Raw genomic sequence first — 138910 nt, forward strand, 5'->3', positions numbered from 1 at the left:
AATTTTCTTTTGTAATTTTTATAATATATATTATTTATTTTACTGAAAACGCTATAACGTAAAAAAATCCTTCATTCGAAGATAAAAACATGTTGACTTAAATTTTGGGCAAAGGAGTTGACTCACATGAAAGAGGCCCGACAACGGAATCCCATCCAACTCGTCGTTTGATGCACGACACGATGACAATAACGGGTCGGGTTTTTTTCATGATTTATCCGACCCATTTATATTATTAATCGTATAAACATTTTAATTAAATCTTGTTATCGTAAACAACTTTAAGTCGTAGCCTCGGGGTAGACGTGACTTGGTTTAGGTCCAAATGACGGGGGATCTTTCTGGGATAACCCTTGAGATGGTCCGAAGGGATCACCATTTCCTCCGGGTGGGGGCTCCTCGCTTGGGCGTTTAGTGGGAGGCCTCCGTCTTCGCATCTGCACACAGGTCGGGTCGGGAGAGCTCGGCTCGACCCCTCTGACGATCAAGTTAGTGAATAGTCGCAGGGGTTTTTTTTATTGTTCTCTCCCTCCTCCGTTTTTCCTCGGAGCGCATGGGTTTTTATAGTGAAGATTACCGTTGCCTGATGTGCCCGCTTGCAGGGGAGTAGGATCGTACTCCTGGTAACATCTGACACCGACTTTGGCGTGGCGTGAAGAACCGAGACTAAGTAGGATGTTAATGTGCCTCGGTCGACGTTCCGGTCCGTATTGACAAGGTGCTGTCGTTAATAGAGGCGTCATCCGGAGGAGCAGCTGATGTCAACCCAAATTTTATTATCATTATTACCCTCATCAAATCTAAAATTACTACTCTTAAACAAAAACAGACTTTATTTTTCGAATGATCGAAACTAAACATATTTATTTGCACCCAATCGAAGTATTATTCTCTGGTCGGATCCGAATTAGATTATACTTTTCATCGTGTACGGGTGAAACGTACGCGAGGTCGATCCATCGTCAACGCATGCCGGGAGGCAGCAGTTATGGCCGAGGTTGACGTGACCTCCGCTTGTGGGTCCCACGCCATGGGGGGGTGCGGGTGGATGGAAGGGTACCCGCACGGCGGGGGACGGGAGGAACCATCAATCGCCCATGTCGACATGATGGGCGCTCCGAAGACATCCATCATCGTGAATTAATTAGAGGACGAGCATTTCTCTGTGCCGCATTGATGACTCTGTACGCACTGCACGTTCTGCGATGAAAGAAGGCGAGCAGCTCAGAAGAGTCGATCCAATCCATCTCTCCCCCCATTGATGGTGGTGTTGACCGACACCAAACTCGCAACTATTACCGCACGAGCGAGCGCACGCCACCTGATGCTTCGATGAATGCATCGATCGGGGGGCTTGCAACTTGTTGACGCTGCGTCATTGGACTGCTGAGCTTTTAATGGCATCGAATCCCAATTGTTCTCTCCCAGTAATCATGATTTAGAGGAACTGGAGATGTGTCATATATGCATTTTATGAAATGGGATGGGCAGAAGAAGAAATTAAATGAAGGGAATAAAGTGACGATGACAGGGAAGCAGTGATGCAGGTGGTGAGCAGTAGAGGAGGGTTTTATGTGTGAGTGAGTGCCGACTAAACATGCATAGTATCAATCTTTATTGAGAGCTGTGCCGGCATTACTCGGTTACAGTACGTCTGATCTCAAATAAATTAGCACATATGGAATGCCAAGAAGAGCTTCAAGTATTATTTTATTGTAATGCTATGCTACTTTGGAAAAGATGAATGCGAGCAAAGCAATAAGAGGGAGAGTCAAAAGAGAGAGAGAGAGAGAGGCATTTAATGCACTTGTTGAACCCTATTAAGCATTATTGTTGTGAACATGGGAGTTTGAATATGAGGCATAATGTGGAAGAAGCACAGCAATGATGATGTCGACTCCCCTCGTAGAACCCCTCACAATTCAGCAATGATGTAAAATATAGTGCCAATTTAGTTTTAATTTATGAGGGGATGGATGTTTTATGAATTTGGATTGGCAATTCCTTTTTTTTTTGTTTATGCGGATGGTGGATGGAGTTCTTGATCTGATATGCATGTCCATTTGTTTTAAATGATTGGGTGCAACATATAAGTAAATAAGTTGACCAAATCACTTGAAGTATGATGCATCTAGAGAACATAAGTTCAATAAAAGTTACTTGTAAGATTGTCATTGATGAGCATTTCCCCAGCGGACACAGTGATGAGAACCATCTAATAACAAATTGTAGCAAATCTTTCTATGAATACAATGATTCTTCTGCCTATATAAAAATCGAATAACCAAGATAATAATTCCCCAATCGTATATATCGAAAGACTAAGAAGATGCTCAATGAATTTAATAAGGCTCGATTAACTTCTCGATCTCAATGGCTCATCGAAAATTTTCTGACATAATGTTAGGTAAACTAAGAAATTTTTTTGTTTGATATCAAACCTTAATCCGTTAATAAATCTTCGGACGATGATTTGATACTCTTCTATTTCATACTTTAGTAAAAGTTCTTCGAATTGTGTCGTACTAGAATTCAAGATTTTACAATTGTTCAATTAATTGACTTCAAAAGTATGTTGGTAAATATTTTTTTAAAAGTTTTTATCTCACGACTTCGCATTAAGTAATGGGAGAAACTCAGATGGTGTTTTCTACTATGTTGGATATATATTGTCAATATTTCTTAACGGATCCTATCGGTTTCATTTTTGCAAATCATACACATTCAACATCAATCATTTCTTATCACTCAAAATAGTCCTTTATGCTCTCTAACCAATCAAAAAAACATATTTGGGTTAAACTTATCATCAAAATCTATCACATCCACTTTTACTCTTCGAGCTAGTTCCCTTAGATTGTTAGTAAACTAAGCTCATTAGCTTATTACTTAGGTTTGTGAATTTCTAGTACATTTCTAAAAATTCATCGTTAAGGTCAAAAGTTTGATCATGGTATCAGAACGTGATGAGCCCATAACCCATAGGTCCTAGAATTGGAATCATCAAGCTTTATAAAGGATCCGAGAAAAATTTATTCTAGACAAAACAAAATCATCAATTAGTTAGTTGGTCTAGAAATTGAAAAATCTTTTGATCTTTCTAGGGATTCCATTTCTATTAAGTGCACTTTTATATTAAGTGTACTTATTTACTATTTAGGTATCTTCCATATCACATTTTTTATTTTTAAAAGATATACACTAATTCCCAAGTAGATTAGGGTTGGGAATCATTATCTTCATTAATTATACCAAGACTTTTAAACCCCTATAAACAGTGGAGCTTACGAATGAATCAAACACATCAGAATTGAATAAAAAAGAATTACATCTTCTCTCTTTAGTCTCTTTCTATCGTGTAATATCTAATATTTAATCTCGTTCCTTTCTTTTTCTCCTCTTTAATCTCTCATCTCATACATCTTTTTCTTTCTCTTTCCCTCTCTTTTTCTTTACTTTTCCACTCTATTCTATATCAATTTGGTATTAGAGCACATCAAGAAATATATCGCAACAACAAAAACTTTAATCAATACTCAAGAATCCATGCACCTCCAACGTCAATCCCTTATCTATAGAGTTAGACTTTGGGCAAATGTCCTTACAAAATTAATGGACCAATAGCTCTCGATAAATTTTTAAAAATTTTACTAATATTTTTATTAAAAAAATATATATCTCATTAGATAATGATTTTCATTGCTTTTCTTCTCCCAAGTCGCCCCACATTTCTTCTTTTTTTTTACTATTTATTATCCTCTCTCTCTCTCTCTCTCCCCCCTTTAGCTACAAGTATAATACTACTAAAATTTAAACCATTAAAAATTATAAAAAACAAAAAAAAGGAAAAAAATGAGAATCATTTGGAATATAACAAGTAACAATGTTATTACCAAGGGGTAATTTATTGGTAGTATTATAATCATGACTTGGTGAGGTAAAAACCAAATCAATCATGATGAATCCCCAAACCAACTGAGTGAGATAAAACACCCTTAAGACTAAGCTAACAAATCATGACACAATGTTGAACTATATGACCAAATGACCCAAGTCCTAAGAGCTCTCTAACACCTTCAAAAACAACTCAAGAATGAGGAGGTTACTGAGATAGTCAAGCAACATATCCATTCTCCATAATCTATAACTTTCTAAATCAAAAAATTTTACCTACTCCCAAGCTCCAATTTGAATAAATCCAAGGTCCATCATAGGGCACCTATTCATAATTATACTCCAACAATTCTTAATGATCAAATTTTCCTTAACAATAAATTCTTAGATACTACTAAAAATCCACAAACCTGAGTAATGAGCGAACAAGTTCAGTTTGCTGACAATACGGGAAAAATAACTAAAAGAGCCAAAGTAGATATATTGAGCTTTTAATGGTAGGTTTGACCCAATGTGTTTGTTGACTAATTAGATAGCATGGAAGACTACTTTGAGTAGTATAAAATGATTGATATTGAAGAAAATGAAACTAGTAAGATCCGCTAAGAAATATTGGTAACATGTCCAACATAGTTTCAAGCATCGTCGTCAAGAGCATCCATCACTTAATGGGAAGTCATGAAACAAAAATTTAAGAAAAAATATTTATCAACCTACTTTCAAAACCAATTAGTCAAACAATTATAAAACTTCAAATAATTAAATTCTAGTGTGGTAAAGTATTTAGCTCGATCTGAGAAACTTTTACTTAGATGTGAAATATAAAAAGACTAAATCATCAATGATTGAAGATTTGTTAATGAGTTAAGATATGACATCCAATGGATAGTCTTTATTAATTTCCTCGATACCATGGAGGAAGCTTTCTGACTGAGCCATTGAGATCAACGAGTATATTAAATCTTATCCAATTCGTCGAGCATCTTCTCAGTCTCTTGATAATAAACTATTTCCCGATCCATCCCAAGTAGTGGTTCTATTAAGTCAAAATTCTCATTAGTAGTAGCAATATATTGATTCTCAAATTATTTCATCTTCAATCCAATATCATTATTGTTATAATAAAAATCATAATATCGCTCGTTGTCCTCAATGTACTTTTACCTTAAAATAAGAATTAAATATCAAATTGAAGAAGTAGACTAAGTAATTGAATTTGAGACCTACTTAGTGATGAGAACGAACTAGAATTTGAAGATGCCAATGATAATATTGTCTACATTATTCTCTCTACTAGTAGTAGTGATTCTAGAAAATGACATGTATCTTCTCTAAGAAAAAAACTTGTAAATTGGTTATAAATGAGAATAATACTATGAACATTGACGAGGATAGTAATTATGATAAGACTCGGCTGACGTCAGATGACGCCTCACGCCTCGATCGACGTGACAACACCTGGTCAATGCAGACCGAAACGTCGATCGAGGCACATTAACACCCTGCTCAATCTCAATTCTTCACGCCACGCCAACATAAGTGGCAGACGCTACCAGCATACCCCCTGCAAGCGGGCAGCTCAGGAAACAATAAGCTTCCTTATAAATACCCTCTCGTTCATCAGGAGAGGGGGGAAGAAGATACAACTTAGCTAAAGAAATCCCCTGCCACTATCTACTAACTTGATCGTCGGAGGGGTCGGGTTGAGCTTCCCGACCCGACTTGTGTGCAGGGACGAAGACGGAGCACCTCCCACAGCGCGTCCAGGCGAGGAGCCCCTCCCGTAGGAAAAGGCGACCCCGTCTCGATCGGACACCGCACCCGACCACCTCGGCGGGCTCGAGGAACGCCTCAGGGAGATCCCCGTCGTTCGGACCCGAACCGAGCTGCGTCGACCCCGAGGCCACGGTTCAAGGCTGTTTCCCACAACAGATTTGCGCTAGAGGAAGGGTCCGGAATGTCAGGTGATCACCCGAGCGGCTCAGATGAGCCCACGGCTGAGAGGTCACACCCGACTGAAACCTCGGGGGAACATCCCCCGCACGGAGACCATCGTGACGAACACCCCGCCACGACCTCAGAACGATATTGGCGAATATTCAACGACCCGGGCTTGTCGCCGCCCGACGGCGCCCCAGCCGACTTGACGCTCGTGTCACCCGAGGCCTTTCAGGACCTCGCCCATCAAGTCCAAGCTCTGATGGGTATGGTGCAAACCATTATCCCGCTCGTTTCTCGTCCAGCGCACCCGCCTACGATCGAACCACTACGACAATGCAAGGCGCCCGCTTTGCCTCGGGTCTGACCGACCCCACTCGGGGATCTAATGATGGCAAACCCGAGCGGCCGCCCGGAACTCGAGGCATTCTCTTCGGATTCTATGGACTCCCTGCGGGCCCAGTTGCGCTTCGTTAGCCAGCGACTCGACGAGGTGCAGAAAGAGGTTCGCAGGTCCAAGGGAGAGCTCGGGGAGGACGCACACCAAGGGTCTCCCTTCACGCCCGAGATACGGGATCAGACAGTCCCCTTGGACTTCCAGCTCCCCTCTCTGGACGCTTACGATGGCTCCACCAACCCAGCGGACCATGTAGCTACTTTTCGCGCCCAAATGGCGCTATACGGAACCTCTGATGCTCTTATGTGCAGAGCGTTTCCCACCTCTCTAAGAGGGCCGGCCCACGCGTGGTATGGCGGTTTGAAAATCGGAACGATCGCTTCCTTCGACCAGCTCATCAATGACTTTGAGCTCCACTTCATGGCCTATGCACGGTCGAAGCCTTCCGCAGCACTACTCCTCGGACTCAAACAAAGGGAGGACGAGCCCCTCTCACATTTTGTGGATCACTTTGCCACGCAAATCCGGGGTTTGCCGGACACTCACCCCTCTCTGTTAGTGCAGGCGTTTATGATAGGCCTGCGACCTTCCAGATTCCTCTGGTCCCTCGCGGAGCGACCTCCCACCACGGTGCCAGAGATGCTCTAGCGGGCTAACCGGTACATCGCGACGGAGGCTAGGGCGACCGTGAGGAGAAGGGACGACTTCTGGCAGCGGGCTCCATAAAAGAAGTCAAGCACCCGCAGTGGCTATCTGATGTAGTCCTCGTAAAAGGAATCTAGGCCCTGCCTCAAGTCTCTTCCGAGCGAAGGCTTAGTATCTACCTGACTGCCTCCCGGTTCACGATTAGCTTCGACCTAACCCCCTTCGGTATCTACATGGCTCCGCCGTAGACTGCCCGAGTCCACCTCAGCACGGCCTGCCCACTTGAGTCGTATCCCTCGGCCCGAGCCATATCCCTCGGTCGAAGACTGCCGAGTCCACCTCAGGGCGGCCTTCTCGCCCGAGCCAAATCCCTCGGCCGAAGATTGCCGAGTCCACCTCAGGGCGGCCTTCCCGCCTAAGCCGTATCCCTCGGCCGAAGACTGCTAAGTCCACCTCAGGGTGGCCTTCCCGCCCGAGCCGTGTCTCTCGGTCGTAAACTGCCGAGTCCCCCTTAAGGCGGCCTCCCCGCCTGAGCCGCGTCCCTCGGCCGTGGACTGCCCGAGTCCACCTCAGCGCGGCCTGCCCGCCAGAGTCGTGTCCCTCGACCTGAGCCACATCCCTCGGCCGTGGACTGCCCGAGTCCACCTCAGTGTGGCCTGCCCGCTTGAGTCGTGTCCCTCGGCCTAAGCCACGTCCCTCGACCGTAGATTGCCCGAGTCCACCTCAGCGCGGCCCGCCCGCCTGAGTCGTGTCCCTTGGCCTAAGCCACGTCCCTCGGTCGTGGACTGCTCGAGTCCACCTCGGCGCGGCCTGCCCGCCTGAGTCATGTCCCTCGGCCCGAGCCACACCCCTCGGCCGCAGCCCGCCTGCGCCGTGCTCCTCGACCATGTTGCCCGAGACCACGCCTGCGCGGCCTGCCCGCCTGCGTCGTGCTCCTCGGTCGCATGATTCCCGAGACCACGCCTGTGCGGCATGCCCGCCTGCGTCGTGCTCCTCGGCCGCATGATGCCCGAGACCACACTTGCGCGGCCAGCCCGCCTACGTCGTGTTCCTCGGCCCCATGCTCCCCGAGACACACCTGCGCGGCTAACCCGCTTGCGTCGTGCTCCTCGGCTCCATGCTCCCCGAGACACACCTACGTGGCCAGCCTGCCTGCGTCGTGCTCCTTGGCCGCATGATGCCCGAGACACACCTACGCGGCCAGCCCGCTTGCGTCGTGCTCCTCGGCTCCATGCTCCCCGAGATACACCTGCGCGGCCAGCCCGCCTGCGTCGTGCTCCTCGGCCGCATGATGCCCGAGACACACTTGCGCGGCCAGCCCGCCTGCGTCGTGCTCCTTGGCTCCATGCCCCCCGAGACACACCTGCGTGGCCAACTCGCCTATGTCGTGCTCCTTGGCTCCATGCCCCCCGAGACACACTTGCGCGACCAGCCCGCTTGCATCGTGCTCCTCGGCTCCATGCTCCCCGAGAGACACCTGCGTGGCCAGCCTGCCTGCGTCGTGCTCCTCGGCTCCTAGCCCCCCGAGACACACCTGCGCAGCCAGCCCGCCTGCGTCGTGCTCCTCGGCTCCATGTTCCCGAGACACACCTGCGCGGCCAACCCGCCTGCGTCGTGCTCCTCGGCCCCGTGCTCCCCGAGACACACCTGCGCGGCCAGCTCGCCTGCGTCATGCTCCTCGGCCCCATGCTTCCCGAGACTCACCTGCGCGGCCAGCCCGCCTGCGTCGCGGCTAGCCCGCCTGCGTCGCGGCTAGCCCGCCTGCGTCGCGACTAGCCCGCCTGAAAGCTGAAGCCATGCCTCGAACTCCCGTTACAACGACCGACGCATAGCTTCTTTCCGGGGGGGAATATGATGATGATAGTAATTATGATAAGACTCGGCTGACGTCAGATGACGCCTCATGCCTCGATCGACGCGACAGCACCTGATCAATGCAGACCGAAACACCAACCGAGGCACATTAACACCCTGCTCAAGCTCAATTCTTCACGCCACGCCAACACAAGTGGCAGACGCTACCAGCCTGCCCCCTGCAAGCGGGCAGCTCAGGAAACAGTAAGCTTCCCTATAAATACCCTCTCGTTTATCGGGAGAGGGAGGAAGAAGATATAACTTAGCTAAAGAAATCCCCTGCCACTATCTACTAACTTGATCGTCGGAGGGGTCGGTTCGAGCTTCCCGACCCGACTTGTGTGCAGGGACGAAGACGGAGCACCTCCCACAGCGCGTCCAGGCGAGGAGCCCCTCCCGAAGCTCGACCCGACCTGTGTGCATGGACGAAGACGGAGCACCTCCCACAGCGCGTCCAAGCGAGGAGCCCCTCCCGCAGCTCGACCCGACCTGTGTGCAGGGACGAAGACGGAGCACCTCCCACAACGCGTCCAAGCGAGGAGCCCCTCCCGCAGGAAAAGGCGACCCTGTCCCGATCGGACACCGCACCCGACCACCTCGGCGGGCTCGAGGAACGCCCCAGGGAGATCCCGATCGTCCGGACCCGAACCGAGCCGCGTCGACCCCGAGGCCATGGCTCAAGGCTGTTTCCCACAACAAACATAGTTTTAAAATCTACCATAAAAGGACTAAACCTTGAGGTATAATCACATTCAACCCTACTGGAAGTAGTGGGTCAAATTTTCCTCTTTCAGTATCGTGAAACATCCGAAACATCTAATAAGAGGAGCTATTCTTCTGCAATCACATTGGGATGATGTTACAAACATATAACTTGAACCATCTCATTGAAAATGGTATTGCGTGTGATGCGTACCGGCAATCTTCATTCCGGTGTTCCGCGTAGACAATCGTGCCAGAAACCTTTTCACCATCCAAAAGACTCATCGAGCTCATGAAATGGTTGGAGTTCACAGTGCGAGATAGATCGGGTGATTCCGACGCATTCTCCCTGTATAATTTCTCTAAAGTTGATCTTAGAGCATCCACCTGCAATTATCATGGTCACTAATCGAGCAATAGATAAGCAGGATGAAATCGCTACCCACTTAGCAATTTTGGAGCAAATAATGTTGTTGTAATAATATAATCCGGTGAAATACAAGCTCGTCCAATGTCGCATCCCTTCTTTTTGCTTGCTGCAATCTGAGAAACAAAGACAAATTAGTTTCGCAAGTAAAGAATGAACACTACTATCCAACAAGGAGAATTCAATGTTTCTCCTTTAAGAATGATCAGAACACTTGTATCAACATTGGAATCAACAAGAACAAGAGACTTTACTCCAACCTCCAGAATCGCTTGTGTTGGATGCTTTGCAGCTGCAGTCATCAGGATATATGGCCTACTCTCGCATTGCCTGTAAAGTTTACATAGTAGTTCTGTTATTGTTCAATGTCACAGGTTTAAGTGCACAGAACCATCAGCCACTGCACATTGTTTAAATGGAAGAAATAGCTATATAAAAAAATCTTATATAAGTGGAGCATGTCACGTATAAAGAACACCAAGGCAGTACATATTAGAAAAGAAAAATATTGAACAGGAGAAACACTTTTAGGTAGCAAGTAAAGACATGGATATAGTATTTTATCAAACTTTTGTACCAAAAAAGTGCTGTTTTCTCAGGAATAGATCACTCAATCACTCTTATAAAAACCTCTGATGGTTTCAAAACAACAGCAGTACCAGCTGCAGTGGCTCCAACTATGGGGTCAATGGATAACAATAACAAAGAGAAAAGATGAGAGTTCTTAACCTTACTATTTAAATGCATCATGGATGTGAAGAGTAAAAAAATGCATTTCATCAGATTCATCCTGTTGTTTTTTTAGAAGACTTAGCTATAAACAACATAAATTCCACAAAGGAGGAAACAGTAAAAACTATACTGAATGCCCTCATACTACCAAAGCCTGACGGATAGAATTTGTGGATCTCCTCCTAGACTCACTGATGTAAACCCACAGTGAAGTGAAGCAGCGAATCCGGAAGTGAAGAGACCAACCTACAGTGATGTCTCCCCATACCCCAACCTTTCGAGCTAGCGAGGGAAAAGGAAGACATATATAATTAACGAATGCTATCTGACTCCGCGTAATTAAACTACTGCAAACCAAGATGTGGTGATCCCAATGCTGATGTTAACGACGACTGCAGCACTGGTTGTTCTTTCTTTTTTTTTTTGTGTTAAATAACGAAAAGATCAAATTGGAAGCCACCGCCGCATCTTCTACACGTAATCTGCTCGCCGCGGCGGTCTACCAAGGACCGACCCCACCTTCCTCCGTCCAATTAAAAGGACAACATTACCCATCAACATTGGGTATTAATCGCTTGTTCCTTACCTGCCTCGCGAATAATATAAAACTATTGGCCCAGAAGAAGATGTTGCTGCGGATCTCGTCTGTTGTCATGTCAGCGGGCCATGTCTCTTGTCACGACCGCGATTTAGGTGGACCGAACCATCCTGAAACTTTCCCGGGTGGTGTCCTTTCACACACGATCCACCCATGAAAAAGAATCCGCGACCCACATGCAGATCCTGAGACCGCACTTGCTCAAAGAATAGAAAACATCCACTTGGGAATCCTACGTGGAACCGTAGACCATCCTCCGATCGTTGACCTACACCAATCATTGTAACTGCCTGCCACGTATAAATTCAATTTATTACTATCAACTTAACACTCCGTCCGTTCCTCTCAGATCCGGAATCCTGATGGGTGCAAAAACGGGTGGCCTTTGCCAAGTGTGGAATCAAGGAATGGACATAACGGATAACATCTTGACCGTACGTTTCGCATCCACCTGGAATACCCGGCGCCACGACGCTGACAGGTAAACACTAATTAAGTGCCCCCTGTCCTAAATTGGAGTCCGACTCCGCCTCCATCTCGCCGCGTCTCTCACCGGTCGCTCCGCCGTCCCCATCTTCCGCCTCGCCCGCTGCCGTCCTCGGGCTGACGCCGTCCCTTCGCCCCCTCACAGGGACAACGCGGGCCCCGCAACCTTCTACGTCAGCCGTGACAGAATCCGCGCACCCCAATCCCGTCCACGCTGCTGCTCCCCGCTCGATCTCCGCCACGTTTCGTAAATCCAGGCCACACTCCACGCTATAAGTTCCCTACCCTCAACTCTCCCGGATTCGAAAGCGTTCTTCTTCGCCTTCTTACGACAGCCGAGGCGAAGAGAACGACGACGGAAAGGGAGGCGACGATGAACGGCAGCGAATTGGCCCTGCCCCCCGGGTTCCGCTTCCATCCGACGGACGAGGAACTGGTGATGCACTACCTATGCCGGCGGTGCGCGGCGATTCCCGTCCCCGTTCCCATCATCGCCGATGTCGACCTGTACAAGTACGACCCCTGGCAGCTCCCAGGTACACGTGCCTGTCCTCCCCCTCTCTCGCCCATTTCTCACCCCGTCCGATCATGATCACGCGGTGCAGATGGATCTTGAAGTCCTGATGATCTCCTCGGCAGGCATGGCACTGTACGGCGAGAAGGAGTGGTACTTCTTCTCGCCGCGGGACCGCAAGTACCCCAACGGGTCACGGCCGAACCGGGCCGCCGGCTCGGGATACTGGAAGGCCACCGGGGCCGACAAGCCCGTCGGTTCGCCTCGCCCGGTCGCCATCAAAAAGGCGCTCGTGTTCTACTCCGGGAAGCCGCCCAAGGGGGAGAAGACCAACTGGATCATGCACGAGTACCGCCTCGCCGACGTCGATCGCTCCGCCCGCAAGAACCGCAGCCTCCGGGTACGCCAACATTGTCCTACACGTGCCCAACAATTAGATGAGGTTGTACGCTGCAACATACAGACCGCCATGTACCTGATCCGATTTCTCGATGGCGTTTCGTAATGCAGCTTGATGACTGGGTGCTGTGCCGGATCTACCACAAGAAGGGGGAGGTGGGAAAGCAAGCCACCCCGGGCCGGAAGGCAGCCGGACCCAAGAAGACTCGGCCGGCCCAGCCGGACTCAAAACAGGGTGTCGTCTCGCACGTGCCGGCGCCGAGAAGTGCAATGATCTGCTTCGACTCGCCCGAGTCACTGCCGCCTCTGACGGGGGAGTCGACCGGCTCGGAGCACGTGCTGTCGTCGTCGGAGTTCGCCTGCGAGCGGGAGGTCGAGAGCCACGCCCACGACTACGACGACTGGGACATGGAGCTCGGCGTCGGGCTCATCGACGAGGAGGACGCCACGGGAGTTGGTGGGCTGCCGGCCGTCTCGCCGGCCTTCTTCCACGACCCCTTCCCTGATCTCCTCGTTCACCTGCAAAGGCCCTTTTGGGAGATTTAGCAAATGACTGTAAATGAACGTTCGATAACTTTTGCCCGCTATTGCTGGTTACTGCGGACCTGCAGAACGACACCAGCAATAACCCGGCAAACACGATTGGGTGGGGTGTATGATCACAATGAATCCAACTTGAATCGGCAAACTGTTGCTGATGACTGTTCAGTGGATGGATGATGATGACTCCAGTTCTAGACTTCAGATTAATGCAAGTGCTCATTCATTGGGATGTAATATATTGATATCTAACATGTCCTTTTCACTATAAACGCTTAAAGTCCTACAACAAACCAAGAATTAAATAGTATAAAAGTGAGCCAGGCATAAACCATTGTTTGCTATCTTCTTACAATAATTTTAGTGCAATTTTGCTTACCTTAAAATATGCCAATTGTTCATATTTTATTTTAATAAGAAGTAGCTCCTCATATGGGGGCACTATTAAAAATATAAAATATTTTAAACAGTATGAAGGCCTACATGCAAATATAAAAATGATTCATTGGCACTTTACCTCAGCATCCTCGAGGAGTTGTGCTGCTTTAACTACTCGGATGAAGCTTACTGCATCCTCCTTGCTGTTCCACCCGACCAAACCATTGCCTGCACAGATTGATTTACATTGGACGGGAAGAACGATGAGACTTCCAAATATGATGCAAAAAATTTTAATGTATTACCAGCAGATGTAGGCATGTGCTATGTTATTTGCCAACACCATATTCTGCCAAAATGTCCTGATGATCAAAAACTTCAACCATAACATTCTTGGAAGTATAAAAAAAGAGATAAATCATAAGTTCCAGACAAATAGAGATACCTACAGACTGTTGACCCCGAAACAATTTAACATGTTTCGTATTCCTTCTTAGAAGTTGTAACTTGCAAGTTATTGTTACTATGCAAAGAGTAATGATCCCCTTTTGTGACATCACACCATTACATAGGTATCATTTCAAATAGGCCATCATAAAAAAGATCTCACCAGGCGATCAAACCAAAAAATCTTTCTATATTAGCACAAACCAATTATTAGCCTTACAGCAGAGATTGTCATAAAAAGTGTTTGAGGGAATGTCCACTGCATCAAGAAACCAAGGGGTAAATGGAGACCACCACATTTAAGTGTTCTTTTAGCATATGCCTTCCTAAAAAACTCTTTTACAACAAATGCAAGAAGGATCATCATTCTTGGAAATCCATGGAAGCATAAAAAATCTAATGAAGTGAAAGTAACCTTGATGAATCTTACTGTTTTACAAGAAGCTACCATTTGATATCAAACATCAGAACTCCAAATCACTGACTAAACTTACTTTAAAGAATGCTTTCTTGGAGGTTCAAACTTACGTTGCCAATAACATCACTAGCTTCATCAGACAGAGAGTGGAAGGGAACGCTATGTCAACTTTCATTATCCTGGATCAGAAAAATCTACTCAGCATAATAATGAAGCAAACACAAGGAGCAGCAGTATGGGGGAATTAAATATAAATGTGCCATACTAGTATTCAGACTTATATGGTGGAACACCAAAAAGGAACTCATAGCAAATAATGCCTAAAGTCCAATTATCAACTGCATAATCATGTTCCTTCTTCTCTACCATTTCTGGTGCTAGACAATCAACAATACCACACAGTGTCTCTTAGCATTTGACTGCACAGCCCATCCAAAATCTGCTATTTTAATTCATCTCAGCAAAGTAGAAAATCAGACATGTCATTGATCTAAATATGGATTTCATTACATGTACAGAATCGAGTGAATGCCCTAAATTCTCGCTGCTACATGAACAAACTTCATTTAGTTGATGGCAATAAAACCAAAAAAAAAATTGATGCTTTATAAAAGTGGCAATACTTTATGCCAAGTATAGGTTCTTGGATGGATTTGGTAGCTACAGAGACCTACTGAATTCCTGACTGCCACTGTGTTGGTGGGCTGTTGGGTTTCTTTGGTAGCCTGGGTGATGAAGAATTTTGGAATTCACACAATCCGAAAAAACCTTCAAAAATTTATTGGAGCTTTGGCTTCAGCTTTCCTGTAAAACCAGGATTACATGAATTCTGGATTTCTTTTTCTCTGAATTGTACAGATTTTGGACTTTTCCTCAACCCAGTGTACTACTTTTGGTTTTATGAGCTGTATGAACATGTGCATGCCACTTCCACTGTAACTAGCAGTGTTAACTACATTAAGTTGATGGATAAGAGGGTTTGTTATCTGAAATGGAATGATGCTTATTAAGACCTTGGGGAAAACATAACTTGTACATAAGACATGTTTAGAGAGTCATCAAAAAGACAAAATCAAATCATAATTCAAGTCGATTATGTTGAAACCAGAGTCATCATATAGATAACGCCATCTAAGGGCCAGTCCAGCCAAAGTCAAGTACCAAGACTTTGAGAACTCATGTTCTTGAGTTCAGCAACATTTTGGAACAAGGAAGGGATCATTTCCCATCAAACTCCACTCGTAGGTCTTCACTTTCGAGTTTCAACAAAACAAACACACTTCAAATTATTAAAATGAGGTTGAAAAGTTCTAAAACACTTTATGACAAGTGAAAGATATTAACACAAGTTTTTGCCATAGAAATGATGTTATAACATTTTTTGCCACCATTGAATCCCTCATGATGATAATTGACAAGATGAACTACATCAGAAACATGGTAGATCGCACAAATATGCTACAACTGTGATCATGGGCAAAAAGATGGGAGCATCACGACTAAGATCAAGTAATTAGGAATCCCTCAATATCCAGCAACAGGTTCACAAGCTGCTTGATGTCCCTATGGATAACATGATTATGGGCGTCCAGCCAAGCCAAGAATCACAGGCTTGTAAAGCTCACCTGAACCGCGAACTCGAGGTCCAAGTAGACGCCGGTCTCATCATGGAACCAAGCCAAGAAACGGAAGACGTTCGGTTGGCTCCGACAGTGCTGGATCTCGATCTGCAGCCTCGCAGATCACCCTGAACACGCACTTCAACGCGAGAAGCATCACGGTGAGAACGAACAATAGATCATTCACAAGATATAGAGGATTGTACGAGGGTAGAGTAGCACGCCTACTTCTCTCTGGCGGGATAGGCCTTGCCGTACCTCTTCCTTCTTCACCGCATGATCGATCGATCCATCTGTAGAAGAGGCCAGCGAGGGTTTTGGAATCGAGAGGGAGTGGGAAGCGGAGGAGATTTGGGGGCAATTAAGAGGGCGGGGGGGAGAGCGAACGCTTAAAAGACCGCCATCCAGAACGGATCTAACCAAATCCGGATCCGATCCGAACTCAAGAATAACCGATCCGATCACATTAAAATGGGCAACCATCAGTGGATCTAAATCTCGAGTCATGTTTGGTCTAACCAGACCAAATCGGATCCCATTACGAACCCGTAGTCCACTCCCATGTATGAGTGTTGGACTCAAAAACGAACTCAATTCAGATTAAAGTCCAAATTTACACTAAACATGCTGTTTCAGCAGCAGTTGTACTTTCCACCTGCACAGAAGAGAGCTGATCCAAAAAGAATCATGAGAAGATGCTTAAAGGCTACAACATACTCTGTTTGTGCATTCAAAGTAGATGATCCAAAGAGAGACATGATTTTGATCCATGAACTGTCCCAGTGCTGCTGTATATGACTTTTATTTTGTCTTACTATGATTACATCCAAAGAAATAGGAAAATACAACCCCCTATCATCATACATATCTGAGCTGCAACAAAAAGAGTCATACATATCTGAGGGGGGGGGCATTACTTGTATCAGAAATCACACTGTTTACTGTTTTCCAGTGGTAGTATGAAGGCCTTTCTCATTTTAGGACACCCATGCTGGCATATTGAGACAGATCACCATCCTCGAGGCCATGGTCATCAGCACTGTTTGAAGACACAGAAAAGAGTTGCAGTATGAGAACCCCCGCCCACCCCTTTGCATGCACACCCACGTAAAAGGAAGTAGTAAATCATCAGAGAGAGGAAGTTCCAGACTTGGGGAGCCTATTGCATGCCGCACGAACCCATCCAATGTGCTGCTTCTCATTGTCATAGACAACCATGTGGTCTTGCAGAGATATGTCTGAAAACACCAACAATCCAACCAAAGTTTGATCAACAACAACAACAACGAGGAGCTTTTCCTATTCAGTCTCTACGGGCCGTTTACCTCCAATTACATTGAGGTTTCTGAGTCCAGCTTCACTGCCATTGAGGATTCCCAAGCATGCATTGCCATGTTTCTGCAATCAAAGATCCTTAGTTTTCTTTTCTTTTGTTCAGTAAGATTGACAGAGAGAGAGAGAGAGAGAGAGAGAGAGAGAGAGAGATGTTGTAAATGCTTACTGTGATGATGAGGTAGTTTTCCGGAGATAGTTCAAGCAATGCTCTCTTTCCTTTCACAAAGTCGAGAGCTAAGGTCTTGAAGTACTTCTTGACATCACTCACAGACTTGAATGGCTTCTGCCCCTTCCAGCACACCGGAAGGGCCGAATCATCGAACTCCTCAATCAGCGGTGTCTTCGACAGATCACTCTTCACCTGCAATGTCTCAAGCTCCCATACATCAAATCCCCTGCTTTGAACAAATTCCAGAACAACTGAATCCAAAGAGCGAGCGAGCTCATACTTACAGCTGAGAGGAATGCTTGGTAGGGATGAGACTCAAAGTAAGTGAAGGTGCTCCCAGTATCGAGAACCACTTCTATTTGCTTCGCTCCCAGAGACTGTGTCCCCCAGTAGAGTTTTGCTGGCCCAGGCGAGTAGTAGTTCCTGATGCAATTCAAAGTCATCAGGATTCTCACCGCGAACTCATCAGAATCGCAGCAAAAGCCACCTCACCGGAATCCAATACGAGACATGGGCGCCCAAGTCATTCGAGAGCTGGGGACCAAATCGTCTCCAAAGAAAAGATAGCCTCCTCCCTTCCCGCTGAGGCAGTGGCCGACGACGTTCTTGGTCACCCCTTGATTGCTCAGCTGCGATAGAACGCTAACCTTCCCAGTGCCAAGCCCGAGAACACCGTCGGTCGGCGCAGAGGCGTCCTGGACCGCGGACTGCTGATCGTACCCACACCTGCACGTACCAACTGCATTGTATATGGGTCGCAAAGATGGAATTTTTTGGAAAAGGTGAAGTGCTGGAGATCGGATGCTGACCCAAAGGCGAGGATGGGGCTGGCGCGGGTACTGTTGGTGAGGCGGAGAGAGAAGGCGTCGTAGAGTAGGACGCCGAGGGAGGAGCCGCGGTCTTCATACTGGATCTCGTAGTCGCATTGACCGCTGTTCTCGCCCTGGGCGATGCCCGAGTGAAGGGCGGCGCAGAGGGGGTCTCCACTGGGCACCAGCTTGCTCTTCTTCGGCCGGTACCACGGGTGAGGCCCCTGAAGTCACCAAATCCAAAGGAAAGGTGCAACTTTTACTTGAATCTCGAGATAATACTTAGGAATTATGTTGAAATTTCAATTGGAATGGAAGGGGGGGAGGATGAGATCCGACCTTGGAGCAGCTGACGCAGGGGGCGTCGCACTGGAGCCAGGTGAGGTCGCTGCCGGTGTCGACGTCCAAGAAGTAGGGCTTCGACGGATCGCCAATGTTCATCACTACATAGTAAAGCCTGCGAATTCGATCAAGATTCAAATATTAGAGACCATAAATCGACCAAAGCCCAAATCTCGATGCGCACCCGTGGGGGTAGACGTCGCCGTAGATGGGGAAGACAACGGAGGACGGGACCAGGCGACCAGCGTGGACCGGAAGCTCCGACAACAGCTCCGGAGGGCTCGACGCCTTCGCTTTCTTCGGAAGAGTGGTGGCAGCCGCGGAGGAGGCGGGCGGGATCGCCGCGGCGGCGACCAACAAGGCGATTAAGAGCCGCCCTCTTCTGACGGCCTCCCAAGTTCCCATCCTCCTCCGATTGAGATCGAAGAAGCAAGCGGAGGCGGAGCTCTTATCCTCAAAGGAGCCGTCGACGGCGATCTGTATCCGGCGCCCGGTCGCAGGGCTCGTCCTTCCCCGCCGGCTCGGAAGCGGAAGAAGGAAGACGGAGAGCGGGTGAGATGGACTGGCGACGTCTCAGCTACAGCTTTGAGGCCTTATTTATCCACCAATCTAACCCATTTTTACCCCAAACCATTGACACCAACGTCCCTATCAAGTCGGGACCGCTTCTTGGGCCCCCTAGATTGGTGAGTGAGTGAGTGAGTGAGTGAGCGGCGACAGTTTCGGGGGAAAGGCATGGGGACAAAAATATTTCATGAGAAATTTACATGGGAGGAGGGAGATGAGCTGATAAACTCGGAAAAGAGGATGACGATGATGAAACAATAAGAAGATAAGACAATGAATAATGGTGATAATTAATGATAGGGCCGTGGGAAAGGGTCTATACGCCTCATTATTGTGATTAAACTCCGTGCGATTGAAGGGAATCAAAAGGCAGTGCCTTGGTTTACTCGTCAAGTTGATGCAGCCATTTCAGAAACCAGCATTAATTCCATGCTGAAGCTGTGGAATTTTGGGAGCTAAAGAGGAGTGTATTTGTTGACTTTTCAGTGAGTGAGAGAGAGAGAGACAGAGAGAGCATTTGGAATGAATCCATGTCACAGTTACAGTGGCAAACTTAGGCCGCAAGTTTCGCTGGAATTTTTTTTTTTGTTTTTTTACGTTGAATTTGTATTTCTCATTTTATTAGTCATGTTTTCAGGAAAGAAAACAGATGGGGGGGACTCTTCTAACCCACAATAAGAAATATGATTTAGAAAAATAAAATAAAATAAAGATGATTGTTGTGAAAAAACGAAACGGAGAAATAATAAAAAAAAGCACGCCCGGTGGGACTCGAACCCACAATCGCCTGATTAGAAGTCAGACGCCTTATCCATTAGGCCACGGGCGCTTGTTGTACTCATTGTCAATAAAACTTAATATCTGATGACATAATATTTATTTCGACGCTTGACGGGCGTAGCTAACTTATTTATTCTGTGTTCGTGCGCCGTCACAATCGGTAAGTACTGCATCCGAACAACTTTGATCGGTATGGAGTGGAGGAGGGCAATCTCCGCGAATCCACTGAAGGAAAACCCCTTGTGATTTGCCCTTGAGACTAGAAATGTGGAATGATAGAGGAGCAACGTATCACATTCTGATTCCATAAATTTATGAAAGGCTCGTATCTCATCGCAACATCAAAGAGTGAGCATATATTTGCTTTGCCCATCTTGATTCGGAGCGACACAAATTTACTATAGCAATCCCTAGCCTCACTTATCACAACTTTGAACTCCAAAACAAATAAAGCCCATGGATAACAACAAAATGACAAACGAAACAGTGTTTCTCTCAATTAGCTTACAACTATATATATGGATATTAGAGCTCATAAGCTAGCTGCTCTCAAGTCGAGTATTTGATGTACAAATAGCATGAACATTCCAATTATAGGACCAGAAACAAAAAGGGTGGGTAATATGGCAAGGTTCTGACTTGTACAAAACAATATGCATCTATGTCCGAATCAACTCAAAATGGTACTTTCGTTTTGTACAGTAAGGTAAGCAAACAATGGAAAGCAATTAAAGACTGTCACCATGTTTTTGCAGTATAACATGTATTTAAGACAGTTACCATGTTATGGAGAATAGCAAGATCTCTGGAAGTCCCCCTTAAACATCATATCCAGGCATTGCAAACTGTGAAGCAAACGACTCCACACGGTTGCGAAGCTCCGCAACATCCCTGCTGCTCTCGAGGCCCTTCAGAAACTCCTTTTGTATCTTCCCATGTTCCTTCTGTATGGTACTTGCTATTTGTGCGGCCCTTAGAAGAAACTCGGCGATCATTTCAAAATCTCCCTCTAAACAACCTCTGGTTGTCATAGCAGGAGTTCCTACACATGCAAAACCCGTACAAGTTGCTTAAAATCCTTCCAACATACAGAACCTGCATGTTTGATATTGAAAATATATATGGGCATGAGAGAGGTCACCTATTCTCACACCCCCTGGAGAGATGGCACCATTGTCACCAAAAATTGGGGTTTTGTTCAGAGAAATGTGGCATGCCTCACAGACCTTTTCGAAGTTCTTACCTGTTTCAGGATTACCATCAGTAAAGAGTCATGTCTATAATAAGAAAATCTCTAAAGATTATAAGTATAACCTGCACACAAGTTGCATTGATTAAGCACAGCTAAGTTGATAAAAGAAATGTTCTCCAAAAGTAGCTCTTGATAAGTTGCCTATTTTAACATAAATCATATACTTTTGGAAGGTGGTTAATCTTGTATTCATTGACATGCAATGAATATACAGAAATGAAGGGTCCTGTTTTGTAGGAAAGAAATTCTACTTCCTTTAATTAGTTAGCAGACATGAGAAGCATCTCATCTCATTTGCCATCAATATTTTTTACAAGAAAAATTCAAAGAATTTTATGGAGATTTATTATTTACAAGCATATTGAATTGCTTGCCCTATATTGAATCACATATAAGATACCAGATACATGTCAAATGCTTCCTCGAAGTATCCAAAATTTTAAATAATTATAAAAAAGATTGGGTACTTTCAGGATAGTTCTTGGATACTTCTTTGAAGAACTTTATTTTATTTAAATATATTCCTAAATAAAAACGATAAAAAGATTATTCATATGCTGCCTTTGTTGAGAATGTAAAAGATGAATTACAGGATGCTTGCATATTACTTATAAATCTATTATAAATCATTCTAACACCATTGGTGTCAAACTTTATCCTGTAGTATTATATATTTATATACATCTTAAGTTATTAATTGTTTCCTTCATTTGTGTATCCATTCTACAATGCATCTGATTTTTCAAGTTTTGGAGTTTAAATATATCCATGTTATATTGAAACAGTGTCCTGTATCTGCGTTGATACACCAAAGATCATAGTTATAATGAAATTTGTTGCTAAAGAGAATATCAACATTACAACAAAATCAGAATACTGAGTATAATTGACCACGGAAGAATGGTCTATGTTTGATAAATATTATCAAGTTTTGATAACTAATTTTGAAGCTATATCTTGAAAAACAGGTGCCAAAACCAAGTACTTGGGTAATTCTTAACCAAAAGTCCAACCGAAGCTAATAATCCATATATCATTCATAAAATCTCCAAAAATGTCTGATATTAGCTCTCTAAATTGGTGACCAATCACCTAACAAAACTGATTTGATTGAAAAAGTGGCTACCTATGACATATAGTTAATGTTTCAAAGATCAGTGTGATTTTCCTGATTATAGTTTATGTAGTTTAAACTCATACACCTGCAATGACTAATCCTGTAAATTTCTCCTAAACACTAAAGGAATTTAATATACAGGGAAAAGACACTGGATTACTAAGTGAAAGAGCAACACTAAGCTAGACATAGATATAATTTAAACTATAATTATAATTTAAACTATAATTTAAAGTCATAAGTCCAATTATAATTTAAACTATATGATCAACCACAAGCAAAGCATCATAACTCAAATTATAATTTAAACTTTGAACGACATATTAGTTTTGATTGCTAAATTTATAAATTTTATAATTAGTGTACAAATTCATGTTTATTTCTTTAAAAAGCAGAAAGATGTCAGCAACCAAATTATCTTGAAACTGTATTTCACTTTCTACATTTTTGTCCCTCAGTTCCTTAAATTTTACATTCCAATTACTCTTTTTTGCATTTTCAAGAAAGCCAAGAATACATATGCCAAGTTTAGTAAATATCTAAAGCATTTTTCTTACACCAACATACTTGTTGGATCTGACTCTTGTAATACTTATAGAGGACACAATAATGAACTAAGCTCCATTATTGCTATCAAGAAATTAAAAAAGTTCACTTGTGATCCCCCATGGTTTTCTACAAATTGCATTTCATCCAGCCTAAAGCTCTGCAATCTCAAAACCCTTTTATTTCAATTTCCCTCCAAAAAAATAACAGTTTCAGATGTGATTTGTCTAATCATGTTATCCTTAATGAAAATTTATTCTCAAGATTTGACTATATCATGTTTGTTACATACATACCCTCTCAAACAAGTATCATGTGCACCAAATACCAATAACAAGATGCTACTTCCAATACAAAAGGCCACATATCAGTCCATCACCATTATTACTTGCAGTTGACACCATGTTTCAACAAATGTAAACTAGTAATCCTGGTCAATAACAATAAGGTTCAAAGAAGCCCATGAAAGTGATTGTATTTCATAAGCAAACCCAACCAGATATATTTGCATGTTAAAACACACGAGTGAAAGAATAGTTCAATAAGAGTTTAAAAGAGCTACATGACAATAACAAAGGGCAGCACATGTTGGAGAAAACCTATATTATCATCATGGCATTTCCATCATAAAAGGCAACAGCAAGATTCATATTTTGAAAACAGATGACAATGCTAAATTGGATGCCACCAGCAAATCTGTAGTATACAAGTCACTTATTTCCTTTTTAAGAACTAATGTTCTTACAACCTTCAATCAACACACACACAATTGTACTAGTAGACCTAAGATCACAAGAGAAGCTAAACTGCCAAATCAGTGGACAGCACAAAAAAAAAGAGTCAAGCCTCAAAGATTTCCCATCCCATTGATTCAAGTTATGTTTATTTGTTAAAATTCATCGTAGCTTTAGTAAAATAACAGTAGTTGTAATTTAATAGACAAGGAGGATGTAATAACCTACAGCCCAGGGGAAAAAGCTGAAGATACAGAGCACATGCAAAATAACAGAAAAAGCACATACAGGTAAAAGTAAATTCCTTGCAAATTTAAAGAAGCAACTCTGTTCTTTGTTGTGCAATTTGAGAAGTTAAAGGCTGCTCCCATAAATCATTTCTTAGTTCCATGGACCTTTTCTTTTTTGCAAAGACTGGCATATCTAAGAAACATTTTTCGTGCTTGATAATTTTAAGAATATTGATCTTCATGAGTACCTGTTAAACCGAAGGTTCTGAGATCCCAAAGTAACAAATGGTTGTCTGTGCCCCCAGTGACCAGTCTGCAATTTCTTCTCAGTAAAGCAGATGCCAATGCTTGAGCATTTCTCTTGACCTGTTGAATGTATGCTTTGTATTCAGGTGTAGCCACCTGCTTTAGAGCTATTGCTAAAGCAGCTATATGGTTATCATGAGGACCGCCTTGAAGTGATGGGAAAACAGCAAAGTTTATCCTCTCCTCGAAATCATATCTATCATTTTCATCTGTTTGACCAAGGCAAAACCCCTGCCTTTTCTGTTTCTTCCCTTTCCTGAAGAAAATTATACCACCCCTAGGTCCTCGAAGGCTTTTGTGAGTTGTTGAAGTAACAATATCACAATAATCAAAGGGGCTCAGGGATTCCTGCAAATGGTTAAACTGGTAGTGAGGAAAGTCCATTTATTCATCAATGGAAACTAAAGAGAGAAGTTGCATTACATAGCTACCAAGAATTCCATAAACAGTTCTACGGAACATAATTCACTAGCACAAAATCAGACAATAAAGTCGGGTGGTCAGAATCAGGAGGGAGTGTTGGTAGCCACTCTCTTACCGTGTGAACTTCAAAAGAAGAACCGCTTTCAATCACTTAAATTTGAGTAACTAAAAAATTATCATTTTTTTATTGCAACCATACGGCGTTCCAGCATGACTAGCTCATAATTAACTCATTTACGAGTATTGATGAAACTTTTTAATATATTGTTATGGCTTAATCAATTAGATTACTGATTTAGCTAAAGGAACAAGAAACATCAACGCCAACAATGAATATCCATGTCAGTACAGCTTTTATAGAACAAAAGGCATAAAAGTAAACCTACACTATTAACAAGAGACGAAAAAGAGTCAACTCGTTTTCATTGGTCTGCCTTAAATACATATAATTTTTTCAAGTGGCATTCTTCTTTACTGCAACTAGATAGAAGGATAACAGTGTCCTCACCGCTTCCTCACGTAGTCACAGTAGAGACAAATGATGGGTAGTTCATATTCACACTGAGGTAACAGACTAAAAGGTAAGAAAAATCTTTAACAAAAAAAGGAGAAGGGAATTGAACCTTGGCAGCCACAAGCCCGCTAATGTGAGCCATATCACACATCAACACTGCTCCACACTTATCTGCAATCTGCCTAACGCGAGCATAATCCCACTCTCGTGGATACGTGCTCCCACCACAGATCAGTATCTTTGGTCGATAATCCATCGCCTTTTCCTCAAGCTTATCATAGTCGATGTAACCTGTGAGCGGATTGACTTTATATGATAAGCTCTCAAAGAAAATGGAAGCTGCAGATATTTTCTTTCCGCTGGGCGTGTAGTACCCATGACTAACATGCCCGCCTGAAGGTGAATCCAGCCCCATGATTCGATCCTTTGGGAGCAATAAGCCCGTGTACACCGCGAAATTGGCTGAGGTGCACGAGTAAGGCTGAACGTTCACACCCCAGCACTCAGGATCGAGACCAAACGCTGCAAGGGCACGGTCATGGCATAGCCGCTCGATCTGGTCAATGTACTGGTTCCCACCATAGTATCGGGCACCCGGATATCCCTCAGAATACTTGTTTGTCAAATGGCTACCGAGGGCATCGAGCACGCCACGGCACACAAAGTTCTCCGAAGCGATGAGCTCAATTCCCAGTACCTGCCGCTGCTTCTCCTTGTCCATGATCTCAAAGATCTCAGGGTCGGCTGCAGATAAGGGCTGGTTTCCCCAGGACCGGACAGCGTCCCTCCGCGTCTCGAGATCAGGCTCCACCCTGGCCCTCTTCGAGAGTAGCATGGATGACGACGAGCAAGAGGAGGACGAATCCCCTCTCCTCTGCCTCTTGATGCACATCGAGTACCCTAAAATCCTGACTTCTTCCTCCTTCTGATCCTCCTCATCGGACTCCTCGCCATCGTTCGCCCCCACGGATCCATCGCGGGCGCTGTCCGGCTGTTGGTCGAAAAACTGCAGAGGGATCGGCCGAGGGTTGTGGGACGGGTCCCGAAGGCCGGGATCGATCTGGAGCGAGATCGAGTCGTCCGCGATGGGGGCACGAGACGTCAGCGGAGGTAGAGGAACGGCGTGGAACCCCAGGGACAGGTTCGACTGGTGATGAGAGTGATCCATTTCAAATCAAAGACTGGAATCAAACAGCGATTCCAAACTCTACAGATGGTAGCAACAGAAACAGCGGCAGCAACAACAAGAACACGAACGGAAACAGCAGCGGTGAAGGGAGGCGGAGGGCGAGGCAGAGAGGCTGCTAGCTTCCATCAAAGGCGAAGAGAGGGAGGCAGATAGAGAGAGAGAGAGAGAGAGAACGAAGGAAACCCTAGCCTCAGAAAAGGGCAGAGGAAGACGGTATAAGAGAGAGGGAAGGGACCGGCATTAGCCCGTTTAAGAATGGGAATATCTGGAGGAGTGGGAGCGAACCTGGACGGGATCGCGGGCCGAGACGCGCTTGTCGTCAACTTGAACAGCAGGTCACCATCCCCCGTCACGACGCCTCGCTTCGGTAAGTCGCGACCACGCCCAGGAGTTACTTCGACGTTCACGCGTCTTATCCGATTGATGCCGATTGGACGGTGGATTTAATTCCTCTATTATTCTCGTGGTTTACTGCGGAAGGATCAGCGGCAAGATTCGAATTAGGGTGAATCACAGCCGAACACGTATAATCGGCATAATCGAGTATATTTTGCAATAAGCTTAATAATTATTTTCATGTATATCATCAAAAGAACACATGATCGAGCAAATTGTGGGATTTTCTTGTTATTAGGAATAGACTATTTCTAGTATGCTAAAAAGGATTAATTTGTTAGAATCAATTAAACTTGGATTCCCTATTACTTGGTTTGATCTTAATTATTGCTTCACTACGTGCATGAAGAAACACTCGATGATATGAATAGAATTCTTTTTTTCCTTTACTAAATACTTTCATACTAATATATGGACCATAAAAATTTTATCAACTAAAATAGTTAGCACATTTATGATTTTATCCTGATATATTAATTTTTGATAAGAAAAACTCATATTTATAAATAAGATTATATACTTTTTTTTCCCTCTAAGATAAGTGACGAAAGCGAAAATTTTATCAGTTAAGTTAGCTTAGCTGACACATTTACAATATTAAATATATTATTAAATTAATTATAATATATATATATATATATTAAAATTAAAATCTATTAAAAATTATAAATGACATATTTACAATATTAATATATATATTATTATATATATATATATATATTAAATTTATATAAAAAAATATATATTAAAAATTAAAATCTATTAAAAAATTATAAATGAATACCTGCATCAGAGTTTGGGTTAGGTTTTAAAAATCTTGATACTAAGTTTGATTTTTTTTTTTCTAGTGTTGTCCAGAGACAAATTTTATAGTCTCATTACCTAATTATTGTAGAGGATTTACAATCTAGAAAATCATAAAGTCTTCCCCTTGTGAAAAAAAATTGACATTGTATTTACTGGATGCATCATCCTTCATACATATTATAGTTTAATAATTCTATTGTAAGAGAAAGAAACCCTAATTTTGCCATGGTTCATGTGGACTATCATGACCATATATATATATATCGTGATGGATGTAAAGTTATAATTTGCACAACATATTCTAGACATTGTTTATCTCTGAAGTTACACAACATGAGAGATGCAATCAAAATCACCTCAAATCAATCACAAAGGCTTCGATTTTGAAAAGATGATGAGTCTCTTGAGCTTTTTGTATCAAGCAAAATTATTGACTATACGTCTTACAACATCATAGTGTAAGAATAAGTATAAAAATAAGTCTTCGGCCGACCTACGATAAAAGCTGAACAGCCGCAATGGCAGGTATCTTTTCTCGCAGCTTCTGAGTTACTGCCACTCGAACAGTCATCACCCCGGCGGCTTGCCCTGTTAGCCGAACCTTAACAATGGGCTCCTCGATTTTGACTAGCTCAAGCTCACCACCACCGGTTCCTGCAAGGTATGGCCTTATCTCATCAAGTACCTAACATGGAAAAAGAGGCGAGTATCAGGCTTCGCATTCTGGCATCTGTTTGTTTATGTAATCACACAAAGAAATGGTAATATCAAGGCTGCCAAGATTTCAAAACAGTTCAGTACAATGTTGGCGGCAGAAAAACACCACAAGAAAGAAGTTGAACCACAAGGATAAGTTAAGAATTCTTGCAAAAAAAAGTCCTCCATCCAGTCCAAGAAATATTGCCATCAAGCACCGAAATCAATATCATTCTTAGTGATTCCAAGCTTCAGCTGGAAATAAATCACTAGAGGGTTTTGGTCACAAACTTCCATTTCTTGAACAGCAATCAAATCCACAAGGACTCCAAAATGAGATCTAACTTAGCTCTTCTCAGCAATAGCACAAGTGAATGGTGCAATATTCAAGCTGGAATCATGAGAATTATAAACAAGTGTTATCAACCAAGGGCATCAAGACATGAAAAAAGTAGTTTACCAAAGTCACCTCACACTGGGAAAATGCTTTATTGGGTTCATATATCAATACAATTTGGTATGAAAATTTTCATATCATTTTCTCTCATCAAGAGCTACACTTTAGCAATAGCAAGATTTAACTTCTTGTTTTTAACTTCAAAGGAACATAAGGCCTAAATAGATAAAACTCGCTGTTCTGAAAGTGTTCCAGACAGTGTTACATTGGAAGTTGCTCAAATACAATGCAACGAAAGGCTCATGTGTAATTAAACTTACATCTTTAAACCCTGTTAAATATATACTCGTAATAGCCTAAATGAGCGATCAACTGTTCCACAACGAACCATTGAATCACACCACAACATTTTTACGAGCCATGTCAGGATGCAATGCAACAGTCCAGTTAATGGGACATGATAAGTTGGAGACATAGTAAACTTTTGCTAACCGCCAAGATTGAGATCTTATATAACATGCATATATGTTTCAATTGTAAAAAAATTGACAAAACAAAAAGATATACAAAGGATGTCCAGACAGGTCGCTGTTCAGACCTTATGGAGACTATATTCATAGTTGGGTTTGAGCTCAGTTTGGTAAAGATGATTAAAGAATTAGACGCTTAGCATGAGAGTTGGAACCCACACCGTATTTCATCTGAATTAAAATATACTCACCTAACAGCTAAACAGATGGAACAAAGACAAGGAAAGGTAGAGGTAGCATTGTTTTATGTTTGATCAATTCTGTTTTCATGGTGGCAACTCGTAGATACTTTTCTATGTTTGAAGAAAAGTACATGAGAAATATGAAATGCACAAACACCAGAACATTTATAATAAAAAAGTAAAAAATAATGTCAACTAGCACCCCTAAAATATGGAAGGTAATTAGTTCAATTTAAAGACTAAAAATCTTCAAAAATCATGGACCTAAAATAACACTTTTGCGGTGACAATCATGACAAAAAAGAACATAGGACACATTCAGCATCCCAAATTTCCAATGGAGAAAACCACATATTAACATAATTATTAATATGCTATTTGTTACCTTCTCTATATTTTCTTCATTCAGCTGAAGACCAGTCTCCTCGTCAGTGATTGGTTCGACAGCAACTATATCTGGAATTTTTTCCATTAAGCGACGCTCAATGCCCATCTTCATCGTCATTACAGAACTTGGACAAGAACCACATGCTCCTTGTAATTTTAATCTTACAATGTTTCCATCTATCTCATGAAGTACTACATTTCCTCCATCTGCTATAAGATATGGTCGCACTTCATCCAACACCGACTCAACATTTTCAGCAGTTAGAGGTAACTCTACTAATGGATCAGGAGTAGCAACTGATTTAACCACTGTAGCAAAGAGAAAGATTGATTAAGCTAACATAGACCCATAAAGACAGAGGAAAGAAGAGGAGCATAGCATCCTATAGTTTTGGTTTTCTAAAAACAAAAAAAAAAGGTCAACCAAGTTAAAATGGCTTTTATACTGTGCTAAGAAATAGATAACCCTCATGCCAAACACCTTATAGGAAGACAGTGTTGCAATTTCAGACACAATGCATATACTTTGGAAAATATGATTTCAAGAAAATGAGCTTAAGACTGAAAGATACTTATTGTATGTCAATGTAGTCAATTGTATTATGTAATATGAGTATTTTTGGGTTTCAAAAATTATGTGAAAAAACAACTGATAGCACCATTCATCTTGTTCTTTGCAGTCCAACTTCTTTGCCTTTGACGAAGTGAAGTAACTTTGCTGGAGTTCTTACAACTCTACTGTTCTGTTTTTTTTTTTTATCATTCATGACATCACAATCTTCTCTCCTATCAACTTCCTTAATTCAGTTTCCAACTTAATGTTCCTCATTGTCCATTTGTCTACATTTCTCCAGGCACTAGCTAAAAATTTACATTCAGTTGGTAATCATGAATTGAATTAAAAGCGCAAGTAATGTACTTCGTAACAGGTACTCCAGATAACAGAATCAGAATGAACTCAGATTAGTTGTGTTTTTTTCGCTGCTTATTATTCTTCTCTTATTTAGCATCTTTTGACCTTGGAGTGTAGCATCAGTTACATGACTAGTAATGTGGTATCTTCTTCTGACTAATGTCTCAGATGCACACATTGTTTTCTATAATATGAAGTATAAAAGTTTATCTATTTCATTCTGAGACTTAAATACGGACTTGTGTAAATCATACAAACATTCACGACATTAAATTAGTTTTTCTAATAACTCTTTGATTAATCACTTCCCTGCAGCAACTTTATTCACTTCCGATATCAACAATTAATGTAAAAGATAGCGACAAAATATGCATTAAAATAATACTTATGGAGATTGAAAGCCTCAATTAGCTTATATTCCCATTCCTTTATGGAGCTTCATAATTATGGCATGAAGAGCAACCCAAGGGACACTGAAAAATCCAAATCTCCTGATAACCCAATCCCTTCTCCTTTTGACAGAAGACCTCTAATTGCCTTAAAACTATATGATCTCATATGGCGGTCATCAAGGGGGCACTTCATCCGGGGAAAAAAACGAACTTCGGTGATTGATTCATCAAGCGTAATATAAATAAAACCAGAATTAACAACGAAAAAGCATCGGCCAAACCAAACGAAATTGAGACCATCGAGAGGCTCACCGGCCGGCCTCCTAAATCTGGGAATCGACCGAAGAGCGTAACCCCTATGCAAGCGAAACCCGCGCGTCAAGATCGAAATCCTGGTTCCCCGGACGCCCGAATCCTGTCGTTTACACAGCGATACCTTGTGATCCCCGGGGGACCGGAAACCACCCCAATTCAAACCAAAAAGGAAGGGAGAAAAGAATAGCGGAGACAGACCTTGAAGCGGAGAGGACGGAAAGGCAAGAAGGCTGCGGCGGCTGAAGAGGAGGTGGCTTCGGTACAAGACGAGGGATTCGACACCACCGAAGTTTGCATCATAGCCTCCTCTCTCTCTCTCTCTCTCGAACAGGATGAACAGGAAGACGCCGGACGCGACGGCTGTCGAAATAGGAAACGACCGCGTGTCCACCACAACCTAACGAGTGGAGCAACGGACCCGAGCCGGTGCTAATTGGAGTCATGCTAATTAGCACGGCCAGGCGGCGAGCGGATGGCCAATTTCCACGTGGCAACTATTGTCTCTTTAACATGGTTTGACCAGCCATGCGACTAAAAATTTTGACCGCCATCGCCAAATCTGTGTGAAGTCCGCGACGTGCCTTCTTTCACGTGTATCTCAGTCGCGCTGTCTTGGCATGGTTCGTGCAAAATAGAACAGTCGTAACCGAAGCCGGTGGCTATCGGAGTCGGAATCATGTATTCTCTCATGGTTCATTTCCGGGCCAACAAATCATGCTTCTTTTAATCTCAAATTATTCTCACAACATTTGGGGTGAATAAATACAACAAATTTGGATAGCCTATTAATCTCAATTTTTTTTTTTTTTGTAGATCTCTTATTTCAACAAACAATTTATGATATACTTATATAAACTTCACTTGGGAATTTGTTTTATCATTGATGAAGCTTAAAATTAAATCATATTAATCAACTAAGTCAATCCATTCCAAATACCAAGTTCACAATTTTTCTTAGTAATTTACATTTATGTTATCCAAAAATATTACAACAATCATATTGTGATATTTTTTGTGTTTTTGTTTGCTTTCTTGTGTTTTGCACATGTTTTTGCTTAAGGCATTTACCCTCCCAACCCTTTTAAGTCATTTCTGGAATCTGATTCTTAGGACATGAATATATATATATATATATATATATATATATATATATATATATATATATATATTACAACAAGAAAACACATCTTGTTAGATCAGGAAAACAAGTGTACATAACTTGATCTTCATTGGTATTTTACTCATACTGACAGGCAATTAAGAAATTTGCATATTGAAGAACAAAAATAGAAAGGAAAAGGACAAAAAATAAAACAATAGCAACAAATAGAGTCTTTCTTCTGAAAGAAAGATGAAATCTAAATATTAATTCCAAAGGGAACATTTTGTTCATTACAGGCAGTGCTGTGTTCCCTGCAAACAATACACAACTTCATTTCAAAATGCAGCGCATATCACAAGAAACTGAAAATAGTAGACACACTGCAAGAACTGCTGTCATGGTTGCCCATTATTTCTCATCATTTCTCTGCTTTCAGTCGTGTGCAATGCTCGCGATCCTATCAACAATCTGCTTCATGGTTTTCCGTACTGGGAAAATGAAACCTGCTTGGAAGAAGTGATGAATTGAGTGTTATCTTCAATCAATCTGTTCCAACTAAAGATGAGGGGTTTTGTTCTCCTGCACGTCTGAAATATCAGCAGCAAGCTCTTCCAAAGAGGCTCTTGACGAGCACCGGGACAAGGTGCCTGATCCAATTGTGTTTGTCTCATCTGTCTCATCGACGGTTGATTCCAACGAGCAAGTTGATGTAGTAGTAGTTCCAAGTCGTGAAAGAACAGGATCACGTTTAGATTTCTCTTTGACTCTTTTGCACCAACTATGAAGCGACTCCCTCACGCTCTCAGCTATCAGAGATTTTTTAAATTTGGACCCCATCTACATTTTGTTACAGGAACAAAAGTTAAGACAATGGCATTAGGATATCACAAACAATAGATAAATGGCTTCCTAGCAAGCAGAAATTTTTTTCTGCATGTAAATGCCCATAATAGTGCAGAGCCTCTTTGACATATGTAGGAAAAATAAAAGGAACCTAACCAAACTGCAAGCGTAGTTAACGCACATCAATTATTTTGGAGCATTAACTCTGTGCTAAACAAGTAGCTACAGAAAGGCATCGACAAGTTACAAACATCCATTTTGAAGAATGGTGATTCAGACTATTGACCAATAGATAGCTAAACCAATGCGGCTCGAAGGGCCTGATGAAAAATTTATAGACTCTGGTTGTCACAAACTATCCTACACTATGTTACTGTACACAAACTGGTGGGCATATGTTTTCCAAGTGAGGAGAACCTTTAATTCTTTCCTTGTGACTTATTGTGGTCTTCTTGAGGCATCTTCTCGCCAAGCGGTGATTCTAAAATCAAGCTTGATATTCTCTTGAAAGATTTTGCATGTTGTTGATCAACTTCGTAGAATTTTAAATGGTTTACATAAGAGCCTTTGTGATGTATATGACCGCATTATAGGGTTCCTCTGGATACTCATTCTACAATGTGTTACATTTTTATAAGCATCATTAAATTAAATGAATGTCTAATATAGCATTAGGGAGGTTTTAATATAATGTAAATTCCTTATCAGCTTGATGACTTAGCGTATGCACTAGTCACAGCACTTGCTCCCCAAGTTTCAGATTCTACCAACAAGTACTGAAGCAAACTGACAATTATGGAATCGCTCAATGAAATTTATTGAAAAACTAGAAGCACCATAAGTGAAAAACAGAGGATAAGGTTCACTTCTTTTTTCTCTGACTAGGAAACATGGACTGGTATTGATTAGGTGAAACTTGCAGAATATCTCATACACAAAGAAGCTTGAAATAGCATTAAATTGCACTGGTCTAAAATTTTCCAGAAAAGCATATTGTTCATTACAGTCTTGCAATTTCTAAGAGGTGCTAGTATCAAGCACATGCAAATAGAGACTATTATATTCGTATATGAAAACATGACTATCTGACCCAGAAGTGTGTATTAAAATGCTAAAGAATGTCATGCTGATTAAAGGAAGAACAAACAGTTTAATTTGAAGTTTAACCTAACCTGAGAAATTATCACATTCAGGGGTAACGTGCTGTAGCTGCACCAAAACTGAACTAGTAGCCTGCAACATATAAGAAACCAACTCAAGTCAATGAATGACATTTTCTTAAGTGTAGTGTATGAAAATTGCATCAAAATAAATACATGAGATTCAACCTAGACGACTTGAAAGATACTGGATGCATTTATCTTATTCTAAAGGAACAGAACATACATACACTTCTTTTTTGTATCTGTAAAGCCACTAATGATTCCCTGTAAAATAATCAAATTGCATCACATAATTGGTAATCATGTTCCACGCTGATGATCACTGCACTATCTTCTTTGTCTTCTGGGTGATGACACTCAGTTCTTTCATTGAACTCGGTCCTAAACTCCTAATTGGTAATCACCCTCCTGAACTATCAACCCAAACCTACAAATCTGTTAGCTACAATTTGTGTTCCTAAGATTTTAATTTTTTAACTCTCCACATGTTTTGTGTAATCTCAAGTCTCTCTACCTCTTGTGGCACCCCGAGTCAGAACTACCTCGATTGGAAAATTTCAAAGTCCAACCTAATTAAATTATTCTAAAGTAACAATGATCTAGAGGATGATAAATTAGCTATAAAATAGACCAAAATATAAAATAGACCAAAATATATAAATAACATGAGCATAGCAGGGCATTAGATCAACTGCTAAAAGTCATAGATCTGCAAAATCTATCATTTAAAATTAGAAGCATGTAACACGACTATAGACAAACTTACCCGGAAACCAAGCGAGTGGCAACCATAAAATGATTCTTCATGAAACATGATTGAGAACTTAAATCCCACTGTAAAAAGAGATTATATGTTAAAAATACAATAAAAGAAAAGACATTTAATGTAAAATCAAGAGAGTTTCATGTGTACATTCAACTTATCAGTATAATAAATAAAGTGTTCTCTCTGCACAAATAATTGCTTTCAACAAGTATTTGCAAACACAAAGAACCTACTCATGAGCAAAATTGCTTCAATAAGAGAAATACAGAACCAAGCAGATAGCTTAGCAATAAATTATTCAAGAATGTCTGGAGAAGACCAAATACATTTTTAAGCAAGAGTGCAGAAGAAATATAGTGAATGCCATCTTACCAAGGACCAAATGAATGTTGCCATCTCAAAAGCATTCTGAATGTATAAAAGGAATGTCAGAACACAATAGCAACAAACTATTATGTAATGACAATTATAGAACTATTATGCAGTAATTTTGTCATCATCACCTGAAAGGAAATAAATTGTATCAACCACAATAAGATTTCTGGTTTTCCAAACCAAAACAGATCATCACGTGGCTTTAGTTGTGTCCCAACACATGGATCTGTTGCCCCAACAACTTCTAGAGCTAACTGAGCAATGACATGTTCGAGCTTGGTCCCCACCAGCACGACCAACTTTTTTGTACATTCATGGAAAATATAAAAAATATGCTTTTGAGGAGAGTAGCCCATATTTTGGAAGAAAATGTGATGGAAAAGCTTACAATGGCAGGGACAAAGGATAACCAGAAGTATATATTAAGCCCTGCAAAGAGGAAGAAGGATAAGATGATTGGATGAAGAAAAGAACTGGCCATGAATCAATTACAGAAAAGAAACAATATTGAACGAAAGATGACTTGCCATGAATGTTCACAAATATACACATTATTGCATACACCCAAAGTGGCCAGCTGCAACATCAATGAAGGAAGCATATTGAAACAGCAAATCATTATAAATTTAATCTTGTTAAAATTGGAGGAAAATGCTTATGCTATTCATAGGAACACCAAGCATGACTGGGATCAAAATGTCAAAAGAAGGAATTAGGGAAGCAAGATTCATCAAAATTATATATGAAAGTTAAAATATGATTCCAGATGATACAGTAGACAAGTAAGAATATCAAAAGAATAATTAAAGATATTTGGTTAGTAAACTGCAAGAAAATAAAGGACTGTAGCTTTAAAGCAGTATATGGCCTACTTATATGAGTGATTAGTAAGTATTAAGTCTGTACTTCCAGTACCAGATATTTATGACAACCCTTGGTTATGGTTCTTCTCTTACGAGATACTATTGTTGGTGAATACGGACTTCTTACAGGTGAGGCTAGAAAAGAACTAGATATACTTGTATCAAAAGATCCAAAGAGTTCATATAATGTACTGAACGAACCAAATACTTCATGGCACTTATTTTAAGAGGCATAATTTTTCTCTTTGTAACTGAAAGATCAAATGAACCTATTATAGTCTACACTCAAACATCTACATTCACTAAATATAGCTGAATAGCTGACCTAGCAATTAATCTGTCCATATAACTAAGAACTATGTTAAGAAACCTAGAATTAAATTATAAATTTAATTCTCTCACTTTACACAATTCCACCCAAAGTGCCCCTATAAATAAACTCTTAAATCTAGTATTTTTAACAATATATGAATAGAAGAAACATATCAAAATATATTCAGAAAACAAGCATTACAAGTCTAAGTACTGCTAGGACTTAACGTGTCCATGCATCTCAACACTTGCAAGATGGCACATGGAAAAAGCATCACTAAATGATTATGTCCAAAAATAATTAAAGTTTCGCCCTTGATCAAATTGCTTATTTTGTGTACCTGATGCCAACACTTCCATGAAACTCATCTTCCATGCTCCGCACCATATATTTGTGAAAATTATAAGAAAGTGGCAATTTGTGATTCTGAAATGAAAGCATAATTCAAGTATACCAACAAAACAACTTAAACACCTAATGCAATGCATGACAATCTAAACCTTACAGCCATGGGATGGCTAAGAGTAATTGCCCAGAGAAAGAAAATGTTAATGTAACAATTATGTAAGAAAGCTTCATGAGAAGGGTGTAAAAATCAGGTAGCATTAGAAGCAATTTGAACTGAGATACTCACAGTGATGAAACCTAAACGCAATGCCATGTAATCTGACTTGGCTATAGATCCCTTAAATTGGCGGAAGAAACAAAGCTACATAGAGTTTGAGAGCCAATGTCAGAAATCAGAAGCATATTGATACTGATTGATGGCCAGATCATCACTGATTTTTTGTCATCTTACCAGATGAATGATTGAATAGTTGCTTAAAAAAAATAGAAAAAGATCATCCCTGGTGCCTAACTGATTAATTGAACAGTATTCAGGATTATTGCTAAGTTTACGAGCAAACAAAATAGTACACATATATTCCAATGTCATTCCTAGCAGAATGGAAAAGCTCCTCTGGACATCAAAGGTACTAGTCATGGAATCAACCTTTTTGCTTGCTGGGGTAAGGTTATGTTCAGTGACTCCCTGCATTGCAGAGTCTTGTTTACTTGGTCAGCTTTTTTTTTCTTTCTTTCTCTCTTTTTAGAAGGAACAAGATACAGAAGTAAATTTGATCACTTCAGTAACTGTCACTTGAGAAGCTTTTACCGTTTTTCACTCATCTACAAAATCCAAATATGTACATTAAATTTTAGTGAGAAAAATAAAATATGAATGAGTCATAGATGCTGCTTGAGAAAAGCATTCATAATTCAACTTTCAAGACTTCGTTTCCCATAAAATCATATTCTAATATTCTTAAAATTAAAAGGTTGTAGAAGCTTAACCAGCAAAGTTTCAATTTAAGTCTAATTACTTTTTGAGTATATCTTTTGGAAGAGTTAGGAGACACTCAATAAGCATAAAGTAATATTTTGTGAACCTCGCCACAAACATTTTATTATTTCGTCATCGAACCTGCCATAACTTTCCAAAATAAAATTAAGCATGGAAAATAATAGCACATCAAAAATATCCTAACAAATAAAACATCACACCTTAATAACATATTCTTGCAGGATTATAATTTTTATCACGGATATCTATAGAGTCTATACTAGGAATTAACATGACCTCAAGTCAATAGTATCTCAAAACCAAATCACAAAATTCATTATTTAAAAGGAGAGGAAATAATTAAATATTTGATAATTAATCAACACAAGATACCAATAACAAAAGAAAGATTTTCCAAGATTTTCATTTGTCAAATTCACATTGTCTTTGTTACAACTTCACAGAGGTTCATTTGAGAACATCAAGTAGTAAATTTTTAAAACAAATTGTTCCTATGTATCACAAAACCGTAGGATAAAGCCCGAACTACACATCTTATCTAAATCTCACCATCCAAATAAGAATCTTGTTCTTGCTCCATGGATGAGATGCATGATGAAAAACAAAGGTAGACTGTCTCTTCATCATCCGATTCCTCCTTGCTTCAACAAAAACAAACAACGTCAAGTCATCCGGCTAAACAATCACAGAACTCCAATCAAATGAAAGAGGCATGTCAGTGCAATAGCAGAAAGCAATGCTATAAACAAAATTCTTCCAAAAGTCTTCTTAGAGCAAGGAATTTCACATGCTAAAATGTCGTTCCATAATTCTATTGGCTACAACATCATTCTTTCCAAAGATGCTCTTTTAGAAATCATTTTCACCAAGCTTCTCATTGCAGAATTTCCCATAACCGAAACATTTGTAGACTAACTTGAGAGATGTGTGTGTGTGTGTATTTTAAGGGAAAGCAGTTATAAATGAAGGTTAATCAAGTTAGCTTTCTGAGCCAATAGAAATAAATCAGCATCTAATTTCCAAGTCAATGCAAAATCCAATCAAGCCTCTCTAAGAAAGAACTTTAGACGGATTCAACCCACCAAATTGCCTTTAGTAGCTTGTTGTTGTTCCATCAGCTGATACTAACAATTCTATTAAAATAAGCAATGAGTTGACATTCACCCAACCAAAGCACCTCTATTCACAAGCCATTCAGGAATATTCCGATGGCTCATGTACCGTGTACTTGTCAATTAAGAAGAATTCCTGAACAAAGATATGGGAAAATACATCATGATTTTACCTTGCAAGTCCTCACTGGACATTGGATATGCTTGGCTCTCCCATTTCCTCCAGCTGTAAATCTTCGTGGCAATCAAGAAAACAATTTGATGACCAACACAGAAAACCAGCCTCCATATGCCCAAAGGCTACTCAAACCATGTTACCTTAGTCATGGACAGAACGACAGTGACGAAGCTGTACGCCACATGAGTGATCCCAAGAATGAACAGGAAGCGGTGGAGCTGCTCCAATCCTTCGAACGGGACGAAGGGTTCATAGCCCTGAACACGAAGATCCATCAACCAAATTCTCAGCAGCCGAGCAAATTCGATAAGGGAGTCGCCCACCTCTGGACAATGATTCGCAGACAATCCAAGCAGCTCCTTCGCAGTCTCCACAGCCGCCGAACGATTCGAAGCCGACATCGGCCCCGAGTCCCCGCCGGCGAACAGATCCTCTAAGTCGCTCTCGGAGCAGACGTAGAAGCGGCTGCTAAAGAGCGAAGAAGGGACGCAGATCTCGGAGATCCACCTCGCCGTCTGGCTCAGCATCAACGAGATGAGACCCAGCAACATGAGCTCTTTACGTGTCAAAGAAAAACCACCACCGCCACCACCGAGAAAACACCATCAAGATCCGCCGTTTCTTGCAGAAGCAAAAGAAGGGAGCCGAAATGGATCAAGCGAGTCGTCACCTTCGCGAATCTTCTCGAGGGCGGCGAGCATGGCCTTGCGCTTGGTCTTCTTCAGCCACTGCCGCGTTCAAGAACTCGGAAGGAGTGGGTTTGGGGATGAAAGGAGACATTTTTATCTTCTTTTCTCTTCTTGGCGAGTGGAGAGAGAGAGAGAGAGAAGCTTTACCTTTCCGAAGCGGTAGATGGAACGCTCGACGAGGAAGCAGACGGCGACCATCGCGGTGGTAACGGTGGCGACGGACCACGTCGGCGTCTCCGCAAGAGACCTCCCTTCGCCCATGTTTCCTCGTCCTCCTTCCTCCGGCGCTTTGCTCGCACAGTATCGGCGAGCAAGAGGGACGAGGGAGCAGGTGAGATGAGAGTCGTGTGTGCGCCATAATTTGAGGGCGGGCGTGAGATGCGAGGAGGAAAGCGCGGTTCTTTTCCCCTCCCTTTCTTTATTGCGCGGAAGGAGAAGCGAAGGCGCCGACATCCACATGCTCGACGGGTAGACGCAAAAAACGCGGGCCCCGTGGCACGTTCTCAGACTGACACGGCAGAGAAGAAGTCTTTGGGGATGCTTCATCGGGGTAGCGTACGCGAGCTACGCTTTTAAAGGCGTTCAATGGAGGGAACCGTTGTGGGATGGGAGAAACGTTGATCCCTGTCTCCGACATGACAGGGGAGCCTCGTCCGAATCATGAAGCGTGAAGTGTCAAGTTCGCAGGGACAAGGTGGGGAAGGACATCTCGTGATGGCACGTGGTGTGATGCAGCCTCATTTCTCTTCGCTGTTGTTTATTATTGTTTCTTTTTCTATCATTTGTAAAATTATTATTATATATATTATATATAATATAATGATTGGTCCAATTGACTGTCAATTGGGTCCGGTGAGAAGTCAAAATTGGACGAGCTTAATGACCGTTTCAGTACCCAAAAATGGGTAAACGAAGTGAAGTGCATTACATACGTCAATCACTGAGTCATTGGTAATCGCAACGACAAGTCAAATCTATCGATCAACATATTTATGATTCTGGATTCTGAGATCTCACGGGCCTAAATAGAGGTGGGATATTTGGGCCGGATGGACCAATTCGGCCCACATTCCTTTCGTCAGTGAGTTTGTACGGTCGTGATAGAAGCCCTCCATCGACATCACCCCGCGCTAGTTTTGAAGGGAAAAGGCAAAAAGGAGTGCGAAACCAGTCTCCCTCTCTCTCTCTACGCCAAACAGAAGCCCTTCCCTCGCCTTCGCCCTGGAACGATCGAGGCCCCTCGTTCACTCTTTCGAATTTCTGGAGATATCAGGTAATGACTCTTGTTTCCCTCACATTTTTTTGAGTTTTTTTTTTCTTTTGGGTTCAGGTTACGATTGGTGAAGTTGCGATTGTTAGGGCGTTCGCCGTGTTTTTTGTCGATTGGACTGTTTTTTCGGGTAGATTTGGGTCAGATTTGATCCGAGGGCTCTGTAGATTATTTATGGAACGCACTTTCGTCAGCAAACGGCTATGATGTAGAAATTTCTGATTTTCTTTTGGTTGAATGGAACGGTAGAACTAGAAATTTGGTTGGGGAAAAGAAAGGGCATCAGTTTTGAGTGAGAACCGGGAATCACTGTTGATTCTAGCGTGTGCACGTTGAGGATTGGGGTTTGCTTCTTGTTGTTAAGATCACCAAGTTGAGTAGTTCATCGTGTTTTAGGGGGAATCGACTTTTTGGGGGTTTGCTTCTTGTTGTCTCCCGTCTCTTCTCATTTCTTCTTCTCCCCTCTCTTCTTCTCCCGCGTCTCCTATTTCTCTCCTGTCTTGCCCTCTCCTGTTCTCTCCTCCCATCCCAAACTGTGGATGCCTGTCTCCAGGGAACTTTCTGTATTTGCTGTCACAGCACTGCTCGGACAGCAAGCTTTAAATATTTGTTGGATGATGCACCAAATGAAAAGATGACATGGATGCTATAACTATATATGTTGGTCTTCTGTATAGCACTATAGCTTTTGATGTTAATAATACATCGGCCTATTAATGCTGTTACAGTTTTTGATCTTTTAGTATATGTTGGTTGTGCAGTTAAGCAGATTTTAAAGTAAATATTGCAAGTGTAAATCATCCACTGGTATTTGGAGAGAAAAAAAAAAGAAGTGTACAAGCACCTAGTTAGATGTATCCATCATCTTTGAAATTCTCCAAACAATTTATCGTCAACCTGATTCCTCAACCTCAAGTGCTTATCTTGTTCAGCACACTTTATGCATTCACAAATTCTTGATAGATTAGCACTGCACAGTGATTGAAAATGAGGAACTGAAGTGCTTAATAATGTCTTGCATGTATGTGTAGTTTTGCGTTTGCCTTGACTTTTTTGCAGTAAGCGTTGCTTCTAATGCCAAAGAGTTATTGTATGCCTTTTTCCGGTCATGAAATAGGAAGTGTGCATTTGGGCAAGGTCACAACTCAAAAATTACAATATCTCTGAAACAAAGATAGTAAAAGCAAAGTTTTATCACAATACAAATAACAATAGGAAGTATGCATATATGTTACCAAGGTTGCTTCTTCTGCTAAAATATGAGATGTTGTAGTATTTTGGGTTACTCTGCTCGGTGCATGGCAAGTTCCATTGAACTACTGTGTTATTGTTTCAATGTACAGCTATAGCTAGTCACTGCAATATTCCATCGAGGAAAAGTGACTGCTAGTGCAAGTTTCTGGGATGATCATTCTTCATGTTGCAGCTTTTGCATGCAATAATCAAGACATTGTTGTTTAAGTTCTATTCAAATGTCAACCCAAAGTGATACATCATGTATAATTTATGTTTAGTTTGGAATACTTCCAAATGGCGGTTTCGGGTATTTATAATTTAATAAAATGATAAACATAAAAATAGAGCTTGTTATTATCCCAGGATGTTGTTTGTCTTCTGCCTATGTAATTGAATGTTTAACGTTTCACTTCTGCTCTGCAGATTTTACTATGAGGTAATCATAATAACAAAGGCAAGCTGATGTAGGATGAGAGTGGCAGAATATTTTTTTGATAATAGATGAACATAACAGGGAGGAATAGAAGATAGTAACTGAAAGATAATAGGAAAACAAATGGGTAATTACTAGACTCGCTCAGGCTCAAGGAGAACATTCCTAGGATGAAGGCCTCGCACCACCCACAAACAAGGTGGGAAAGAACTCAATTCATCTTTTTTCATTGATCCATTACATGTTCTAGCCCGTTTTATAGGCTCAAGTACAAAGATTAAAAGGAAATTACAGAAATAAGAAAAATTACAATCACATCAAATCAAATATACAATCTATTCTTTCCTTCGAAGAAGATAATATTCTTGAGGGACAACCTTCCATTCTTGATGATATTATTGATTAATAGACTTTCATCTTTGTAGAAATGAATATTTAAGATCTCCAATTAAGATTTGCAATCTTCAATCAATAATGAATTTGATTTCTTCTACTTTTCCTGTATTTATTTCCTTTTTCTTTTCCTTGTATAGATGTTGCCATATGACAATTTATAACAAATGCAAAATATCTCAAAACTAATAAAATTTATTCAAATAACATATAAACCAAATTGCTCCTGCATCACATGCTAACTGATGACTCTTCAACTTCAAGGCATGTCTACTGATAAATAAAATTCTGCTTGATATATTTATTCTAGTTCTTTTCATGTCTACATAATTTGCTTTTGCTTGGTCTTCTACCTAATAAAATTTCAGGCCCTTAGATGCATAACAGAACTAAGTTGAAGTCTGCTAATGAAGACAAATCTCCTAAGGTCAACTGGTGCAATCATGCATCTGCTTTTGAGGATTTTTCCTGTCAAGACAAATTTTTGAGCTCAGGTTTTTTGTTCTCTTTACCGACACAAAAACCTCAAACCCAGAAAAATGTTGATCAGATGTTGTGTACAAGGTATGACTGTTCTAAAATATTTTGCTGCTTGTCTGTTTGACTTGTCTGCAGAACATATATCTTTTTGCTCAATATCTTAAAGATGCTTGAAAAGACATCATATATGAATGTGTGATGGCAATAACAGATTTTTCAGAAGGTGCCTTTAACCATTGATTTCAGAGTCGAAAAGTCAGAAAAGGTAAAATAAAAAGAAAATATCCTTTCAATGGCTCATACTAGATTGCTTTCATACTGAAGCAAATAGACTTCTCAGGCTGTCTCTGTAGATCATATTTTGCCTATCAGAAACAAAAATATACTGCTATGTATTGAAATTGATAGAAAATTGGATCCTTTCAGGCTCCATGAATCACTTTGATTGCACTGAAAATCTACTCTAGTAAGTGCTAAAAACATGTACTAGTAGTTGTAGGCCAGGTTCTTTCAGTCTATTTAATCGTCTTCTTTCATTTTTCTCGAACTTCTATTAAATTGTTATGATAAAAATCAGAGATAAAAAAATCTATGTAGGCATAGTTTGCTAGATCAGGATTTGGATTAGTTAAGTCTAATACGATTGGGATTAGCAGAATTGGTCAAATTGCATCAGTGGGATTAGGACTGCCTTACTGTTTCTCTAAGTACTATGCAGATAAAGCATTGAAAAGACACATGAAGCAAAAAAAATTAAGTTGAAGAGAGCATCCTCAAGATTTTAGGTGAATTATGAATCCTGTGATATCTCATTTCTCTAGCATATCTATGTTTTTGTGACATTAAGGTATCCTATCCTCTTCTTTTATCTAGATCTTATCCGCTGTCTAGCAAACTGTTGACAACAAACTCCACAATAATCATGGTAGACACAAATGCTTTGGACGTAAATAGTAAACATAACAGTAATAGTGTGTTTTTCTCAAGGATTGAAATATCGTACTGTACCGGAGTTTGGACGTTCGCTCGGTACGGTATGATACTGTATGCTGAGATCCTACTTCTGTAGGAACTAGTTGCCACTGCAGCTATTCTCAATGTCTATCTTAGATTTAATCAAGTAAATATATCTTATGTGCTTTCTGTTAGCAACACGAAACATGTGCTCATTCTGACTGGATTTTTATTCTTAAATATGAACTATCAGGTCTATTGCTTGTGAAGTTGATGGAAGCGAGAGGCTACAATTGTTACAAGTTGAGAAGGTATGCTTGAGTATGATGATTAGAGAGGTTTCTTCTTCTGAGTATGAATAATCAGTTTGAATTGTTGAAGTTGAACCGATTCTTCTGCTCTTACACTTAAAATTTGTTACCATTTGAGCTTAAACTAGGACAAAGGATAGATGAATAAATGGTAGTGGTTTGTCCTAGAATTAGCTTGTATGTTCTTTCTTTTATGTTATTCTGATATGTTGGTCAGTTTTCTTATGCTGGAAAGTGTGGCAACTGGATGTACTATTCTTTTGATCTGTGAATTGAATCATTTGTCAGGCCTGGAAAGCTCTTTCGAGCATGCAACTGGCTTGCAGGAATTACTTGATACCTGGTTTAACTGCTCCAGTACAGAACCATAACAAAGATCATCTTCGAGCTCCATTTACTGACTCATCCAACAATGTTAAGAATGTGGATACTTCCCAAGTATTTAAAGGCCCATTCCATGAAAATATGCCTTCTCATGTCAATTACAGTTCACATTCTAGATCATACCCTCGATATGATTCACCACATTATGCAACAGACTCATTGCTAAAAAGTACTTGCGATAAGAACAATAATGTAGCTTCAGAAATGGCACAAGTAACTGGAGCACAAATGCAGAGCTCTGCCACTCATCGGGTTATTGATGACCATGAGCTTGTGTGTACTGCTGCTGATAATCTTGCTGATGACAAGTTTTTAGATGCTCTTGATGATGATGAAATATTGGAGGTAGGATTTACTGATTGTTGTTGTTCAGGCGGTTCTTGCCTAAAATCAATTTGCATATGGTTGTTGGCATGAAACTTACATTTCATTAGATTATGTAACACAGAGTATTGATGTTGACCAAATAGTTATGGAACACTATCAAGTAACTGCCACACCAGAAGGATTTATGTCTAAACAGACACCTTTTACCCCAGTTTCCAGTAGAAGTTGTATGGTAATCCCTGATGAAAACATGTTGCCACCAGAACTACATGAATCATGTATTCATGGCTCCAAGGTATGCTTTTCAATGTTATTTATTTATTTTGCTAGCAATCAGCACATTCTTCATGGTATAGCCAAACGTGCAGCTAGCTCTGTGTCCAGAAGCTGCAATTCATCTGCAAGAGATGAAGGATCAGCTCATTGCTGTATCAAATGAACTTCTTGATAATGCTACTGAGCTCAGTCCTCAGGACTGTGAAAATCTTCGTCAAAAGCGGTTTGTCCTTGTATGAGTGTTGTTCTATCACTTTGTTATGTGAGAAGTCTTTTCTCACAAGTCAATAAATTTTTATGTCAGGTTATATCTGAATAAGAAGATCCAGCTGCTTGAGAAGTACCTTTGCAGTCTAAATCAAGATGAAGAAAGACAGAGATCACATTCTATGGCATCATCAACTACTGCAAGGGGTTTTGGACCTGAGAACCCCACAAACAAATATATGATAGATCCTATTAGGTTTAACACCCAGGTTCATCTAAGAAATGAAACAGGGAACTGTATGATGTGGAGCTCACCTGCCCCATCCCACTATACAGATAGGTTTGATGCTGCACCCTTGGAAAGAGAAGTGTTTGCTCCAAAGCTTCAGAACATTAATTACGTTGAAGGATCTGGAGATATAAAGTGGAAAAGTTTAGATTTTCCATGGACCAAGAAACTCGAGGTGATTTCTGTTGCCTGATATGGCCTTTCATCTTCATTTTTTTTTGGTTAATAGTAATTTATTACTTCTTTCCAGGCCAACAACAGAAAAGTTTTTGGAAATCACTCATTTCGTCCTAATCAAAGAGAGGTGATTAATGCAACAATGAGTGGATGTGATGTCTTTGTTTTAATGCCAACTGGTGGTGGGAAGAGCCTGACATACCAGGTACACGTTCCATCGAGGACTTTATCTACTTCATTTTGAAGGTGGTGTTTCCCCTGTTTAGCATATTCAAACATTCAGTTCATTTTTTTTAACCTTCATCTTTGTGGCAATGATCATTTAAGCAAGCAATACACATTTGCAGTTTTACTGTTTACAGTCCCTTATGTCTTGAACCATCAAACACATAAACGAGTATTATTTTGGCAATTTTATTAGAGGTACTGGATAGTTGAATTTTAGAGACATCCTAAATGTCATTTCCGAAAGAAACATTCTAAATGTCATTTTCCAAAAGAAAGGCAAAACGTCTTTATAGAAGCTCATATATAGCATAGACAGCAAGAACACTATCAGCTGTTTTGAATATTACTTACAGAAGTTTTCTTGCAGCTTCCTGCTCTCATCAGCCCTGGAATAACATTAGTAGTTTCACCGCTTGTCTCACTCATCCAAGATCAGATTATGCATTTGTTGCAGGTTCTATAAACAATTTGGATTTTTTTTTCTTCTCAAGGAAATACCATAGGGTATCAACTGAGTTGTTCCACATTTCCATTTTGATCAGGCAAACATTCCCGCTACTTATCTTAGTGCCAGTATGGAATGGGTTGAACAACAGGAGATTTTTCGAGAATTGATGTCTGATTCTTGCAGATACAAGCTGCTGTATGTCACTCCAGAAAAAATTGCTAAGTGAGTCTTTTCTGCGCATGACTAGGATTATCATACAAATATCATATGTTATAATATTATTCAACTGTTGCATGGTCTTTAGTTCAGGTAAGACTACCAATGGCATTTCTACTTGAATGCTTTTATGTCCAGCATCATGGCATCCAACTAAGAAAATTACAAATGATAAAAAGAAATTTGACTTGTGATTTTGTCCTCAATGGAGTTCAAAGGTGGAAAAAATTTCATTCAGCTGACCACAAATATTTGGGACCTTACATCTTGTTGAATGAATGACAAAAGTATAGTTGTTCTTGAAGTCATTTGACATCCAAGACTCGTTCTTGAATTTTCATCCGAACAAAAGGCCTGAGGTGAAGCTGGTGCTAACCTGTAAGGGCCTGAAAATCAAGATAATGAAAAGGCATTCTGATCAAACAAATAAATTCTAGGAGATGCAAATATACAAGTTTGTTTCCAACACATCAAGCTGCATGTGGACCGTGGGTTCAAAGCTCATATGTGATTTGACAATGCAGAATCGAATTGATGTAGCATGAATGTCAATTATTCTTATATTAGGTCTAATCTGAAGCCAGGTCTATTAACATGTATTTTTTTCATTCTTTTAGTATTTTAAAGTTTATTCTGTATGGACAATAGTTTGGAGTGTTTTGAGTTATTTTTCATGTAATCTTTCTTTAACAAAGTTCAGAGGAGGTGCCTATGAATTGCATTTAAGTTAATAGCATGTCCTGTTGTTTCGATACATTTTATTCTTCCTGTTTTTCTTTGTTCTTTCTGCTTTTTTGTCTACCCATGTTCTACCTGCTATCAATGGGGCTTTCCCCCGCGTGCAATATGGTTGTCTTTTGATGCTACAAGGTTTTCTTAAGTTGCATAGATTAGATAGCCTACTAATACTGAAGCTATTTCATCAAGTTCTGTGTTTGTCGAAAACAAAATTTTGCTTATTTGGGTAAGATGCTTTATCTTTAGAAAATCACATGGTAGATGTGAGATATAGTTAGGAGGTGTAAAACTGTAAATAATCCTAGGATTCAATTTGAAACTAATTGACTTGTACTTGCCAGTTCTCTTGGTTAGATAATTTTATGATATGAAATATGTTTAATCTCAGGAGTGATGTTTTATTGAGACACCTGGATTCTCTACATTCTCGGGGATCACTTGCTAGAATTGTTATTGATGAAGCTCATTGTATAAGCCAGTGGGGGCATGATTTTAGGCCCGATTATCAGGTTGTGCAAAGAATCCTTATTTCAACATTTTTGTAACTCGTTCACTTGGTTTAATCTGATTTCATTGTTCATTTGCCAGAGTCTTGGAATTTTGAAGCAGAAGTTTCCAAAAGTCCCAGTGCTAGCTTTGACTGCTACAGCAACTGTCAGTGTAAAGGAAGATGTTGTACAAGCTCTTGGGCTTGTGAACTGCATTGTTTTTCGACAGAGTTTCAATCGTCCAAACTTGTGGTCAGTGCCACTGAACTACATATCAATTGTGACTTTGATTTGGCTCATCTGTTTCATTTTGCAGGTACTGTGTAATACCCAAGACAAAGAAGTGTTTGGAGGACATTGACAAATTCATCAAAGAAAATCATTTTGATGATTGTGGCATCATCTACTGTCTCTCAAGAATGGACTGCGAAAAAGTGGCTGAAAAGCTACAGGTTTTCTTTTGAATTATATGCTATGACCTTTTAGAAATTTTGTCATGGGAAAACCAAATCTTCTCTGATTTGTTGACACTTTTGTTCTTTTTTCTATTGTTTGACTACTTTGTGTATTCACACCAACTTCTTTTGTCAAAAATCAAATCACATATATGCATTTTTATTGCTTTTATTTGGGTCCCAATGCTTCTTGAATACCATTGTCTTGGACTTTGTTTTTCTTTTAAAATCCACAAACCAGTTATTCTCCAGCAATGAAACTTTGGAGTTTGGATCACATCTTCTAAATGCAAGTTGCATTTTCAGTCTAATCCTTGTAATATACTTTTCTAATGGGATTTGAGTAGATGTTGGTGTCAAAACATTTAAATTGCTATCAGGAAATGGGATATGGTTGTGTACCATATATATCCAACCAGATAGCAAGGAATAGAACTTGTGGGTCTCTTAGAATAATGTCAAGAGATGGAAAAAAAAGCTAGTAGACATAATGATGTTTAAGGTTATGTGAAAGAAGTTGTCTAAGTTTTGGGCATAGAAGTTCATGCATTTTGTCAGAAAATATGTATGCTATTAATGATGCATTAACCATATAGAGGATGAATTTTATTAAGAGGAGCCCATTTATGAGAACATTCAGTCTCTAGTGGATGCTGCGTGACTAATGTACTAAGCATTGGTCTTCCGTGAATGCCATTATGTTCAAATTTATCCTGGATTTTGCTGAAGACATGAATTTTAAATGTATATTAACTTTTCATTACAAATTTTATTTTCTAAATTCAATCTTATCGGTCCTCATCCTTGTGCACATGTCTGTTTGCAAGTTTTGAAGTTACTGCTTTATTGATCAGTGTCAACTTTCACCAATATCTGCACTTGCACAAACTAATACATATGCTTGTAGAATGCAGAAAAATATAAGCATCTCGTGTTTGACATCAACTAGAACAAGCTTATGTCCCAAATATTTGGTTTGGGTTACATGGATGTTCTCCTGTCATTGAGGCCTTTGTAATCTAGAAAATATTTGTCTGACTTAATCCCCTGTATAGTTAATTGATTCATTAATATTAAATTACAACAATAATGCTAAATTGGTGAAACTTCAAAAGCCTCCTTGAATTTTTATAAAATTATAATGGGAAATATTTACTGCTATGATTATGGTTCTCTGTTAACCCTTCTTTGCCGTTAAATGACCCCAAAGTTTGAAAAGATGGAACATTTTTACTTTATTTTAAAAAAAATTATAAAATTTTATGCTTTCTAAACAAGTTATGAGTTTATACTTGTTTTACCATTTGATTGTGCTTAGTGAACCCTGCCTATCATACAATTTCTTCTGAATATAATTGTTTTTGAACAAGCTTGTCTGTGATGAACTATTTCGTGGTAAACTCAGCAATCTTGTGATAATCTAATCAACCATCTACTATTTTAGAATTTCTGGCAAGTGGCAACTAGATGTTTATCATGTCAGAATGCTGACATTTCCTGATCCAGAAATTTAGGAAGAAGTCTATTTAGTCTTTGTTGAAGTTGCATCAATCTTTCATCATCTGTGATATGAATATCTTTTTAGTTTCCCCTATTGATATTTTTGGATATTTTAAACATTCTCTTCTTTTTGTGGAGGGAGTACATATTGCATCTATTGGATGTAGTTTTTTCCTTTGTTATTCTTTATTGAGAGGGCCTTGTTAAGAATGTTACTTGGTAGTGCTAATAATTTTGGATATGCTTGTTTTCTGTCTGTCACCATTATGCTAAGAAATTTTTAGTTTCTCATTTAACATTTTCCAGGAATTTGGACATAAAGCAGCATTTTACCATGGGACCATGGACCCTCTTCAAAGATCATATGTGCAGAAGCAGTGGAGTAAAGATGAGATCAACATAATTTGTGCCACTGTGGCATTTGGAATGGGTATTTCTCACTTATATGTATCTGAATTTTGTCTGTAAATAAATTATTGCATTTATTGAAATATATTAATGATACATGAAAATTTTAGGTATCAACAAACCTGACGTTCGTTTTGTTATTCATCATTCTCTTCCAAAATCTATTGAAGGTTATCATCAGGTAACTCCTAATATGCCTCTGTTGAGCCAGAGCAGGTTAGGCTTTGACTGCAAAACATTTTTTTTCTTTTTGACTTTTTAGGAATGTGGACGTGCTGGTAGAGATGGTTTACGATCATCTTGTGTACTGTACTACAACTATAGTGATTATGTAAGTCAATATATGGATGTTTTTCAGCGTACCTCTTTATAACTTTAGGTATTGAGTAACATGAACCCCTTTTCTTTTTATCTTGGGAACAGATTCGTGTCAAGCACATGCTTACCCAAGGCATGATTGAGCAAAGTCCCTTGGCATCTGCATCAAGACGCAATTCGTTTGTCAGCAATGATAGAGTGTTTGAAACAAATATTGAGAACCTTTCACGCATGGTACATCAACTAAGTTGATGCTTTTCATTTTCAGCAATGGTTAGCACATATGTAGAATCTGATAATTTTACTTCTATTGCAGGTTAGCTATTGTGAGAATGAAACAGATTGCAGACGTTTACTACAACTGATTCATTTTGGTGAAAAGTTCAATCCAGACAACTGTAAAAGAACCTGTGATAATTGTTCAAAACTGTTGACTTGGGTTGAGAAGGATGTAACTGATATAGCAAAGCAAATGGTTAGTGTTGATCAATTTCTATGTCATAGTATAATGGCTTCATCTGGCAACTGACACATTTTACTTGCATTATATTTGTTCGTAGGTTGAATTAGTAATATCAACTGGAAAGCAGTATTCAACATCTCATGTTCTGGAAGTATACAGGGGTTCCCTGAGCCAAAATGTACACAAATTCGTGTGTGAAATCCTTCCTCTCTGATGGTAGTAAACTGGGCTTGAGCACTTAATGTACTTTTTGCTGCAGGTTAAGAAACATAGACATGACAATTTGGGCCTTCATGGAGCTGGAAAGCATCTGCCAAAAGGTGAAGCATCAAGAGTTATTCGTCATTTAGTTGTTGAAGATATACTTGTGGAAGATGTCAGGAAAAGTGATATTTATGGATCCATTTCTTCTGTTTTAAAGGTATATATATATCAGAGATATCTTTACCTTCTACTCTACAAGTGTTTTTTTCTTTGTGATTCTATTAACATGGCTTCCATTTGTTCCATGTGGTGTGCTTTCAGTTCGATCTAAAATTGAATATCAGTATCTATGCGAGACTGATTTTGATTCTGCAGGTAAACGAGTCTAAGGTGCAAAAACTTCTCTCTGGAAAACAAAGGATCATATTGAGGTTTCCACTTTTTCCTTGCTCTCTTCAACTAGTCTTGTTTCTTTTTCTTGTTCTTAGACAACTACGACTGGAGGATTCGCCTAAAGAATTTGCAGGAGCCTTCCGTAAGATAAACAATTGTTGACTACACTTTTTTCTCTGCTCTGGGAACTTTAGTTGCTAAGTCCTCGGGGAGTTACAACAGGTGGACCATAATGATTTCATACTCGGTTATGGTATTACCTTGATATGGTATGGTTCTTTGGCTTTCCAGACTAAACTACTAGATCAACTAGGTAATGAGGGTATGACACGGAATACTCAATGAAACTACTAGATCAACAGGTGGACCACCACATGAAATGAAGACATTTTATCGGATCTATTCTCAAGGATGAATATTTGGTTCATTTAAGACTGAGATATAAGTCTAACTTCTATCTGCATCTGATGATGATTTCTTCAGATGTATTAGCAGAACTAGTTTAGCATGTTGAATCTTAGAGGGCTCTAGGTTGGACTGGATGTTGAACCATGGAATGTTTAATAAAAACTTGTTATGAAAAATATTCTTGTTGAAGGGTGGCCTTTGACACATCATAAATACAATTGATCGATATGTAAATGTAGTATGACAATTGGAACTTGTCATAGATGTACCATGTCATCTATGACGTAGCTATTAAAAATCCTGTGTGGTCCTGACCGATTGTCATTGAAGGCCCTTGTGATTTTGATCACTGGATTGTAGGTTTTTCACAATGCCAGGTGCAAGCAACTGATTGAGCAGGCAGAAAGGCTCATTTTTAATTTACTTAATCGACAATGTTAAATGTAGAACAGGATACTGTTTCTGAGACACTAGGAAATATATATCACTGGTGTAGAGTCATACAGTGTCAAGATTTCTGCAATGTGGAGGGCATACTGTCAGAAGTCATCTTCTTTGATTTCCCTGCTTCTTAGTTATTAGATCAAGTAGCTTTCTAGTTCAAGATTTATATTTCATAAGTTTTCCCTCTAATCTACTATGCATGGGAGATCATGTGAGTTTTGTGATATTGCCTTCGAAGCTATATATTCCCTATGTCACTCACCTATGCAAGTTGGCTTGTATTTATTCATGGTAATAATTTCTCATAATCCGCATAATACTATGATGTTTTGAGGTAGAGTTTGTATGCATGCCTATGTTAGTGTTCATTGTGTTTATCCTATTACTGGCCGTCTGATTCCAGGTTAACCAAACTTTTTAAAATAATGACAAGGTAGAGGTTGTCTTTTGCTATGATTACAATCTGCAATTGCTGGTGCTATAATATTCAAAATACTATATCAGAATTTCAGATTAATGTTGAAATTTGATAACGTTGATGTCATAAACTTTTGCTGTTATGCAGGTTTCCTGCTCCTGCAAAGGCATCTAAAATGAACAAACCTGAAGGGACACCAGCAAAGGGTTCATTGCCAATGAACACAATGACATTTGACATGGGCGCTCAATCAACAAATGAAATTGACCTGGTAAAATTCATATCCACTGTCTTAATGTGCCTATCATATAGCACCTCCTGGAGAACTATGTTCAAATATTATTCTATCTAATTGCAGAATCTTTCTGTCAAACTTTATGCTGCTTTACGTATGCTGCGAACAGCTCTTGTAAAAGAAGCTGGTGAGGGGGTCATGACATATCACATATTTGGGTAAGCTCTGTTTTTCAAATTCTTCATCACATATGCACAAATTAATGCACTTACCTTTAATTCCTTTCATGCTGATGCTTGATGAATTCCCATTCCTACATCAGAAATGCCACATTGCAGCAGATTAGCAAGAGAATACCAAGAACCAAAGAAGAACTTCTCGAGATCACTGGCATTGGAAAGTAAGAATTTGTTACATCTACACCATTAATCAAGTGCTAAATATGTTGACTAATTTGAGTGCTTAATCTAGGGCAAAGGTCCATAAGTACGGGGATCGTGTGTTGGAAACTATAGAAACTACAATCAGAGAGTACCGTAAAACGAGTAGGAATAGCAGCAGTAGCAGCAATGATAATGCTGATGGAACAAAGAAGCGGAGGGGCTCAGCAGGCAGCGAACCAGGTGCTAATGATGATGACTTTGCTGAAAGCACTGTGCAGTCAAAAAAACGAGTAGCAAAACTAGTAAACAGCCAAAATGGTCCAGCAGACACTACAAGCATGTCAGCTTATAATGGTCGGTGTATAGATATCGATCTTGATGGTTATGAGATGGAGAGTGAGGATTCAGTTCCTCCTACGAGGCAGGGACCCCCTGGTCGAGTTCTGCCTCAATGGTTAACTCCAGCAAACCAAATCAACAGCCACATAGGTGGCCTTTTTAAGGAATATGCATTCAAGAAATAGTTGGATAAGCGAGATGGTTGCCCTTTCTGGTTCCTCCTGGTGATTTGTTTCCAGTCTACAAGGTCATCCATTCTGTACATCACATCCACTTTGCGGGCTGCTAACTTCAATTCTGCTGCTGGAAAATGTCTTTTGGGTGCAAGGTCAATTTTGATGTCTGGTTAAAAGTCTAGTTAGGGTGGGTGGGAGGTGCAAAGAGTTTGGAGGAAACGTGACCAAATTTTTGAAGCCATGTTAATAGTTATGCAAGGCACAAGTAGTGATGTATACTTAGCTGCGCGATGCAATTGCAATTTTGATATACTTTTTTGAGAATTTGTAGAGCAATTGCGTTCTTGTAAATTCCTGTCTACTACACCAAGCCAAGGATCAGATTGTCTTTATGGAATAGGAGGGTGCCCAAATTTCTGGTTTTCTGGCCAAAAAACTCTTGATACTTAAGATGATTGAATTGGTGCCATTTTGGTTTCCCTTCGGATGATTGAACAGTCTATTTATGATTCAGATATATCAATAATTTCTTAGAGACTTGTAGTCACATTCAAGAGGCAAATTTAAATGCACTGTTGTGTTGTTGATAATGACTGACGCCCACTTTATTTGGTGAATGTGCTGTATCTGTCGAAATGATAACCGAAGCAGACAGAAGAATGATGACTCAACGATCGCCAACACAAGCGAAACATGATGATGGCGTCGTTGCTCAGTAATGCATGACGTAGACGTCGTATTCGACGATGGCGTTCCCGGTGCTCATGTCGAGCCTGTGGGTGCGGGCGACGGCGTAACCGCGGGCGAAGCGGAACAGCCCGCTGCCGCCCACCACCGGCATCTCCCGCACGGCGTGGAACGGCGCGTTGCGGCCGAGGACGGTGAGCACGCTGCCGTCGTACTTGCCGCCCACGAACACCAGGTTCATGGCCTGGAGGAAGCCCGTCTCCTGGAGCCCGGCGGCCGCGTACAGCCCCTGCGCCCGCCCGACCGGCCTCGACGTGGGCTCCGGCCCCTCCGTGAGCAGGTCGTCCATGACCATGACCACCCCGAATAAGGTCGGCGGCTGCGCATTCGGTGGCCTGGCCACAGCCACCGCCGTCACGTTGCTTCCACTGACGACGTCGTGGAAGTAGAAGTGGAGGTGGCTCACCTTCTCCTTCAGCTTAGCGTGTACTCCTTTGGAGAAGCTGGTGGTCTCAATGCGGTCACAGGAGGAGGGGAGGAGGAAGCACGAGAGGAGGACCATGAGAACCAGGAATGCCTTGCCCACAGCGTCCGCCATTTTGGTACCATGCCATGCTTGTATCGCATCCATACATATAACAGAGCAAAGCAAAGCAAAGCGATCTCCCCCACGCCACCATGGAGTGGCTGCAGAAAGTGAAACGGCTCATGGAAGCATCATCATACCGCACAAATATTAAAGCGATTCAATCAAATCCCTGGCCATAAAAATAAATAATAAAAAAAACCAAAAAAAGGCTTCTATTTCTGCATTTAACTTTACTTTGACTTGAAGAGTTCGACAACATCGTAGTAAGATAATAAATACTTTGCTTCATAATGCGTGTCGGTCATCAAGATTCTTTCCTCCTCCCAATCTAGCTTGGATTGGACGCCAAGTAGCGTGACACGATCCTACTCTCCTTTCTTCCTTGGGGTACAACATGATCTCCATCATTCTTTTGAGATCTTTAAAGCAGCTCAAGTATACCGTGCAGAATGTGCCCCTCGTATGGCAGGAAACATAACAGATTACAATGTTGTATCACTTACACACCATCGTTCATCCTCCTCCTTTCCAAAGCATCAACGAGCATCCTTTCCGCTGCATGAGGCACTGCATCTTCCACTAGAGATCCATGCAGATCACCATCAATGGTACTACAGCTACAATCCCATCACCTTCTTTTCTATCTTCCATCTCTTTCCTGTCCTCAGTGCCGCCATCGCTTCCTCATTCACTTTGATCCACAGTAGCACTGCAGAGGCATCATCGCTCGTGGCGTTGCTTCTGTACACTCTCAGTAGAATCTTGTAACAGGCAATGTCCGGTGGAATTCCCAGCCTCACCATCTTTCCCAAGAGAGTGTTGCATTCCCACACCCTCCCTGCCCTTCCCAATCCACCGATGAGCATCGAGAATGTGACCACGTCCGGCGAGACCCCCTTCTCCATCATGCGACGGAAAGCCAAGATCCCATCTTGGACCATCTGACGGTGAGGGATGGCCGAAATGAGGGCATTGTAGGTACCGGCATCGGTTGCCGCCGCCCCGCCGCCCTTGCGCTCCATCTCCGCCACTACCCCCTCTGCCCTGCCCCACTGACCGGCCTTCGCACAACCGTGCACGAGCGTGTTCCATATCACCACGTCCGGCTCCCGCCCGTTTCGCTTCATCTGGTCCACCACCTCGAAAGCGGCATCCACCGCGTCGCTGCCGCCGGCGCGGCAGATGTCGCGGATCAACGATCCGTAGAAGAACACATCGGGGACGGACCCTCTCGTCGCCAGCAGATCCAGAAACTCGATCGCCGACCAGACGGCGCCGCGGTCGCAGTGGGCTCTGACGAGACCGGAGTAGTGCCGGGACTTAATTGGAAACCCTAGATTAACGCCGGAGAGGAGGAGAGACCCGGCGATATCGAGGTCATCAGAGCGGAGATCTTGGATGAGGGCGGAGAAGAGCCGGTCGCTCAGCGGCGAGGGGCAGGAGCGGAGGAGCGCGTCAGGGGATCGTCCAGCAGCGGAGTACGCGCGGAGGAGGGGGAGGACCAGGGCGGGACCGGGGCGGAGGCCGTCGCGGGGCATGCGGGCGAGTAGGAGCTCCACGGCGCGAAACCGGCGGCGGAGGGCGAGGGCGTATGTCAGGGCCTGGTAGGTGGGGAGGTCGTGGCGGAAGCCAGGCTGTCGGGCAGCGGCCGAATAGACGGAGAGGATCTGCCGAGGGGTGGCACCTGCGGCCTTGACGGCGCGGAGGACGGCGGCGTTGGACAGGAAATGTGAGGGCTTGTCGGCGGCGCCCGGAGAGCGCGGGTTCCGGCGGGACGAGGTAGGGAGCCACGGGAGATCGGTACGCGAGGGGGAGGCGGTGGGCGGGGGTCGGCGGAGGAGTTCGAACGATCGCATGGTGAGCGCTTGGAGACGGACCGCCATTTGACTTGGACTGGCCGGCCCTCTAAATACTGCATAATGGGCCTTTATACGGCCCTCATTGGCCTAATTAGTAGACCCAACAATTTGATTTGCCCCACGGAAACTAGAAACCATATATATATATATATATATATATATATATATATATATAATAATAATAATAATAATAATAATAATAATAATAATAATAATAATAATAACATATTTTAGTGCTGTATCGCCTATAATAACGCCAGCTGACAACACGGAGTCACAGCCGGGTCGTCTTCCCCACCACGAAGACTTCCGCCACCACTGCCTCTTCCCCATCAACCTCTGTCACCGCTTGTTATTATACGTACGAAAAGAAGCATCTCATGGGGGTGAGTCATGGAAGTGTGTCTTCACTGGGAGGCACGCACTGACATCTTCCATATGACTACCCCGCAGCTCGTTCTCTCTCTCTCTCTCTCACACACACACATCTCAGCTCATCCAGCTTGCGTGCTGAGTGGTACACCATCATCCAAGATCCAGATGCAAGACTGCAGTCTGCGCTACAGATAGCCTGATAATAATGACTCCTCTTTCTCCGACTCTGTCATCACCTCATCAACCAATCAACCCTAAGCCAAGTTGATGTTTTCTTTGTTGCATAGATCAGCAATCTACTGTTGACCTAAAGGTTGAGCAGCTTATGAACCCTAAGAAATTGGATGGATTTGTCAACCACCTAACTTGTAGGGTGATGCACACTACACATTATAGTGACACTTCTCCTTGCCTACACATGCACGTCCATCGTTCTCGCACTGTAGTGCTGTCAAACTGGCACTTCAAGCTTGGAGAATAGAGAATAAGATCCAACTACTACCGAAACAAAAGAGTCAAAAGCTACAGGGATGAATCTTAATATTGTATCATCTTCGTCAAGGAAAACAGCACGAGAATGACAGCAATAATTGACAGACACATCTGGTTGTCTTCTTCGTTACTGTACGCTATCCCATGATAGTGTTGGGACCAGAACTCCTCCTTCCTTTGAGAGGTGAGATGCATTCATTTCGGTATGAAAACTTGCATGACCTACACTGAGGAATCATTTCGATATCAAAGAGCATGGCCAGATGCGTACGTTTTATTATGTCAAGAAAGCTTAATGACATGCTACAGGATCCATTTTTGGTCCTTCCAAATCAACACAGGAAGTCGACTAGAAGAAGAAAAGGAATGCTAGAGTTATCGGCAAGTAGCTCATTTCTCTTCCCGTTTCCTTTTCCCTGATTCATTGAAGTTAGTCTGGGGAAGGAACTGTTAGGAACTTAGATCTGCAAACATGTACATACTTGAAAAGCACAGTTTGACCTCCATCCACCAACTTGCTCCACTTTAGAAGCATGACACCATGTTGAAGGAAGAAAAAGAAAGAGAAGTGGAGCCGACCACTTCCTGCTGTCACAAAGCAGCTGAAGAGGGACTTGAGATGGTGTACATGTAGCGACCACTCAACAAGTACATCATTTAACATGCTTTTAAGGACCTTCGTTCTAATGGAAACCAATACAAGCAACGAGAAAGACGCAGTCTGAGTGATTTAACGTCTAATATGGGAATAGTTTATGTACTTATCTACGACGGGACGAGTGCGGGCTCAGATGTCGCCTGCACCGGGCCGGCGGCTGAGCAAGCCCAACGGTCCTGTGCGAGGAAGGCGGACCGTGGCGTCTATGACGGAGCACGTCGCCTTGCAGGAACCGTAGAGGTCGAAGAGCCGGAACCGGTCGGCGATGGTGGTTACCCTCCGTGGAGAGGCGTCGGGCACCCCCCAGAGCTCCTCCAGGTCGCCACCGGCGTCGGGGAAGTCCTTGGCGCATAGGGCGAGCGCCGCCGCGAACGGGTCGGCGGCGGCTAACCGCGCCGCGGAGCGCTTCTTTCGCGGGATGGGGAGGTCGGAGTGGGAGCGGACCGGGGGAGGGAGCGGGAGAAGGCGGTGGGCGGCGGCGTCCTCGGCTGCGGCGGCCTGGGAGAGGGCTTTGGGGATGCCGGGCCGCTGCTCCCAGGAGAATGGGACGGCGGAGAAGCGAGGGGAGGTGGAGGCGGAGATGGAGAAGGAACGGGACCGGGAACTGGTCCGGGCGCGGGGTTCCTCCGGGGATCCAGCCGCGGAGTCGGTGGGGGTCTTCGGTGACGGCAGTGTTTCCTCCATCGTCGACTCCCACTCCCCAGAAGATAAGACGGCAGACGAAGAGAGGAGAGACGAAAGGTTCGTCATCGTGCTCTTCTGCCGCGATCCGACTGCTCTCTCTCTCTCTCTCTCCCTCGTGTGACCGTGTTCTCAACGACGTCTAAATAATGGACTTGGAACGGAGGAACTCAATTCGATTGGCGAGTAGAGAGGACGCATCAGCACCGTCGGATTACGTCAAGATAGAATCATAAAGCGGGAGGGGTATTGGCGCGCGTGGCGAGTGGTGGTATCATTATTTGGAACGCGACATGACAACGGAAGAGAGGGAGTGGAGACTGGCAGCGTGTCACTCTCATTCTTCTATTCATAAGAGGCCACTGTTCTCTCTCTACATGTTTGGCAGAAGGACAGCACAATTCATGCTTCAGTCTTTACAAAATACTTGTCTTTCTCCCCCCAAAAAAATTTGTCTATAGAGTATATGAAGAATGCATGATTCATATGATTAATCATGTCGGCATGTTTCCCCTTTATTAGAATGTACATGATGTCCACGGTATGATGATTCATATATTCTGCTAGAAATCTATGAATCGTCACATAAGATTGTCAAAAGATACACTCAATCCATGGAATTTAGGCCAAAGATGTTGACAATTTGACATGACACCACATTCTCTCTTTGATCAATACCAACAAAAGGTATCCAAGTGGCAAATCACTTCCTTCTGCGCCACAGCAGACGAATCAAACCCCCGTCGACGACAACACCAGACGGCAAAAACAGTAAGCATAAAGGAACAGACAAAGACCTACCGGCTCAAGAACGCTCCAATTCACCTTTCTCCTTTGATTCTATGAATACGAAGCCATCTTTGTTGACCACCATTGCATGCATCGGCTACTTGGCAGCCTGAGTTGCACTAGAGTGCAGGAACTCATGATCCTCTTCATGCGTCGGGTTTTACAGCAATATCTGCTTCTAGTTTCCTGTGGCTGTGTGAACTTTAAGGTCCACCACCGCAGTCAAGTAATGATTTCTGGCTGCTGGCAGCTCTTGGTTGCTGCAATCGGTAGTGAAGCAGCGGTCACAGGCTTTGAGAGCCCCTGCACGTCTCATGCATGAGAGACGATGGTTTTCTTGCTCTTACTTGAGCTCTCTCCTCTTATAATATGACGTATATGAGCATGAAAAGCTCAAAAATCATTTAAAGAAAACAAATAACAGAATATAAGATACAATGTTATACCAAAATTGCTGCAAAGAATCAATCTTCACTTGAACAGTAGAAGGATAAGATGGGCTCACATCTGGAACAGTCATCTAAGCCTCAGTTGAGAAAGGATAAGTGGTCCTTTTAAGACTGTTGTTAATGTCATCTATTCATTGCTTGAATTCTCGTATTGCCTAAAGTATGTTCAACCAAATCGATGAGACTCTTAGAGTTTTGGTTTTTGTATTTGTTATCAATGGAAAGGAAAAAATTAGTCTTAAGCTTCTTAATTGGGATTGCATTACTAGCCCTATGGTGGAGGGGGGCTGTGGCATCCATAACTCTCATTCTTATCAAAATGATCCTTTTTATCCTTGACAGATCTAATCTTTTATGAGAGAATAATATCATTAAGAGGAATTGATATTGGGAACCCAACATACACTCAGTTATTTTTTGGTCTTGGACATGTGTTTCTAATATATGGTAACTTTAGAAAATTTAAATGAGACACAAATAGATATGTGATATGATTCCTCCATCTCGACTTTATTGGCTTGGATCTGGACTTTGTTAGTATAAAATAAGAATCATACTATTATGTAAAATAAATTTAACGTCAAAATTTGAAATCAACTAACTATATATCAAAATTAGGATACATAAATTTTGATAATATTCAGAATACTTTTATTTGATTCATAAAACACATTCTATAGTTCGATCTGTAAACTACTATAATAATAATTTATAAAAAGAACTAAGCTCTCATTCTCTTCTCTTTTTATCTTTTATAAAACCATCATGGGCAATGAAATAAGGTCTAAAGAGAGACGAAAATAGATATATGATCTCGTGTCATATTATATTGTATATTGTGTATAGTCCTTAGGAGATTCTAGAGAACTGAACTCTTCAAGACTCAATCAATATATCATTTCTGAGGTAGTCATAGCAATTCTTAAGATTAATAACCAATAACATAAACTGTCTTATTCATATTAACTATCTTAAAATTTATAATAAAAAATATCTTTGTTTTATGCGATAAATCAATATCACTACTAACAACTAAAATATCATTCACGTATGAAACCAATATAATAAACTTGTTCTAACTAATTTTGAAATATACATATTGATTAATAATATTTTTTGAATTTCTAAGAAAGTAATAATATTATAAAATTTTATATATCACTATTTAGAAGCTTGTTTAAGGTCATAAACAAACTTTCTAAGTTTGTAAACCCAACTTTCTTTCTCTTCTCTATAAATTTTTTAGGTTGTTCCATGTAGATTTTTTTATCTAGATCGTTATTCAGATATATTATTTGTACATTCATTTGATCTAATTCAAAATAATAATAAGCTACTAATATTATGATGATCCCTAATGAGTTCTTTTTAGAAATATAAGAAAATTTCTCGTTATAATCGATTATCTTTTAGAATCATTGCTTTCTATGACTTATAAAAATGATAAGGGGTCTATTTTGATTTTTATATTATACTTTGGTTTTTATCGATGTACCATATAATCATCACAATCGGTAGGTCTCCTTTCTCTTTAAGATTTTTTTCAGAATTATTGATTGTGGTTGTTTTATAAGATTATCAATAACAATATCATATAGGGGTTCATCAATACTATTTTGTTATTCAATGATTTGATAAACAATAATCTCTCGAATAGAAAATGACAATGGAGTATCAACTTGTATCACCTTTATATCAATATTAATATTTCAAGATTTTTCATTCCTACTAATTTTGTCATATTCTAATAATCTTTCATTACTATATCTACTATTTATGTGCTCGACAATAAAATTTATATCATTTGGATTTTTCTAGATAACAAATAAAATAGCTAGAATTAGTTTCTAGATTCATTTTTTTTCATATATATTGAAGATTATTATCTTTGTAAAACAACTTTGTAGATATCTCAAATTAAATTTTATATGAGTTTATAATTCAAATGGAGTTAGATGAGACTAATTTATTAGAATCCCTATTCAAGATATATATAACTATCAAAGAACTCCGCCCTACATCGATTTAAATATAGAGAAATAATTCATCATACTCCTAATCATGTCCATAATGGTATGATCTTATCTTTCAGCAATTTTATTCTTTTGTAGCATATTTGATAAAGTATATTAAGTATAAATACCTCACTTTTCTAAGAATCTAACAAATGGATCAGGATTCTTCATCGTACCTACTATAAAATTGATCACTCATGTCAGATCAGATAATTTTAACTAATCTATCTAATTATTTCCTTTAATGCAACCTATCCTAGCATCAAAATCAATAAAGTCTAAATCTTCTAAAATATTATTTTTCATTATTATTTCAATTCTTTCATTGGAGATATGTCCCAAACGTTTGTAATATTTCATAAGATAGAATATTTCTTATTATTAAAACTATATTTCAATCTAATATTTGATTGCAGGCTTACCATATCTTTGCAAACTCAAGATTTAAATTAATTTTGTATAAATAATTATATAGGATTCCAGAACTAACTTTTTTTGAATCATAAAATATAATGAGATCATCATCACTAAAAGAAAGACAATATCTTAATATATCAATTTTAGAAATTAAATTTCTAGAAATAATAAGAACATAGCATATATCTATAAGATCCATTAGATGACTCATCTTTTAGTATATGTGATAAGTTTTCACTATTATAATTTTTGTTTTGAGATGATTTTCTATAATAATGAATCTTTCATATTCTTTTATGTTTCAAGTTAAAAAGAATCTTTACATATTATTGATAATATAAGTTATAGCATTAGAATTAGAAGGAACTTCTATGTTGGATTGGAAATATACAAAGTTTAAGTTTAGAAGTTTAGTTTTGAATTAAGCTTGTGTTGAATGTAGTTATTTTTTATGTCCTTTTTTGCTATAAAAAAAGTACTTCACTATAAAGATTTTTTTTCATTAGTTTGTTTAGTATTTTTAGACTTGACAAATTTATTTAGTAGATGATTCTTCAACTTTTTTTTTTTTACTATCTTATTGAGTAGAAGTTAAAACATTATGAGATCTTTTTTGACTTAATATTAATTTTTCTAAAGATACATATTAGTCGGCTCATTCAAATCTCATCTATCCTTATTTGTATTGTAGTGAATCTTGAATGAGTCAAACTAAGGAAGAGAATTAATAATGAATTGTACAAGAAAAAACTCATCTATATTCATGTATAATACTTTAAGTTTTTCAATTTTATTAGTTATATTAAAGATATGATCTCGAATCCTTCGAGTGTCATCATAGTAAACCATAGTCAGTTCTTTCAGTAACGTATACTTATTAGTAGATTTAAATCGATCTTTAATAGCTCTCAAATAATCACAAAGCTTTTTAAATCTTTTCTAACCATTTATTTCATTAATTTTTTTATAGAGTTTTTATTAGTTAAGTCTATAAGCTTTTTGACAAATAAGACTAAGTTAAAATCTAATACATCAGAGAGTATAGAGATACTAAAAGTATGAGAATGTATGAAAAAAAGTATCATTATAAAATATAAAATATCATTAATATTTTAAGTTTTTAAAATATGATGAAATATTAATATCATCCATATTTCACATTCGGGAAAACTTTTGACATATCTAATGTTTACTCAAAATTATATATGAAAGATTAATATCATCTTTGTAGAATAGTATTATTATTTTTAGATATATAATTCTTAACCATAAAGATATTCAAAATAGTATTATCCTATCTCATAACATAATTATTTGAAGTAAATTTTTCTTTAAGATTATCTAAATCTCTCAATTATATGTGTCATTATAAATATTATTTTTTTTAATATTATTTAATAATAATTTTTTATATAATTTTATAAATCATTAATCCAAATCACTTTGGTAGCTAGACCAATATACTAATATAAAATATATTTTAAAATATTTATTATAATTTACACTTCATAAGTCTATCATCTTTAGCCACTTTAGTAACTATTAGTTAGATAAAACTTATAGATATAAATTATAAATAATATTTACTAAATTTTTATTAATCTAATTTATATAAAAATAGTTTATTAATAATAAAATAATAAATATAATAATTATTATATTTATCAATATAAAAGAAAACTCATATGATGATTGTAATCATGATAAAATATAAATAATTATTTTATATAAAAATAAATATATTTCATAATTTTCTTTCATGGTCATGTATTTAATAGTCACATAAATATCTAAAACAATAATTAAAATTTCTTAATTGCATAACTAGTTAATCTTAACAATAATAAATTATGTCACATGGATAGAAATAAAATATCTATAATTTATTTTTTATTTAATTCTGATAAAAATATTTATCAAGTTTTATGACATAATATTATTATTATTAAATTATGACTATTGAGATAATATTATCAAATTAGAAGGATAAAATGGTAGGCAAAGGATATCAATAAAAAATAATAAATTTAATAAGGGTCAAATAGAAATTTTGTGACTAAGTGCATTAGTCAAAAATACTTGATTTTCAAAGAGTAAAAATGTTAATAAGGGATATCGACTTAAGCTTCGTTAAGTGGAAACCCTAAAACCCTCTCATAGTGGTCGCTATAGTCATACTATGTTTCCCATAGGCATGTGACTTAGTTGACCGAAGATTCTTTATCGTGACACCCATGTTCATGGTTACTACGCACTGACATAGTGTCACAATTGCATGTCATGCATTATCATTCGCCACTACACATCTTTCAACCATCGCCAAAACCATAGCCCGTTCATTGCCTATAGTGTTGTGCATTGTCATAACACCTTCGTCCATCGCTCACACAGGCAGTGGTGCACCCGGGTAAGGCCAATGATCATTGGAGGTTATCACTTGTCGTTAGGCTATTGCACACAATAGTCACCGCTGCCACGCTTTTGCTATTGCTGCCATTGCCTATCATCGACCATCGTTACTACACACTAGTTGGGCTAACAACCAGACCTTTACTCATCGCCAAGCCTACCGCATAGAGCAAATGTCCATAACATGGTTGTTGCCATGCTTTTGTTGTGCTGCTTGTGGCATGGTCGGCAACCATAGTAAGCTATCGCCCTCCACTAGATTGTCTCATATGATAGCGATGACTTCACAACACGTAGCAGCACTGTCGCATCCTAGTAGGTCAAGCAATCACAATAAACCACCGACCAATCGTCGCACCTCTAATGATAATATGCTATTATCCATGGCAATGCCGATAATATCTCTATCATGGAAAGCAAGCTGCCCATGACCATCAACAACAGGAAACCTCGTAGGCGATTAGGGTAAATATGATAAACAACTAGATTGATGATAACCTTTTATAAGCGAATGATACTCATAAACAGATCAAAATATAAATTAAATCTATATACTTTTATGATCAAAGATATTTGATTTCAAACATGGCTTTGATACCAATTATTAGCATAAAATTAAAATGATGCTATTATGCATAATAAATTTAATCTTAGAATTTAAAATCAAATAAACATCGATCAAGATTAAAGATTAGGATAGGTACCTTTCAATACCTTTCAAATTATCTTTATTTAATTCATAGAATACCTTTTGTAGTTCGATTCGTAAAACACAACAACAACGATCTGCAAAGAAAAACTCTTCTTAATATTGATTATTAATTCTCTTTAGATTCTTTGAAACCACCGTACAGTTCTTATTGTGCAAAGCTGTTGTGCGAACACCCATGCTATGTGAGGTGCGGAGGGTGACGAGCAACAATCGATTCTTTGATGCTTTTGCTATTGTTCCTTTGGCTTTCACTTATGTGCTCGAATGCAATGCTTCTTTCTCCTCCTCTGTTGAAGCTATAGGTTTAGGTTTCATCCTCAAAAGACAGGGAAGAAAACATCCTCAAAGTGGCAACTCTTACTCTACTACTGCCCAAAGTATTATGCAAGCTGAATGTAAAGCTATACCGGAAGGAATCAAATACATTACTTCACAAGGCATTGATTCAGTTCAAATACCAATCACTACTATGTTTTAATTTATAGCAAGTTAGCAGGTACGATGATAGCGAATATATAGTTAGTCGGTCATTACCCATCATGTAAGCGTTAGACGACCCGACATCTGCTTACTCGCATTGATAGAAGTCCAAGTGGTAACTCGGATCGATTACAAATTACCACACTAATGAAATATTCATAGAAATATTTTCATGAGTTCATGAGCAACTCGAGTCAGTTACGAATCGTCTCTCGTACGAAATATTCAAATAAATATTTTCTTGAGCTCAGAGACAACTCGGGTCGATTACAAACCATCTTTCTTGTGAAATCTTTGTGGAATATTTGATCTCTTATAAAAAAATCCACCCTCAATTTTAAATAGAAAAAAAATAGAAATTTAGACCCAGTGAATCTTATGATTAACTGTAACTAATCATATGCTACTTTGTATTATTGTGATGAGAACTTCTGTGATTTGAGGGAATTATAGCTGGAAAGTCTCAGCGCAGTATGGAATTGGAGATTAATAACGTGTATTCCTCTTTAGTACGAGTACGGGTTGGGATTTTTCTTATTGGATCGCACCCAAAAGTTTGGGTTCGACTAAATCCGAGTTTGGTCAAATTAGAAGGAGTGTGTCGGATCGGAATCCGATTGGGTTGCGTTGGGTCATAAATACGGTCCAATGAAAATCTATCTCACGTTATCGGATCGGAGTCTTATTGGGTTGTCGCTCCAATTAAAATCTCTCTCACGTTATCGGATCGGAGTCTTATTGGGTTGTCGCTCCAATTAAAATCTCTCTCACGTTATCGGATCGGATCCGGGTCTGTGTAGAGGATCGGTTTTGCTGGTCCGATTACGCACGGCTCTCAAAGCAAATCCAACGATGCTCTGCGTCCGCTCAGCTATGATATGGCATGCATGCATGCATAAATCCATATATACATCCATACATACGGCATACATATTCTATATGTATAGGTTTGTCATAGGAGAACGAGCGCCGCCGGAAGTCTCCAGGAGAGGAGTCGTCTATCGGGAGTTCCTCGAGAGCCAGACATGGCGTTGAGCCGCGGCATCCGATCCGGGTTGAAGCTTTTGTCGCACTCCGAAGCCGCCCTTCCCAGATCAGGCGGGTCTATTCTCCCCCCTCTGAATCTTCTTGGTTGGTTCACTTGATTTAGGGCTTAAATTCCATCGATCTGTTCGGAATCCTGATGTGATGTGGGGTTCTCCGCGGTTCAACCTAGTCGTGGTGCCTGATATGTTCCTATCCTTTGATCGGTTGCTTATTATCTTATTATTCTTTTCGATCTACGTTACGGAAAGAATCTGATGATCGAAAGGTGGCCTATTGCTGCTCTTGATCGCCTGCGGTGGCGTGATTGTTTTGATCCCCATTCGTGCCCTTTATTTGGTTACTTTGCGAAAGATAACATAGTTTTGTTGGTTCACAAGTCGAAGGTAGGGAAGAGGCTGGAACTTAGAAACCATGAGTGTGTTATATGCTTTTTGATGATAATTTTTGGATCTAAATGTTGTAAACTCATTCGATGGTATCATCCAGCTAGGGAAATATTCAATATTGCTTCATGTTATTCTGAACTGATCACAGAGATTAAAATTGAAGCGAACACAGTAACACTTTTGATGAAATCGATTGTATTTGGGATGTGTTGAACTTGATCTAGATCTCACAGTATTTGAAACGTTCAATCTTCTTCTAGTGATTACTTTTACCATCTTTCTTGAGAGGGTTGATGAACTAGGTTTGTAGTGCCTATACTTATTTTAGTCATCCAGGACTGGCTTTATGGAGAATTCTTGTGCATGCCTTGATGACGGGCACTTTAGGAATAAGTTATTACTTAGACCTGAACTTGCTCCTTTTTGGTATAAATTTTCTCCTTTTTGAGTCATGGAAACGATCTTTCTACATTTAGGGGAGAGGCTGTGTATGTTGATCCTAGTGGTCAATTAAAATAAGTGATGCTTATGGTTGGAAATTGAGAAAACGAAGTCACATATATGTAAAGAAAAGAAAATATTGGAAGCATCAGATTCATCTTCTCTTGGGTACAGACATGTTTATCATCTGATCCTTTGCTAAAAAGTTCTGTCAGTTTTTTTTATTTTTTGTTTTGAATTCATGTATCTTCAAAGGCACTTACTTGGATATGGTTCATATATATTTTGGACAATACGTGAAGGAACACTGCACATTGACTTTCTCTGTGCTTAGTTGCAAGCAATAGTAGAGGAAATAGGAAATTATTGATAATACGTAGAAACACTGACATAAGAAACTTGCAGCATGCTGTTGTCCTTTTCATTCTTCTCAATTAGCCAGTAGTGATATTGATTTACAACTATATTATCTTTTTATTGTTTCTACTCTGCATGTCAATAGTGTCTTGAGATGGATTGAAATTGCATCTCTGTGCCTTTTTCCCTCTCTTTTCTGTGTTTTAGTCTGTATTTTGTCTTAATGAGTAGTAGGAAAGCTCCATAAAAAATGCATTTTTAATATGACATCCTAGTTTAGTTTCACAGTCGAATCGAAAGAAATTTTGAGTTGTTTGTAGAGTTAGATAAGTTTATAATATTAACCTGGACTTGAGTTTTTTCTTCCATGTGGTTTCAGTTAATAAACCGGTTTTCATCAGATCGAGTTGTGATAATCGGTACCAGGGTGGACATAGTACTTGGTTTGTTGAGGAGCCCAACTATAAAAGGGTTATTAGTGGACGGGACAAAAATTTGTCACAATGAAAAACCATCAATGGGTTCGACCACCAACCAATTATGTTTTCATCCCAAGTTGGGACTTGGATTTTGACAAGAACATTAAGCCTTAAATGAAGGAAATCATGACACATTCCATATTGGATGTCGGAGGAGAATTGACTTGGTTTATATGACTAAATGGATATAATTGGGTTTAATTATTTTTGGCCATGTGGTCTCAAACCCATCAAGCTAATGAGTTACACTATCGGATCGGACTGTGACATAAAACGTAATGATTTATTAAAAAAAAGATAGAAAATTTATGTTGAGTCTCAACATGTTGAAAATTCATGTTACTCAAATCCCTCCTTTAGAGGGTTTGACATGATGATAGTCTGCTTCAACCAAATGCTGAGTTGCCGAACCCTTTAAACGATATGTTTGTTTGGTAAGTCATGTTTTCTCATCTATTCTAATTTTGAGTCGTCAAACTGGTTTTTCGCATTGCCTCTTTTTATCTTTTATTGTTTGCATTGCCATTTTTTATCTTTTATTTACTTCTATTTACTGATAAAAAGTTGTTTGACCTGATGGCAGTGACCCATGAATTCCATGCGACGAGCATGAAGAGAATGGGAGGGCATGGCCATGATGAGCCCTTCTACATTCATGCTAAACACATGTATAACCTGGATCGCATGAAGCATCAGAAGCTAAAGGTGACTCTGGGTGTGCTATCTGCATTCAGCATCGGTGTGGTAGTTCCGATTTATGCAGTTATTTTCCAGCAGAAGAAAGCTGCCTCTGGATGAGATTTGCATGCAACCTAGGAAAAATAATTGACTTTTGCTTGATTTCCTCTGGTATTTGTTTGCTGGAGACATTTGCCTTTCCATCGATTTCTTATGTTCTTCTCTAAAAATTGAAAACAGATTCCCATAGTCTATTGCGACGTGGTGATTGTTTGCTTTTTTCTTCTTTGATAAGGAAGGTTGGGTTTGTCTTTCATCAGTTTGATGCTTGTGATGAATGGAGGCATCTGATGCTTTCATCTTTGCGACGACTTTGTCATTTAGGAGACTTGCAATTGTTATCCCATAGTGTTGCTTTACTAAGTATTCCGTTAATGGAGTGTTTTAATGCATAGTTGATGGATTGGTTAATGCATTGTTTCACAAGTGTTAAAGCTTATTTGCTATTGTAGGCAGTCATTGCAGTTTACTGTGCCAGTTATCAAATTCCACACAGATTGATACAAGCAAAATACTCTGCGAAAATAACTACTGCTTGTGAGCTTCACTGCAATTGTTATTGATGCTGATTGCAAATTGCCTAATTATGATTAATGCCTATTGGTGAGCTTCACTGCAATTGTTATTGATGCTGATTGCAAATTGCCTAATCATGATTAATGCCTATTGCTGCGTGCACACAATTGCTGACTGCTAATGTTCATTCTCTACCGACAAACATTGACCATTTGCAAAATTCCAACTCAAGAAAATGCAACCTAACGAGTTCATGTTGGCTTGAAGCAATGAAATGGCAAGGTGATGATTGACCAATAAACGAGTCAAAGGTCAAGCAGAGCAACAGAACTCGATTCGAATGACCACACTGTGAATGAGCACAGAAAACAAATTGCAGATGGAATAACATTAATAGTGGCAAACAGCATTTCCCATTGTGAAAGAAGATTATCATTGCACTATTTTTCAAACATCAAATGAATTTTTGACACTTGATTTGAAGCAAAAAAAATCAAAGGCTATAGATTATCATCTACTGTTACATGGAAAAAGGAAGCGAAATCGATTTCGCATCGTCCGTGGTTGGTGATAGACCCTTATGCTTTCGTCGGCACCATTTCCTAAATCAAAGAAAGATCAGCCGAACCAAACTACACTATTTTGCCAGCTGACAACATCTGTTGGAGCCGAAGCACTTGCTGTTGCTGTTCTTGAGGCAATGAGCTCAACTGTTCTGGAGTCAGGCTAAGTACTTGCTGCAATAGAGCTGACTCTACTTCAGGTGAAAGCTGCAGAGAGAAAATAAAATAAACTAAAATATGATTTGTGGTGAAAGATAAAAGCATGAGACTGCACATTAGGCTTACATGATCACAGAGCAAATTAGTATAATACATGATGGGAGTCATATTATGGAAAAATTCAAATGCTCAAATCAACGAACATGGTTGTTACGAACTATCAGTCGATTCCATGGTAACCATTGTAAGAAAAGCAAGCAAATTGTGATGTTGGGGTTTCGAATGCTGATTTGCTCAAAACTCGATTCACAACTCAATCAGATCCTAAATGTACATGCGACAACAATACCAAGTTCGTGCGGTTATGGATTGAACTCTTATAAACACCCAACTCTTTTTTGGACACTAGACGGACAGAAAGGATATAAATGTTTGACATAAGACTACCTTAAAATCCTACAAAACACATGTATTGTTTGATCTGTGAAACATGCTTTATGAGATGATAATATATCAGCATTTTTATATAAGTTAGCTGATCATCGCCTTTCTCTTGCTAAAACATATATTGGAAACATACTTCAAGGTAATTTATCCCAAGTTCCAAAATTTTCTTTCTCGCATTGGACATAATATAAGCTGATTACTATGTTGTCACGGACAGAAGATTTAGTAAGTCAAGGTCAGAAAAAGTTACAACCTTATGGTTACTTTTCATAAGCCTTAACACAAAAGTTCCTTAATCAATATTTACAATATAGTTAATACATGACGAAAGAAACCAGGAAAAAATGAACTTGAAGTGATAACATAACAACAAAGAATTAAGATCATAATTAGTTGGAGGTGTTGCTTGGTTGATAATATGGGCTTTCCAAGACACTGCATACATATTGCAACTATTCAATTTGAAAAGAAATAAGATTTTACCATTAAATATCAGAATTAAAGTATGAAATTCCTATGAGAACATATGAAAACAAGAGGTGAATTACAAATAAAGGTGGTGAGATGACTAAAAATATTATATCTATTTCTAAGACATCCAGGAAAATAGTACCTGAGGCATCTGCTTCTTAGAATGTTGAACTGCATCTCCCACGACCATTTGGCTCCCAGCAACTATGCCAGTGCCAAGTGCTTGAAGTGAGGAATTATTAATGCCAGAATTGCCATTCACTATTTGGGTAACACCACTTCCATCTTCTAATCTTTGTAATTTTGAATGATAATTCGACTGTTCCGATACATTACCTGTTAATCTGGTTTGATCTGCTAATCCCACACCTAAATTTTGTGTCCTAAATCTGGAATGCCAGGTTAAATCTTCAATCGCAGAAGATGTTGAAACTCGTTTTGGAAGTGTCTCCAGTCCAGCTGACAGCAGTGGGTCATTTGATGAGCCAGTCTATCAGGAAAACAGTAATTGTCAGTATAACAGTAGAACAAACCCACACAAACATAGCACATTCCCCTACTGATATATGAAACTTCAAAAGGTTATAATGTTATATGAACAAATGCGTAATCCAAACACACTAAATAAGGAAAGAAGGATACAAATGCATTTTCCTGTTGCTTTTACCCCAGAAAAATCAAACATATGAAAAATTAGATCATCACTATCAAACCATGAGAAAGCCAAACATACCAAGTGAAACAAGGATTCAAATGCATTTTCCTGTTGTTTTTAACCCAGTAAAAGTCAAATTCATGAAGAATTGAATCACCGCCCTGAAACTACTATAAGTTTCATTCAGCAACCCTACTCCATAATTAAAAGGTCATGCGATTAAAGAGAAATTTTTAATGCTTTCAAAAGGACCAACAACAAATACTGCATATTAACCAAGTGTAGCAAGCATCTGCGTCTTTTCCAAAATAAGGAACCTACAAAATGCCTTGAGGTTAAAATATTCTCCCCAGGATTAACAGACTTTAACAATGTTTTCAACTTAACTTCAAGCCTCCCATGATTTCAATTTCCTGACAAAGCAGTTAGACCAGGAAGGGAGTTTCAGGAAAACCTCAGAATAAATTTTGTCTAAGGTTCTGCAATAAATAAGCGGGCATCCAAATTTCAGCTCACTGTCACAGCAGATTAAAAGCGAAAAAGAGGAAATGAATTAGGAAAAGGTGAGAATTTTCCCTGGCATCATACCTCGACTAACACAGCCATGAGGCTGCATGCAGGAACAGCAAGACAGACCTTCCTAATCTAATAGATAAAATTTGTTGATTCTGCCTGATAGAACTCAAGAGCTGAGAATCTAGATAATAAACATTAAATTACTTAATGAGAAGTCTTACCTGAGAAGTAAGTGAATGCGGCAAAATTGACTGTTGCAGAGCTGTATTTGGAAGGGATAACTGAGGATGATGTGCTAAACTTGCAATAGCAGTTGATAAAGGTTGCTGCGGAAGCGGGGGTTCACTCTCTGATATCAGCCCTTTGGATGTTGATAAAAGAGAAGGCTGATGTGGAACGCCGCCAATTGATTGAGGCCATCTTGATGGTATTGTAGCAACTCCAGATTTCTCCGCCAGAGTTCCTTGTGATACCTGACCTTGTGGAAGTAACGGGAGTTGATATTGTGGTTGAACAAGGACTTGTTGAAGAGGTAATGTCGCCTGGTGTAGGATTCCAAGGCTTTGTGATGTAACTGCAATGTGACTCTCGGGTGGCCGGGGGAACTTTCCACCTAGTGTTTGTGAAGATGTCAGCCCGACGTTAGATGAATTCTGAGGGTTTGAAATTGATGATTGGCCACTATTTGCAATCTGCATCTGCAGTCAAGATCAGTTACAAGCATTTGATGTTAGCATAAGCTCCACAAATTGCCATTATGTATTAGACTTCAGATAACCAAGACAGACCACTGGCTGTGCAGCCATGCCAACCATTATCTGCACCTGCACCAGGAACACAGTACAAAATCCAGTTTCAGATTATCTCATCATGTGATACAACAAACCTGTAATGGAAAACAACTTTAACAAGGCAGGAGAATCTCCACAGGAGTGTAGCCATCATTGCTTTACATTCTTATTGAAAATGACTCGTAACAAATAAGGCACCAACGGCTATCCAACAATATCTTGCGAAGTCCAGCCTCCAAAAAGTTTGCTAATAAACTCCTAGCTGATACCAAGACAAGAAAAACTTGACCAAACACCAAAAGACTAGTAGGTTGGCAAAAATCTCTAACTTGGTAGTCGCAGTTTAAACTAATGTACTCAGAACAACACTCAAGATTCTTGAAGATTTGAAGAGATTAAGGAAAATCAATGGGCTTCACTAAAAAAAGAAATTTTCATTCAGCTGGCACAAATAAGCCAATGATTAAACATACCACCTAATTTATGTTAAGTTAAACTTTATAAATATAAATTACAAGCAACATAATGATGTAAAGTGATTACCATTCCATTGTCAACAGATACGATGCTGGCACAACCCTTCTAGGATGGCTGATTAATGATCTAGATTACTTGAGGCATCGCCTTTGAATGGAAAAAAGAGAAATTAAAGGTATTGGTTAGCTGGTAAATGTTTGCAGGAGAAGGATCAAGAAGGTTAATTGCTGTAATTCTACAAGTACTTCCAGAAGACTTGAAAATTAAAGTTAAACAGGGTGACTTCTCCACCAGTTTGGAGAGGCACTCTGATATCAGGTTCTTAAAAGACTCATGGATGTTAGTTTCCTACCTCTTTGGCAATGTTTGTTCATTCGATTATGAAGGTCTCAGTTTTATGGTTAATGAGCATAGAAAATCTGAATGGAAGTCAGCCAAGCAACTATTTTACTCCCTAGTTAGTTCCTATGACAGACAAAAGATACAGGAATACACAGTGTTCACATTACCCGATAAAGTTAATAATTAACCTGTTATTAACAATCTTGCTTAAGTGTTACAGTGTTAGGTCAAGAAATGCACAATCACTGTCAATCAGCAGAAGCTGTGTCTGCTAGTTGTCATAAATGTCTGCCAGGGAAAAGAGGTAATCTTGAGATGGATTTGTTAGTATGTTATGTTAATTCTTTTGGAAGGAGAAGAATCGATGAATATCTTTCATTGTTTAGACTTTCGAGATTATATTTAACATTTTTTCCCTTTTGCTGCCCAAAAATTTTATTTGTCAGAGATGCATCCGCCAACATAGTAGGATTTACAATTTGCAAATTCTCTTTTGTTGTCTCATCCCATCATCAAGAGGATTCCACTGTTATTAATTTTATTTTTCTTTCTTCTTGTATTTAATTCATTAACTTATGAAATAAGCTGGCAGTTTTCTGTCTCTGCCTAAAAAGAAAGGACCTTTACAACATCCACTGATCCCCTCCCCCGCTACTGGCAAACAAATACACAAAAAAAAAAAGAACATAGAAATTCAACACAAGTATACAAAAGAAAGAAACAGATCTTTGCCAAGTCATAAGATCAAAATAGACAAGCTTTAATTGCAACATTTCCTGAAAATTCAAGTTTGTGTTTGGATTTATAAGTACGTTCTCTGCAGATAACAAACAAAGATCATCCTATAGATCTAGAAACAGAGTCATCAGCGAGTTTAACATCACCTGAAAGAGGGCTTTTGCCAGCTGTGGACTTGCTTGCATAAGTTGTCTAGCTAGTGCCTTGTTCTGAGTAGCAAGGGCCTATCATCAAATTAAGACAAACTTCACGTCATGCAAAAATTATTAGTAGGAAAAGAAGGGAGCAAAAAGAAAAGAATTGACCTTCATCTCGGATAAAATTTCATGCAATTGGTGTCTAGATATTCTGGACAGATAGTGAGTCAAGGGATCACTTCCTGTTCCTGACTGGCCCGGTAAAACACTTTGTGCATTGGAAATCTGAGCCCCACCCAAGGCTCCAGCCATGACAGATGCAGCTGTTGCAGCTAAGGGGAGACCTACTGGCTGATGAAGAGTTGAGTCACCCAAAACAGGGGCACCACTAAATTGTTTTTGAACATCTGTTATATATGAAAAAGCATGTTAACAAAGACTGTGAATTAATAATGGAATATATGGAATAAAAGAAAACATGAAAAACCAAATTTGACATTGAGAAATTGAGAAAGGGAACCTGCACTTGGTGCCAATCCTGGTCCACCATGGCCCTGTAAAGGTAATACTAATTAGAGTACAAAATATCTACTTCATGAGTTTCATCTTATAGTATAGTTCAATATATTGAATGCACCAACCTTCTAGGAAAAAAGATGACTGATAAAATTTCCAGTCAAATGCACATTAGTGTAAAACTATAAGGCACATATGCAGACAACCGAGAATTCAGATACTTCAGAGAATATATTTATGTGAACATTCATCTTCTGCCTAATTAGTAATGACTTGATCAATAATAACAAATGCATCATCATGGCCTTTAGAAGTTCCTTGTCAAAATATATTCTTTTGCGGATACAAAGATATATTTTCCTGGTTAGGTAAAAAGAAGAGTAAGTTTAGATGATATTAACAAAGAGAGAGGACCTAGTGATGAGGAAAAATATGCCAAAACTGGCTTGCTAATACTTTTATTAAGAACAATTGGCACAATAACATCATCTGACAGCAAGAAACTTTTTGAGTGAGTTATGCCAATATCATTGTTAAGGTAAGAATATTTTATACCCAAGGCCATACAAAAGGGTTACTCCCGGAATAATTAAAACACTCCTATGAAGTCGACAGCTAAAGGATGATGACCTGCTCCCTGTTGCGATCAGAATTTTTATCATTTTCGGCAAAATCAACTCGTAATTGTCGCCCATTTATTTCATAGCCCTGAAGGTTGCGGCGAGCACTCAGAGCAGTCTCTTCATCTTTGTATTCACAAAATCCATAACCTTTGGGCTTTCCAGTTTCTCTATCATAAACCAACCTGCATCAACTTTATGCAGTACCATTAAGAAGAATACACAAAGGAAGATATAAACAGATATTCCCATGTAGAAATGTTCCTAGAGTTCCCTATACATGCCTATAGAAAACCATGCATCGTTAAGAGCTTTAGAGATGGAACTTTAAATTTTGTACATTGGTTACTGTCATATATATATATATATAAATATATATATATATATATATATGTGTATATACATATACATATACATATATGTATATACACACATACATATACATATATATATAAACACACACACGCACACATATATAATTGTGCTATTTAACATATATTGAGTCTATAAACAATGAATAAAGTTTTAGAGCATACATACCTGTTCTAGATATAACATACCCTTCGGGTAGGGCATATGAAAAGTTTTAGAGCATACATACCTGTTCTAGATATAACATACTCTTCGGGTAGGGCATATGAAAAGTATAGTCAAATGATGTAGGATCACTCATCAACTCATGTTTACGAATAACTAGTAGCTAATAAGTGCTTCACTAGCCGACAGTATAATCATATAAAGAAAGTTGGGGGCCGGAACCATGAGACAATACCTGCAATCAAATGCAAGGCTTGCTTTACAATCATGTTTCAGATTGAAAGATGTGAAAAATGCTTAGATTGATGAAATGATCTAGGGTTTACACATACGTATGTTTCTCAATTTTTGTTAGAGTAGAAACTTAGAGATTATAAGGATACAAATATAGGACTTGCCATTTGTTAAGCTATTTCTCGAGAATGAAGAGTAACTAGAAAGTAGATTCTGTATCATAGTTTAAGAAAAAGAAACGAAAAAGGCACAAAATAGAATGTAAAAGAAAAAGGTTCAGGATCACAAGATATACCAATGAAAGAAATTATAAATCAAGTCAAAATCAAAGTGAATTAACTTTATGAGTTGATAACTCAAAACAAGGTAAAGTATCACATGATTGATGGCAAAGATTTAGGTCGTGGATGTCCGTCAGCAAATCTGAGAAACAACTAAAATGTGAAGGTACATATTGTGGATTGCACCACTGTGAAGGTACATAGTGTGGATGTCCCTATGCATTCTCCACCTCCTCGGCACCATGCACGACCAAGCACTTTCCTTTAATGAGAGCAAGGGATCGATGACTCTGCGGAAGTCCTTCCTCTGCGGTACCATGGCATTGCCATGCCAATGACCCTACTATCCCTCGTCTCGCATTTGCGTCCCTTTCTTCGTGATAGGTCGATTCACCTCTGCGGCACTATAGTACTCCTCCAAGTCCACCTCTATTCTAACCGACGCTTGGTTTTGTGTAACCGAGTCCCTCTGGACTCATCGTCGCTTCCTTGCCCCTTTCGACCATCTGTTTTAACACCTCTGTGTTCTCCAAATAATTCCCTTTGGTCAATGGAAAGACAAACTGCAACTCCCATACCTAGCCTCTGCCATCATGTTGTTGGGCAGCTTGGGCTCATGCCGATTCTATTCTCCTTTGTGTCCTTGATAGCAATGTTCGCTTACTCGGCCTTATCCTCTGACTTGCGGATCTCCCTTAAATGATTATGAATTATAGAGTAGTCCAACTCTCTAGTCGTTCCAATCATACCTCTATATGATCAAGTCCCCTCATAGGACTCATTGGTACTTGCACTCGGAATTTTCTCTCGATGGTACACAACTCCCATATGCTGATGACCAAGGTTTTCATCTAATGTAAAATTCGATACACGCATGAAAGACTCGCCTCTACGATACCATGACATTCACTCCTTAAATCCATAGCCCTTCTTGTCATCGTGTTGCTCACCAAAGTGGGGCTCCTAGTAGCTCCTAATCATACCTTTGTATGATCAAGAACCTCACGGAACTTCTCCCGTGTGTGGCGCATTGCCTCAAACTGTTCCACCATGATTCGCTGCACTATGTCGCCTCCTGATGATGTCTCCATTGCATTTTGATATTTGTGGGATGAACTTAGATTGCAATCTCTCTATGTGTAACCTCTACCAGCACATCGCAGGGTCTCCGCCACCTCCGATTGTACTCGCTCCTTTGGCAATCGACCTTCGTCCACCCGCTCTTGGGTCACAATTGGACGAAGCATAGCTCTAGGATAGTCCATCGCCTAGTAGTTCTCGAAGTCCACTAACTTCGCTAAAATTGGTGCGTTATTATCTGGATTCTAGGTTTCTACCCCCCAGCACAATCTCTGTTGAGCACCACTTCCTTCGCGACAACTCGAATGACAGCACTGTGACATATTCTTCAAGAGTACCCGCCTTCGCGTTCTCTTGCCCCGTGCCAAGGCCTTATGACCCTAACTTTTCCTCCGCAAGTTAAATCACTTTAGTTCCCCCATCAAATGCTTCGTTGAGATAAAATGCATGTGTCTCAAAGCTCCCTTTGACTTTGGCACCATATAGGTTGAGTCCACACCATCAGAATAAGGGACCCATAGAACGATATGATCCCGCTCCTGCCTTTGCAAGAGTTCATGTCCTTGACCTCTGTCCAATGAAAGCTTCGTGCCTCCGCTCCATGTTTCGTCTTCTATGTTGACTCCCTTCGTGCGGCTTGGCACTTCATCAAGTTCCACCTAAATTGCTCTGCTCCTCGATTTGCATTGAGTTGATGGTGGCCCTCATGCCTACCATTCCACGGATCAGCCCTTGTTAAGTCCGATCTCCACATCGACTCTAAGTGTACCTTTATTTAATGTTGCCTTGGGTTGCTCCCCTACTTGATCTTATAATGTGTCTACCAACGCATTAATTTATGCGAGACCATGCGATGACTCCTCACCGCTTGCTCGGTTCGTTAAGCTTTGTGGAGTTGTTGTCTTGAGGTATCCCTCCTCAATATGTGCAATCTATTACACATGATTTTCCCTTTGGAGAACCGGGACTTATCCCTCTTGGATATTTGTCCCGTTTGAGCAACTTTTCTTTTCACATCATTCCCTCTGAAATTTTTGAAGACCACCATCGTCTTGGACTACTTCGCTTTGTTGAACGAATTGCGCAATGTTCTGCTCCCACGAACACACTTGCTAGATTATGACTCTTTGCCAATACAACCCCCTTGCATCCTTCAAGGCCTAGCAACATGTTGAACTTGCTACATACTTCAGCCTCCTACGGACGTATCTGTTTCATACCGAAGAGAATGTTTCAATGCTCCATAGCACCGAGTTTCGGTCGCCTTGGGATGGTCATGGATAGTCCATTGTCCGTATACAAGCTCTTGCATGAGTACCAAATTCTTCGAGTTAAAAATTCCCCTCACTTCTGTGAGCTTTACACAACTCTTTCAATAGCGAAGCAACCCATCCCACCTTGCACGGTCTCATCTTTTGCCAAGCGACCCAATTGCCTTGAGCACTATCAAATTTGTTAACCAACGTCGAGTCGTAGCTCGAACTCAACCATTACAACCTTTCTGCACCACGCGTTCTTCCCAACTCGCTTGTCCTCGTAGTGCCTCTCGTGTGAAGGGTTGGTCATTCATCTGAATGCCAATCTCAAATGCCCGTTAGGTCCCCCACATTTACATGATAAGTGTTTCTAAGTGTGCTTGTCCTGCTCTGATACCATCTATCACAAACTTAATTGATTTTGCCTAAGTTGTGCGACATCCTTACGTATTTGTCCGCAAAGGGTCAACCTACCTCTTACGGTCCCTTAAGGACCTACAAAATAGAAGACATGTTAAAGAAAGCGTCTAACTCGAGATCCACCAATCAACCATTTCAGCAAACACCGAATAAGCAATACAAATTACAAACATAGACTTCTTAAGCTCTGAACGATCGCACGACAAAGGGTCCAAGGTAATCCACCGCAGCCAAAAGTGCCCACATGACACTGTTGCATAATGAGGCAACGAACTAACCCTAGACACTATCCCAAAGGCCCATCCAGCCATGTATCACCCGAGTAGCTTCTGGGTGTTGTGCTGATTAACACTCCGCACTACTCTGAGAGGTTAGAAAATCCCCAAAATGACTGCCTGAATGGTCTGTTTCTGGGCAGTTTTGTCTCTATATGACGACTGCACACAACTTACATTTACAAGCCTGGAACGATTATAAAAACCAACTAAAATAAGATTGTTAAGCCTATTGTAAGCTTTCTACATGCTGTGCAAAACATTAACAAAACCAAAAGACATAGACATATACAAGCATTACATCGAACACCCTGTTTACACCTTTATCCCTGACACCATATACGACTAGATAAAAGCTCACTGGATGGTGTCACCAAAAGTCCTTTTTTATTTATAATAACTTAAATAAGGTATACCATCAAAGAAAAGATGTTCAATCAGATCCAAGCTGCAACAATTCAAAGACCATCAGTTCTTCATAGTCAGTAAAGTAATCAAATATCCGCATACAAAGTAACAAAAGTAGTACAGAAACCATTACACATTTTCGCTGTAAACTGAAAATCAATTCCAACATATCAAGATTCTAGGGTTCTCAAGAACGCTGACCTGAAGGACACCACAGGGCCAACTTCCTCACATAACTGTTTAAGCTGATCTTCCGTCGCATCGTACGGTATGTTCCCGACTGCCATAAATCACGAAACTTAACATAAGAAAAGCAGTAACACTCGAATAACCCAACTTGCAAGCGAATCGAAGACGAAAAGCAGCTAAAATGGCGATTTATTTTTTCGGAAGAAGCATCAAGGGCACGGAGCAAACGAAAAGAAGCAGCAACAGCAGCCCAGAAAACAAAGTTTGGGGCAGGATGAAGACCACAAACAGGCAAAAGAATCGATACACAATCAGACGGCAATCGACCGACCAAAGACGCAGCGGTGCTGAGAGCCAGAGGAGGCGGCCATGTCATAGCGAGGAGCCAACGCTTTCTGAATGCGCCGCCGGCGCCTCTCCTCTTCGACCGCCGCCGCTCCGAGTCCAGTAGTCGCCGCCGGAGAGGCGACCGCGATCCATGTACCAATCCAATCGAGGAGAAATGTTGAAAGTCCGGCGCTCGCAAGAGGCGGCACGGGAGATCTCAAGGAGGGTTTGTTCGTTCGACTATTTGGGGACTTAAAAAGGCAGGCGCGAGGTGAGATGGGGAGGCGGCGGCGCGTTAAGGAAGGAGGGAAGGAAAGAAAGGAATCTATCCGACCCGTGGTCGGCGTCCGGCTTGTGGTTTTGGCGACGACGACTTACGCATTGAGCGAGGCTTCAATAACGGCAGCGTCGAATTTTACTTCTAAATACCGGAAAAAGGGAAAACATTTTCCCAATTAATGAAAATAATAGACGAAAGAAAACTACTATGATCCAATTTTGATCTTAGATTCATGAAATTGATCTGACACGATGAAAAATACTATAAGCGACCGAAATCACAATACGACGAGGAAGAATTTTTCTTGGGAATCAATAAGGATTTATATTACACATTCGATATGGAGAAATCCGTTTTATACCATATGTTATATATGGGCCTGCCCCCTTAAACGTCATGCTTAGAGAAGTTCCTTCTATAGCATTTATATGTCCTCTTTACATATCATACTTACCTAGCATTGTCCAATTGACATTTCCCGTACCCGAATTTACTGGAACAATTGGCGTATTGCCTATCCGAATTGGCTTTAAGATGGACAGGAGGTCAGTCTTCGATATTAAAATTATTAATGTCTAGTAGCAAAAAAAAAAATCTAAAATTGATATCAAATACGACTACAACCCAATTCTTGGTCTCTTTTAACTCTAGAGACCAAAAACAACAACAGTTTTCTTTTTTGTTCAAGGTGATGAAATATATACGATTGTGAAAGAACAATTCACGTTATTTTTCATCCTGTACACTCTGATCAAAGGAAACAAAAGTTGCAAGGCTCCGGGGAACAACACGATGAACCCTCCCCTCGGTTTATGTATAAACCGGACAAGACAAGAGATCGATCGAGATCCCGGATATTAACAAGGCTGACTTACCATGTGCACGCAGAAAAGAATTTTGCAATCAACAAAAAAAAAGAATTATGAGGTAGAATGAATGGCCAAAATTTTGAAGGTGAAAACCAAAACTCACTGAACTTTGACGGCTTTTTCTTTGCATAACATATGCCACTCCTGTAGAACTGCCGACTGAAGAGCACGATGTTCCACTTCCTCTGCTGTCAGAGTTGATAAGGTGGAAGGTTCTTTGGGGTTACCATTCTCATCCACATTCTCTTTGATTTTCTCATCTTCCTCCTTTTTCTCTTCAGCCTTTGGACGCTGTGGTGGGGGTTTGGCTGCCTTGAACAGGGCTATCTTTTCCATAGAAATCCTTAGCCTCTCTTTAGCCGCAATCTTAACCTCTTCTTCGGGCATGTACTCCACGCCCCCGTCTGTGATATCATCTAACCAGCCTTGTAGATCTGATCCTATTTCCTTTGTGATTGATGCATCAGAAGCACGGACGACAAACTTACACATCATCGTTGTTGTCTCATCTCCTAGATCAACATTTCTGCTCACCTCACTGGCACCGAAGATCATCATACCCACAAAACCACCAAACCAAGTTTTTGCAGCATAGCACAACTGTCGAGAAGAATCAGAATTTGAGACGTCAGTGATGCACAAGTAACTACTGTTATAATCAGCACAACAATCCAAACATCCACTAACTATGAAAATGCTACAAAACGGTTTTTGGTAAAACAGGATATGTGATCGCAGATCTTAATGTAGTATTTATTATATTACAATTAATTTATAAAACCACTGTAAGATCAGTTATGCCACATGGGTCAAAATGTCAGATATTTAGAGAACACAATTATTGTTGTTTAGATGAAATATTAAGATAGGTGCATACGGTTGATAGAAATAATAAAAAAGAAATGTTTATACTAATTAGTTATAACTCTGACGGAAGATAAAATGTGGAAAATTGTTTAAATGATATCAACATATCCAAAGGAGACTATTAGTGCTCCACAAGGTATGTTAACCAGGATTTTGATGACAGCTGGAGGAAGACCTCAGAAAAAATTTTAGAAACAATGATAAAAAGAGATAAGTGCTCTTGGTTTGGCTAGCAAGTGATACCGCCCTAAAGAGCACCCCATGGCCAGAAAAGATTAATATAGCCACATCCATGGGCCATTATAACTTCTTGTTTTTGTTTTATATTCGAAATTAGAAAGTATAAATCCACATAGAAGAAACAGAATGCATTCAGTAGGGATAGCAGTTTGAATTTCGACACTTCTATGCATATATAACTATCCACTTACCTGAAAACCTGCTACCGTGCGGATAAAGTGTGAGCAGACTTGATGGAATGGCTTAGATGAGAGTGATTTCAATCCACTGAGAAATGGAGAAGCCTCATACTGCTGTGCAGCAGTGGCTTTGAAACCACTGCCTTCGTAAGTATATGCACCTGTGTACTCCAATATGGCAGGTAAACTTGGCCACAAGCGAAAATATTCAACGGGAGAACATTTATGTGGTAAGAGAAGCTCGGTTAGTGGGATCTTGTAAGGCTGGCACCTTAAAATCATGGGCTCTCCAAGCTCTGGTTTTAAGACACGCCTTTGTCGCATGACCTGAGAATCCTCTTCTGCATAGTCTCCTTCATAATCTCCAGAAACACCACTTCCATAGAAAGGGTAATACAAAACTTGAACCCAAAAAGCACATCTCTCAAAGTGTGAAACACCAACAGTGACACTGCTGAGGACCGGATCCTAGGATAAACAAATTTAAGTCATGCTACAAAGCTAGTACAGATTCCATCATGAATATTGTAGATAAACGATGTCTTATATATGCAGCAAAAAATATTCCACGTGATTCACATTCTAACAGAAAAAACAGTCAAATTTAAACAACTGCCATATAGCATATACCAGTCAATCAAAATAAGCATTGGGACTCCAGACGAGACAACAAGTTGCTTCAAAATGCCCAAACCTACATGTAGACATTTTTGTGATATGATGCTAGAATTCAACAGCCAAATAATTATTTTGACATATCAAGTAGGTCATTCATCCATTTTGATATCATTGCAGTTCTTTAATGTAATAGCTCTTCACAATTTGATGATGGGAATAAATGAGAAAATTGGAACTTATCATGCAATAATATCTAAAACATAAAAAATTAATTTTATAGCTCGAGTTCAAAGGAAATACTGCAGAGTCCAGACTAATGTCTTCCACAAAATGACTTTCCACTTAACGTACTATGATAATTTGGAAAACTTAAAAGTGCACTCCTGCTCTATAGGCTTACAAGTGCTGATTTGTTCAGGCTGGAAGGAATTTGGAAGATACAATCAACCACCTATAACTGACAAGTCTTCTTCTGTTTAAAGATGAACAAAAGAATTGTTTCAGATTTATCATGCAGCATCCGCTAATGAACATAGATTCATGAATATAGAGAGGCACTTTTTTGTATATATAGCATATGATTGCAGTATGTATGCGTGCAAGTGCGAACAAATGACAATAAAGTTATTTTCTTAAATGTGTCTGAATAAAGTTATTTTCTTAAATGTGTCTGCATGTTATAAACACACGTCAACGAGTGATAGCAAGGCAAAAGCAAATTGGAAAGCCAAAAGGCCTACAATCATTAAGTAGCAATTACAGAAGCAAAATCCAAGAAAATTAGCAGAGAATCCTGAAAGAAACCTGTGAGACAAGATTTCTTAGCTGTCGAACTGCTTGAAGTGACCCATCCATAAAGTACAGTGCTCCAGAGAGGCCAACCCGGATATCCACCCTATTAAGCTCTAGTTCAGTCAAGTTTAAGATCTGAAATTATTGATTTGATCAGAATGGTTAATATGTCTTGATGGCATAGTTTAAATAATACTCAACTACAAATGCAGTTAAATAAATCAGTACATATAATGAGTTGAAATCATGACAAACTAAAACAAAAAAGGTATTTTAGCTTGAAAGTGAGAAAGAAATACCAAATTTTTGCATATAAACTAGTGCAAACCAGTGGTACATGGAATCATATTTCCAAACTCACAAGCCTTGACAAATAACTATTTGCTTGCCCTTCACTCGGACACTTGTCTAACTGTAAGTATATTGTTTCATTATCAGTTAATATAGTAATAATAAGAAGTGATTTTTGTGATTCTAATTTGATGATACTAGGCTTTCAAAATTATATAAAGTCAACATCCAATACTTCACTTAACAAGCCTAAGAGATAAATGTCATTTTTCCTTTTAAGTTATACTTCAACTTTCCTGTAACTCTATTTTTTTATCCATGACAAACAAAAAAATTAAATACACATTAGTAAGATATGTCAGACCAGCTTAGATGACTTGTCATGTTATTCTTAATTTTTCTACCTACAACGTATGAGGAACAAAATTATCATACAAGAGATTGTCAAGAAACCTAATAAAGGCATTGGTTGGAGGAAATGCACCCAACCAACAGGATATGCTAGAATTCTTGTCAGTTTCCTTTTCAGAAAAGATAACCTCCAGCTCTACGTTAAAAAAACTAGCTAGCTATATCTCAGGCTCAAACAATCTTGATCTTTGACTTGAGTGCTACACACCAAAATAAACAACCCAAAGTGAGTCATGCCACACTTAAGCTGCAGATGAAAAAAAATCTGCTGAACCAGGTCATTTTTGTAAGTGATTCAAATTTAAACGACAATGAACAAGACTATCCTCAATAAGTGCAATCATCTGCATTTCCTTTTTTATCTTTCTCTTTAGACGCAAACATCCATTCCAACATTTTCATAGCTGCAACACAAAATTTCCATATGCATTGATTCCAGATTATCAAATATTCTCACCATGAACATGCTTTTTGTTATTGCTTTCTCATAAGTTTGCCTCTTGCACATGAGAGTTATACAACAACTGAATAAGATCCATACAATCATCATGCTATACAACTTGATTTCCTATCTGATTTCCCCTTCTTCTTGTTTTAGTACCAAAATCTCCTACATTCTGCTAATTCTTGGAAATACTTCTAAAATGTTTATGTTCCTTCACTTCTTAATTTGAAATATTAAGACAATACAAAAATTATAGATGCTAATATATGCAAAAGTTGGTTGCCAGCAGAAATAACCATCTGAAATCAAGAAACATACACAAATATCAACAAAGTATATAAGTGTGATACCTTCAAGTGAAGGGTGATCCTCCCATCCATCGAATCTGCCAGATGATATGCTTCAACATAGCAAGGATCACTACTACCTGTTAGAGAATGTGCTTTTGGAGGTACTTTATGCTTACTAGAGTCGACACCTTTGGTTAACAAAAGTCTCAATTCACTGGGGTCAGGCCTCCAGAGCTCTTGAATGGCCTTATGAACCAATCCTTCCAATTTTCTGTCTTGGGCTGCAGATGTCTCAAAGAACTGAACTGTGAGTTTATGGTGGCTAAAAGGATAATCTCCCATAGTGTCACTAATTCCTACCCATCTGAAAATTATTACATGTCAGTCATTCTTCAAAGCATCAAATAGTTTACAGCATTCGTTGCTACAAAGATCAAAAAAGAAGTCCAAGCTTCAAACAACACAGAACTACAGTTGAGTCAGATGATCGAACTATGAAAGACATTAGCACAGGAGCAAACCTGTATATTGTTTTTATCAATCTTTCATAACAAAATACATACATATAGAAATGCAATTACTAATTACTTCATGCTCTTCCCATGTTTTAGCAACACCACAAATTTTTTATTCATGGATCTGAATAGCCTCTTGGATCCATGCTTTAGAGTAATGATTTACTATTGTACCCCAAGAGTTGAGTTCCACAAGATGGAAGTATAAGAAAAAAATCCACAATGGCACTGTGGTGTCACGAACGGTCGTCGCGCACCCACAACAACTTCGTTCAACGAACCGTTCGTCGCTCTAATCTACATGTACAGCTGCTTGGCAGCATGTTTTGGCTTTGTTTTAAGTCCTTTTGCTTGTAAAAATGTAAGTTCGAACAAGTTGCAACGCTACAATGCGACCACTCACCGAACCGAGCAAAACAACCCCAAAACAGCTCCGTTTTCACGTGCCACGGGCTGATTTCTGCAGCCCGCTGCTGCACGCAAAACGTCAGCCATCTCAACACCCTGGAACCACCCGGGTGGCACAAGGCTGGATGGAGCTTCAGTATAGTGTCGGGCGTTGAACACTCTTTCGTAAGTTCGCACGTTACCTTAACGGGAACTTGTTGTCGTGCCCGGCACTCGGTGAGCAGTTGTTTGTGGACTTGCAGCTGTTCATTCAACCTTCTAAAGTCCTTGTTTTCCCCCTCTTGCTCTTTTCTCTGGTGCACGCAAGGTGCTCGCTGAATTGCTTGTAAAGCTTCCCCTTTTCGCGAGACATCGGGACTTGTCCGTCGCTCGTTTTTCGAACTAATCAACTTTCTCTTTTTACAGGTCCTTCGGGACCTGCGAGACGTTGCAAGTGGGTTGATCTTTGCGGACGCAAATCGCAAGGGCGAAGCGTGACTTAGGCAACGCAAGCTAAGTTCGCGTCTTTGCCGTAAGGGTGCCTCGTGACTTAGGCAACGCAAGCTAAGTTCGCGTCTTTGCCGCAATGGTCCTTACACCTTAGGCAATTCCAACTAAGGCCGTGACAGTGGAGTAGTACTTAATGCAGTATCACTTAATTTGGTATGCCCCAGTGTAAATATGCCGTGCACCTAAGTGGCCATATAAGAATAAAGGTTCATGATAAGCTTGAAAAAATTTAAAGGATTTTAAAAAAATATATACTGGAGATATTTAAATCTACTTTTGAAGTGCATATCCATTGTTTCAAAAAAGGGTCAGGAATGTTTTCCATAAATATCTACCCTTTGGCAATTCATTTTTAGTGTCACAGGATTCATCAGAATTGTTGGAACTGCAACAGCCTTCCTCACCCACCAACCATCAAAATATGTGACTGTTCATTCTCGTATACTGCCCATGTAACCTCCAATCTCCAATCCTATCTCTTCTCTTGTACCCTGTCTCATTCGCTTCATATGCCTTAAGAGTGAACGATGAACATGGAAAAAATATCAGCTAAAAGTACTGAACATGCAATAAACGTGTCCAGCAAGAAACAGATTTCTTTCTCCACCTCTACTTATAATTCCACAATCCTCTTGTCCACTTACTCTCCTTTTTCTTATTTCCTCCTCTATGTAGTCCTCTCTGCTGAAGTTGGTCACTTACTGCTACATTCCATCTAAAATCAGCCAATCCAAACATATTCAGGCAGAATCAACTGCAGAATTAGATTGAGGGATAATCATCAATTAGATAAAAGTTAGGACCAAAGCTGGACTACATCAGATTATGATTGGCCAATTCCCAAAACCTTGGTAATAAGCATATTAGTGCTCCAAAATTCTTTCTGTAGCCAAGTTCTACAATAATTAGGCTAGGAGAACAAAATCATACTTGTCCTGATAAAAATATCATCTGCAAGTTTGTTTTTATTGACTACTGTAGTGCATTCTACACAACTAAAAGAAACAATTTTTGCATTATATGAAACATCAATTTTCTAAAAATCATGTCAGAAGCTAGAAAAAACAAGATTATCAGTATATGGTTTATTCCATGAGGATGTTTAATGACTTAATCTATTAGTTATATGAACATGTTGTGGCTTTCCGAAGAAAATATGCTGCCTCATTGATAGGAGATCTAAGTAACAGTTAACAGTCTTTAATAACATTAATAAACTCCGATCTGTCAAATATCTACCTAAGATGTAAAGTTACAAGCATTAGACAGTAGACACTCTTCCGAGCTAGCAGCACATGTTTATCAACTTATCTTTATTTCTCTCAGTTTGAGAACCCATCAACTTAACCAAAGAAAAGTGTATATTTAGTTAAAAAATACCCTTGCCTTGGTAAATACAGTTACAACAACATGACCAGTGTTTATTGCCCTATCAAGAGAACAATTCTTGGAGTCAACAACAACACAAACATATAAGACAAATGCATTACCAAAATGGACTTAACTGAAGCATTTCTCAATCATTTTTAAGCTTTTTGGTAAATGCTATAATCAACAACTGAAACACATTTTTTTAGTTTCAGTATCTAATTGATTAAAATGCAGATCTAATCAGATAATTCCACACAATAATAAACTCAATCAACTGATGAAAAACACACTTGCTGAACTTGTAATGTGCACAAAGGACTGACCTGCTTTCTGGATGACTTGTAACAAATTTTAACATCTGCAATATAAAGCGACTTTGATGCTTGTTTACAGAGTCAGCCATGGAACCACCTTTAAAATCTTCAAGTTCTTTACTCAACAGTTGTCCTGCTCTGGGATTCCGTGAACCTAGACGTTGTGCACAAATAAGGACTGCTTGCACATCTTGAAGCTTGTTTGAAGTAGTTGCAGAGGAATCAGTATTAAACAACACATTGTGTATATTGGATATAAATATGTTCAATGGATCTTCCGGATCATCAGCTAGTAGTGGATCAAGACCCTCCATATCAAAGTGTTCAGCAATGGCCCAAATCAAGCGTGCAGATATTCTCGGTGTATGCACCTTGCAGAGCAAAATAGATCTTACTTTAACATGATAAGTAGGCAGGCGAGGACAATATGTGTGTTTGTATAAACAAAATAGATAAAGCATGTAAGAAGAAGAATGAGAGTCAATAGAACGACATGCAATTTCTATTTTACAATTGACGGCTAAGGCACATATGATATTGTTAAAGAGGACAGTCGGCTGTTTTAACGAGAAAGGAGCCTTGGCAACTTCAAATATTTCTGAAAGGGTTAAGCCACTGTCAAATTTTCATCCTGAATAAAGCAAATGAACTGATATGTACAAAAGTCTCTTTTGATAGTTATTTTTTATATGATTATCATAGTCTCATACTATTACAGCCTCACAGGAATATTAATTTACCAATTCAAAACAGATGCATAAAAAGAGCATGATAAACAATCACATCTAGCTGATAATCTCCTAAGCACCCGACGGTAAAAGCATTCAGCCAAATTTAAGAAAAAAAATGAATACGAGAGAAAAAAAGAGGCATTTATGCAAAAATAAATTGGTTGTTTCATTGCAATCTTGAAAAGTACTGAACTTAATGCAGAAAATGGCAATTTACTAGTGTATTTTATCTCTATTATTTCATGCTTGCTCACTACAAATTTGCAAGTTCCTGCAAATGTGCAATGCCTTAGCATTTCTTCACAGTCATTTTCCACAAGAAAAAGATGTATCAGATTTGATTGTGACAAAAATAATGATACTAACCTCACGAAGATCTTTGATAAGTTGTAATTGCAAGTTGCGCAACCTAGTCTCATACAAAATCTGCTCCTGAGAAGCACCATCTTTGATCCTTTTCACGCCTCCTCTTGTATCATAAATGTGACAGAGCCTGACGAGCAACTTCAGGTAACAATCAATGGCATAAGTTCGTCCATCACAGTCCCACAAAACACATGGCCGACACACTTCCACAACCTCTAAAGCTGATTCTGTCCAATTCAGTGCACCATAACCAGTTCCATAGGCTAAAGCACCAATGACTCTGCCCTCCGTTCCAGAATTTTTCTGCTCAGGCAACGGAAGAGATAACTGAAAGCAGCTTTCCACTAGTGAAGCAACTAATTCCTCTCTGAACAAACTTTTACTTATTACGCTGTTCAAATCATCTTTTATTCTTACATCCTCAAAAAGTGAGGTAATGTCTGTTCCAGGGAGAGGCTTCTGTCCTCTTCGCACACTTTCTTTTGCAAAAAGATCGACACAAAGGGCTGTACGGCAAATACATGCCAGAGCATACATACGATCTGATTCTGCCCTCAGGTTTCTCACCATCAGAAGCAGCCTCTTAAACAAAGAAACCTGAAATAAGGAGGAATGAGAAAAAAAAAAATTAACCCTACAAAACTCCATCAAAGTAAAGAATACCTACACTTACCCCTCTGAATTATCAGAAAAAATAAACTTTGTAATTAAAGTACAGTATCAGGCAAATCTTGCAGCACTCTTACCATTTCTTATATTGTGTGTTCTGAAAAATCATATCTTTGAATAGGATCAGCACCTAGTGCTTTAGTCTTCTATTGTTTATTAAAGAACATTATTAGAAAGTAAGTTAACATCACTAATCTAGTCTAAAAATGAAAAAGCCAAACAAACAACAAGGTGTTTGGGTTTGTGTACATACATCATGTACATACATATATATACATGTGTATATATACATGTACATACATGTACATACATACATATATACAAGGTTCGTCGTACCGTACCGTACCAACATTTCGACCCGGGCTCGGTATGGTATGGTATCGATGTACCGGACGGTACATCAGGGCATACCGAGCGGTACACCCTGGTGTACCGAACAATTTTATTCTTTTTTTTCATACTATAGCAGTGCTACAGTATAGTACTGTAGCACTGTAGCAATGCTATAGTATAGTACTGTAACACTGTAGCGGGACCGGGTGATCCGCGTACCGATAACCTATCGGATCGGTACGTACCATCCGGTATGGACGGCACGCTTCGGTGTGACAGACCTTGCATATATATATATATATATATATATATATATATATATATATATATATATATATATATGTATGTATATATATACATGTATATATATATATATATACATGTACATATATACACATGTATATATATATAGGTTGTGTTTGGATTTGTGTTCTTGATATTTACTAAGTTAGAGCTTGCATATGCAATAAAGATCTGGTGGCGGCATTTGGTTAGTTAGAATTGGTAAAGTCCTGCCTGCCTTTTTTGCATATGTAGTTGCTCAATTAAGTTCTTTAGCATGTAAAAGATCAGCTCATGTCATCTTTGGCTATTGAGACCACCAACAGATAAGTAAATAAAAGACCACTACGTAGACAAAATGGACTCGCGGTGCACCTGCATGCTGAGATCGAGAAGGTGGAGATTCGTGACGACAGCCCTCACAATGCTTTCTCTAGCAGAAGAGAACTCCTGCCTATCCCAGAGCGTGAGAATGGCAATGATTGACGCTGAAGCCCACTCTGGCTTCCCTCCCGGAACATCAGCCAGCGAGAGCATATTGATCCCGACCTCAAATATCAGAGGCGGATCCAACGAGCTCAAGAATGGAAGGAGATGGGAGACCACATCCGAGACCCCCACGTGTTTCTCAGCGCTCGTCGAGGAGTCCGTTGCGGCAGAAGCGCTCCTGTCGTTGCTGCTCCCTCCCAGCCTGGAGATCTTCCGGAATACCTCAACCGAGCCAGATGCCACGGCCTTGGTAGCAAAGACGAGTGGGAACACGGTGACACGGAAGCTCTCAATGGGGAGGACCAGGGAGCGGGCTATGAGGGCGTTGCGCTTCTTCCAGACGAGGTCGATGGCAGCGACGACCCAGTTGGAGCGGATGGCGAAGGAGTTCTCGCCGTCGATGAGCTTGTCCCCCGCAAGGCGGCTCATGCGCTTGGTTTCGAACTCCTGGAAGAGACGGCCGACGGCCTCAAAGGCGGCACGGGAAACGGCGTCGGAGCGGTCGAGGGTGCCTTGGTTGATACGGGCCCACCAGGCGGAAGCGCGGTCGAGAAGGCCCGGGGCGGTGTGGCAGAGGAGAACGAGGTCGTCGCGGGCAAGGACGCATCCGAGGGTCTCGGTGGCGGCGAGGCGAAGGGTGTCGCTAGGGGAGTCGAAGAAGGCAGCGATTTCGCGGTGGGCGTCGGCGACGAGCCGGGGGAGGCGGTGGGAGGGGAGGGCGGAGAGGATGGAGACGGCGGCAGCGGCGACGTCGGGGTCTGGGAAGTCGAGGTCGGAGCGGACGGCGGAGCAGACGGTGTCCCACAGGTCGGGGGTGAGGCGAGTGGAGCGAATGAGGTCGAAGGCGAGCTTCTTGGAGACAGCGGAGGCCGGGGATGCGAGAATCTCCTCGCAGGTAGAGCGGGCGACGGCCGACACGTCCCGCCCCGCCGCCGACTGCTGCAGCGCTTGCAGTAGCGCCCCCGACTGCCGCAGCGCGTCGTTCGACCGCAGGTCCGCCTGGATCTGCGCGATCAAGATGTCCATCCGTCGCTCGCAATTCCTGTCTTTCCCCTCAAGAACAAGGAGATTGAGGCGGGACGTGGTGATGGGATTGGGTCGGATCGGGATCTCTATCCTCGGGTAGAAAGGGGAGAGAGGGGGGAACGGGACCTCTCATGGCAGTTGGGATCAACAGGGAGGTGGCGGAAGAGACTTGTATTCCGGCTGATGAGCTGCAACAATCAAAGCCCAAGGCGTAGTAACGAAGAAACGGCATTTGGGCCTTCGATGACACCTATCTCTCTTCTTTCTATTTTTAAGAAGGGCTTTTAACATAGTTTCTAATTAGTATATATATATATATATATATATATATATATATATATATATATATATATATATATATATATATATATATAATTTAATTGATCTAATAAATTTAATTCAATAACTACAAATCATGATTACTATTAAGTTTTTCATAAAAACAAATTTAAATATATAAATACTCTTTAATACTTTTATTGAAAATTTAATTTTTAAGATATAAATACAGGGATTGCAAATTGTAGAAATATAGATAATATATCTCTAAAGGGAATTAGATATTATTTAGAAATTTTATTTGTGGGATTGACTGAAGATGACTAAATATTTATGCACATTTTTAGTATTAAAAAAATAAATACATGAAACATAAATTAGAGGGCTATATATCATTAATTTTGCTTGATGTCTTCATTTTCCTTAAAAGTAGTATAGTATGCAATTTAACCCTAAATTCTTATTGTTTTCATATCGTAAACGATAAATTTTACCAACTAAAAAACTAGCTGATATGTTCGCATTCGATGACATAAAATTAAAAACATGGGCCTAATTAATGCCATCTTCAATTTGGGACTTTTGTTGAATGAAAAACACCAATCCAAGAACTTATTGAAAATGTCTAATTTTTCATGGTTTTTTACTTCAATTATTTGTGATATATATAATATATAAATATTTATTGAAAATGTCCAGTGAAAATGATGTACAAATCAAAGAAAGAATTCCAAAGGAGAGACACCACTGACTCATAAATATGATCATTCTGTACATTAATTAATCCCTTTTGATGATTCACATGAATCCCTTTGGCAAAAAGATAGTAACACATATTATGAACAACTTTATAGATATTTCTAGTATCATTAATATTATTTATTTTATATATTTTAATTATAATATATATAATATATAGGTTTTTTTAGCATGATCAACTACTACTATTATAGCAACTACATGGATATATTAAGTTTTTCTCTCTGTCTCCTCCTACCATTTATTAATTATAATATATATTATATATAGATGTTGTGGTAAACAACCTCGAGTCGTGGCCTCGGGGTCGACGCGACTCGGTTCGGGTCCGGAAGGCGGGATCTCCCCGGTGCGGCCCTCGGGTTCGCTGAGGGGGTCGGCCGCGGCGGTCCGATGGGGACGGGGTCAGCCGACTCCGCCGAAGGGGGCTCCTCGACTGGGCACGCTCCGTCTGCAGTCCTGCACACAGGTCGGGTCGGGAGACGCGACCCGACCCCTCCGACGATCGAGTCAGTAGATGGTGGAGGGCGTAGAAAGAAGAAGAGTTTGAGGTGTCTCCCTCATGTGTTCTTTTCTCCTTCGTTCTTCCCCGCTTTGCTCGTTGAGAGCGCGAGGGTATTTGTAGGGAAGCTTGCTGTGGTCTGATATGCCCGCTTGCCGGGGCAAATTGTAGCGTCTGACACAGGCGTTGCGTGGCATGAAGAGCCGAGCCTGCGCGGGTGTTAATGCGCCTCGGGCTGTGTTTTGACCGGGTACCGTCGCGCCGACCGAGGTGTGAGGTGCGGTTGACGTCAACCGAGTCTTATCGTAATTACTATCCTCATCATATTCCCCCCCGGAAAGAAGCTATGCGTCGGTCGTTGTAACGGGAGTCCGGGGCATGGCTTTAGCTTTCCGACGGGCTGGCCGCGTAGGCGCGGTCTCGGGGGCATGAAGCCGAGGACATGATCCGAGGAGCACGACGCAAGCGGGCTGGCCGCGCAGGCGTGTCTCGGGAGGCATGGGGCCGAGGAGCATGGCGCAGGCGGGCTAGCCGCGCAGGCGTGCTCCGGGGGCATGAAGCCGAGGAGCACGACGCAGGCGGGCTGGCCGCGCAGGTGTGTCTCGGGCATCATGCGGCCGAGTAGCACGACGCAGGCGGGCAGACTACGCAGGTGTGTCTCGGGAAGCATAGAGCCGAGGAGCACAACGCAGGTGGGCTGGCCGCGCAGGTGTGTCTTGGGAGCGTGAAGCCGAGGAGCACAACGCAGGGGGGCTGGTCACGCAGGTGTGTCTCGGGAGGGATGGAGCCGAGGAGCACGACGCCGGCGGGCTGGCCGCGCAGGTGTGTCTCGGGAGCGTGAAGCCGAGGAGCACGACGCAGGCGGGCTGGCCGCGCAGGTGTGGTCTCGGGCAACACGCGGCCGAGTGGCATGACGCAGGCAGGTAGGTCGCGCAAGCGCGCACTCGGCAGTCTATGGCCGAGGGATGCAACTCAGGTGGGCAAGCCGTCCTGAGGTTTGCTCGGCAGACTGTGGCCGAGGAGCTCGGCGCAGGCGGGCTGCGGCCGAGAGATGCAACTCAGGTGGGCAAGCTGCCCTGAGGTGGGCTCGGCAATCTGTGGCCGAGGAGCTCGGCACAGGCGGGCTGCGGCCGAGGGATGCAACTCAGGTGGGCAAGCCGCCCTGAGGTGGGCTCGGCAGTCTGTGGCCGAGGGATGCAACTCAGGTGGGCAAGCCGTCCTGAGGTTTGCTCGGCAGACTGTGGCCGAGGAGCTCGGCGCAGGCGGGCTGCGACCGAGAGATGCAACTCAAGTGAGCAAGCCACCCTGAGGTGGGCTCGACAGTCTGTGGCTGAGGAGCTCGGCGCAGGCGGGCTGTAGCCGAGGGATGCAACTCAGGTGGGCAAGTCGCCCTGAGGTGGGCTCGGCAGTCTGTGGCCGAGGAGCTCGGCGCAGGCGAGCTACGATCGAGAGATGCAACTCAGGTGGGCAAGCCGCCCTGAGGTGGGCTCGGCAGTCTGTGGTCGAGGAGCTCAGCGCAGGCGGGCTGCGACCGAGGGATGCAACTCAAGTGGGCAAGCCGCCCTGAGGTGGGCTTGGCAGTATGTGGCCGAGGAGCTCGGTGCAGGCAGGCTGCGGCCGAGGGATGCAACTCAGGTGGGCAAGCCGCCCTGAGGTTTGCTCGGCAGTCTGTGGCCGAGGAGCTCGGCGCAGGCGGGCTGCGGTCGAGAGATGCAACTCAGGTGGGCAAGCCGCCCTGAGGTGGGCTCGGCAATCTGTGGCCGAGGAGCTCGACACAGGCGGGCTGCGGCCGAGGGATGCAACTCAGGTGGGCAAGCCGTCCTGAGGTTTGCTCGGCAGACTGTGGCCGAGGAGCTCGGCGCAGGCGGGCTGCGGCCGAGAGATGCAACTCAAGTGAGCAAGCCACCCTGAGGTGGGCTCGGCAGTCTGTGGCTGAGGAGCTCGGCGCAGGCGGGCTGTAGCCGAGGGATGCAACTCAGGTGGGCAAGTCGCCCTAAGGTGGGCTCGGCAGTCTGTGGCCGAGGAGCTCGGCGCAGGCGAGCTACGATCGAGAGATGCAACTCAGGTGGGCAAGCCGCCCTGAGGTGGGCTCGGCAGTCTGTGGCCGAGGAGCTCGGCGCAGGCGGGCTGCGGCCGAGGGATGCAACTCAAGTGGGCAAGCCGCCCTGAGGTGGGCTTGGCAGTCTGTGGCCGAGGAGCTCGGTGCAGGCGGGCTGCGGCCGAGGGATGCAACTCAGGTGGGCAAGCCGCCCTGAGGTTTGCTCGGCAGTCTGTGGCCGAGGAGCTCGGCGCAGGCGGGCTGCGGTCGAGAGATGCAACTCAGGTGGGCAAGCCGCCCTGAGGTGGGCTCGGCAGTTTGTGGCCAAGGAGCTCTGCGCAGGCGGGCTGCGGTCGAGGGATGCAACTCAGGTGGGCAAGCCGCCCTGAGGTGGGCTCGGCAGTCTGTGGCCGAGGAGCTCGGCGCAGGCGGGCTGCGGCCGAGGGATGTAACTCAGGTGGGCAAGCCGCCCTGAGGTTTGCTCGGCAGTCTGTGGCCGAGGAGCTCGGCGCAGGCGGGCTGCGGCCGAGGCGTGTAGATTCAGAAGATTTTAAGTCATGAGCCGAGAGGGGGTCAGGTAGATACTGGACCTTGGCTCGAAAAAGGCTGAGGCAGGGCTTGGATTTCTTTTCATGAGGACTACATGGGGTAGCCACCGCGGGTGCTTGACCTCTGTTATCGAGCCTGCGGTCGGGGGCCGTCCCTTCTCCTCACGGTCGACCAGGCCTCCGCGGCGATGTACTGGTTAGCGCGTTGGAGTATCTCTGGCAACGTGGTGGGAGGCTGCTCCGCGAGGGACCAGAGGAATCTGGAAGGTCGCAAGCCTGTCATGAACGCCTGCACTAACAGAGAGGGGTGAGTGTCCGGCTGGCCCCAGATTTGCGTGGCAAAGCGATCCACAAAATGGGAGAGGGGCTCGTCCTCCCCTTGTTTGAGTCGGAAGAGCAGTGTCGCGGGAGGCTTCGGCCGTGCATAAGCCACAAAGTGGAGCTCGAAGTCCTTGATGAGCTGGTCGAAGGAAGCTATTGCTCCGGTCTTCAAGCCGCCATACCACGAGTGGGCAGGCCCTCTCAGGGTGGTAGGGAACGCTTTGCACAGCAAGGCATCAGAGGTTCCGCATAGCGCCATTTAGGCGCGAAAAGTAACTGCATGGTCCGCCGGGTCGGCGAAGCCATCGTAAGCGTCCAGAGAGGGGAGCTGGAAGTCCGGGGGGACTATCTGATCCCGTATCTCGGGCGTGAAGGGAGACCCTTTGTTTGCGTCCTCCCTTAGCTCTCCCTTGGACTTGCAGACCTCTTTCTGCACCTCGTCGAGTCGCTGACTGACGAAGCGCAATTGGGCCCGTAGGGAGTTCGAAGAGAGTGCCTCGGTCTCCGAGCGGCCGCTCGGGTTTGCCATCACTGGATCCCCAAGTGGGGCCGGTCCGACCCGAGGCGAAGTGGGGAACTCCGGAAGTGTTGAGTGGGCCCGAACGGGCGGTTCGTATTGTCGCAGTGGTTGGACTGTAGGCGGGTGCGCCGGATGAGGAACGAGCGGGATGATGGTTTGCACCACATCCATCAGAGCTCGGCCTTGACATACGAGGTCCTAGAAGGCCTCGGGTGACACGGGCGTCGAGTCGACGGGAGCGCCGTCGGGAGGCGACAAACCCGGGTCGTTGAATATTTGCCAGTATCGTTCGGAGGTCGTGGCGGGGTGTTCGTCATGATGGCCTCCGTGCGGGGGATGGTCCCCCGAGGCTTCGGTCGGGAGCGACCTGTCAGCCGTGGGCTCGTCTGAGCCGCTCGGGTGATGACCCGACATTCCGGGCCCTCCTTCTAGCGCCAATCTGTTGTGGTAAACAACCTGGAGCCGTGGCCTTGGGGCCGACGCGGCTCGATTCGGGTCCGGAAGGCGGGATCTCCCCGGTGCGGCCCTCGGGTTCGCCGAGGGGGTCGGCCGCGGCGATCCGATGGGGACGGGGTCTGCCGACTCCGCCGGAGGGGGCTCCTCGGTTGGGCGCGCTCCGTCTGTAGTCCTGCACACAGGTCGGGTCGGGAGACGCGACCCGACCCCTCCGACGATCGAGTCAGTAGATGGTGGAGGGGGTAGAAAGAAGAAGAGTTTGAGGTGTCTCCCTGGTGTGTTCTTTTCTCCTCCGTTCTTCCCCGCTTTGCTCGTTGAGAGCGCGAGGGTATTTGTAGGGAAGCTTACTGTGGTCTGATGTGCTCACTTGCTGGGGCAAATGGTAGCGGACACAGGCGTTGCGTGGCGTGAAGAGCTGAGCCTACGCGGGTGTTAATGCGCCTCGGGCTGTGTTTTAACCGGGTACCGTCGCGTCGACCGAGGTGTGAGGCGCGACTGACGTCAGCCGAGTCTTATCGTAATTACTATCCTCGTCAATAGATTATTTTAATATGGATGGATAGCTTAAGATTTTCTTTATATCTTCTAGTTATCACTAATATTAATTAATTATTTATTTAATATATTTAATTATAATATATATGATATACATAGGTGTTTTTAGGACATGATCATGCTCTCCTAAGCTATTCTCTCCAATTTTACATGTATTAGAGCAATTAAATAAAAATAATTTTCTTTCAATCTTATCCACCTCAATATTTTCATATTAATGACACAAATTATAAGTACATTATGCATGAACAACAAAAAGAGTCATAAATTGTCTATTGAGGAAAACTCAATATAAATAAGCTGCAGTGAATCACTGCAGTTGTGCTCATCCCATGACTCTGATGTATCTCTTCCACCCAAAAAGAAGAAGGAATCCTTAATGATTTCATGAGCCGGCCATGAAGAAAGTTTCTTTACTATGTCACCAAAGTCAACATGACAATGACTTGCATCGAAGGCACTGTTGCAGAAGACTTGGTAGTGAAGCATTCATTGCTAATGAGGTCATTTGGACATGTTAGATGGGAGTCTCAAACACATGCAACTCGATACGACCCTTAAATCCTCTCTACGATCGCCCAAAGAAGCTTTCTTGTGCACACACCGACCAAAGGAATCATTAAGAGAGACACCAAGCGTTTATTTGAGCCCTAGAAATCCAACGAAGCCCAACTAGCAATTCACGATCACACAATCCGACATCGAGGATCAAGATGGGAACTTGCAGATTAGATAGCAGCTCCGAAGGCATAAATGATTGATTTCACATAGAGAATACCCGAATCTCTAATGATCGAAGCAGAATCGAGCAAAAATACCGAGAGATTTACTAAGAAAACAGGGGGAGAGGAAAAAAAAAAGCACTCTTTCGGTGGCCGAGCGGGAGATGAAACCTACAGGAGAAAGACGGCGAAAGGCATTTCTATCTGGCAGTCGGGGGCGAGGAAGAGACGCGGCGACATGGGCGGCGGCGTACACCCTCGCCGGTTCTCGGCTGCTATTTGGTACATGTGAGAAGCGTCGGGCCGATCGCATCTGCCTGCATATTTCGAGCCTACCACGTAAAAGAATATTTTGTTTTATGAATTTTTTGTTAAATAAAAGTAATTAAAAATCTGTTGATTTTTTTTTTGAGTAATTAGAAATTTTCGAATAACCGTTTTATTATTTTCCATATGTTATGAGAAAATAGGAATGTGGGTTTGTAATAATATTATTTAAAATTCAAAAAATTACCCTCTTTTTATTTTTAATTGTATTAAATATATTATAAATAAATAAATATTCTCGAGTCACATTTAAGATATCAATTATCTTGGCTAATATAGAGTTTAACGATCGATGATGATGATCGATAACAACATCCTACGATCGAAATCTACTTCCATCATTTATCTTTTATTAAATAAAATAAAATATATATTTCTACATTTGATTTTAATTATTTTTTATATTTTTAACTATTTGATTGGATAATAAAAACTTTTAAAATTTTAATTTTTTCTCGATATATACTTTTACATTTTTAATAATAAGTAAATCGATTCAAACCTAAGATATGAACAAAATCCGAGTGTATGATGTAATCCGATACGTCGAAAAAAGGATTTTTTATTTGCTAATTAAAACTATCGAAAACTTAAATCGTTAAGAAAGGATCTAATATATACTTTTAACACTATATATATAAACCCCTAGAAAACTATAAACATTATATGCAGGAGGAGGAGGAGAAAGAGTGTTTTTTTTGTGTGTAGAAGAAGCTCTACCGAAATATTGTAGTATCAGATTCTACTTGAGGTGTCTGTGGTCTTCCTTCCGATGTCATCTTCGATCATCTAATCTAACAGCAGCTTCGCAGTGGCATTTACTTGGAAGAAAAAGGATATTAAGTTGTCACAGGTCAACTTCAGCGATGCAATCCCGGTTCGCTTTCCTGTGATGTTATGTGCCACGCCACATGATGCTTATCACCGCACTGGTGCAGTCCAGGGAGGCAGGTCTCCTCCACAAACCACACCGAAGGCCGTGCAGGTGTGTGGCATTCTCAGCATGGCGTCGACATCACCTTCTTGCCTTTCCTCTCAGCACTGTTGGTGGCTTAAGATGTCCACGGATCTGTTCGGCGGAGCAATCTCCTCCCTGTAGCCATCGCCTGGTGGATTCTGCACTTTGTGCTGTCAAGAAACAGCAGCCGTGCCCATCATCTGCATGGCGAAATGATGCAGCCAAATGAGCAGTTCCTCCGCCGTATGCCTCACCATCTTCCCCAATCATTCTTCTTCTTCTTCTTCTTCCAGCCTCTTATTGATCATACATGGTTTCTGTCCATCGAATCCCATACCACCACCCCCCCATACTTCCCTTACACAAAAGAGAAGCGAAAGAAGTGTATCAGTCAACAATTTGAACTTCAATTACTAATAATGGATCCAAATTCTTATGATGTATTTTGTATTGTAATATGATGAACCTTATTTTACTATAAATCTTAAATCACAATGTTTAATTTATTATTTCAACATAATGAATCCGATTTCCTATATGAGCTTTTTATTTCACTAACCATAAAGTTTAATTTAATATTTCAACATAATAATCCAATCTCATGCAAGATAATTTAATAATATTACAAGAAAATGAACCTTAATTTTACTAAAACTATTATATTGATTTCTTATATAATTATAAAGTTTAATTTAATATTTCAACAAAATGAATCATATCTCATTAAGCTCTCTCTTTTCCTTTTTTTTTTTTTTTTTGTCTTTTGCCTCAATAAATCTATTCTTATGTGAAAATACTAAATGTAAAATCTTTGAGAAGAAGATTAAAGACACTAATAACAAGAAAAGCACACACAGTGAAACTTTGAACTATTATTGCCTGTTGTTTCACTACACCTCCAATAATAATTAAAAGGACATGCACTGTCAAAGGAGGCCATCATGCAATGATTTCCAATAATTTCCATGTTGCCTTGATGGATGCTTGCACCATTAAATGCTATTCTAGCTCAATCAATCCTAGTCTTTTTCTCATTCTTGCCAACTTGATGGCTTGGTATGTGGAAAAAGAGTTCCTCATGTTTGTTCTCTGGATCTTGAAAAGGAGACATGCCAAGCTTGCATCCATGAGTCTAATATTTGAATAAGTAGGGGAAGAATCATGATTGGAATATTACAACTTGCAAGATTAATGGCTGAAGGTGTCAAATCAGCTTGACCTAAAGTCATCCTAGCCTTTTCCTTCCCACTGGTTCAGATTGAGATCTGGTCCTGCTACCCAATCTTTTAAGAAAGGAATCAAATATGGTGGTGTAGGTCCTCTACAACTTCGGCCGTAGAAAGTGACTACCAAAGGCCACCTAAAATGATGAATTGTCTACTTGGCTGTAATTTTATCTTTGATTCAAATGTTAAGTTGTGGAATAGATTTATAATTTCATCTATGATTTGGTTTAAACAGAGATGATAAAAAAAAAAAAAAAGACTCGGATCGAATCAATTAGAGTTTTATCGATAGAAAATACGATACGATACCTTCATCCATTTTAATTTGCGGATTGTTTGGTTGCTTAGAAATTTTTTTTTTCTCTAGATGTATGTACTTTGATTTTGATTAGTTATTTTTTAATATTTTATATCAATTAAAATAAATATTTCATAAATATTAATTTTATTTAAAAATACATAAAATTCAAACTCATTAAATAGTTTTGTATGAATGATCACTTATCTCAAAAGCTTAGACCCATAGGAAAGTACTCGATTAATCTTAAACATCCATAATCCAATACCTTAAGTTTAAGAATGTAATAATAATAAGAAAGAGTCAACAGCTTTATTATATTAAAATCATCATTTCATATTTTAGGATTCCTCGAAGCCAATATTCTAGAAGGATTAAAAAAAAAAAATCTAAATACACACAATTAAGATTCGATTCCCTTATAAATATCTTATATATATTTTTAAGTTTTGATGAAAAGATAGAAATATGTAATGAGTATTTTATGCGTTACGAGTTTCTCAAGAATTTAAGTTCCTCGAGGTCTACATGAGACCTTGTGATTAATCTGACACACTGTCACGAACTTAGCTAGTTTTGCCTAAGTCGTACGTGTCCGTCCACAAAGGTTAGTCTCCCATGTCCTTTAGGACCCACAAAAGAGAGGACGGGTTAGAAAAAACGTCTTATTCGAGATCCACAAGCAAACATCTCCAAAAAAATACTTTATAGACAATGCAAATTACAAACAGACTTTATAAGCTCTGAACAGTTGTACAACAAAAGGTAAAATGGTCCATTATAGATCAAAAATCTCTTACACGTGTCCACACGACATAATCTTTATTTACAAGCCTAAAGCGGCAACCAACCTAAGTAAAATGAGACTATTAAACATTCGGTTGTCCCTCTACATGCTGTACAAAGCATGAACATACCAAAAGACACGGACATACATAAGCATTACATCAAACATCCTATTTAGATGTTTGTCCGTGATAAAACGGTGATATCTCGATGCAAATGATAGGCTATCATGTCAAATATTTGGTTTCTCGTTTGATTATTTGAATCATATGGATGTAGCGGTAACCATAAAAATAAATCTGGTCTGAGATGAGATGAGAATTGAAGTGGAGCTGCAGAAGCCCTACTTGAGCTCCATCCCACTCACTAAGCTCTCCTAAGAACCCCCATCGCATCGCAGAAGTGCAACTAATGCAATGCTGCTTCTCCATCTACTAACTCACCTCCTAATCTCATCTCGCCCTGCTTCTTTTGCGCTCAGTGTGGAGACTGATTGATTAATGGATGTTAGCTGGGGTACCAAGATTGGATGGTACGGGTGAGATCAAGCCTTCCCTGTGTCAATCAATGCAGGAAAGAGGGATGCCAGAAGGCAGGCATGTGAGGAGATGATGGAGTCGGATGATGGTTTTAGCAAGCTCCAACATGAAGTTGTCTACCTGTGACTGTTCGAGCTTGAAATGTGGAAAGAGTTGCAGCTCGAGGACCCACCTCATTACCATCCCCACCTGCATCAGGAAACCCTCCATTAAATGTCAGTGATAGATTTGGCTACGCCGCACTCTCATACCAAAAGTGCTACACTCCTCTTCTGCACAACCATCATCTCTTATGTTTCGCGAGGAAGACAGGCACAGGACCATTGCTGAGATCTCAGTTGGCGTCATTCGCACTCGTGTTAATCTCAAACACAAGCTGAGCAGCTCAAGAGAATCCACTAAGCTTATGTAGAGAGAGAGAGAGAGAGAGAGAGAGAGAGACCGTACGAGCAGGACGGTGAAATGGAAAGGAGAGCATGCAGTTCTACGGCTCACAATAATTGATCGATCACCGTCCTCCTCCTCCTCCTCCGCCTTTGCGTCTCTTTTTACCGCAGTAACTATGAACGCACGCACGCACGCACGCACGCGCCATTCCGCAGGCGAAAGCAGAGCTGAAGCCATGCAGTCGCTGTACTTGCTGGCTTTCGCCTTCCACCTCCCCTGCTTCACCCGTCTCCCTCACAATAGGAAAGCCCCTGGCGCGGCTTTCACTCCCAACAGTGGAAGCTTGGCCGGTGAAGAACCCAAAACCAGCTCAAATCTGATACGCTTCTGTGGAATGGAGCCACGGAGACGGACGCGGACGGAGCGGCGTTGCTTCAAATTATGGCATCGGTGAGTGGGATGGGATGGGATGGGGTGGGGACGCGGGAGGGGTCACCGTCAGGAATTCACATACGGAGTAGCCAACAAAGGTGGGGGTGATGCAGGAACAGCGATGCTGCTGTGTCTGGTGACCAGAGGCCGCCATATAATACACCATTACTCCTCCGTGTATTTGAATCCGCACCTCGCTTTCCTTGCCTCTCCTGCCCCCCTCTCCAACTTGCTCTGCAACTTGGCAGGGCGCAGGGCAGGCCACCGAGCGCACGTGGGTCAGGTGGTGGCTCGATGCTCGAGCCGGGTCCTGACACCCAGTCGCGTGTGGTGCAGCAACACATTGACATGGTGATCCACCTGGGAGTCAACAAAAGGAAGGCTTCCCCAGGCTTTGATCGGCGCCATGAAAGACCACATATCAAAAGAAGAGAAAAGAAGGAGACACATCGGATCGCTACCGGCCTCCTAACCATCTCCTCTCCGCGAGTTGGTGCACCAGAGACCGGTCGAGAGAGAGAGAGAGAGAGAGAGAGAGAGAGGCGGGCAGGCCAAGATGGAGTAAAATAATCAAACACATTGTGATCATAATGTAAGCGGGGGATAAAGTTGGGGATGTCCGTGCTGCTGTATCTATCCATCAAAGGAGGGGGGGAGGTGGGGCAACCTGGAGTTGACTGGCAGATGAGTATTCTACTGCTACTGCTGGATCATCTTACGAGGGTAGGAAGGAGTCTGCTGCATCGACTGGAGGGGTCAGTGTGCAAAGGTTTTTTCTTTTGGAAAGGAAATTTCTTGAAAAGAAGAGATGGTTGTGTTGGGATGAGCTGTCATCAGCATTAGATGCTTTATCTGACGCCCACCTGCGATGTCTGGCTGCTGCTGCTGCTGCTGCTGCTGCTGCTCCATATTACCGCAGGGGAGCAGTAATAATCATAGACTGAATCCTGCATCAACCAAGTATGAAGTGAGATTAGCATTGGGCAGTGATGGAATGAAGTGAAAGAGACATGGGTTTGCTAGGTTTTTAACTGCATCTTTCTAAACCAGCAGTCTATATTCATTATTCTGTTCGAGGCCCCACGAGTGGTTCTCAGACTCGAAGCAGTGACAGAGAAAGGAAGAGAGGGAGAGAGAGGAATCATAAGAAAGAGAGAGAGAGAGAGAGAGAGGTGAGGGAAAAGAGAAGAGAAGAGAAGAGAAGGGGGGAAAAAAGCTGAGGCCTGAGGGAATTAGGGTTTAGGATCTAAATCTCCGCGACCCTCCTTTGCTTTCCCCTCCTCTCAACACCTCGCCTTCTTTGTGTTCGTATTTTATTGGTAGTCTCTCTCGCTCACTCACACACACACACACACACACACTCTCGGTCTCGCTTCTGTGTCTGTGCGTTTAAACGATCTAAAGTTGCGTCTTCCCCACCTCCCATCCGCTCTCCCTTTCTCTCTTGCTCGCGTGCGTTCGTTCTTCTTTCTTCCATTCTCGCCCACACTGACGCGCGCGCACAGGGGACGACAGTGAATCAAGAGTGGAGAGAGCCCCACGCCAGTCGTCCAGCCAAGTATGCAGCGACCCCCTGCACGTGTTCCCCCTCGCAAACCCTAACTAGGTTCTCTCTCTCTCTCTCTCTCTTCCTCTTATTATTTCTTCGGATTTTTTTTTACGAAAAATCTCATAAAGAAATATATAGAGTTCGAGAGGAAAAGAGAGAGAGAGAAAAAAAAAGGAAAAGGAAATAATTGCTGTGGATTTATAGGGGAGATTAGAGAACAGTAAAGGAAGATATGGAAAAAAGTGAGCATGGTAGGCATGGAGGTGGAGGAGGAGGAGGAGGAGGAGGAGGAGGTAGAGGGGGAAGAGTTCCAACAAATAGCAACAGCAGCAGTGGAACCAGCAGCAGTAGAAGCACTTCGGAACACCACCAGCAACAGCACTACTTTGGCCATCATCACCAACAGCAGCAGCAAGGAAGCAACAGCAGGCCGTCGACGCTCGACAAGGTCGCCTTCGAGAGCCGCGGCTCCGTAGCCCCCTTCATGGGCTCCATCATCCACCACGGTGCGTCTGGCAGAGGCGTCGTCGACGCCTCCCTGGCCATCTCCACCGCCAAACCTGACCCCGGCGGGGCCGTTGGCCCCTCCTCCTCCTCCCCCGCCGCCGAGGCGTCCAAGAAGCTCGCAGTCGCTGGCACCCCGGCCAAAAGATCCTCCAAGGACCGTCACACTAAGGTCGACGGCCGCGGCCGCCGGATCCGCATGCCGGCTATCTGCGCCGCGCGTGTGTTTCAGCTGACGCGGGAGCTCGGGCACAAGACCGACGGCGAGACCATCGAGTGGCTGCTGCAGCAGGCCGAGCCGGCAATCATAGCTGCCACTGGTACCGGTACGATCCCAGCCAACTTCTCCACGCTCAACATCTCGCTGAGGAGTAGCGGCTCCTCCTTCTCCGCCCCGGCCTCCAAGTCCGCCCCGCTCTCCTTTCACGCGCTCGCCCTCGCCCACCACCGCCCCGACTTCGAGCTGGTGACAGACCCTGGTGCTGCCGCAATGCTCGGCTTCCACCAGCTCCACCATCATCCCCACCAGCACCAGCTCCTGTCAGCCGACCAGATCGGGGAAGGCTTACAAGGCGGAGTCGGCAGTGGCGGTGGCGACTCCGCCGACACCTATTTGAGGAAACGATTTAGAGAGGATCTCTTCAAAGATGAGCAACAGACTCCTCCCCATCAGCAGGAAGGAGGCGGAGGGGCCGGCCCCTCGTCGCCGTCGTCAGTCTCCAAGTCCGTGAGGGCGGGCAGCGGGCTCCAATTGCAGCAGCAGCGATCACAGCAACAAGACGCAACAGCTGCAGGACTGACGAGGCCGCCAGGGATCCTCCCTGCGGCGGCAATGTGGGCAGTTGCCCCGAACAGCGCAGCTGGCGGAGCGTTCTGGATGCTTCCCATGTCCGCAGGGTCAGCCACGCCGGCAGTGGCCGCGGCCACCGGGTCCTCAGAGCCGTCCATCTGGACTTTCCCGGCCATGGCCGGGCAGTACCGCGGCGGGATCAGCGGCGGCAGCACCATCCAAGCGCCACTCCAATTCATGTCACGATTAAACTTACCTGGTGCCGCCGACTTCCAAGGTGGCCGTGCTCTGCCGCTGGGATCGATGGTGCTGCAGCAGCCCACGAGCGGCGTGGCGGCTCAGCATCTCGGCCTGGGAACGTCCGAGACTAACCTGGGCATGCTTGCGGCGCTCAACGCGTATAATAGAGGAGGTGGCCTGAGCATGAATTCTGAGCACCACCACCCAATGGATCACCATCACCAAGCCCACACCCATCAGCAACAGCAAAGCGCAGACAGTGACGAGGACAACCACACCAGTTCACAGTAGAGGCGAGGAGAATTCACATTTGCGTCATCCCACCGTGTTCAGTAAGATCCTAAGCATGCATGGTAGAAACAAACAATCCAATTGGAGTTTCGAATCCAGGAAACGGAGACTGTCCCTCCCCTTTTTCCTTCTTGTTCTTCTTCTTCTTCTTCTTCTTCTTCTTATTCTTCTTCTTCTTCTTCTCTTTTGACTTGCAGAAGGTGAGCTTGGCGTGCAAAAAGAACCCTTTAAATTAATGGACAGTGTTCTTTCAGCTTGTGAAAGAATACTTCCATCGCTTCTCTTTCTTTTATTTTTGTTCTATTCTGCTTGAGTGTTGTGATTTTAAGAACCTGATTTGTGGGTCCAAATGGGCCGCAAGAGTGGGGAACAAAGATTTGTATAGGGATCCAATTCGTCTCTGTAGTATAATTCTTTGTTTGTTCGAGAGAGAGAGAGAGAGAGAGAGAGAGAGAGAGAGAGAGAGAGAGAGAGTAGCTTTTGATGGCTAAGTACTCACAATCTTTCCTTCACCTGCCAAACCTTTTGCCCGGGTGCATCTTCCTCCTCGGTTTCATGTAATCTCTGATCTAGACTTCTGCAATGGCTCTTCTTTCTATTTTCACGTTCATGGGGGTTCTCTATCTCCGGTTGTCTTTGATGTGTGTCGTCGGAAGAGCCACCGAGCGATAATAAAAATGAAGGGCTTTCGCTGTCACAGCCAAAACTAGGCAAACATCCTCATCTCCACGGGGAGCGAGCTGCAAAGGCTAATCCCAAATGACCAAGTCCTAAATGGCCATTTATTAAGGGGATGGCTTTTTGTACCGTGCTCCGACGCGTTGTGGCCTCGAGATCTGTGGATTCCAGTCGTGAGACGTCCGTGTCCTAAGCCACCAACAGGAGATGCACGCACCCCGACACAGACAGAGATAGAGCCAGCAATGACGGTGGGAAGAATTCCTGCGTCACCTTTACAAGAATTGGGGCTTAAATCTCTTCGCCGGCTGTGTCATGATAGATATACAATTCCTCGTACGTCTGCCCCCTAAAAAGAAGTAATGAAGCGTTATAAACACAGTATAGGAGCTGGCGTGCCTCGAAGTGCAGGAAAGGTGTTTGTGATAATGCCAAGGATATTGTGTAACCCTGTAACAGCCGTTATTTAAAAGGGTGGGGGAAGTAGGAGTCACTCACAGTGGGTTACACAAGACGGCGATCGATGATGACGGCTTCTGTGTGGTCACGGAGATAACAGGACAGGCACATCAAAGTCTGGGAACGCTGTAACGGAGGAGGAGGAAAGAGTAGTACACCGTGTGCCGTTGCTCGCCCATCAAAGCTAGCAGTGGCCGTACATTTCTAATCAGGATCGTACGAGGCCGGACACGTGGGGAGGGGCCGTGCTCCTCTGACCCCTCTCATCATGTTGTCTCCGCCCCGGCGATGAGATTCGACTCACTTTCCCGCTCTGCTTTTATTGTCGTTGGTGCAGTGAAAGTGTTTGTCCGCGTACCTATATAATTGTATTATTTTCATGATTTGATGGGCTCAAACATGAACCCTAATTGCTCTGTTTTAGTGATTAGACTGGAACTGGTTGCCTCAGGAGAAGCACGACCCTGCCTTATCTTCTCCATCGCCTCTTTGTAATGTCGATAGTGATGCTGCATACGAGATGCACTCGCATCTCGCACCTGATGCTGACTGCCATCAACTGAACGTTTGCGGCTCAGCTCACCAGTGCTCTGTAGCAACAGGTTTGCCTCGATTTAGCAGTCCATCACAAACAACGTATTAATTGCCATGGAAAGTATAATCAATACCAGACTAAATACAACCCAAAGCAATGAACATAGTCGCTGCAATGTTGCTCCACAAACCTGTATGTTAGCAACCCAAAGCATAGTCACCGTAATAAGAGAGAAGGATCCACTAACCCTTTCAGTTTACGACAGATAGCTTGGCGAAGCTTCAAAGTTCCAGCATTAAGCGTGTACCCTTCCCGAATAGGGTTCATCCCCGCCTAAAATGAACCGAAACCAGATGACGATAGGAGTTGGGAAACTAATCGTAGAACCCAAGTTGCAAGGAAGGACCTACCCGGCGATGGCGGCGGGAGTCGGGCTGGCCGGTAGCAAGACCGATGACAGGAAAACCAGAGAGCGGTGGCGTGATCGGTGAGTGGCCATAGTCTTGGATGGCTTCAGGGGTTGAACCCTGGGGGGCTCACCGTGGTATCCACCGGCATCGGCATCGTGTCCGCCATCAGATATTCTCCTGCCGCAGCTGCTTTCACGATTGGTTTGGCCCAAAGACCGCGACTCTTGGTCCTGATACTACCGTCTTGACTCCTACATGCACAACAGATCAAATCACAAAGTATCATTAAGAAAAATTGCAGAAAAAAAGAAGGAAGAAAATGAAGGATGGGATAGAGATCGTAACTGGGAGGAGAAAGATCGAGGGGGATGTGGAGGGAGCGGAGAGATCGAAGAGAGAAGGGGGATCTTCTGGGAAAGAGAGACGGTGGTGGTGGCGTCGGAATATGTGAGATGCCGATCAGACAGATGGGTTTATATATTGGGTGCTCTGAATTCCAAGCGACAGCTTGCCGCTCGAAGGAATTATCCAAATCACTCTCTTTGTTGCTTGCTTCACCGACTTCTACCAAAGGAAAGAATGGAGATGGAGGAGACGCGTCTTCTTTGAAACGATCATGCGCCATTGGATGTGAAGATTGGTGAGGAACAAACGGGAGGAAGAGCGAGCGGGTGGCCATGAAAACGTGAGGCGGACAGAACACCCCTGAAAAATAGCTCTGATGAGTGAGACACATGCAAGTCATCACCTGGGCATAATGCCCTCGAAAGAACCAAGACTGCTGAAACGGAACAGTATGCGATGGCTGGATGAGCGTGTGGGATTACCTGATGTTGTCACTTCACGACCATCGAGGCTTGGTTCTGGTCACCCATGGTAGACGTGATGTACGACCGAGCTCGTGCTTTCCCTGAAAAGAAAACTGCAACATTCTTGCTGACAACACAAGAAAAAAAAGACCAGCTGACTCGGTCGTACATCGTGCGAAATTTTCTCCTCAAATGTACCGAAACTTACACGAGGTATACAAATGTCAAAATGGCCTGTTAAAATGGACATAACATTAAATATTTAGTATTCTACATCAGACTCGTTTTGCGAGTCCAAACCAAAAAGGAGAGAAAAGAGAAGTCAGCTGATACAAAACTTGTTGGCCACAGTAAAACGAGTTCAAAGATAACTGTCCTCGACCCACACCGACGACCATAGAAAGTACTGGCGCAACCTATCAGCAGCAGCACAAGAACTTGTCTTGTAATTGCATCAACATTCCTCCTGAACATGGAAAACTGTAAGTGCAATGACAGACTAATGGACTGTGTGAGTCAAGTGCAGCAGTCAAGTTTTGCCCGTTTTGCTTGAAATTGCTTCATCCAATCTTGACACTCCTCTGCGGTTCCTTCAGGATGAGCAAGTTGCCACTTTAGCAGCTTTTGTTGCTGTCAAGAAGGGATTTGTTCATAAGCATTCCGAGTGTGAGAATTAGTGCTGGGAGTGAAATCATATTATCTTACCCATTCCCTGACCAGCGGACCACCTGTCTTTAGTTGTAGAAAATTCATGATTGCCTTTCCATCAAGCAATGGTTTCACTTCCCACACCTGATCAAGACCTGCCGAGACACTTGGCCCTCAGAATCTGACTCTTGCAATTAATTGAAAGCAGCAGTAGAGCAACAAACAACATGAAAATACACAAGGAAACAGCTTGGAAAGAATAAATAGTTCATGGTAAGCAGATGTAGCAAGAAGTTAAAACTAATATATGCTGAAATAAAATATTTTAAGTCTTGTTAATAACCATATTTATGCAAGAATCAGAATTATAAGTAGGGGTAATTTCTTACCTAATTCAGTTACAAAACTCTGAACTTTAGAAAACATTTTCCTTCTTTCTGATTCTAACTGTCCGCTTGAAGGGTCATCATTGTGGTCAACTCTGCAGTATAATAGAGTTGATGCTAGCAAAGAAACACGCCAAAAATCTTTAATTTGTCGCAGAAGAAGTCCTGTGCATTTGTAAAAGCCAAAATTGGTTAAGAATCCACATCGAGTTCTGAGAGTCTCAATTCTCAGGATGTTAAAATCAGAAGAGAAAGAAAAACAATATTGCAAAATTAAAGCTCAAAAATATGCTACAATGTTGGTTGTTGAAATGAAAGCTTCAGAATCGAAGTTCCTGGTAATTTCTAAAAGATGATTTGCTAGTGCTGCAGTGCCAATATGCTACTATTTGTCAAATTGTTCAGGTAGTTGTCAATCACGCCTCTAGTTATGATGTATATCCTAGTTAAAGACAGAACACAAATCTTCAACATCCTAATCATTGCAGAACTGAAGCATCTATGATGCCAGATCAAACAGAATGTCAAGGAGCTGGCATGCAACATGTATTAATGCACATAGTAAGCCAAGACATTAACTGATCTGAGCTGTAAATGTTCACATTTACTCCATGTGTCATGAAAATAAGCCTATTCCATGGCTAATCCTAAGCTTTCCAATTTTTCCTTTCCTTGACAAGCCAAATACTGTTCAAGTTCAGCTGCTCATATATGAGCTTAAATGAGTCATTTAATGGGGGCAGAAGGATCAGCCAACCCCAACACGTTTGATAATCATGTGCCATATCATCCTAAACAATGGGACGATGGAAGCATCCAGTATGCCAGATAAAAGAGTACAGATAGGAAGCTGAATTGTAACATGCACAGATGCACAATGTACGTAAAAAATAAGCTGACCGGAGCTGTAAATGTTCTAGTTTACTTTATATTTGGGGTGCGATGAATCCACTAACCTAACATGCTTAATTACCATGTCAATATCCTTGTCTCAAGTCTAACCCTCTGAATATGGAACAACCTATTTAGCCTTCATCACTGGTTTTGTATAGTTGGATTCCAACATGATGCTTTGGTATGGAAGCTATAAATAATGCAAGGAGATACCACAAGTATATAAAATGCAGCATTTCTTAACCTGCCAAAACCCTTCTTTTTGAAGTCAGAGGTATGTCAAGGAATTCATCAGCAAGCTCTGCATCAACAAATTCTGAATCTTCGTTTGACTCCAGTAAAGGAATTAAGTAAACGAACCTCTCAGATGCAACATGCAAATTCATCACCTAGAGGTTGAATTTTGTAACATATTGAAGATGGCAAGTAGAAATAGGCTATCTTACAAAAAGATAAATGATTGTGGAACACTAAAATTTGCAACTGAACATGAGATGTAGCTTGTTAATGGGGTAAGAATTCTGACCATCTCAGCATCACTAGCCTTCAACTTAAGGGAATCCCGAAAGATAAAGCTGGTGACAGGTACCTGATAATTAGATCACTCAGATAAATTTAGAAAGAGTATGAAAAATAAGCTGGTGATTGAGTAAGCAATTAGGATTAAGGCGTAAAAAGCAAACATTATTGAAGAATGAACAAGTCCTTGCACTCAAGACAAAGTCTGACTCTTCCCTAATCAATGTACACCTTTTAGATATAGCATAAGCAAGTTAAATCTACTCACCATTTTAGATTTTCTATCCATGTACGCCATACTTCTAAATGGAAGAAACAATGCCGCATATAAGTAGAGCCTTCGGTGTTCATCCTGAAATTTGTATTGCAACTACTTATACCAATTACACAAATAAAAGACCAAATGACTGTTTAACATAAGAATGCTTTTAAAAATTAGAAGTCAAATATTTATCATGAAGTCAAATACATACTAGAAAGGATGACTTAGCATGTAATTTCATCCCAAAAGAGGAAAAAGTAGTCCATATGTTCATATGTGGTTTCTTATTATGAGGCAGAAATTGGACAGTATGCGCATTAACAATAAAAGAAGCAACACAATGCATCAACGGAAACCTTTATATTACATGAAGAAAAAGATCTCACATAGGGCAAGACTTTTGCATGTTGAGCTCAAGGGTCACCCCTGTGATGCATTGATCTTACTCCTTTTGTGCGAGGAATTCCAGGATTAAACATCAATTAGAGGCCAAGAAACTACAGTAAATAATTCAATGTGTGGAACAGTACAAGCATGTAAAGGAGTTAAACTGTCATGCTGTTAAGGTCAAACAACTGCATTAGGCATGGTTGCAACCAGATCTGTCAAAGTAGCAAAAGGTTCTGCATATGAAACAAAAATATAGCATACTCTCAAAATAATTAACTCACACTAAATATTGAGTGGCCAACACACTGCAGAAGATTCCATGCTGCATCCAAATACGAAACACAAATCCTGCTCAGTAGTAGGACCAGAAATGATCAACAAGGGTTTTACATTGTAATGTGACAAAAAATCAATAGAAGAACTAAAAAATGATATAAATGCTGGGACTCAGGAAGCTTGACAGACTTCACAAGAAGAATTTGCTAACTATTTTCCAAAAGGCAAACAAGTTACTACTGGTAATAAGTTGTTAATAAGATGCCAGGATAAAGAAAAATCACATTTGCATTCAAAAGAAAGTGGGGTGTTTTTCTTTTCTTTCCTACTTTTCTTTGATTTTTTCGTTCCTTTTTTCATGGGGTTGGTTGAGTCTGTTGCATGTGTTTGTGTGTGTGTGTGAGAGAAAGAGAGCAAGGAGAGAGATAACGTAGACCAGATTGAACAACCAAGTCATATAATCGTTAATTCCAAACATGTAAATCAAGTCAAGAAAGAGACTTAATGAGATACAACCTCATAGGCTGTTTTAAACTGTGATCAAGTATTGGGGAATAGAGATAGCAACCATGACAGTATTCATAGTGGAAATAGAGTTAATGAAACTCGATGAACAAAGTGGACACCAATTCTCAAATTCCTCCAAGCAAACATGTCTTCAGGAAGCCAGTCCATTAGCACGAGTTTGTGCATAAGTATCATGAAGTTCATGAACATTTAAAAACACTAGAGGTTTTAGGCATCAATTCACAAAGTTATCAAACAGAAAAACATTCTTAACAGGTAAATAGATCTCCCATGTGATAACAACAGAAACAAAATCTGGCAGATTACCACAATTTTAATCAAGATAATAATTGATTAAAAAAAATCAAACCAATGCGAATTCATGTCAACGAAAGATACTGACAAAACGGACCAAAGTTTTAAAGGTGTACAGTTGCAGCAAGGAAGAAAAGAAGGAAAATTTAGCTTGTACAGTTGTAGCAAGGAAGATTTAGCTTGTACAGTTGCAGCAAGGAAGAAAAGAAGGAAAATTTAAACTTCTCTGCTAACAAAACAATAGTGAAAATTCCATCTGCACATTATGTGACTTGAGCAAAAGGTGAAATACAACTATTGCCAATTGATGATGACATGTCCACTCCACATCTAATTTCCTTAATTAATGTTATCTTCATAGTAGTCATTCCATGATATTGAAGACATAAAAGAGTCATTGTATAAATGTATACTACATCATCCATGAAGATAAACTCCAAGGTCTAGCTGAAACAGCAGCATGTCAAAGAAATGGTACCACTGATGGTTTTGTTGAATGCTTAGATGAGTTTCAGAAGAAAATAGAATAACTATATTTGGACAAACACAAACCTATCAATTCCTTCAATTACTGCAGGATTAGGATTTGCAGGTAAGGTGAAGACAACATAAAATAGTTGTAGATCAACAATGTATGAAATTGCTTTCACTGGTTGCTTGTCAGACATCATCAGATCAATCTGAAAAAAAAAAAAAGAAAATGGATAACTAGTAGAAACTAATTTTGATATATAAAAGTCAGAAATTTAGAGAAAGGAATTGTTTAAAAGCCCACACATGAAAACTAGGATCAACCTTAGCTAGCACCAGAACTACCATCAAAAGAAATCAGCTGGATTGGTCAAAAGCACTGAGAAATTGACAATATGCTGGAATCAAAACCAGCTGAAATCTGACCAATCCAACTCTACCCTTCAAACATAAGGACAATGTTTCACTCATGAGGAGCCGTCCCTAAAGAGAAAGGGCAACATTTGATAACAAAAGAAAATTCATACCTCATGACCAATACGCTCTCTGCTAATTTTTCCTGCAATTGCTGCTTTTACTTCGTCATCACAGGCAGCTTTCTTTAATTCTTCATCCAATGCAAATCCAAATCTAGCACCTGGTATTGCAAAAAAGGATGATTTAATATTCTATTATACTCAAGTTACTTCTAAAAGAGGAGTACTGACAAGATGAAGAAGGTTGCATTTTTCAATAAAGTATATTGAATAGTAATATCTGTAATGGTATATTTATGTCACTAAAGATGAATTTGTGCAATTTCTTCACACTTCAAATTCTATCATAATATTGCAATTCCGCATTGATAATGATAATTTAGTTGAAATACCTGACAACAATTCACTGTAAGCATTTAATTGAAATACCCCAACTTGACATGCAAACAATCAAAAGTTATAGAATAAATGTCTGAAGTGTCTAAAGCAATCCAGCTTAAACATACATCTTTGAAGTTTAGTGCAGTTGTAAAGTAATAAGGTATAGCTATTTAACTAACTCCCTCAGAAAAAGTTCTTTCCGCATTATCATATCTCACAAGTCACAACAATCTAAAATAACTTCTTTTAATCTTTCTAAATTACTGAGTTTGTATGTTTGATGGTCATGGTTTTGTGTGCTGCTCAATCAGCAAGACATACATGAATGCTCCTGCATGGCCTTGGCCAACAATACTTGGCAAGTGTATCTGAAACACTCTCTCTCAGAAAGAGAACTATCGGAAGAAGGAAAGCAGATTACTGATATGGCAAACATCACTAAAATTTTACATTTTTACATAGCAAACACAGAGAAAAAATGCTTTACAGATTAAAAATAAAAAAATAAAATTTTATATATTAAAGTTTACATAACAAAATCTATCAATTTACTGTAACAATAAAACCAAGTCACCCACATGTAATACAATTTCCTAAAAGAAAAAGAAGCATAAATTGTTGGAAATTTACTTTACAAACGGTTCCATGTTTGTCATTACCAAAGCGAATTGCTCGAAGAACTCGGAGTGGATCATCAAGAAAGGTAGCCTTAGGAGGTAATGGAGTAACAATATATCCATTCTTTAGATCTTGAACACCTGAACAGAAAGATTATGTTAATGAGGATTACCAGGAGTGTCAGACCAATAATGAAGATATCATGGTAGATTGATGAAAAACAAACTAAAACAGAACCTCTTCCAGTTATATCTTCAACAGTGCTAGTGTTAATATTGTAGAATAAGCTGTCAAAAAAAAAAGTAGTTATAGTAATATAAAAAAGATGTCATAATTAAATAATTGCAGAAATCATGTTGGACTAAACGAACAGTTTTGAACTCAGAATTAGCTTAAGTTTATAATCTTGTGTATGAGAGTGGTTGAGTGCAATGCAAGTTTGAAATTCTTCACTAGTCTTTTCCAGTTCTTCCAATTAGTACACAGCAACACAGCTTTAACAGGAGACCACAATATATAGAGAATTTGATAAGGATAAGGCTGCAAATGTTACTTCAGAAAGAGTATCAAAAGATACAATGATCTGTAATTTGTTACTGGCTCTAAAAAAAAGAAAAAAAGAAAAAAATAGATTCATGATGAAAGGGCATTCAATATTCCATCTTATATGCAATTGAAATTAGTCTATTTCCAATTGACCGAAAATTAGGTTAAATAAATTATATTATAAGTGATCAATTTTCATCTAAATGTTCAACAGCACAAAGGTCACTTATCAGGAACATAAACATTTTCTCAACAAGTTAAAACGACCATAGCTCTAAGTGGCTTAGTGTATCCACAAAGCATCAACTACGTTGATTAGTTTGAGGATTCTCATAGTATGTAGTATGTACAATGCTAATCTGGTCTATAATAATAACAACAAAGGGAAGAAACTCTGGTTTGGACATAAACAAGAAGCACAGGAACAAATGTCACCATTTGAAACATGAGAAAAAAGAGCAGAAAAAAATGACATTATACCTGTTAATTGTTAAATCCCTCCTGTAGGCATCTTCTTCAGCTGTTCCAAACTTCTGAACACAATTAGAATTTAAGACTGTCACAATATATACATCCATGCAGACACAATCTATGACTCTTAAATAAACAATTACCAGTTATGCACTTGACACGAGCATGACTTATTTATTGAGTAATGCAGCTGAATAAATAATTCAAAACACAAACTACTGAAGTATAACTTCTGAGTTACTTGAAGAATTTCTCCAAGTTTTAGTAAATACCACAAATATTAACCAAGCAATACAAGTAATCTTGAATAATAAAGCAAGAGAAAAGGAATTTTGGGTAATAAATTATAGAAACAATTCCGAAACATTTCCAAAGCTAGAAAGACAAAGACTTTGGTCAAGATAGAGATGGAAAGGACCATTTTGTAATCCACATAACTAGAACAAAAGAAAAATAGACAAAGATGATGCATTCGGAGATGAAAATATTGCCTTCTCCCCATTTGCAACCAGTGACCTACCTTTCACCATTCACCACCAGTCAACTAACTGTAGCAATTTCAACCTTGAAGGTGCTATTTCTACAGCTTTCTCTACTTTTGTATTGTTACCTTAATTTGCAATATGCAAACAATCGTACTAGAGATCTCTTACATGAGTGTTGGCTGGTTTTCTTTTTGTAATGGACACTTAATCCAGTCTGACCAACCTGAGCTGAACTCAACCCTATACAGTCTGACTTCAAACCCAAAATATGAAACATATACTATAGTTGGGTTCAATTTTTGGAACAAAAATGAGTTGGGTTGGACATCAGGCAGGATCATTTTGGTCAGATCATGCCTTAATGTATTGGACCCCAGATCATAGCTTGCAAGCTATATATATGGAGGCCTTACATATATCTTATCCTTATGCAATGCTAGTTTTCCCATTTATATAATCTATTTCATATATCTTTTTTGCTTTGTTTTACGAGCAACAATACCTAGCATAGAACAACCTTAGTTGAGGAAGTAATCCCAAATTGATTCAGTTTCAAATATATACAAATCAAACTAATGCCAATATATATTTGAAATATATCGTAATTCAATATAACATGCCTCAAAAGACCAAACCCACCTTAAAAGGACAACAATCTGATAAAGCTAAACAAAGATCAAGTAAAATCTCCTTCATGAGTTCATATATTATGACCAATATAGGTTTTCATTGGCTAATATATTTCAGACATCAAGTGGTAAATAAGTTCAGTATAGAATGGTAAACCAGCTAATGCTGCAGAGGGATCAGGTGATGAAAAATAAAGGTGCCACAAGTGGGGGAGCAATATCAGACAGTATTTCATTGGAATCAGTAAATTGAGAGTCTGAGACTATATTATAAAGACCATAAAATATCAAGAGATGATGTCTTTAATAGATAAAGAGGATTAAAACAGATTCACAAGAACCATCCAGATCATCAGGCGAATGAAACATGTTATATTCCTGAAGAATATAGATCTTCTTCATGGATGTAGGGCACTATTCTAAGCCAAATCATGAAGGTCAGAACATTTACATCCCAATACAGCCCATACCATGAAACTTATAACTAATGCACTGACACAAAGAAGAAAAAAAGATGACTCCTCTGCAGCTGACCCAAATGTACATGAGTAAAATATCATGGTTAGCACTTTCTTTGTCAATGTTATCAGTACAATAACCACTTACATAAATAGCAACAAAGACTCCACATAACATTTAAGGATTCAGTAGTTAGATATAGTATTAAAAGAACTGGAAGTACCATTGTGGGGATTCGGCTGTTCTCAGCATAGGTTTCAGATCGCAAGTTAACAAAATCAATCCAAGTATCATAAATTCTCATCCTTGCAGTTTCCAAATGTTTAGATTGGTCAGGGTTGCTGCATAAACATGTGTCTCATCAGTATATATATCAAAATGAGAAAAGAATGAGCCAATACAAGATCAATCAAATATTCACAAGAAACTATTGTTATTAGCACCTTAACAGTTTAACCTCCATAAGTCACCTTAACCATATTACCTAAAATAGTCAGAAGGACTTATGTTCACTGTGATTTGATAATAACTATAAATTAACAGACACAAATGAATTGATATATTATAATTTACAAGCACTAAATGGGAAACAAGTATATTCTTTAGTCTGGTTCAACTTTGGCACTGATAAATCTCAACTCCAATGGAATACAATGTTTGCCATTGGATCAACTACATGATAGATAAGAGCACTTCCAGGTTCCAACAATTCAAAAGTTGACTTTCTCAAACCAAATAGTAAATAAATCATTGAACACAAGTAACATCTATTTCCAGAAACCAAAGGAAGGAAAACTTACCACTGGATAACACCTATTCCTTGTTGTTCTTCACCTGTAAACTGGAGAAACTCGTTGACCTTCTCACAGAACTCTCGACCCAACATGTTGTCCAATGCAATATCAATATCATAACAATCTTTACCCAATAGCTGTTTAATTTGAACAATAAACATTTTTCATAATGAAACCAAGAATAATTTATTTGAACCAAAGTAACAGCAATATGCTTACACGAGAGTTACTATAAATCTGCCCTTGAAATTTCGTACATTACTTGTATTCTAACTTTGAGAAGAAAAAAATTTCAGAAGCACATATATAGAAAATCAAGTTCAACAAAAAGCATAATGAACATAGAAAACCACAAAGTATTGTTCAAGTACCACAAATGTTTCGTACAATTTTTGTTAACATATGCATACAAATCCATCACCTCATTTACACAAAATTCCTCTATCTGAACTACAGATTGAGGGGTCCAAACTGACAAATTAGCCCCATGAAGCAAGAGTGGTCTTTCTTCAAAGAGAGACACTGCCATGTCTCGAGCAGAATCTTATTACAACAAATTCTTGAGAAGGCAGTGTAAGAAGTTTGATCCCAATTAATAATATCTAAAAAGCACAAATTGCCACCGATTGGTGCAGATACACCATAGAGCTGATGAAACAATTATTAAAAATATATTTTTATAGAAGATTCTTGGACTACTACTCATAACTACAACATGTATTTCATGAAAACTAGTAGCGTGGCCAGTAAGAATTTCATCCCCATCAAAATGAAGGAAACTGAAAACGTAAAAGCCATAAAACCTTGTTGGCATATACCAAAAGAAGCTTCTATTAGAACCCAGAGTAGGCATCTAGGAACCAGTACAGATAGTTCTACTCAAAAAATAACATTTTTTCCCAATTTATTCACTGCTTGAGCAACTCAAGCAAAATTTTTATTTTAGTTTCATTCCCCTCACTCCCCCACAAAAAGAAAACAAAAAGAACACACATATGGTTTTTATTTCACTATTGTTGTCATTTTATACATTTTCAATAATTTCAATCATTTTGAGGGCCGGCCATGCTACAATGGTAAGATTGCTCCTTTGCGACCTGAGAGACCAGGGTTCAAGTTACGGAAACAACCTCTTTAAATATTTAAAGGTAAGACTATGTATATTGACCCTCCCAGGTCCTCATGCACTGGGTATGCTCTTTTTAGTAATTTCAGTCATTTTGCATTAAGTTTCTAACTTTTGAGTTTTGACCAACATGGATAGGGATTTGTATTTTGTAGCTTTTTTTTAAAATGGTACAGTTCAATTATCTTTTAAAGCCTTCTGTACATTTAACTTTACCTCTCAAAACTACAAAAGTTCCATTCAATACTTCCATTGTCATCATATGGTAAAACCGTAAAGAAACTTTGCCCATTGATGAGTCTAACTATGGAGAATGACTATAAGTTGCAAAAGATATGAAACGACTCACCATATGATTATAGGGACTACTGACCTCATATCAACTCCAAACAAGCAATATTCAGTTATTGACTATCACAATTCCAATGACCTAAGTGTTGGCAGGAAATGCTTACTGTCAAAAGCACAAGCAACCACACAATATAATCAGATATTGAATACAGCAAATTGTTCTGCCAGGAACAAATTAGTGACTACCTTAAGTTAATATGAGCTTTAGAATGAAATCATAGTATCCCAGTTTAGTTTCCCATTTTATGGGATTCAGGCCTGCAGGACCAATATAACTGTATAACTTGGGATTGGGAACAGGTTAGATCGGACAAATGATGTCAAACCAAGTCATGAGTCTGAATCATGTATCTGCCCCACTTTTCTGTGTTTAATTAAAAATATTTTGTAGTATTCATTCTTCATTTGAGTTTCCATCATACATTTCGGTTGCGTTCACACAGCAAGTCTAAACCGGCATACCCGTGAAAGGGGATGTTAAATCATACGTTGGGTCTTTCCTTGCAGTGAATTTGTGATCACTCAATCAAATATTTAGGACCCAGTAATATTTTAAATAAGAATCTTAAACACCAAGGGCATCTCATCATACTGAAATTTTAATATTTTAAACAATGTCCAGATCACTTCTATCCTTTCCATGTAAAACCCTTTTATTAGTATATCACCAATCTCTAAGAAATTGTGGTCACTATAATGGTTAAGCTTATCAGTTCTATAAACCCTACTGTGATTTGAGAAACTGTATCCAAAGCAACAACATGGTCCTTTATCCAATAGTAAAGACAAAGATCTCAAGTTTCATGAAGCACGAGAGTTACCTCGATTATCGGTCACAAAACTTAGATACAAGATACTGAGCATTCAGCATCACATACTACGTTATCTTTAATAAACATTTCTCAGAAGATAAGGCATAGCCCATCGTCAGTATATTCATTCAGTTCTTGTCAGCATTAAAGAGTTCGTCCGAGGACGACAATGAGAAATTGACCTTTGTTCAAATAGCATGTAGTCAATCGCAATTCAGAGTACAGGTACCACACAATCAAAGTCTTAGCAACTGTGATTCAGTTGTTACAGATTCTGATTCGATTTAATTCTCGAGTAACCTCGACTAATCTGGATACAGACAAGATAATCGAAACAAGAAGAGGAACGGAACACGAGCAAACCTTATCGCGGACCCAACCACCGGCGACTCGGAGCTGCGTCTCCAACTTGAAGTGACGGATAACATCGAGCAATCGCTGGAAGATCTTCTCCTCCTTTTTCGTCAGATCAATCCTCTCCTTCACCATGAACGGCGCCTCCATTACTCTCCTGCCTGTAGCGCTGCCGCCACCGCTACAGAGTCCACGGAGACGAAACCCTAGTCGCCTACTCGGGGGAGGGCGAAGGATTTGCGAGAGGGGAAGACGTAGAGGCGGGAATCGAAGGGGGTGGAACGCTATAAAGCGAGCAGGGTTGAGATGGAGAGCCATTAGAATTGGGTCTTTATAGGCCGTCCTTTCCCCATATACCCCGTTTGCTCTCCATCGCTTGGCTTGGTGGGTTTGATTTGGTTGTGGGGGTTTGCTCATCCGAAAATATTATCTCCACCCGCCCGCGTACCCGGCGATTGAGCCTGTGGCCCACATACAGATACGGTTCTATAATAAATAAAAGAAAATTAGAGAGAAAGAAAGAACTCATTTGCACCGTTTCCCCTCATGGCTCCGAAAAAGAAGCAACAGAGGGCGAGCAACAAGGCGGCGTCCAAAGCGAAGCTTCAATCGGCCGACGCCAAGCCCGCTCCCAAGCTTCAGATCTCCGCAGAGAATGAGCGCCGTCTCCGCCGCCTCCTTTTGAACACCGAGAGGCCGGCAGCTGCGGAGGGGCCGTCCCTGGCCGCCGCAGATGCTGCTTCAAGGACGCAGAAGGCGAAGAGGCTTCGCGGTGTCTATGATAAGCTATCTCTAGAGGGATTCTCCGCGGATCAAATCGAACAGGCTCTCTCCGCCCTCGGAGTTCGTTTCCATTTCTCCTGTCCTTTAAATTTTCTTCTCCCGTCCCTTCGATGATAAGTTTTTGATTCTTGATTAGGTTTTCGTATCTGAAATATATGGTATCGAAACATGCGATGGCTTCTGACTTTTTTGAACTCTTAATCCTTAAATTAGGAGACACGAAGGAAGTTGCTCGACTTTTAATCAAAGTGAAAGAGTAAAAATCGGTCTAGAAAATGTATGTCCATGAAACATGAAATGGAACTGAATTCTCCGTCATCAGACTTTGGTGCTATTGATCCTCTTTCAATCTGGGTTTCTTCTGCTGTTTCCGTGATGAAGAGTTTTTTATTCTTGATTAGGATTTCGCTTCTCAGATCGAGAGTAAAAAAGCATGGATGGATTCTGGTCTTTCTTGAACTACTAAACCATTAAACTACCATCTTCATAGTTTAGTAGAGGAAAATCTGTCGAGGAAAGAAAAGGTCAAGAAACTGATGACTTTTTTGAACGATTAGTACATTGTTGTAATCAACATTGTTCGTAAGAGGAAAAATCGATCTAGAAAATCTATGGACATGAAGCATGAGATGTAATCTGAGTTCACCCCAAATTTTGATTTTGTTATATTTTAATTTATTTTTCTTCTATTTTTGTGTTGAGAAGTTTCTGATTCTTGCTTAGGGTTTCGTTTCTGAAATCTAGGGTAAAGAAACATTCAATGCTTTCTGAACTTTCTTGAACTCTTGATCTTTAAATCAATGTCAACATTTTTGATAAAAGTCCAAGCTAGGAGATATACTGGTTAATAAACTTTTTAATCCATTATTCAATCATGGCAATCAACATTGTTTGTAGAGATTTTCAAATCCATTATTCCATTATCATAATCAAGATTGTTTGTGAGTGGAAATGTCTAACTAGGAAATCTAAGGCCATGAAAATTTAGACTACTGGAAGTTTTTGAACTTTTCATTTTTAAATGCAACAAGTGTTATTTATTAGAGGAAAAATTACATCTGGATTTTCTTTAGTTTTAATCCTTGAATTGGTGCCGAACTATCAACAAACTTGATAAGAAGAAAATTTTAACTTCGATGGAGACTGAGATACCATATGTTGATGAATTTTAGGAGGGAGCAACATTTGAGGGTGCTTTGGATTGGTTATGTTTTAATCTTCCTGGAAATCAGCTTCCAATGAAATTCTCCAGTGGTGCCTCTACATCTAATCTTGAAGGTAGATTCTTGCATGCTACAATGCCATTTTACCTTTTACTCTTCAATTTTTGACTGCCATCAAATCTGCCAGAGAGTATTGTGATGTCAATTTTCTTACTTTATTGATAATTAGGATATGTCCTCAACTTTTGGTACGACATAGCTTTCATCACTCTGATATACGCGTTCCTTATGTTTAAAATTTTCAGTAGGTTTTTCATGTGTGGTAATATTTTTGTGAAGGGACAGAAAGGTCGGTGAAGATAATATCTGCAGCTCGGGAAGATTGGGTTCCACAGCAACGTCAGCCAGAAAGTATACCTAAATCTTTACTTGAAATTAAGGTGAAGCGGGATGAGTTATCTCTTGATATAGGAAAATCTTCGCATAAGGAATGGATACAACAGTACTTGGAGCGAGAAGAAGAGGTACATGGATTTATTAGTTCTTGTTTTATTGCTGGATCTAGATGTGTTTTTGAACTATTTTAATATTTGTCATGAATTTCACTTTAGTTTTATTTATATGACATTTCAAATCTGAGTTAAGATATTATTACATGAAGAATCTTTCCTAATTAATTTTAGAGGATACAACTGAATGTATTTGCTTAGTAAGTAAAGCTCAAAGATGATGCATATGATGATACTTTGCTTTTGTACTTTTTTGGTTTAGGACAAGTCCTTCCTTCAGCAAAATGATTTTGTAGCTTAGGACCATGTAAAAGCAAAAAAGGGACAGTAAGTATATCACTGACTCATATGCAAAAATTCATGGAAGAGTTCATAGGATATAATGAGTTTGATGGTTGTCAATATTAAATTGTTAAATTCCTGAAAATGGATACTGTAGTAGTAAATTTTGAACTGATCAGCATGGTCCTTGACCATTCTGGTTTCTTATGGTATGCCTAAAGGTTTCACTAGGATCATGCTTGAGGCTGGATCTTGGAGACCATGGACTGACAAGATTGGCTAGATTTGATTCCTGGACCCAATTTATTTGAAGAATATAATTATAATATTAAAATAAATTATAACTAATAAATGAGTATGTGGTATTAGCTTGTTTTCTCATCTTGATTAACAAGTTGCCTCTCTCTGGACCACAATGCTGACCTTCTTTAATTTTTTCAGTCATTCTGTTTTGCACCATAGATTGAAGTTCCCCTTAGGCACACTTGACCACATAAGTCAGGTTGATTGTTTGAAGGGCAGCCTTCAGTCTTCTGTCTGTGACCTTTTAATGCATACTTCACTTGGCTTAGGTGTATAACTCTATTGACAGATTTCTGATATGCTTTTTGTCTTTCCTTGCCACCATGTTCACCATTGAAGCTTTTCATTTATGTATCTAGATGCATAATCAAAGAGGCATAACTAGTGTCTACTTGTTCAAAAAATTTTATACATTAAACTATTGTAGTTGAACGTCAGTTCATTATATTTATGAATCTCTCCTAGTTTCAGGCCTAGTCAATGCATAGCAATGTTTGTGTATCAGTGTATCAACATAGGTAAAGGGAGAATTATATGCTGCTACCTAATTGATAGACAGCTGATGTATTGATTTAAATGAGCAAGATTCAGAATAACTCAAAACATTTATTGGCTTCTGATTCCAGGAGGATGAGCTAAACTCTCAAGCAGCCTCTCTTGAGTATCATCAGGCTGGGTTGGGAGATGTAGAAGCAAAGCAGAAAGGAGACGAGAAAAGTGAGGACCATTCTGGCATTATTGTGAACAATTTTAAGCAAGAGTTATCTGTGCTAGGTTCTATACACCTGGATAAATTTTCTTATCATCCTTGTTAATGCTGCTGTTCTTGTGCAGGCTTCCATGATGAGATTTTGTTGTCTGGCTTACAAGAAGAATCTACTACTAAAATGACCGAGGAGATTGCATGTAATTCTGCATTTACCATATCTTTAGAGTTGAAAGCTTCAGATGATCAACAGAATCCGGGGCAGAGCAAGGTAGTTAATTTAGAGGCAGATGAAGCTGATCACTTTAAAGCAGTTGATTCTTCTGTTAGTCTTTTGGAAGGCCATGTGAATGAAACTGATAAAAAAACCGAGGAAGTAGAAGAATTGGAACTTGATAATCTCTTTTCTGAAGATTGTTCTTCTAGCATTACGTTACCTGCAGAAATATCGACACAAAAAAATAAAAAGAGTTTGTCACAATTTGCATTCAGGTATAATCTTGGAAGCATTGATGACATATGGATGAAGGTAAGTTAATCTTGTCATATTGTCTCGTTAATTTTGCATTTACTCATTATTTTTTCACCTTTAAATGGTAACATGCCATATACTTGTTTTTAAATAATTATCTTGATTGATGGTTGCTGGAACTTGGATGTGTTTGCATAATGATGTTTACATAACCATAGCTTTTGTATTTGAACTGTCGATAGTATTCTGATTCTTTGGACAATGTGCTCACATGTTATGCAACACTCTCTTGTTCACAGGGAGACACTGGGAAAATCCCAAAGGCTGTTTTACAGAAGCTGTGCCAGAAACTAGGTTGGGAACCGCCCAAATACAGTAAATTGTCTGGAAAAGAAGATAAGTTCCTGTATGCTGTGAGTATCTTACGTTCGGCAAGTGGCCGAGGTAAGAGCCGGAATGCTGGAGGCTTGATTTCTATTCAGTTACCCAATGGTGGCGAATCTTTCAAATCTGTTGAGGTGCCAAATTTGAAAATCGACAGTTCAGCTAGGTTCCATACATCAGTTTATACTTTTGAGTAGAAAATTTATCTTAATTGTGGACTTTTTGTATTGCTAGAGAAATTATATCCTCTTATTCTCATCCTTGCTTAGAGCCGTCACTGGTATTATGCTTTTGTTTATGTTTCTATTGTTCATTGGTAGTATAAAATGACATACTAGAAGTGTCCTATGCATAATGTAAAGAGGGAAGACATGCTTTCTTAATTTATATACAACGTCTACAATTTTACATCATTTATATTATGACTGTTATAAGTCCTACCTATGGCTGATGACAAAGTAATTGATTACTAATATAGATTTGAACACCACTCTAATTTTATGATCACTAAAATTACTAATATAGATTTGTTATTGTTCTTGGCATCAATTTTATGATCACTAAAATTACTCGAAATAAAATTTTTTTATGACTTTTTCTACTCGCAATTCTTACTTGTAGGATGCGCAAAATAAAGTAGCATCGTATGCCCTTTGTCAACTTTTTCCTGAACTTCCGCTTTGCCAAATGCTCATGGAACCATACTCTTCGTTTGTTTCGATGTGGCACAATGGTATGGAATATGTCTTGAGATATTCTTTTTTTTTTTCATATTTATAGAACATTCTTTCAATGTTTTTCATGCTTACCTTTTGAGTTTGAATCTGTAGATGAACTTCCAGCCAACCTAGTTGAGAATGAGGATGCCCGTCGAGCAGGCTTTGTGGATTCATTGTTGAATGCAGATTCTTCGCTACCAATGTCTTCTGTTGATGTCAAAAGAATTTCTGTTGGTGAAAAGTTAGTAAAAGCGGAAAATCTAGAAGTAACTATTGACTGTCCTATTGAAACTGCAAAAGTAATACCATCAGGTATGTACTCTTGGTGAAAGGGTTGGTTTTGTATTTTGCATCATGGTCAAAAGCAAAATGACATTTTGAACAATTATGTAAACTTATGCACATAATTGAGTTTAGTTTTAAGAAAAGCAAATGAATTTAGTTTCTGTTGAACACTACTGTTAGTTTTGTGTTTATTTTCAGAAGCCTTTTCATGAGTCTTTTTCTGGATTTTGATTTTATCCCATTTTGTTTATAGCCTTTTACCAAAGGAGTTTTGACAAGTTCAAAATCTTTTCTCTTTTCATAACTCGTTGATATAGTTAGCGTATATCTATGTTGTAGATGCAACTAAAGCTAGAAGTCAAATGGTATTGTTTGAGCCATCCTAAGTCCTGGTTCTAGTTTATCCTTTTTTTTGTTCTTTATGTAAAACGGATTCCTGATTTCAATCTTATAAGGGAAGGGTAAGCATGGCCTGAGTATATTTTGGTTTGGAATTTAGGCAAACCTATCAAAGCCTAGATTTTTATAGCCATCGCAATGAGTTTTGGCTTGCAAGAAGCCTCTCACCTTAGAGTGCAGATGTTGTGAGTCTCCTACTTATGCAAATGAATTTCAGTTGTGAAATTCCTTTCAAGTTTCAACTAATGCAAATCTAAATCCTAGTAATCGATAGTAGCTTAGGTTACTATGCCTCTGGTATGTGACTTGATAAGATACATACTGGTGATCAGAAGTTTCTTGATTATTAAAGTTAGGTAGGTGGTGCATTTTTACTATCATTGAGATTGTGAATTCATAATATGATTACGATATTGCATCAGCTGAAAACTTGTGTAAAAATATAATGTTGAACTTGAGACCAAGGTAGGCAATACCAAATGATACCGTCCGGTACGGGCGGTACGTACCGGTCCGACGGCATACCGGTACGCGGACCGTCCGCTACAGGGCGGAACGAAAAATAATAATAAAATTATATATATATATATATATATATATATATATATATAAACGAGGCGACGTCGCCTTTTAAATAATATATATATATATATATATATAATCTTATATATATATATATTAATTTATATATATATATATAAACGAGGCTACGTCGTTGCTTGGGAGAAGAGAGAACGGTATATATAATATATATATATAATATATATATAACGAGCGGTATACCGAACGATATACCGCTCGATATATAGTTTCGTACCGTACCGAGCAAACGTCGAAAATCCGGTACGGTACGAAATTGCAGACCTTGCTTGAGACAATGTATGATGCCTGTAACTGTTAGTCATAATGTGTGATATTTAAACAAAACCACTTACGTACAGGTTTCATAAATTTTTTATCTTAATCTTTGTCCTTATTCTTTGTTAACTTTGTGTAGCAATGACAACAAGTTATAATGACCCAATTTTATTTTACTGAAAGTATGAATATTTATTAGCACATTTGCTATGTTTTTTTAACTTGTATATTGCCTCCTTGTCTATACGGAGGTTGCTTGAAAACTTTAATTTCAGTTTCTGGTGACTCCATTTTCTTCTTTGACTTTCTTTTCCTTTCCAGGAGCTAGTTATCCTGAACAACGGGAAAGCATCTTTTTGAAAAAAGAACTTGAGAATAAAATGAAGCAACCCGAGTACATGGTAATCACCTTATCATGCAATTTTCTTATAGCTACACTATGAGCCATCTCTCACTTCTAAATATTACTTTTTTCCATCATGTTTGATAATGATGACATCCAAAATTTACAATTTTTTTTTGCACACTGTGTGCCTAAATACCGTGCATGAAACATGTACTTTGCATTGAGAACATCATGGTACATTTTTCATACAATATTATTACCTGGGTCTATGATTTACATGTAGATTCAAATTTGTTATTATATTGACCTGATATTTGCTCTTATGCATACATAACACTTAATTTGCATTTCATGTTTTTAACACAGAAAATTCTGGAAGCTAGAGATTCTTTACCTATATCTAAGCTGAAGAGTAATATTCTACAATTGCTAGTTGAGAATGATGTGATTGTTGTTTGTGGGGAAACAGGTTGTGGAAAAACAACACAGGTACTTCATAAATTTTTGTAAATATATATGCTATTCCTTGTCATTGTTCCTATATGTATTACATATATTTCATCTTGATAGTTGGTATGATTTACCTGCCTAACAAAATAATTTTACTCCGGTACCCATATGGGATGCTTCTGTTCCAATACATGTTACAAAATAATTTTCTTACCTTAGTACTTGTGGAAATGTTTGGATTTTGAAGGTCTATTTTGGTAGAAAATTCTGAAAGTGCCTGTTGACAAATTCCCCACTTTTTGATGTTGTTGCATGGTTGATATGTCTGTCCATAGAATTAAAGTTTCATGGTTAAAGTGGAGAGGGATATCAATAATTTTGTGTGATTGTCATGTGCCTCTTAATTTAAAGAAAAATATTGCATCACTGTTGCAAGTCCATATATGCTTTATGATTATGCATGTGGAGCAGTTAGGTTAGTGTTGTGGAGATGAGTATATTGAGTTGTGGACATTTGCAGGTACAAAAAAAGATAGAATGTGAAATATTTACATTTGTGAACTATTAAGTGTAGGTTGTAGCTTTGACTGGTGGTAGAATGAGAAATAGATCACTTGAGATGGAGTGGACATCCAAAGATGAGTAGATGTAACAGTTAATTGAGGTGAATCAATTATGATTTTTTGGCATGGGGAGAGGTTGAGGGAGACCTAGGAAAACCTCATTAAATACCACACCTCTTAGTTTAATTAGTGATATTGTCCTTAACAAAGCTAAATGACGAGAAAGTTCCATGTAACCAACTGCAAATAGTTGGATCATTGTAACTTATTGATGTCGTTGATGTTGGTTTGTTGTGGATAATTGGTTCATGCTAGGTTAAAGTCTTGCCAGCACTTATAGTTTTTGATGAATAGTCAGATTGAAAGGTTGTGTGCTTCGTCGTGTCAGCATGACTTGTGTGTTGATGATGGAAAGGAAACAAGAAGAAAATAAAAAGAGCTTATTTATTTATTTGTTTTGAAGGTAAATGTGCCTCTTAATGGTAAAAGATGAATTTCTCAACCCATTTTCCCTCCAACATTGGATTGCGATGCAATGCCTTGAATTTATAGGGGTTTTTGTAATCAATGTTTGATTCTTTCAAAGCCCTAATTGAGGTAATGAGTAGGTGATTTATATTAGATTGGACAAATTGAATTGGTAGTGTCTTGCAAACTACCCCTTTTGATAAAAAAGAAATGTGAAACTGTGATTTCTGGTATGTTTATCGAACTTTCCTTCCCTTTTTTCTGTTAGTGTATTCTTCTGAAAATTGTAACTTTTATTCAAAAAAGTAATTTTTTGGTTTAAACCAAGGTCCGCAATACCGTACCGTACCGTACCAGAGTTTCGACCTGGGCTCGGTACCGGTACGGTACGGTATACCGAGCGGTATATTCAAGTGTGCCGAGTACTGTAGCACTGCTACAGTGTCGGACCGGTACATACTGCCCATACCGGGCGGTACAGTCCGGTACTGCAGACCATGGTTTAAACTGTTTCACTTTGCAAAAACTCATGGTTCATGCTACAACCCCACATTGTTTCTTGTGATTATATTTCATATAAGTGTGATAATCTGCCAAAGAAAGTGTGTTAATCATGCTACAACTCATGGTTCATGCTACAACCATAAAAGTGTGATAATCTGCCAAAGAAAGTTCTTTATGTAAATTGCTTTGTATGAGTAGATCAGTCATTTATCCTTGGGATCTGACGTACTGGACACTTCCAACATGAATTGATTCATTTTGGGTCGAAAGTGATTCTTCAATTTTTTTTTATAGGTGCATATGTTACTTATTTCCTTATTTAATAACTTTAGTTTATGATTTGAGCTATTGTGGATAAGAATGTATCTATTGATCTTTATAGTTATGAATTATATTTTATGTGTTATGCTTTGCTGTTATTTCTCAAACACTAGCATGGTTTATGACAGCGGATTTGAAAATAGGTATTATGTAGGCTATGTATATAGCTGGTTCTATGTAGTGGCACGACCCATGCTCCTCTGACTTGGTATGGTATATACAACATGCATGGCAGAAATCTATTTGTAACTTTGCTTAAGAGGTCCTAAACCTGTTTTTTGTTTATCACATGTTTATGACTTTTTTTTTATATATTTTCCCAGAGGTAGTACCATGTGATAGGGTTCATGATGAAATGAAACTTTTTATCCATAAAGTAAAATTGCTGCTTGTGTCACATATATCACATTGTATCTTGAGTGTCACGTTGGATGGGGCATGCTACTAATAACAAGTTTTGAAGTTATGGTGGTGTAGGGGGTTCAATTGGGTGGTAAAATGGTTCAGGCTGGTGCATTATGCCACCAATTTATGCATAAAATGATGAGGAAAATATTTATTTGAAGAGAAAATTTCGTACCTGAGATTGTTAGTATTTATTTGTGTTTGCCATTTAACTTTGCCTCTTCGGCCTCCCATGAAGTGGACACTCCTAGGGTTCCACTGCAATGAGTTGGCTTTTCCATTCTTTTCTTATTTCTATAATTAGGAAGCATTTTGTTTCATTAGGGATCTGAGTCTCCACTGAATTTCTTCATCAACATATGAATTTTCTTTCTCATTCTTATTCTTTAACAAAATATTGCAGCATCTTTTATCTGACTATGTAACCTTTTGTAGGTTCCTCAATTCATTTTGGATGACATGATCCAATCAGGTCTCGGTGGATACTGTAACATAGTGTGCACACAACCCAGAAGATTAGCGGTATGAATATTCATAATTCTTGTTTTCTGGAAAAGATACTTATTTATGAGAATTAGAAGTGATGATCACACCATGTTATACACTGTATCACTGAGAGGTGTACCTCCAATTTTATCTCATAGGTACCTGAGTTAAAATTCTGGCTCAATCACCATATGACTTGTACCTTTCCAGCTTGTGCTAAATATACAATTTGGTGTGCACAATTATAATCCCTATTTTTCTCTTGTATCGCACATATCCATATACCTCTTCCATGGTCCAAATCCTCTGCTTTTGTTTTCTATTTTCGTGCTTGATCTTTTGAAGATCAATCCTATGAAATCAGATTGATCTGGGCTGATATTACTACTGGTTAGGTGAACATGTGCTGTAACTGACTGATACACTGAACTATGATTAACAAGATTCGTTGTCAACTATGAAAATGTGGACCCACAATCTTCTTTCTGGTTCTTAATGCAGAAGGGAGGTTCTTTTATGATTGTAGTTAACATTTGAAAATTGAATTATGACTTTGATAAATGGGATATCATTGATAAGGTCTTGATCTACATAGAGATTCTTGCCATAGTTTGCTTCATCATTTAGATGAATGGACCTTTGGTAAACAGGCCAGGATTTACTAAAATTTGATTTTAAATGATAATCTATGGTGTGGAGTGGACGTACTTTTATTTGGGTCCAAATGCTAGAAATTTTCTGGTGATCTTGAGTCTTGACATTATGTGTTGCATGCCATGTTTGTTGGCTTTTAAGTGGCTTGAAGAAGGGGTATACAGAGGATAGATATTGATTTTCACCTTTTTTTTGAGCCAAACATTGCTTTTAGCCGCTTACATTGGATTGAAATGTTTCTGTTTTGTTCTTGTGGTATTTATAGTGTTCCCTTGTATGAACATCAGAAACTAAGGTTTACGTATGCAGGCTATCTCTGTGGCAGAAAGAGTGTCAGATGAGCGATGTGAGCCTTCACCTGGTTGTGACGGTTCATTGGTTGGTTATCAAGTACGCCTTGACGTTGCAAGGTGCTATACTTTTTTAGTCTTTGTCATTTTGGTCTATAATCTTCACTAGTGTGGATCACTAAAAGATCTTTGTCCTTTCATCAAATATTTGGCTAGGTCTTGCCGTGAATAATGTCTGTGATTTTGTATGCATTTGTCTATATTTTAGTGATAACACACTTCATGGTAATGTGGAATTCATTATTTGGTTACAATGGCATTTTGGCACTAGGTAGTTGGATTCTTTGTTTGCATTACAACCATACTTTGCTATCTACTTCTACTCTTTGACTCATACATCTTGGCTGTACAGTCAATGCCATTGAATTTCAAATAGCTTGCATCATATTTTATGTGACACTCAAACAAACCGAGCAACTTTATGTTCCTACAGTATCCCAGCCAAAATTTGATTAGCTGTTCTAAAAAAAAAATCACTCTTTAGTAGTGATAGTTCTAGAAGTGGAGATTGCCAATACTTGTAGTTAGTGATGTTGAACAAGAGGAACTTCGTATTTATTTCAGTCATGATCATGATGAGGTCTGAGAATGATTAACTGACTTGCTTTATTTTATTTCGGATTTAAGTGTGTGCAAAAGAATTCCCTTGACATGGTTCCAACTTCCAAGAAGCAATTGATGTGGATAGGGGCACATGTACGCATCAATAATTTAATGTTTTATTTATTAACTTAAAACGAAAACTTATGTTCAATTATTAACAAGTTTCAGGGTATGCAAGATTTAAGAGTTTGGTTTTAATAATAGATCGAATGAATCATGAATCTCAGTCTGGTGCTGATATTGATGGCGGTCGAATATGTACATGCCTGTACGGATTGATGTGATGAGACTCGGTATGAGTTGGTATTACCTGGACCACAGAGAAAGAATGAAAAAGAGGGGAGAAGAAGAGGAAACAAGGTAAAAGAACATAAAAAGAAGAGGTTACAATGCCTGCCAAAGGAGTTGATGACAGTGAAGCGAGGAGGTGGCAACAGCGGAGGAGGTGGATGCAATGACGGGGGTGAAGGTGGAGAGACATATGCGATGGAGGCAGAGAAGATGGAGGGGAGTGAGAGGAGAGAAAGCTGTTGTATGACGTTCTAGTTTAGTTTCAAAATTGAGTTGGTTTACAGGACTAGATGAGTTTGCTAAAATCTTAAGTGTTTTGGGTTAGTGGTTTAGACTAAGTTAGTTATCTTATCTCATCAGATTGTTATATGTTGAGACTGATTGATAGCTGCTGAAAGCTATCAACACCTCCCCTCGAGCCGATATTTAAACATAAAAATTATAAAATTTAATACAGTTTGATAGTAGTTATCTTACAGTCTTACTATATGGTGTGCTCAATAAGGTAACCTTCCAGGACGATCCACCCAAACTGAACTGACTGAAATTGCTTGTTTCATGTATTGGTTAGTTGTCAAACCAGTAAATATGGATTTGTACTATTTGGTACAGTTGATATTTAAATCTTGGACTGAGGCTTAAAATATTCGTTTGATATTGGACTGATATGGTACCAGTATGTTGGGTGATTTACCGACTTTTAGCAAGGTGCAAAATACGTAGTTTGTAGTTTGTACTTAGTATTGGAGTCCAAATAAGCGATAGGTTTGAGATGGGGACTGACAGATTGGCAAATCCTTTCTCCTTAATTTACTTTATTGATCTTGCCCATAATTTGATCTTGTTTTAATAATAACATCATCACCTTGTGCCTCTGGATAAAACAAACAATAAGTTGCCCATGGCATGATTTTAAATGTCTGTTAGGCCAATACATACAAACTAGGATTGTTAGTAGTTATTGGTCCGACCAAGAACATGGCTTGATATCGGTTGATATTAATTTACTTTATTTTTAAAATGATACTAGATGGACAATACAAATGAGATATTGCACTATATCTATTAACCTTTTGGTCAATGTAGACTGGATAGAAGTCTCCAATCTAGGTTTATCGACCTCCATGCCTTTGAACTGTATGGATATCTGAGTTTCATTAATTA

The 138910-nt window shown here is 40.4% G+C and overlaps 16 protein-coding genes and 1 non-coding gene across 38 annotated transcripts in view; 5 read left to right on the forward strand and 12 right to left on the reverse strand.

Annotated features, from left to right (window-relative positions):
• Positions 1-9434: 9434 nt before the first annotated feature.
• LOC108953160 (uncharacterized) lies at positions 9435-16615 on the reverse strand. Of its 3 annotated transcripts, XR_010514287.1 has the most exons (8): positions 16217-16615; positions 15995-16116; positions 14480-14548; positions 13810-13866; positions 13644-13732; positions 10118-10187; positions 9877-9973; positions 9435-9779 (listed from the first exon to the last, which is right to left on the reverse strand). XR_010514287.1 is itself a non-coding variant. In XM_065187624.1 (6 exons), exons 1-5 carry the CDS (start codon positions 16493-16495, stop codon positions 13672-13674), a joined length of 588 nt encoding a protein of 195 aa, XP_065043696.1. In that variant the 5' UTR covers positions 16496-16568; the 3' UTR covers positions 12967-13105; positions 13644-13671. The 3 variants fall into 3 exon arrangements, 1 of the variants encoding a protein (XP_065043696.1); XR_010514288.1 differs by lacking the exons at positions 9435-9779; positions 9877-9973; positions 10118-10187; positions 13810-13866 and adding exons at positions 12466-12603; positions 12663-13105 and having other exon boundaries at positions 15995-16127; positions 16217-16488; XM_065187624.1 differs by lacking the exons at positions 9435-9779; positions 9877-9973; positions 10118-10187 and adding an exon at positions 12967-13105 and having other exon boundaries at positions 16217-16568.
• LOC135584165 (NAC transcription factor 32-like) lies at positions 12047-13299 on the forward strand. 3 transcript variants are annotated; one of them, XM_065187621.1, is made up of 3 exons: positions 12047-12209; positions 12313-12587; positions 12698-13299. In XM_065187621.1, the coding sequence occupies exons 1-3, from the start codon at positions 12047-12049 to the stop codon at positions 13130-13132; spliced, it is 873 nt and encodes a 290-aa protein (XP_065043693.1). In that variant the 3' UTR covers positions 13133-13299. The 3 variants fall into 3 exon arrangements, with proteins under 3 accessions (XP_065043693.1, XP_065043694.1, XP_065043695.1); XM_065187622.1 differs by having other exon boundaries at positions 12054-12186; positions 12279-12587; XM_065187623.1 differs by having other exon boundaries at positions 12073-12209; positions 12279-12587.
• A 133-nt stretch (positions 16616-16748) lies between the features above and the next one.
• LOC103988075 (aspartic proteinase Asp1) lies at positions 16749-19223 on the reverse strand. Its single transcript, XM_009406587.3, has 9 exons — positions 18828-19223; positions 18641-18758; positions 18302-18525; positions 17985-18218; positions 17777-17915; positions 17490-17684; positions 17314-17386; positions 17139-17226; positions 16749-17027 (listed from the first exon to the last, which is right to left on the reverse strand). Exons 1-9 carry the CDS (start codon positions 19046-19048, stop codon positions 16961-16963), a joined length of 1359 nt encoding a protein of 452 aa, XP_009404862.2. The 5' UTR covers positions 19049-19223; the 3' UTR covers positions 16749-16960.
• A 743-nt stretch (positions 19224-19966) lies between these two features.
• On the reverse strand, positions 19967-20039 carry TRNAR-UCU (transfer RNA arginine (anticodon UCU)). Its single transcript has one exon. It is a non-coding gene; the product is annotated as a tRNA-Arg (tRNA).
• A 573-nt stretch (positions 20040-20612) lies between these two features.
• LOC135676445 (serine hydroxymethyltransferase 7-like) lies at positions 20613-26524 on the reverse strand. The gene is made up of 4 exons (XM_065187625.1): positions 25222-26524; positions 24118-24523; positions 21132-21233; positions 20613-21032 (listed from the first exon to the last, which is right to left on the reverse strand). The coding sequence occupies exons 1-4, from the start codon at positions 26278-26280 to the stop codon at positions 20809-20811; spliced, it is 1791 nt and encodes a 596-aa protein (XP_065043697.1). The 5' UTR covers positions 26281-26524; the 3' UTR covers positions 20613-20808.
• A 1321-nt stretch (positions 26525-27845) lies between these two features.
• Positions 27846-31694, reverse strand: LOC135676446 (nifU-like protein 2, chloroplastic). Its single transcript, XM_065187626.1, has 4 exons — positions 31515-31694; positions 31314-31416; positions 29695-30005; positions 27846-28189 (listed from the first exon to the last, which is right to left on the reverse strand). Exons 1-4 carry the CDS (start codon positions 31614-31616, stop codon positions 27998-28000), a joined length of 708 nt encoding a protein of 235 aa, XP_065043698.1. The 5' UTR covers positions 31617-31694; the 3' UTR covers positions 27846-27997.
• An 859-nt stretch (positions 31695-32553) lies between these two features.
• Positions 32554-40464, reverse strand: LOC135676447 (MLO-like protein 4). Of its 2 annotated transcripts, XM_065187627.1 has the most exons (15): positions 40213-40464; positions 40047-40104; positions 39700-39932; positions 39517-39633; positions 39372-39432; positions 38636-38727; positions 37376-37450; positions 37082-37167; positions 36093-36142; positions 35954-35994; positions 35694-35864; positions 35563-35598; positions 35191-35258; positions 34434-34494; positions 32554-33255 (listed from the first exon to the last, which is right to left on the reverse strand). In XM_065187627.1, the coding sequence occupies exons 1-15, from the start codon at positions 40324-40326 to the stop codon at positions 32974-32976; spliced, it is 1545 nt and encodes a 514-aa protein (XP_065043699.1). In that variant the 5' UTR covers positions 40327-40464; the 3' UTR covers positions 32554-32973. The 2 variants fall into 2 exon arrangements, with proteins under 2 accessions (XP_065043699.1, XP_065043700.1); XM_065187628.1 differs by lacking the exons at positions 32554-33255; positions 34434-34494 and having other exon boundaries at positions 35187-35258.
• Positions 40465-41203: 739 nt separating this feature from the next.
• LOC135676448 (ATP-dependent DNA helicase Q-like 4A) lies at positions 41204-55553 on the forward strand. Of its 2 annotated transcripts, none has more exons than XM_065187629.1 (25): positions 41204-41338; positions 43766-43961; positions 45085-45142; positions 45431-45871; positions 45975-46148; positions 46222-46352; positions 46434-46800; positions 46876-47007; positions 47398-47484; positions 47573-47700; positions 48821-48941; positions 49021-49172; positions 49237-49372; positions 51182-51305; positions 51394-51464; positions 51546-51614; positions 51707-51835; positions 51918-52076; positions 52162-52242; positions 52324-52485; positions 52644-52699; positions 54079-54202; positions 54290-54384; positions 54489-54566; positions 54638-55553. In XM_065187629.1, exons 2-25 carry the CDS (start codon positions 43774-43776, stop codon positions 55071-55073), a joined length of 3699 nt encoding a protein of 1232 aa, XP_065043701.1. In that variant the 5' UTR covers positions 41204-41338; positions 43766-43773; the 3' UTR covers positions 55074-55553. The 2 variants fall into 2 exon arrangements, with proteins under 2 accessions (XP_065043701.1, XP_065043702.1); XM_065187630.1 differs by having other exon boundaries at positions 41234-41338; positions 43774-43961.
• Positions 55554-55607: 54 nt separating this feature from the next.
• LOC103988082 (dirigent protein 22) lies at positions 55608-56406 on the reverse strand. The gene has a single exon (XM_009406595.3). It carries the CDS (start codon positions 56380-56382, stop codon positions 55777-55779), a length of 606 nt encoding a protein of 201 aa, XP_009404870.3. The 5' UTR covers positions 56383-56406; the 3' UTR covers positions 55608-55776.
• A 551-nt stretch (positions 56407-56957) lies between these two features.
• Positions 56958-58223, reverse strand: LOC103988083 (pentatricopeptide repeat-containing protein At5g39710-like). Its single transcript, XM_009406596.3, has one exon. The coding sequence runs from the start codon at positions 58221-58223 to the stop codon at positions 56958-56960; it is 1266 nt and encodes a 421-aa protein (XP_009404871.2).
• Positions 58224-59853: 1630 nt separating this feature from the next.
• LOC103988084 (uncharacterized) lies at positions 59854-60474 on the reverse strand. Its single transcript, XM_009406597.3, has one exon. It carries the CDS (start codon positions 60472-60474, stop codon positions 59854-59856), a length of 621 nt encoding a protein of 206 aa, XP_009404872.2.
• Positions 60475-68613: 8139 nt separating this feature from the next.
• On the forward strand, positions 68614-71380 carry LOC135676449 (uncharacterized). The gene is made up of 2 exons (XM_065187631.1): positions 68614-68774; positions 70970-71380. Exons 1-2 carry the CDS (start codon positions 68702-68704, stop codon positions 71182-71184), a joined length of 288 nt encoding a protein of 95 aa, XP_065043703.1. The 5' UTR covers positions 68614-68701; the 3' UTR covers positions 71185-71380.
• Positions 71381-72030: 650 nt separating this feature from the next.
• LOC135586763 (cleavage stimulating factor 64-like) lies at positions 72031-83471 on the reverse strand. 3 transcript variants are annotated; one of them, XM_065187634.1, is made up of 11 exons: positions 83084-83471; positions 82765-82843; positions 78083-78257; positions 77457-77490; positions 77105-77343; positions 76946-77023; positions 75240-75275; positions 74673-75149; positions 73617-73770; positions 73423-73484; positions 72031-72410 (listed from the first exon to the last, which is right to left on the reverse strand). In XM_065187634.1, the coding sequence occupies exons 1-11, from the start codon at positions 83121-83123 to the stop codon at positions 72273-72275; spliced, it is 1512 nt and encodes a 503-aa protein (XP_065043706.1). In that variant the 5' UTR covers positions 83124-83471; the 3' UTR covers positions 72031-72272. The 3 variants fall into 3 exon arrangements, with proteins under 3 accessions (XP_065043706.1, XP_065043704.1, XP_065043705.1); XM_065187632.1 differs by having other exon boundaries at positions 73423-73770; positions 83084-83470; XM_065187633.1 differs by lacking the exon at positions 75240-75275 and having other exon boundaries at positions 73423-73770.
• A 589-nt stretch (positions 83472-84060) lies between these two features.
• LOC135676450 (protein TPLATE-like) lies at positions 84061-95583 on the reverse strand. 2 transcript variants are annotated; one of them, XM_065187635.1, is made up of 7 exons: positions 94215-95581; positions 92556-93152; positions 91468-91829; positions 88422-88725; positions 86937-87059; positions 85527-85982; positions 84061-84828 (listed from the first exon to the last, which is right to left on the reverse strand). In XM_065187635.1, exons 1-7 carry the CDS (start codon positions 95352-95354, stop codon positions 84328-84330), a joined length of 3483 nt encoding a protein of 1160 aa, XP_065043707.1. In that variant the 5' UTR covers positions 95355-95581; the 3' UTR covers positions 84061-84327. The 2 variants fall into 2 exon arrangements, 1 of the variants encoding a protein (XP_065043707.1); XR_010514293.1 differs by lacking the exon at positions 84061-84828 and adding an exon at positions 86533-86604 and having other exon boundaries at positions 85843-85982; positions 94215-95583.
• Positions 95584-108132: 12549 nt separating this feature from the next.
• LOC135676451 (transcription factor TCP8-like) lies at positions 108133-110985 on the forward strand. The gene has a single exon (XM_065187636.1). It carries the CDS (start codon positions 108789-108791, stop codon positions 110379-110381), a length of 1593 nt encoding a protein of 530 aa, XP_065043708.1. The 5' UTR covers positions 108133-108788; the 3' UTR covers positions 110382-110985.
• A 2509-nt stretch (positions 110986-113494) lies between these two features.
• On the reverse strand, positions 113495-125830 carry LOC103988089 (tRNA nucleotidyltransferase cca2). The gene is made up of 15 exons (XM_009406605.3): positions 125452-125830; positions 122806-122936; positions 122229-122346; positions 120442-120494; positions 119653-119702; positions 119457-119555; positions 118468-118577; positions 118022-118149; positions 116653-116719; positions 115988-116071; positions 115727-115789; positions 115445-115589; positions 114310-114471; positions 113978-114075; positions 113495-113902 (listed from the first exon to the last, which is right to left on the reverse strand). Exons 1-15 carry the CDS (start codon positions 125758-125760, stop codon positions 113789-113791), a joined length of 1731 nt encoding a protein of 576 aa, XP_009404880.2. The 5' UTR covers positions 125761-125830; the 3' UTR covers positions 113495-113788.
• Positions 125831-125950: 120 nt separating this feature from the next.
• LOC103988090 (DExH-box ATP-dependent RNA helicase DExH7, chloroplastic) overlaps positions 125951-138910 on the forward strand; it is a 39104-nt gene continuing 26144 nt past the window's right edge. For 6 of the 13 annotated variants that reach the window (XR_010514302.1, XR_010514301.1, XR_010514298.1 and 3 more), the window contains exons 1-12: positions 125951-126285; positions 127398-127503; positions 127728-127912; positions 129109-129199; positions 129317-129717; positions 129960-130178; positions 130666-130777; positions 130875-131075; positions 132627-132706; positions 133018-133140; positions 135798-135884; positions 136812-136912. Coding sequence is in view for 5 of the 13 variants with exons in the window: in XM_065187640.1 (XP_065043712.1) it covers positions 125989-126285; positions 127398-127503; positions 127728-127912; positions 129109-129199; positions 129317-129717; positions 129960-130178; positions 130666-130777; positions 130875-131075; positions 132627-132706; positions 133018-133140; positions 135798-135884; positions 136812-136912 (2003 nt within the window). In the remaining 8 variants the exon portion in view is untranslated. Of the gene's footprint in view, positions 126286-127397; positions 127504-127727; positions 127913-129108; positions 129200-129316; positions 129718-129959; positions 130179-130665; positions 130778-130874; positions 131076-132626; positions 132707-133017; positions 133141-135797; positions 135885-136811; positions 136913-138910 lie in introns of those variants that run through there. The other 7 variants (XR_010514297.1, XR_010514295.1, XR_010514296.1 and 4 more) reach the window with 3 other exon arrangements.

This window comes from Musa acuminata, chromosome BXJ1-6, assembly GCF_036884655.1.
Source record: "Musa acuminata AAA Group cultivar baxijiao chromosome BXJ1-6, Cavendish_Baxijiao_AAA, whole genome shotgun sequence".
In the NCBI taxonomy this organism is placed as follows: domain Eukaryota; kingdom Viridiplantae; phylum Streptophyta; class Magnoliopsida; order Zingiberales; family Musaceae; genus Musa; species Musa acuminata.

Coding starts and splice junctions, on each gene's coding strand:
- LOC103988083 (XM_009406596.3), bottom strand. CDS start 58,223: ATGGCGGTCCGTCTCCAAGCGCTCACCATGCGATCGTTCGAACTCCTC.
- LOC108953160 (XM_065187624.1), bottom strand. CDS start 16,495: ATGACTCGAGATTTAGATCCACTGATGGTTGCCCATTTTAATGTGATC. Junction 16,117..16,216: donor GCCTATCCCGCCAGAGAGAA/GTAGGCGTGCTA, acceptor GTGCGTGTTCAG/GGTGATCTGCGAGGCTGCAG. Junction 13,733..13,809: donor GCACATGCCTACATCTGCTG/GTAATACATTAA, acceptor CAATCTGTGCAG/GCAATGGTTTGGTCGGGTGG.
- LOC135676448 (XM_065187629.1), top strand. CDS start 43,774: ATGCATAACAGAACTAAGTTGAAGTCTGCTAATGAAGACAAATCTCCT. Junction 49,373..51,181: donor AAGTGGCTGAAAAGCTACAG/GTTTTCTTTTGA, acceptor AACATTTTCCAG/GAATTTGGACATAAAGCAGC. Junction 51,465..51,545: donor CTATTGAAGGTTATCATCAG/GTAACTCCTAAT, acceptor TTGACTTTTTAG/GAATGTGGACGTGCTGGTAG.
- LOC135676451 (XM_065187636.1), top strand. CDS start 108,789: ATGGAAAAAAGTGAGCATGGTAGGCATGGAGGTGGAGGAGGAGGAGGA.
- LOC135676445 (XM_065187625.1), bottom strand. CDS start 26,280: ATGGATCACTCTCATCACCAGTCGAACCTGTCCCTGGGGTTCCACGCC. Junction 24,524..25,221: donor GCGGGCTTGTGGCTGCCAAG/GTTCAATTCCCT, acceptor AACCATTTGCAG/GAATCCCTGAGCCCCTTTGA. Junction 21,033..21,131: donor TCCAGGGGGTGTGAGAATAG/GTGACCTCTCTC, acceptor TTGCATGTGTAG/GAACTCCTGCTATGACAACC.
- LOC135676450 (XM_065187635.1), bottom strand. CDS start 95,354: ATGGACATCTTGATCGCGCAGATCCAGGCGGACCTGCGGTCGAACGAC. Junction 88,726..91,467: donor ACAAGTCATCCAGAAAGCAG/GTCAGTCCTTTG, acceptor AATAATTTTCAG/ATGGGTAGGAATTAGTGACA. Junction 85,983..86,936: donor TAAGAAATCTTGTCTCACAG/GTTTCTTTCAGG, acceptor TGTTTATCCTAG/GATCCGGTCCTCAGCAGTGT.
- LOC135586763 (XM_065187632.1), bottom strand. CDS start 83,123: ATGGCCGCCTCCTCTGGCTCTCAGCACCGCTGCGTCTTTG. Junction 82,844..83,083: donor TCAGCACCGCTGCGTCTTTG/GTCGGTCGATTG, acceptor GATTTATGGCAG/TCGGGAACATACCGTACGAT. Junction 72,411..73,422: donor CTAAGAAGCAGATGCCTCAG/GTACTATTTTCC, acceptor TTCTCTCTGCAG/CTTTCACCTGAAGTAGAGTC.
- LOC103988082 (XM_009406595.3), bottom strand. CDS start 56,382: ATGGATGCGATACAAGCATGGCATGGTACCAAAATGGCGGACGCTGTG.
- LOC135676447 (XM_065187627.1), bottom strand. CDS start 40,326: ATGGGCGAAGGGAGGTCTCTTGCGGAGACGCCGACGTGGTCCGTCGCC. Junction 39,433..39,516: donor TCGTTCTGTCCATGACTAAG/GTAACATGGTTT, acceptor ATTGCCACGAAG/ATTTACAGCTGGAGGAAATG. Junction 36,143..37,081: donor CATGGAAGTGTTGGCATCAG/GTACACAAAATA, acceptor TTGATGTTGCAG/CTGGCCACTTTGGGTGTATG.
- LOC103988084 (XM_009406597.3), bottom strand. CDS start 60,474: ATGACGAACCTTTCGTCTCTCCTCTCTTCGTCTGCCGTCTTATCTTCT.
- LOC135676446 (XM_065187626.1), bottom strand. CDS start 31,616: ATGATGCAAACTTCGGTGGTGTCGAATCCCTCGTCTTGTACCGAAGCC. Junction 30,006..31,313: donor CAGATTTAGGAGGCCGGCCG/GTGAGCCTCTCG, acceptor TCTTTGCTACAG/TGGTTAAATCAGTTGCTACT. Junction 28,190..29,694: donor ATGAAGAAAATATAGAGAAG/GTAACAAATAGC, acceptor TTTCCATGTTAG/GTACTTGATGAGATAAGGCC.
- LOC103988075 (XM_009406587.3), bottom strand. CDS start 19,048: ATGGGAACTTGGGAGGCCGTCAGAAGAGGGCGGCTCTTAATCGCCTTG. Junction 17,916..17,984: donor ATGTCTCGTATTGGATTCCG/GTGAGGTGGCTT, acceptor GAATTGCATCAG/GAACTACTACTCGCCTGGGC. Junction 17,685..17,776: donor ACCAAGCATTCCTCTCAGCT/GTAAGTATGAGC, acceptor GAGACATTGCAG/GTGAAGAGTGATCTGTCGAA.
- LOC135584165 (XM_065187621.1), top strand. CDS start 12,047: ATGAACGGCAGCGAATTGGCCCTGCCCCCCGGGTTCCGCTTCCATCCG. Junction 12,210..12,312: donor CGACCCCTGGCAGCTCCCAG/GTACACGTGCCT, acceptor TCTCCTCGGCAG/GCATGGCACTGTACGGCGAG. Junction 12,588..12,697: donor GCAAGAACCGCAGCCTCCGG/GTACGCCAACAT, acceptor TTCGTAATGCAG/CTTGATGACTGGGTGCTGTG.
- LOC103988089 (XM_009406605.3), bottom strand. CDS start 125,760: ATGGCTCTCCATCTCAACCCTGCTCGCTTTATAGCGTTCCACCCCCTT. Junction 119,556..119,652: donor TGAAGATATAACTGGAAGAG/GTTCTGTTTTAG, acceptor CTTTCTGTTCAG/GTGTTCAAGATCTAAAGAAT. Junction 118,150..118,467: donor GAGAGCGTATTGGTCATGAG/GTATGAATTTTC, acceptor TTTTTTTTTCAG/ATTGATCTGATGATGTCTGA.
- LOC135676449 (XM_065187631.1), top strand. CDS start 68,702: ATGGCGTTGAGCCGCGGCATCCGATCCGGGTTGAAGCTTTTGTCGCAC. Junction 68,775..70,969: donor AGCCGCCCTTCCCAGATCAG/GCGGGTCTATTC, acceptor ACCTGATGGCAG/TGACCCATGAATTCCATGCG.